This window comes from Beta vulgaris, chromosome 5, assembly GCF_026745355.1.
Source record: "Beta vulgaris subsp. vulgaris cultivar EL10 chromosome 5, EL10.2, whole genome shotgun sequence".
Classification (NCBI taxonomy): domain Eukaryota; kingdom Viridiplantae; phylum Streptophyta; class Magnoliopsida; order Caryophyllales; family Amaranthaceae; genus Beta; species Beta vulgaris.
In genome coordinates, this window is record NC_079206.1 from 33,878,705 (window position 1) to 34,022,883 (window position 144,179).

The 144,179-nt window shown below is 36.2% G+C and overlaps 3 protein-coding genes and 3 long non-coding RNA genes across 11 annotated transcripts; all 6 read right to left on the reverse strand.

Annotated features, from left to right (window-relative positions):
- Positions 1 to 28,376: 28,376 nt before the first annotated feature.
- LOC104908308 (prolyl 4-hydroxylase 1) lies at positions 28,377 to 50,590 on the reverse strand. Its single transcript, XM_010697399.3, has 12 exons — positions 50,358 to 50,590; positions 48,472 to 48,519; positions 46,063 to 46,131; positions 45,189 to 45,241; positions 44,231 to 44,296; positions 43,899 to 43,973; positions 43,215 to 43,289; positions 33,696 to 33,766; positions 33,550 to 33,601; positions 33,343 to 33,432; positions 29,002 to 29,094; positions 28,377 to 28,908 (listed from the first exon to the last, which is right to left on the reverse strand). The coding sequence occupies exons 1-12, from the start codon at positions 50,419 to 50,421 to the stop codon at positions 28,801 to 28,803; spliced, it is 864 nt and encodes a 287-aa protein (XP_010695701.1). The 5' UTR covers positions 50,422 to 50,590; the 3' UTR covers positions 28,377 to 28,800.
- Positions 50,591 to 53,341: 2,751 nt separating this feature from the next.
- LOC104908307 (uncharacterized) lies at positions 53,342 to 54,639 on the reverse strand. 3 transcript variants are annotated; one of them, XR_792161.3, is made up of 3 exons: positions 54,334 to 54,639; positions 53,714 to 54,081; positions 53,342 to 53,616 (listed from the first exon to the last, which is right to left on the reverse strand). It is a non-coding gene; the product is annotated as an uncharacterized LOC104908307 (long non-coding RNA). The 3 variants fall into 3 exon arrangements; XR_007273932.2 differs by having other exon boundaries at positions 53,714 to 53,822; positions 54,271 to 54,638; XR_792162.3 differs by having other exon boundaries at positions 53,714 to 53,822; positions 54,334 to 54,636.
- A 12,345-nt stretch (positions 54,640 to 66,984) lies between these two features.
- Positions 66,985 to 68,106, reverse strand: LOC125497300 (uncharacterized). The gene is made up of 2 exons (XR_007273931.2): positions 67,643 to 68,106; positions 66,985 to 67,130 (listed from the first exon to the last, which is right to left on the reverse strand). It is a non-coding gene; the product is annotated as an uncharacterized LOC125497300 (long non-coding RNA).
- A 1,725-nt stretch (positions 68,107 to 69,831) lies between these two features.
- LOC104908306 (uncharacterized) lies at positions 69,832 to 73,333 on the reverse strand. Of its 4 annotated transcripts, none has more exons than XR_007274342.2 (5): positions 73,040 to 73,333; positions 72,781 to 72,905; positions 72,549 to 72,651; positions 71,703 to 71,784; positions 69,832 to 70,187 (listed from the first exon to the last, which is right to left on the reverse strand). It is a non-coding gene; the product is annotated as an uncharacterized LOC104908306 (long non-coding RNA). The 4 variants fall into 4 exon arrangements; XR_792160.4 differs by adding an exon at positions 71,885 to 72,514 and having other exon boundaries at positions 72,549 to 72,905; XR_007274343.2 differs by having other exon boundaries at positions 69,832 to 70,154; positions 72,549 to 72,905.
- A 37,555-nt stretch (positions 73,334 to 110,888) lies between these two features.
- On the reverse strand, positions 110,889 to 112,517 carry LOC104908312 (uncharacterized). The gene is made up of 2 exons (XM_010697404.1): positions 111,794 to 112,517; positions 110,889 to 111,361 (listed from the first exon to the last, which is right to left on the reverse strand). The coding sequence occupies exons 1-2, from the start codon at positions 112,515 to 112,517 to the stop codon at positions 110,889 to 110,891; spliced, it is 1,197 nt and encodes a 398-aa protein (XP_010695706.1).
- Positions 112,518 to 132,348: 19,831 nt separating this feature from the next.
- LOC104908311 (uncharacterized) lies at positions 132,349 to 133,572 on the reverse strand. Its single transcript, XM_010697402.1, has one exon. The coding sequence runs from the start codon at positions 133,570 to 133,572 to the stop codon at positions 132,349 to 132,351; it is 1,224 nt and encodes a 407-aa protein (XP_010695704.1).
- Between the last annotated feature and the right edge of the window lie 10,607 nt (positions 133,573 to 144,179).

Sequence of the window (144,179 nt, forward strand, 5' to 3'; positions counted from 1 at the left end):
TGAAATCTCTTTTCCTAAGCCCAAAAGGAAAAGCCTCTATTTAATATCCTAAAAACCCAAATTTTACCCTACACACTTTATTTCTCTCTCCTCTTTCCACGTGATCGTTCTTTTTCTCTCCTCACTCGTTTTTTTTCTCTCACCCGAATCTGATTGGCCAGATTTCTCATATTTCCTTTTCTTTTTAGCTAAAACTTCCTGCTGAGAAACTGTAGATCTCGAAATGTTATTGAATTTAGGCTCAAGAATCACTCAATTCCGATTCTTATTCAATCAGTTATGGCCTTTGCAAGTTTTGCGATTTTGCTGCCATAGTTCTCTCGCGATTTCGGTATTTCACTCTTTTTCTTCCTTTTTTCTTTTGATTCATTTCCTCGTTTTCTTATATATTAATTTCATATATATTATATATTTAAAGAATAAATTTTCAAATTTGTTATTATTTTTAGATTGAAGTTTTAATCATCAAAGCATGGATTTTTAGGGTTTTACTAGAAAACCATAGTTGTATGTTATACACTATGAGATTGTTTTAATTTATGATTTTAAACATGCTTATATGTTTTAAAGAGAGTTATTAAAGTTTATTAGTGCTGTAATTTCAGAAAATAAGTATTTTAAGGGTTCTAAATGATTTTTAATCACTAGAATAGTTGTACTATACTAGGGATTAAAAATAACGAAAGTTTGGTACGTAAAACGATTTTAAAACACGTTTAAGGGGTTTTGATCGTTTTAAAGTTGCTGTAAATTTTTAGTTCAAGGTATTTATTTCATTATTTTATTTTCTAGGCGGAGATTTCGTAGTAGGAGACTTTTAGCGAGTAAAAGTGGCCTACAGATTTGTTTATACAAGGTACGTACATTGTCTACGTGTTATATGATTTAGAAACATGCTTTAAGGATGTTTTATTTATTAGTATCATGTATAGGACTCTATTTGTTCATATATATGATTTACTGGAATTGTTTTACATGTTATTTGCCTGTGTGCTACATGTAAACTAGAAGTATTTATGAGTATGAATGTTTGTATGGAAGTTTGATGCAAGCAGATAAGTCCGTTTATGTATTAATTCGTGAGTGAATTATGTAAGTAAGATTGAATCATGTGTTACATGGATTCTTGAGTATTATTTATTTATCTTATAAGAACCGTGGATCTTATTTGGTAAGTACAAGTTATACCTATACAGAGGTAATTATCATTGTTGACTGAGTTTAACAAGTAAGTTGGTAAAGTATAAAAAGAAGTTAAAGGAGTCTTGATTGATAAGTTGTGAACACTTGTTAATTCTAAGATAAAAAGGATTTATGTGATGATTATGTGATTGGTAGTTATGTGTATTTCTTGGTTGGTGTCACACAAGTATTAAAATGTATGCAACGTAAGTGAAACGAGAATAGGTTATAGACTTTAGACTGGTGCACGTCTAGAGTTGGACACTAAGGGTTGGAGTACATGGTGGTAGCCCATGGCTTTCCTAGGATTGGATTGATCACCTTTCCTCATTAGTTAAAGGTTCCTCGATATCGCAGGTCAATTTTGGAATATGTGGTAGCTCCCATATTTCCTATTTTCAGTATAGACAACTCGTCCAATAATTATTCCATTTAAAGAAATATATGAAGTTTAGAGTCTAGTTCAGTAAGAGTCGTCTACAGATTATTATATGTTTTATTATTATTTATTCCTGCAAGTTATATTTTTGTAGTATCATGTTTAGGGTTATGTATGTCTGATATGTAGTACTCATCATTGCTGATTACGTGCTTGTCTGTGTTTGTGATCATGGCTTTGCCTATTGATCCTGTGGTGATCCTTCGGGGGAGCAGAGTTGAGACGGCATTGACATTACAGGTTCGAAGATGCATATCATTGGGGAACCTGGAATGTTGAGACTCTTGTATTATTAGTAGCATTTAAGTTGTTTTCATAGGAGTTATGTTTTCAGACAATAGTTTTAAGTTGGTGTGTTTAGTTGACATATTGTTTTGGTTTCATAAGTTTTTAATAAAGTTGATTTTTAATAAGTTGTTTTCCGCTGCAAAATTCTGAGTAAGACGAAACGTTATCACACGGGCGATAATGCCTGGATAATTCTCTAAGGTTATTATAAAAGTATTTTCTAGAAAGAGAGAATTATCGGGGTGTTACGAAGTGGTATCTGGGAGCTTTAGGTTAGTTTAAGACTTATGGGCACCTAGCTAATTAACTAGCTTATTAAGTGACTTTAGCTTATTAAGTTACCTAGCTTATTGGTTATTTGGAGGAAACCTTAGTATTGCTCCTACGTTTTATTTCAGAAACTTTTTTTTTTATAAACACCGAAATTATTTTTCGGAAGAATTGAGGGTTCGAATTTTAAGTTTTCGGCGAAAAAAAAAAATAATTCGAAAAAGTGTTGAGTCCGAAAAAAAAAATTATTTTTTTTTCGAGTGAAAGAAAATTTTTCGAGTGATCATGTGGTCCGAAAAGTTATTTTCAGGCACTTAAGTAATATTATTTATAAAAGTGTCTGCGTTATTTTTAATGCCTTTAAGGTTTATAGTATTGCATTGTGAGAATGGGTAGTATAAGAAGGGCATATAAGATAGAAATATTATATGTCTGCATCAGGAAGTTAGTTCATCATCATTATTTTTCTTCCCTACAAATCTGCACATTATCATTTCTTTCTGTAATGATGCATTATTATTATACTTCCCTGCTATTGATGCATGAATATTTTTCTTCCCTGCTAACTGTTTATAATTCTTGCCTGCAAAGTGTATATTTACGTGCCTTTGTTTTTGTTTACCTCTTGTTATTTGTGGGAACACGTTAGAGAGAGTGCTAAACCATTATGGTTTATTTGTTGTAGATCTTTAATCATGTCTGCCAGACAAGTTAATAGAATTGTCAGGCAAGTTAATAGAGTAGGAAGCTATTATAACCCAATTGTATTGAGTGATGATGAGAATGTTCGATGTCATGAGGCTGAAAGTTATAGTTACACTAGCTTAGAGAGCATTATGCATTATGTGTTAAAAGTAGGCATCCCTGTTAGCGATATATGAAGTAATTCAAGAGTTTGATTGTACTAGATGTAAACCTGAAAGGACATCTACAATATTATTTGGAGACCTTATCTGAGCGATGTGAGTGATTTAGAGGTGGATGAAAATAGAGATCAATCCAAAAGGTTTTGAAGATCTACTAGATCTAGGAATTCAGATTATTATTGTTATTAATATTATTATAGTGAATACTCTGGATACTTTGAAGATGAAATGTTTACTCCATAAAAGTATAAAGGAAATAAGGATGAGAATGATGGTGTAATTCCATAGAGTATTTATTGATGCTTAAGATTAGTTGTTGAAAAGTAGTCAAGCTACAATGGGTTAAGTTCCTTATTCTGATATTGTTGAGGAATAAGTTGGTTATTTTGGATTGGGAGAATATTCTTATTGTTGAACCCTACTTTTGATAATGACAAAGAAACAAAGATGCAAACTAAGTAGTGAACTAATGAGCTATTTAAGTGTATGGTGTTTAAGGTATCAATGCAAGGAACTGGGAGAATACGAAGTCAATGAAGAAGTCAAGAGAGGATTTCAAAGGCTAAGTAAAGAAGTTTCTATGTTGATACTGGAGCAAGCATTGGATCAAGAAGAATAGAAGCTAGGCGTTTTATTTTCTAGTTCCAATGTAAAGGAACAAAGAAAGAATGGTAAGGAACGTGGCAGTATTTGAGAATGAGAGTTTGTTCCTTTGTAAGGAACAAACTAAGTGGCACTAACGAATATGTTAAAGGAACTGTTAATAAAAGGAACTAGACTTAGGCGTGTGAATATAACGGTTAAAAATATATTGAGTAAGTCATGCCTAATTATAGGAAATTAGTTATATCTAATTTCAAATGATAAAATCAGTTTTAAAAAAAAATCTGTTTTGAAAAGATTTTATTTTTCGGAAAATAAGAAAATAAATATCCGGTTTTAGAAAGATTTTTTTAAAGATATTATTTTCTTAAAGATTAAAATTCATTTAAAGATAAAAAGAGTTTTATAAAACTGATTTTCGGATAAAGTCAAGGAACTCCTATTACTTAGGAGTAATGGCAATTATATCCACGTTCATTTTAGTTCATGGGATCATGGGACATGATGTAAACGTGTTCCTTAGGGGAAGGAACATCATGGGTTAAATGGACTTAAACATGTACTCTAGTATTAATCCCACGTTCTTCATGATTAACACTATAAATATAGAAGTCTAGATAAGTTCCAAATTGTGTCTGATTAAGTAATTAAGTGAGTTTAACGTGTCAGTGCCTTCATTCTCTCATAATAGCCATTTGTTCTTTGCCTTCTTACTCTAATTCCACTAAGCTTATTTCGATCAATTGTATTTTGGTTTTTGGGGTAAGGGAACTTTGAGTGAAGTTCTGTAAGAGAAGGCTTTGAGTGAAGCTTGTATGTGTGAGAAAACTTCGAGTGAAGTTGAGAGGAACTGCTGTTAAGGGAACAGTGGTCAGGAACTTGAGTTTAGGAACTCAAGGTGTGGCTCGAGTTAGAATTAGGTTGTAACAAGTTGTTTGGCCTAATTAGTGAAAGTGTTGAGTTTAAAATCCCTAGTGGTCGAGGTTGTTTCTTCTTGTTGGGCCCAAGAAGTTTTTCCTCGTAAAAATCCCTTGTGTTCCTTTAGCTTGTTTATTCGTTTAAGTTTTAATTTCCGCAAAAAGTTACGTTTATTTCTACACCTACAATTCACCCCCCCTCTTGTAGTGTTCCTAGGGAAATAACAATTGGTATCAGAGCTAGAACTCACGTAAGATAGGAAACCCTATTGAGAAAAAGATCCAAGGAACAATGAATACCACCGAGAAACTTGAAGAAGGTTATTCCACTCAAAGGCCTCCTATGTTCAATGGGAAGTACTACAACTATTGGAAGAACCGCATGGAGATATTCATCAAGGCTGAAAACTATCAGGTATGGAGAGTCATTGAAGTTGGTGATTTCGAAGTCACAACTACAAATGACAAAAATGAGGTAACTCTTAAACCCCTCTCTGATTATGACAAATCTGATTTTGAAAAAATGGAAGTAAATGCCATGGCTATTAAATATTGCATTGTGGACTTGGACCCCATGAACATAATAGGATCATGGGATGCAAATCCGCAAAGCAAATATGGGATTTACTAGAAGTAACCCACGAAGGAACTAATGAAGTTAAAAGATCGAAAATTGATTTACTTATGAATCAATATGAACTGTTCTGCATGAAATCCAAAGAAAGCATCCGAGACATGTTTACTCGTTTTACTAACATTATAATGAGTTGGCTTCTCTTGGAAAGTTTATTTCATCTGAGGAACAGGTTCGAAAGGTTCTTAGGAGTCTTCCTAAGGACAGATGGATGGCTAAAGTCACTGCTCTTCAAGAAACAAAAGACTTCACTAAGTTCAACTTAGAACAGCTGGCAGGGTCACTTATGACTCATGAGCTTCACCTTGATACTGAATATGGTGAAAGCTCCAAATCAAAATCAATTGCTCTCAAAGCAGATGATGAAGATGATTCGGACTCTGAAGAAGAAGAAGCAGCCCTCATGGTTCGAAAATTTCGAAAGATGTACAGGAACATGAAGAATGGAAACTTCAAAGGTAAAACTAAGAAATTTTCTAACAAAGCTGCTTGTCATAAATGTGGAAGTACAGATCACTTCATCAAAGAATGTCCTCTTTGGGAAAATGACAAAACCAAAGAAAGGAACAAGGAACGCTTTGCTGAAAGGAACAAAGAATCAAAAGCACCTTTCTCTAAGGCAAATGTGCGCAAAGCTATGATAGCTGCTTGGGGAGATTCAGAGACGGAAGAAGAAGAGGAACAACCAACTGAAGAAACAGCAAACCTTTGCCTCATGGCAAACACTGACGAAAAAGAAGATGAAGAAAAATTGAGGTAAGTCAACATGGACTTGAATCAGAACTAGATGGTAAAACTAGGACTGAAATATATGATCTTCTTTATGATGCAATTCTTGAATGTAGAGATGAACGTGAAAAACGTAACAAACGGAACAAGCCTTAAAAGTTTGCAAGGAACACATAGAATGGCTTAAGAAAATGAGAACAGATGTCGAAACAGATTTTTGATTTTGATAAAAACTTAAAAATCAAAGAATGTTATGAAGTTTGAAAAATGAAAATTATCTAATTAATTTAGAGATTTCACACTTGAAGGAATTTGTCCCTGTTCTGAGTTCCTTTGATATAAGATCAACCCCTTTGAAAGGATACAGATCTGAGATTGAAAAAATAAATAAAGAGAAAAATGATTTAAAGGAACAGATCTGTAATCTTAAAAAGGAACTGGTTGTCGCAAGGAACAGAGGCAAAATCATGAAAGTTCCTAAGTGGATTGAGAAACCACAGACCAAAAGGAAGGAAGGTCTTGGTTTTGAAAACTACAAGAAAAGGAACAAGACAAAGAAATATGTTGATCTACCTAGTGATAAGTTCTGTATGTATTGTGGCAAGGTAGGTCATTACATAAATCAATGTCAATAAAATCTGAGATGATTGGGAAAAATGTGACAATAAGTAAGAAAAAATGGGTTGTCAAAACAAATCCTAGTCAAGAACAGGAACCCACGAAAGATGGGGTTCCTTCAACTAAAAACTAGTTGATTTTTGCAGGTTGGAGTGAGGGGGAACAACACTTGGTATCTCGATAGTGGTTGTTCCAAGCACATGACAGGAGACAAAACGAAGTTTCTCTCACTCACAACCTATGAAGGTGGCAGTGTAACATTTGGTGATAATAAGAAAGGTAACATGTTGCTATGGGTAAGGTCGGTAAGTCACCATTACACTCCATTGAAAATGTATTTTTAGTTGAAGGTCTAAAACATAATCTATTAAGCATTTCTCAATTCTGTGACAAAGGAAATACTGTAAAATTTGATAAAGAAAAATGCTTAATCATCAACATTAAAACTAAGAAGGTTATCTTGGAAGGAACAAGGAAAGGGAACACATACATTGTGGATCTAGACCTTGTTCCTCAAATCAATTTAACTTGTCTTAGTGTTATTGAAGATGATTCACTTCTATGGCACAAGCGTCTAGGACATGCTAGCTTTTCATTACTTGAGAAACTTAGATCAAAAGACTTGTTTTAGGATTACCATCCATAAAATTTCATATTGATCAAGTTTGTGATGCATGTGCACGAGGTAAACAAGTAAGATCCTCTTTCAAATCTAAAACGATTGTAAGTACCACTAAACCATTAGAGTTAATTCATATGGACTTATGTGGACCCATGAGAATTCAAAGCAGAAGTGGAAAGAGGTATGTACTTGTGATTGTAGATGACTACTCTAGGTACACTTGGGTTATTTTTCTCCTAGTAAAGATGAAACTTATGATGAGTTCCTTGTCTTTGCTAAAAGAGTTCAAAACCTAAGTGGACATAAAATAATGCACATTAGATCAGATCATGGCAAGGAATTCGAAAATTATAAATTTGATGACTAAGCAGAGATAATGGCCTAGATCATAATTTTTCTGCCCCTAGAACACCACAACAAAATGGTGTTGTAGAAAGGAAAAATAGAACTTTGGAGGAAATGTCTAGAACCATGTTAATTGCTAGTGAACTTCCAAGGAACTTTTGGGCTGAAGCTGTTAATACTGCTTGTCACATAATTAATCGTGCCATGATGAGACCTATCATTAATAAAACTCCTTATGAACTTTATTTGGAAAGAAACCAAATATCACCTATTTTAGAACATTTGGTGCAAATGTTATGTGCATAATAATGGAAAAGATAATCTTGGAAAATTTGATGCAAGGAGTGATGAAGCAACATTTTTAGGATACTCCTCACATAGTAAAGCTTATAGAGTATATAACAAAGAACTATGTGTGTTGAAGAAAGCATTCATGTAATCTTTGATGAATCTGACAAACATAATCCAAGCATACAGGTTGATGACTATGAGATAGGGTTAGCACAACCAGTACAAGGAACCAGATTCACAAGAAGAAGAAGAAGTGAAAGAGGAAAGGAACGAGGAATTTGAAAATAATGAATCAATGATGTTCCTGTTCCTCAAGGAGGAGAAGATGCTCCTGTTCCTCAAATGAAGGAACTGAGTCCACCGAGGCTAACAGAGGAACAACTGAGCAGAGTTCCTCATCTACTCAAGGAACTCATGAGGAACAACATGTTCCTATAAGAGAGTTTCAACCAAAACCTTGGAGATTACAAAAGTCACATCCTGGGAACTCATAATCAGCGACATATCCAAAGGTACGCAAACTAGATCTCAGTTAAGGAACTTTTGTGCATTTCATGCGTTCCTATCAATGATGGAACCAAGAAATCATGAAGAAGCCTTAACTGACTCTGATTGGATTATGCAATGCAAGCTGAATTAAATGAGTTTGAAAGAAACAAGGTATGGCATCTAGTTCCTTCATCTAAACAACAAAAGTAATTGGCTTAAAATGGGTGTTTAGAAACAAACTAGATGAATATGGAACCATTGTAAGAAACAAAGCTAGACTTGTAGTAAAAGGTTATAACAAACAAGAAGGAATTGATTATGAAGAAACCTTTGCTCCTGTAGCTAGATTAGAAGCCATTAGAATTTAATTGCATTTGCTGCTTACATGGGATTTAAATTATATCAAATGGATGTTAAGTGTGCATTTTTAAATGGCTATCTAAACGAAGATGTATATGTTGAACAACCCCCTGGTTTGAAAATAATAATCTCCCAAATCATGTCTACAAGCTTGATAAAGCTCTTTATGGGTTAAAACAAGCACCTAGATCATGGTATGAGAGATTATCAAAGTTCCTTTTAGAAAACAATTTAAAAGAGGAAAGGTTGATAAAACCTTGTTCCTAAAATCTAAAGGAACTGATATTTTGCTTGTTCAAATATATGTTGATGACATCATATTCGGAGCTACTAATGAAACATTGTGCAAAGAATTCTCAAGTCTCATGAGCAATGAATTTGAAATGAGTATGATGGGTGAGTTAAATTTCTTTCTTGGACTACAAATCAAACAAACTAAAAAGGTATAATTGTTCACCAACAAAAATACATAAAAGAACTATTAAAGAAATATGGCCTCGAAAATTCAAAGATAAATCACACTCCTATGGGAACTTCAACTAGATTAGATGAAGACTCCATAGGAACAAGTGTTGATCAAACAAAATATAGAGGAATGATTGGTTCACTTTTGTATCTAACTGCTAGTCGTCCAGACATAGCTTTCAGTGTTGGTTTGTGTGCTAGATTTCAAGCAAATCCAAAGGAGTCTCACCTCACTGCTGTGAAGAGAATTCTTAGATATCTTAAAGGAACAGATGATCTTGGACTCTACTATCCAAGAAGTGATACATTCGAACTAAAAGGATATGCAGATGCAGATTATGCTGGAGATCTTGTAAATAGGAAAAGCACCTCAGGTATGGCACAATTCCTTGGTCATAGTTTAGTTTCTTGGAGTACCAAGAAACAAAACACAGTTGCTTTATCCACTGCTGAAGCAGAATATGTAGCAGCTGCTGCATGTTGCTCTCAAATGCTTTGGATAAAACAACAACTTAGTGACTATGGAATAAACTTTGAATGTGTTCCTATTTATTGTGACAATACAAGTGCTATAAGTATATCTAAAGATCCAGTGCATCATTCTAGAGTAAAGCATATACATATAGACATCACTTTTTAAGAGAAATATTGAAAAAGGTTTGATTAAACTTGAGTTTTGTCAAACTGATTATCAGATTGCTGATATCTAACTAAGCCTTTGCAAAGAGATAGATATGAAAAATTAAGGCTTGAGTTAGGGTTAATAAAAATTAAGTGATTGTTCCTATGTCATTCCCCCATGTTTGAATCAATTTGAGTGACTTTGTGTGCTAAAAATAATTGTGTTTAATTGCCTAAGACCATTGCAAATTGGAATGTTGAAAACATAAACATGAATCAAAGAAATTAAACAACTCACAAATGTCACATAATACTCCCCTTACTGTTCCTAAGGTAAGAAACATGCATATATGAAGGAATTGATATGTAGCATTAGTTGTTCCTATAGCACAAGTTCCTTAGCATTTATTTTCTTTCAAAAATTAAAACTCATAAAAATCCGAAAAATCCGAAAAATCCCAAAAATAAGGGGAATCAGATTTAGTTAAATCTTAGTTCTTATTAATTATCTTTTCGTTTTATTTCTTTTTATTTTTTTTGCTTTATTTCTTTCCCGCGTGTCATAATTACTATTACATGCAAAACTTCCTTCTTAATTCATCATAAGAAACCGTGTTCCTCTCAAACTCTTCATCTTCACCAATACCGAAACCTCATCACACCCTTTGATACTCCATAAAAACCTCCAAACCTTCACAAATCATGGCAAAAACTTCAAGAAACTCTCCTTTTCCAACATCAAAAACAACCGACACTTCAAAAATGGAAATTTCTTCATCTCCAACAAAACCCTTGAAACCGACATAATTCAAGAAAACCCCATGAGGAACAGCAATTAGAATCTCCTAGAAGGAGCATGTGCAGAAGAAAATTGATTGGGGAAGAGATGAAGAAGAAACCCCGGAACAATCTCAGGGGGAAGAAGAAGAAATCACACCTGTTCCTTCCAAAGGAACTGTTTCTTCTCTTCCAAAAAAGGGTCGAACGAAGTGAATCTAGGTATGTTTGGGTTTTGCGTCGATTTAGAATGGGCAATAAATGAATTTCAGAATTAACTCCATTCTAAAGGAACAAGGCATGGAATTCTTGTTTGAATTCGCCTTTAATAATGCTCTTGTTCCTCTAGCTATGGATGATTTTGTGCAAATTTTGTTAATACTAATGGAACTTGCACAACTGAGTTAGAGGAAAGAAAATAAGGTTTAATCAAGCAACTTTAAGCAAAGTATGGGAAGTTCCTTGCAAAGGAACTGATTTGTATTTTAAAAGGAAAGGAACTGTTTCCTTTCCGAATTTTCCTCAAGACAAAATTTAGAATATTTTGGAGGAACAGCTGGCCAAAACAAACTTAACCATAACCTACTCTCTCCCCTTCACAAAGTGCTATTTTAACTTGGTTTGGAGAGCACTCATTCCTCGAACTGAAAAGAGGAATGAAGTGGGTCTCTTGGATATGTGTTATGTTTTGCTTGGACCACCACATACAAATCAACATTCCCTTCCCTCTTCATTCAACATCTACTCATGTAGAGAAAACTTGTGTATTGGGTACGGTGCCTTGATAACTTCTTTACTTCATCACTTTGAAGTAAGACTTACGGTTGGACCACATAGGAGTCAAACAAGGGAACATCTTGAATGAGAAGACCCTAAATGGACTTGGTTGTCTGTCCAAGAAGGTGTTCTCATTCAAGGAAGATGGCTTCCAGTTCCTCAAAAAAGAAAATGCCTAACTGATTAGAAGAAGATAATGATGTATCTTGGATAACCCTGTTCCTAACCGAGGAACCGAAACCTAAGAGGCGCAAACACATTGCCATAAGCCTAAACCCTCTGTTCCTCGAGAGTGAGAAGAGCACTCGTAAAAATTGCTCCAGTTTCCTGTTCCTTCCAACAAGGGACTCTCCTTTAGTCCTTTCGGATAATGAGGAACAGGATACCCTCACTCTCAAGGAACCACTCCACCCCATCTCCAAACTCTCTGTTCCTTTCACAAAATCCCTCCATTTCACCTTCTCCTTCTCTGTTCCTTCCAGTTTTGAGCAGTTGAAGGATGAAATAAAAGGCCAAATCCTTTTGCTTCCACCTCCACAACTCTTCCACCCACGCCACTCTTTCTTCCTCCCATTTATCACCCTTCACCTTCTGTTTCCATTCCTGGAACAGATGAGCCTTCCACTAAACCCCTCCAGTTCCTTCACAAACTCCCCATCTGCCTCAGTTCCAAGGGTAAGGAACAGGAAATCTCGGATGATCTAACTGGGTTAATGAATTGCTTCCTGCTCAAACATATGATAAAATTTTACAATCATCTTCATTGGACTTTGGATGCCAAAACTGATACTATGATAAGTCTTATGAAGAATTGAGTGATACGTGGTTGCGCAGCAAAAGAAGATGGACTCTATGGCTCGTCCTTGGAGGAGCTGAAGGAACAGGTTGAACAACTCATGGGGTGATGAGAAAAATTGGAGGATGTGGTTGAAGAAGAAGTTGTAGAGGAACACCATTCCCCTTCCCTTTCTTAGTTTCTTTTTTGTTTGTTGTTCCTGTTTCTTTATCAAGGAACACAACTTTTGTTTTCTTTTTTTTCTTTCTTTGTTTTGTTATGGAACAAGTGCTATATAATCAATGACTTTTGCTATATGTCTATGTTTCTAAATGTTTGCATAATTTCTTCCTTGGAATGGCTAGTATTATGTGATTGATGTTTGAGCAAGTTTACTCTTTGATTTTCTAACTTAACCACAATGGTGCTTGATATTGGTCTTAAGGTGTTAAATCAATTCATCAATTCATGCAGGTCTATTCTTTTTTGAGGATGACAAAGGGGGAAAAGATTTAAGGAACAAACTGTACATAACTTAAAAAATGAAAATTGAAAAAAATTAAAAATGGATAAGGTAAATGAAAAATAAAAATAGGTTAAGGTAAATGAAAAATCAAAATTCAGTTACTCTACTAATGTTTTATTTTTCATTTTCTTCTTTATGTTTTTATTTCATTCACTTATATTATTTGTTATTTTCCTTAGTTTGTACCTTTGTTGTCATCATCAAAAAGGGGGAAATTGTTGAACCCTAGTTTTGATAATGACAAAGAAACAAAGGAACAAACTAAGTAGTGAACTAATGAATTATTTAAGTGTATGGTGTTTAAGGTATCAATGAAGGAACTGGGAGAATACGAAGTCAATGAAGAAGTCAAGAGAGGATTTCAAAGGCTAAGTAAAGAAGTTTCTATGTTGATACTGGAGCAAGCATTGGATCAAGAAAATAGAAGCTAGGCGTTTTATTTTCTAGTTCCAATGTAAAGGAACAAAGAAAGAATGGTAAGGAACGTGGCAGTATTTGAGAATGAGAGCTTTGTTCCTTTGTAAGGAACAAACTAAGTGGCACTTAGAAATATGTTAAAGGAACTGTAATAAAAGGAACTAGACTTAGGCGTGACATTATAACGGTTAAAAATAATGAGTAAGTCATGCCTAATTATAGGAAATTAGTTATTCTAATTTCAAATGATAAAATCAGTTTTAAAAAGAAAATTTTTTGAAAAGATTTTATTTTTCGGAAAATAAGAAAAAAATATCCGGTTGTTAGAAAGATTTTTTTAAAGATATTATTTTCTTAAAGATTAAAATTCAGTTTAAAGATAAAAAGAGTTTTATAAAACTGATTTTCGGAAAGCTCAAGGAACTCCTATTACTTAGGAGTAATGGCTATTTATCCACGTTCATTTTAGTTCATGGGATCATGGGACATGATGTAAACGTGTTCCTTAGGGGAAGGAACATCATGGGTAATGGAAAACATGTACTCTATTAATCCCACGTTCTTCATGATTAACACTATAAATATAGAAGTCTAGATAAGTTCCAAATTGTGTCTGACTAAGTAATTAAGTGAGTTTAACTTATTAAGTGTCAGTGCCTTCATTCTCTCATAATAGCCATTTGTTCTTTGCCTTCTTACTCTAATTCCACTAAGCTTATTTCGATCAATTGTATTTTGGTTTTTGGGGTAAGGGAACTTTGAGTGAAGTTCTGTAAGAGAAGGCTTTGAGTGAAGCTTGTATGTGTGAGAAAACTTCGAGTGAAGTTGAGAGGAACTGCTGTTAAGGGAACAGTGGCTCAGGAACTTGAGTTTAGGAACTCAAGGTGTGGCTCGAGTTAGAATTAGGTTGTAAAAAATTGTTTGGCCTAATTAGTGAAAGTGTTGAGTTTAAAATCCCTAGTGGTCGAGGTTGTTTCTTCTTGTTGGCCCAAGAAGTTTTTCCTCGTAAAAATCCCTTGTGTTCCTTAGCTTGTTTATTCGTTTAAGTTTTAATTTCCGCAAAAAAGGTTATGTTTATTTCTACACCTACAATTCACCCCCCCTCTTGTAGTGTTCCTAGGGAAATAACACTTATTATCGATTGAGGAATAAAATCTATTATTTATTTATATGAGTGAGTAAGAATTTATTCTGGGCACGTGATGGGAATATTTTTTTTATTATTCTTTTCATCATGTGATTATATTCTTGCTTGCTTGATTCTACTTCACGTTGATGTGAATATATTTTACGTGAACAATTATGTGATTATAAGAGAACACTTCATGTTGGAACTTAGTGGAATTGTTTGTTGATGCGATCTTTAATGATAAAATCAAACGTTCCCTTCGTAGGAAATGGCAAGTAAGCCTGAATCGAAACCAAAGTAGAGTTACGTTAAATTTCAGTCGCGAAGTAGAGTGTCAAACATCAATGATGCCTTAGCTTCTGCTATTCGCCTATTGGCAGAGAATTCGACTCAAGAAAGACCTGAGAGTCCCGATTTTGATGGGGACATGTTTGAGAGACTAGCTAAGATTAAACCATCGTACCTTAAGGGGTAAGCTTACCCTATCCTCTTAGAGAGTTGTATTAGGACATTTGAAAAGATTTTTGGGGCTGTGAACTGTCCTGAGAGTGTGAAAGCAGGTCAAGTTATACTATATCTAAAAGATGAGACTGACTTATGGTGGAAAGAGAATGAGACTAGACTTAGTATTATGGAAGAGTTTAATTGGGAATCCTTTATTTTTGCTTTAAGAGAAAAGTTTTACCCTACTTTTATGAGAAAGAAAGGGCCCAAGAGTTTATAATGCTTAGGATGAGAAGTATGACTATCTCTAAGTATTATAGTAAGTTTATAGCACTGTCTAGATTTGCACTTGAAGTAGTAGCCACTGAGGAGTTAAAGGCTCAGTGATTGGAGCAAGGTTTGATTAAGGAAATTCAATTGGGATTAGTAGATTATGAAGTGATTGATTTGCCTATTAGCATACCTATTGGAGAAATCATAAGGTATACCAAGCTATTTAGAAACCTGCCTTTGAAGATAGGAGGGAGTGTCGTTCCATCCGATTTAATCGAGTTTAACTTAGGAGACTTAGACATGATTCTTGGGATGAACTGGTTGAGTCATTACAAGGCCAGGATTGATTGTGAAGTTCAAAAGGTAGTGTTGAGAAACCCTTCCGGAAAATTGACCTCATATAGACGATTCGGGAAACCTAAGAAGTTTGGAGTTATCTCTGCTATGCAAGTGCAGAAGCTTATGAGAAAGGGGTGTGAGCTATTTTTCTGTAGCGTGCAAGATGTGAGTAAGGAAGCTGAGTTAAAACTTGAGGATGTCCCAATAGTGAACGAGTTTATGGATGTATTTCCGAGCGAATTTCGGGTATGCCGCCTGCAAGAGCTGTTGAGTTTACCATAGACTTAGTTCCTGGAACTGCACCTATATCTAAGGGACCTTATAGAATGACACCTCCTGAGATGAGTGAGTTAAAGACGCAATTGCAAGAACTTTTGGATAAGGGTTATATCAGACCTAGTGCATCGCCTTGGGGAGCTCCTGTATTGTTCGTGAAGAAAAAGGATGGGAGTATGAGATTATGTATCGACTATAGGGAGTTGAACAATGTTACCATCAAGAACAAGTACCCTTTGCCTAGAATAGATGACCTATTCGATCAACTGAATGGAGCGAGTGTGTTCTCGAAGATTGACTTACGTTCAGGATATCATCAATTGTGGGTAGCAGATAAGGATGTACCTAAGACTGCCTTTAGAACGCGTTATGGTCACTACGAGTTCACTATAATGCCATTTGGGTTAACCAATGCTCCTGCGATATTTATGGACTTGATGAATAGGATCTTTCATGAGTTTCTAGATAAGTTTGTGGTAGTTTTTGATGACATACTACTCTATTCGAGGAATGAAGCTGAGCATGATGAGCACTTGAGGATTATTTTGGAGACTTTGAGGAAAAACCAACTATATGCCAAGTTCTCTAAGTGTGAGTTTCGTTTGGAGAAAGTAGCATTCGTGGGTCATTTTGTGTCTAAGGAAGGAGTCTCAGTAGATCTCGCCAAAATTCAAGCTGTGAGTGAGTGGCCAACTCCAAAGAGTGTGTCAGACATTAGGAGTTTCTTGGGTCTAGCTGGCTATTATAGGAGATTTGTGAGAGATTTCTCGAAGATAGCAAGACCTATGACTAATTTGATGAAAAAGGAGTCCAAGTTTGAGTGGAATGAGAAGTGTGAGGAAGCTTTTCAGATCTTGAAGGATCGTTTAACCACTGCACCTGTTTTAACCCTACCTGATGGGAATGAGGGATTTGAGGTATATAGTGATGCGTCGAAAAATGGTTCGGGTTGTGTATTGCAACAGAATGGTAAGGTAATAGCTTACGTGTCGCGTCAATTAAAACCTTATGAGGCTAATTACCCTACCCATGATCTAGAGTTAGCTGCCATAGTGTTTGCATTGAAGATTTGGAGACATTGTCTTTATGGAGCAACTTACAAGATATTTACAGACCATAAGAGTTTGAAGTACATCTTTACTCAAAAGGACTTGAATATGAGGCAAAGAAGATGGCTAGAGTTGATTAAGGATTATGATCTAGATATCCAATATCATGAGGGGAAAGCAAATGTGGTTGTTGACGCCTTGAGTCGAAAATCGAGTCATAGCTTGAGTGCTTTGATAGTCCCTGAGGAGGAGTTGTGTCGAGATATGCAAAGGTTGAGCCTAGAAATTTTAAATCCTGGGGAAAGTGAGGCTAGACTTAGTAACCTTTATTTGGGAGTGTCAGTTTTCGACGAGATTATTGAGGGTCAAGTCGGGGATGAGCACCTAGACAAGATTAAGGAGAAAATGAAGCAAGGTAAGGAAGTAAACTTCAAGATTCATGATGATGGGAGTCTAAGGTTTAAAGGGAGGTGGTGTGTACCACAGAAGTGCAATGACCTTAAGAGACATCTTATGGACGAGGGGCACAATACTCCATATTCTGTGCACCCTGGGGGTGACAAGTTGTACAAGGACCTTAAGATGATCTATTGGTGGCCAAACATGAAGCGAGAAGTAGCCGAATATGTGTGTAAGTGTCTAACCTGTCAGAAAGTGAAGATAGACCATAAAAGACCCATGGGGAAAGTTCAATCGTTAGAGGTTCCTGGATGCAAGTGGGATTCTATTTCTATGGACTTTGTGACTGCCTTAACCAAGACGAAGAGTGGAAATGATACCATTTGGGTTATTGTAGATAGGCTGACCAAGTCCGTCGTGTTCATACCTATTAAGGAGACATGGAAAAAGAAGCAACTCGCTAAGACCTATATTAAGCATGTAGTGAGATTGCATGGAGTTCCAAAGGACATTATCTCGGATCGTGACTCTAGATTTCTATCTAAGTTCTGGAAAAAGGTCCAATTAAACCTTGGGACAACATTGAAAATGAGTACCGCCTTTCACCCTGCGACCGATGGTCAGACTGAGAGAACTAATCAGATTATGGATGATATGTTGAGAGCTTGTGCAATTGATTTTCAAGGAAGTTGGGAAGACCAATTAGATTTGATTGAGTTTTCTTACAACAATAGTTACCATGTGAGTATAAAGATGGCACCATTTGAGGCATTATATGGACGGAAGTATAGAAGTCCCATTTGCTGGAATAACTTTAGCGAAAATATAGTTTTGGGGACTGAATTTATTGAGGAGAGCGTCAAGAATGTCAACTTGATTCAGGCTCGAATTCAAGCTGCGCAAGATAGACAGAAGAGTTATGCAGATTTAAAACGTCGCGAAGATGAGTTTGCTGTAGGTGATAAAGTATTCTTGAGAGTATCTCCCACCAAAGGCGTTATGGGATTTGGGAAAAAGGGTAAGCTAAGTGCCAAGTATGTAGGCCCATATGAGATTTTCGAGCGCATTGGGAAAGTAGCTTATAGATTGGCATTGCCAATGGAGTTTGAAAAAATGCATGATGTATTCCACATCTCCCAACTTAATCGCTATATCCCTGATGAGCGTCATGTGTTAGAGCCTGAAAAAGTGCAGATAGATAGTAGCCTCACATATGAGGAAAGACCTTCAAGATTCTCGACAGGAAAGTGCGCAGTACACGCAACAAGGGTTTTCATATTGTCAAAGTTCTTTGGTCTAACCACGAGTCAGAAGAGGCAACGTAGGAAGCCGAAGATGATACGAAGAAGAAGTATCAAGATCTATTCCTTGAGGTGAGTTACGAGGGCGTAACTCGTTTTCTTTAAGGGGGTAGAATGCGATAAATTTCGCGCTTTTGTCTATTTTTATGAGATTTTCATGCATATGTATGCCTATGTCGGGCAAGTTGCACATGTTAGTGCAAAAGAGGTGGAGTCTTCGCATAAGAAAAGTGTTCATAAGTAACACAAGTGTTTAAAAAAAAAAAAATGGGAAGGTGCACAAGAGGCACTATTCTTCTCCAAAAGTTTTTGAAATGTTGAGTTCAAACTTTTGAAAGTACGAGGGTTTTGTGTTAAGTTTCGGGTTGAAACTTCTTTTAAGGGGGGTAGACTGTAATCCCCCACAATTTTAAAGGATTTTCATAAATATATTAAAGTATTTATGTAGTTATATTTAAATCCAAATGAGTTTGGAAAATGATTTGACTTTTAAAAAGGGTTGACTATTTTAAAAAGTCAACTAAAAATATTTTTCATAGCTTAATAAAATTTTTAATGTTTTAATTAAGCACGTTTTAATAAGAGTTTTAATTATTAAAAGCGTATTTGAAAAGGAAGCTTAGTGGAATCAAAAGCCCAAAAGTGATAAAAAGGGAAAGGGTTATTTGATGACTAAAGTCCTAATCAGCCCATCTTATTAGTCATCAAAGTTTTATTTATTGAAATCTCTTTTCCTAAGCCCAAAAGAAAAAACCTCTATTTAAATATCCTAAAAACCCAAATTTTACCCTACACACTTTATTTCTCTCTCCTCTTTCCACGTGATCTTTCTTTTTCTCTCCTCACTCGTTTTTTTTCTCTCACCCGAATCTGATTGGCCAGATTTCTCATATTTTCGTTTCTTTTTAGCCAAAACTTCCTTATTAGAAATTGTAGATATCGAAAAGTTATTGAATTTAGGCTCAAGAATCACTCAATTCCGATTCTTATTCAATCAGTTATGGCCTCTGCAAGTTTTGTGATTTTGCTGCCATAGTTCTCTCGCGATTTCGGTATTTCACTCTTTTTCTTCCTTTTTTCTTTTGATTCTTTTCCTCATTTTCTTATATATTAATTTCATATATATTATATATTGAAAGAATAAATTTTCAAATTTGTTATTATTTTTAGATTGAAGTTTTAATCATCAAAGCATGGATTTTTAGGGTTTTACTAGAAAACCATAGTTGTATGTTATACACTATGAGATTGTTTTAATTTATGATTTTAAACATGCTTATATGTTTTAAAGAGAGTTATTAAAGTTTATAAGTGCTGTAATTTCATAAAATAAGTATATTAAGGGTTTTAAATGATTTTTAATCACTAGAATAGTTGTACTATACTAGGGATTAAAAATAACGAAAGTTTGGTACGTAAAAACGATTTTAAAACACGTTTAAGGGGGTTTTGATCGTTTTAAAGTTGCTGTAAATTTTTAGTTCAAGGTATTTATTTCATTATTTTATTTTCTAGGTGGAGATTTCGTAGTAGGAGACTTTTAGCGAGTAAAAGTAGCCTACAGATTTGTTTATACAAGGTACGTACATTGTCTACGTGTTATATGATTTAGAAACATGCTTTAAGAATGTTTTATTTATTAGTATCATGTATAGGACTCTATTTGTTCATATATATGATTTACTGGAGTTGTTTTACATGTTATTTGCCTGTGTGCTACATGTAAACTAGAAGTATTTATGAGTATAAATGCTTGTATGGAAGTTTGATGCAAGCAGATAAGTCCAGTTTATGTATTAATTCGTGAGTGAATTAATGTAAGTAAGATTGAATCATGTGTTACATGGATTCTTGAGTATTATTTATTTATCTTATAAGAACCGTGGATCTTATTTGGTAAGTACAAGTTAAACCTATATAGAGGTAATTGTTATTGTTGATTGAGTTCAACAAGTAAGTTGGTAAAGTATAAAAAGAAGTTAAAGGAGTCTTGATTGATAAGTTGCGAACACTTTTTAATTCTAAGATAAAAAGGATTTCTGTGATGATTATGTGATTGGTAGTTATGTGTTATTTGCTTGGTTGGTGTCAACACAAGTATTAAAATGTATGCAACGTAAAGTGAAACGAGAATAGGTTATAGACTTTAGACTGGTGCACGTCTAGAGTTGGACACTAAGGGTTGGAGTACATGGTGGTAGCGAGTCCATTAAAGCCTAGAAGACTTCCAATTTTTGAGGAAATTTCCAACTTTAAAGATCAATTAGCTTGCTAATTACTTTTTTTTGTATTAGGGGGTGAGGGGTATATATTAGATATGGGTGGGGTTGAGTAACTTTCTACTTGAAGATGTTTGTATAGAAATGCAGGGAGTTGTGACTAGTGAATAGTAGAATTAATAGAAATGTTATGTCGCAACAGAGCAGCAGAGCAGCAGATTACAATAATAACAATAACAAATTAACATGAACAACAAACAACAAACAACAAACTTGAGATTACAAAAATTAAACTCAAACAAACAAACAAACTTGAGATTGAAGAGGAAGTTACGGATTGGATTGAAGAGAGAACAACAAACGCGGCGGCAGGGCGGCAGAGTCAGCGGCGGTAGGGCGGAGTCCTTCAATTCCAAAAACTCAATTTTTAGGGTAATAAAATTAAAATTAAAATAAACATAGAGCTGTACGAATTACCGCCGGCAAGATGTTTATGTCGCCGGTCTCAAGTCGCTGGTCGCCGGAATGGCCTTCAAGGCAGATCCGCCGGCGATTTTTCTCAGTGCGTGGGAGTTTTTCTCAGTTCTCAGCGGTTGTTTGAGAGAAGGAATTACCGCCGGCGATGTTTCTCAGTGCAGTATTTAGTCGCCGGTCGCCGGAATGGCAGATTCGCCAGCGATTTTTTTTAGTGCGTGGGAGTTTATTTTTGAGTGCTGGGAGGTTGTTTGAGAGAAGGGAGGAAACGAACGAGTAACGACTATATTCTCGGGATTGTGGGAGTTTGAATAGGAGTGGGTTTAAGTCGTTAAATATCAGCGTCGGCTTCAATAGCTTCACCGACGGTTCCAAGCCGTCGCCCAGTTACTAAAATTTCTGAAATTAAAAAAAGTCAAATGACCGTCGGTTTAAAACCGTCGTTGATATTAGCGACCGTTTAAGCCAACGCTGTTGTTTAAAAAAGTCGTCGGTACCAACGTCGGCTCTACACCGTCGTTGATAACATGTTTAACGACTGTTTTCGTGGCCGTCGCTAATTAGCTGTCGTTGACTGGGCATTTTCTTGTAGTGCACCTTTCCTCATTAGTTAAAGGTTCCTCAATATCGCAGGTCAATTTTGGAATATGTGGTAGGTCCCATATTTCCTATTTTCAGTATAGACAACTCGTCCAATAACTATTCCATTTAAAGAAATAAATGAAGTTTAGAGTCTAGTTCAGTAAGAGTCGTCTGCAGATTATTATATGTTTATTATTATTTTATTCCTGCAAGTTATATTTTTGTAGTATCATGTTTAGGGTTATGTATGTCTGATATGTAGTACTCAGCTTTGCTGATTCCGTGCTTGTCTGTGTTGTGATCATGGCTTTGCCTATTGATCCTGTGGTGATCCTTCGGGGGAGCAGAGTTGAGACGGCATTGACATTACAGGTTCGAAGATGCATATCATTGGGGAATTTGGAATGTTGAGTATTATTAGTAGCATTTAAGTTGTTTTCATAGGAGTTATGTTTTCAGACAATAGTTTTAAGTTGGTGTGTTTAGTTTCTGACAATTGTTTTTGGTTTCATAAGTTTTAATAAAGTTGATTTTTAATAAGTTGTTTTCCACTGCAAAATTCTGAGTAAGCCGAAATGTTATCACACGGGCGATAATGCCTGGATAATTCTCTAAGGTTATTATAAAAGTATTATCTAGAAAGAGAGAATTATCGAGGTGTTACAATCACCCACTAAAGGCGTTATGAGATTTGGGAAAAAGGGCCAGCTAAGTGCTAAATATGTAGGCCCATATGAGATTTTGGAGCGCATTGGGAAAGTAGCTTGTAGATTGGCATTGCCAATAGAGTTTGAAAAGATGCATGATGTTTTCCACATCTCCCAACTTAAGCGCTACATCCCTGATGAGCGTCATGTGTTAGAGCCTGAAAGAGTGCAGATAGATAGTAGCCTCACATATGAGGAAAGGCCTGTCAAGATTCTCGACAGGAAAGTGCGTAGTACGCGCAACAAACATGTTCATATTGTCAAAGTTCTTTGGTCTAACCACGAGTCAGAAGAGCCAACGTGGGAAGCCGAAGTGGATATGAAGAAAAAGTATCCAGATCTATTCCTTGAGGTGAGTTACGAGGGCGTAACTCGTTTCCTTTAAGGGGGGTAGAATGCGATAAATTTCGCGCTTTTGTCTACTTTTATGAGATTGTCATGCATATGTATGCCTATGTCGGGCAATTTGCACATGTTATTGCAGAAGGAGTGGAGTCTCCCATAAGAAAAGTGTTCATAAGTAACACAATTGTTTTAAAAAAATGAAAAGGTGCACAAGAGGCACTATCTTTCTTCAAAAGTTTTCGAAATGTTGAGTTCAAACTTTTGAAAGTACGAGGGTTTTGTGTTAAGTTTCGGGACGAAACTTCTTTTAAGGGGGGTAGACTGTAATCCCCCACAATTTTAAAGAATTTTCATAAATATATTAAAGTATTTATGTATTATATTTAAATCGAAATGAGTTTGGAAAATGATTTGACTTTTAAAAAGGGTTGACTATTTTGAAAGTCAACTAAACTTATTTTCATAGCTTAATAAAATTTGTAATGTTTTAATTAAGCATGTTTTAATAAGAGTTTTAAATACTAAAAGTATATTGAAAAGGTAGTTAATGGAATCGAAATCTCAAAAGTGATAAAAAGGGAAAGAGCTATTTGATGACTAAAGTCCTAAAGAGCCCATCTTATTAGTCATCAAAGTTTCATTAATTAAAATCTCTTTTCCTAAGCCCAAAAGTAAAGCCTTTATATAAATATCCTAAAAACCCAATTATTTTACCCTACACACTTTATTTCTCTCCTCTTCTCACGTCATTCTTCCTCTTCCACTCGGCTTTCACTCTCTCTCCTCCTTTGTGCATCGTTCTTCAAGTTTTCCTTCAAAAGTTTGTTTCTTCTTCTTCAAGTAACGTTTCTTGTTGAACAAGAAATGTCACAAATCGTTGTTTAAGCTGAAAAACCCTGCTGCCGTGCTGCTGTGCTGTCCGGCGCCCCTCTTCCTCCTTGTTGTTGGTGTTTTTTCTTTCTTCCTCTCTAAGATTCCATTAAAGTACTAGTTTTTATGTTATTTTATTAATAATTAGCATGTTTATGATTTAAATTACTATTTTATAGGCCTAAAAATATTTCGGTCATTATGTTTACTAGTATAATAAATTCCAGATTTTATATATTAAGTTTATTTCAGTTTTTATCATGAAATTTATAGTTTTTAGGGTTTTTAATTACTAGAAACTATATATATAAAGTATAAATCATGAGATTTGGTTATAATTTTATATGTATTGAATATATTTTCAGAAGATTTATTAAATTTTATAAATGTTGTAATTTCAGAAAATAAGTATTTTAAGGGTTTTAAATGATTTTTAATCACTAAAATAGTTGTACTATACTAGGGATTAAAAATAACGAAAGTTTGGTACGTAAAAACGATTTTAAAACACGTTTAAGGGGGTTTTAACTTTTAAAGTTGCTGTAAATTTTAGTTCGAGATATTTATTTCATTATTTTATTTTCTAGGCGGAGATTTCGTAGTAGGAGACTTTTAGCGAGTAAAAGTGGCCTACCGATTTGTTTATACAAGGTACGTACATCGTCTACTGCTATGTGATTTAGAAGCATGCTCTAAGAGTATTTATTTATTAGTATCATGTATAGGACTCTATTTGTTCATATTATGATTACTGGAATTGTTTTCATGTTATTTGCCTGTGTGCTACATGTAAACTAGAAGTATTTATGATTATAAATGTTTGTATGGAAGTTTGATGCAAGCAGGATAAGTTATGTTTATTTATTAATTCGTGAGTGAATTAATATAAGTTAGAGTGAATCATGTTTTACATGGATTCTTGAGTATTGTTATTATCTTATAAGGATCGTGGATCTTATTTGGTAAGTGACAAGTTATACCTATATAAAGGTAAAGTTAACGTTGGCTAGGTTCAACAAGTAAGTTGGTAAAGGTTAAAAAGGAAGTAAAGGAGTCTTGGTTGATAAGTTGTGATCACTTGTTAATCCAAAGATAAAAAAGGAATTCTGTTATGATTGTGTGATTATTAATTGTGTGTTATTTGCTTGGTTGTTGTGTCAACACAAGTAATAAAATATATTCAACGTAAAGTGAAACGAGAATAGGTTATAGACTTTATACTGGTGCACGTCTAGAGTTGGACATAAGGGTTGGGGTTATGGTGAGCGTGCCATAGCTTTTCTAGGAATGGGTTGATCACCATCCCTCTTTATTTCAAAGGTTCCTCGATATTGCAGGTCACTCTGAAATGCGGAGTCGCGCCCGCATTTCATCTTAGTAGGCAAGACAACTCGTCCTAATAACTATTCCATTTAAGTGTTAAAAAGTTGGTTTAAGTTTAGTTCAAGTTGTTTGCAGAGTATTATATACTTATGTTATTATTTGTTCCTGCATGTTATTTTGTAGTATCATGTTTAGGATTATTTATGTCTGATATGTAGTACTCAGCTTTGCTGATTACGTGCTTGTTGTGTTTGTGATCATGGCTTTGCCTATTGATCTTGTGGTTCCTTCGGGGGAGCAGAGTCAAGACAGCATTGACATTATAGGTTCGCAGATGCATCTCATTGGGAATCTGGAATGGAGAGACTCTTGTAGTACTTATCATCTAAGTTGTTTTCGTAGGAACTTATGTTTTCAGACAATAGTTTTAAGTTGGTGTGTTTTTAGTTCTGACATTGTTATTGGTTTCATAAGTTAATAAAGTTGTTTAGAAAGTTGTTTTCCACTGCAAAATTCCGAGTAAGCCGAAACGTTATCACACGGGCGATAATGCCTGTGTAATTCTCTAAGGTTTATTATTAAAAGTATTTTCTAGAAAAAGCGAATTATCGGGGTGTTACATGTTCATGGTCTTTTCATTGATGTTTCTTGGTGTAAAAGGGTAAATTTTCGTCAATTGCTCAATATGATCAAGTTTCAAGGTTGGGAGCATCTTTTTGTGAATTGTTATGGAAATAGTTTAATTCCTAAACTAATGGATGAATTTTGTGAAAACTTTTCCATTGATGCCCGATCTGGTCGGGCGACATCCACCCTATCGGGCGGTCACTAAATTCTAACTAGCTGACGTTTTGGGCACGATTGGGCGTTGTTCACCCAGTCGTAATTCGTTAAGGGCGACCGAGACGAAATTCCAGTTTCGACAGTTTTTCATAAAACAACCATAACTTTCTCGTTTCTCAGTGGAATTGGGCATATGGCCTATCGTTGGAAAGCTATTGGAACAAACTATCACCTCCAATTTGAATCACATCAAAACCATATATATATTGAGAGATATGTGCATTCAAAGTCAGCCTTATGTCATTTTTACAAGATTTCAAGTCACAAATAACAATTGCAATTTATTTTGATTTATCTTTTAGTCTTTCTCTGTCAAAAATATAAAATATAAATAAGTTTATGGATTGAGGAAGAATTAAATACCATGTCACTTTATTTCATTTGTATGTATATACACTCACTCTATATCCTAAAAATTACAAAAATTTTACTTTTATGCTATTTACATGCTTTAAATCAATCATATTTTTTTAATATATAAAAGTAGATATTACTCCATGTTATTCTTTACCTATCTGTTCATTTTAAGAAAACAATTATGGTTATTCAAAATGTTATTGTACTTTCTTCAATGTGTAATTGCAAAATAATAACTTTATAATGGAACGTATTAACGATCAAAGTTATGTATTATCGAAAATTAATGTATTATGCTCATTCCTCAGCTTTACTCGAATCAAGTTGAGAACCCCGATATTCTATGGGATATCATGAGTAGGGCTGACAAAAATTGACCCAACCTGATAACCCGACCTGAAATTGACCTGAAAATTCCGAGTTTGGGTTGTGATTTTCGACCCGAAAAAAAAAGGTCGACCCAACCCGACCTGAAAATATAATGGGTTAGGTTCAGGTTGAGCTTTTGAACCTGAAAACAACCCGAAATGACCTGAAATAAAAATAACATAAACTTTCTTATAATATTAGGCCAAGCCCAATAAGTCAATAACGCTAATAAGGCTAAGCGTTTTTTACTCTGCCGTTGTGCAATTACAATCAAAGTCTGAAAAATCAAACCCTAGAGTAGAGAGAGACAGAGACTAGAGACTTCTCTCAAAAAAACCCTAGAGTAGAAGATTTGAAGTTCTTCGAAATTCTTCGCCATCTGAAAATACGTTCTGCTAAATCTTCAAAGGCTAACAGTAAGTTCTCTCTAAATGACTAAATCTAGTTAATTTCGTTTTTATTTTCGTGTTTTTTCTATTTCATCTTTCATGGTTTCATTTTTAATTTTTTACTTTCGTTTTTATTTTCGTTTTTTTTTTGCTGTTTCTTCTCTAAGTTTCGAGTGTTTTTATTTTCGTTTTTTTTTTTTTTTTTGCTTTGTGCTCACATGGTTGAATGTTGATGGTTTCGTTTTTACTATAAATGTTGATGGTTTCGTGTTTACTATTAATTTGTCATGTTAAATATTAATGTGATTGGACTTATGGTGAATGTAAGTTCTCTAAATTTCAGCAACATTACTTCTCTTCAAAGCTCAGCAAACAATAATATTAATTATTTCTATTTTATGTATATTAATGTAGCAAAAATAAATCCTCAAATGGAAGATCTATGTGGGAAAATCATGGCTCTCAAAGTTGATGATACTCCAACTCCAAGTCCACCTGAAAATGCTGCTCAAAGTCCACATGCTGATGCGGCCATGGGAAATAGTCAAACCTAATGATTTCTATTTTGAGTGAATTGAACTATTTTATTTTACTTTTTGCAAGAAGTAGTTAAATCTTGAATTTATGTTTTGTAATTTGAAGTTGGTGGCCAATTTATGGTTTTGAATGTAGAAAGTTGAAACTTTAACTTTTATATCTACAAGTGCTTTGCGAATTAAGTTGGCAGTATTTTAGTTAGATTCTTATTTCAGGTCATTTTGGGTTGGTTTCCGGTCAACCTGAAATATATAAGGTCGGGTTTGGGTTGACATTTTCGACCTGAAATATAAATCAGGTCGGGTTTGGGTTGAGGATTTCGACCTGAAATATAAATCAGGTCGACCTGAAATTGACCAAACCCGACCTGATTGCCAGCCCTAATCATGAGTTCATAATTCAAGAAAACTCGATAACTATTGTTTCAAACTAAAAGAGCCTATGCCACGCTTACTTTCTACGTAGGTGTTATACTGAGCTAGCTCCTTTGCTACAAAATAAAAACATGAAAGAAGCACCCACAAGAAACCCCACACCTGCATAGTTGAATTCATTATTGCAACCAGCGGGAAATGGATTGAAGACTTTTAAGCAATTCTTCCCTCTTTTTTTTGGAACAAAATTGAAAAATAAGAATAAGACAATTCATAAGCTCAACACTCGTCATAAAAAAAGGAAAAGAAAAAATATTGAAATGTTAAAATTGGATACTATTTTGATTATCTATCACCCTCATTCACCATTGTCTCTAACTACCATACCCACCACTTTTTCCATTAAATAGCAATGGAGGCATGGAGCTATGGGGTTTTGGGTTTACCAAAATGATATATTTAGAGTGGCCCCAAACCTTTTCGAAGCTTCGGAACTAAACAGCATAGGATAGATTATCTCTAGATTCCTGGGTCCCCCATAACCTGCTAGTGTGGAGAGTTGTCAAACACTTCAACACAAGATTGTTATTGGTAGTGACTCTTATGATTTCAACAAAGTTGAAATTGGTGATGCCATCATTACCCACAATTAACAACTGATAACCTCCCTTAGTGATTCAATTGCTTGCAGCACTATGCACAATGAACAATGAATACCAAGAGGTTATGTAACAAAAATTCTAACCTCATGCCATGTTTCCATAAATATTCAGAAATATAATATCATTAGACTTAATATACACTCTACATTCTGTGTATTCAAAGCACTGACATCTGAAAGAAAAGAACAAAATACCAGTGGAAAGCAACAAGATGCTGTGAGCAGATGGCATTGATCGAAAATCAAGAAAGCCTATGCAGAATAGAGTACCCAAGTATAGGGTGGGTAGAATAGGGGGATCTTATGATACTGGGGTTTGTGTATAATAGGATGGTCTCTAAGTGCTCAGTCGCACATCCAAATTCTGTGGTTTGCTGTACATGTCTTCTAACTAATCTAAATCAAATCGTCTATAGCTAGATCCAGCAGATGTCACCTAGCAATTAAGTACTGTGTACTAGAGTAACTGAGACAAAACCTCACTCGAGAGAATGAGAGAAAAAAGATCTTTTCTGCCCTATGTTGGGTATTAGGAGATGGCTCTCTGCCTCATCCATTTGGTAGCGGACCATTTTTCCCCAGAAAGCACTTCACATCCACCATGTACACTACGCGGATCAGGCTGTCCATCAAGACCCTGTAATGACAGAAGCCGATTAACCAAATTCATAGTTAATTCCGTACAATTGCATGCATCTTTATACCTAGGATGGATTGAGTGCTAGCTTACCATACTCCAAAAAAGAACAGCATCTCCTTTGAGTGGTTTTACAGACAATCCTGACACCATCTTCCCACCACAGCTACATTCACCCGAACCAGCCTGGTAAGACAAATCGTCAAACATATATACTTTTCTTGCCAGGGGAGGATCCAGGATTTTTGAAGAGGGGTAGCGTAATTTTGCCTTGATATCAATTATCAATTTTCTCACTCGCATTGCAAATTCATGATTCAATTATATTCTAATTAAAATTAAAATGTGTTTTTGCAAGCAATTCACCAAATCCATACATATTAACAAATAAATTGCATTGCAGATTAACATGACAAATTAATATTTAATATTTAAGACACAAATGCAACTTGGAAGATAGATCATTAAAAGAAATGAAAGAAAAAACATAATTCACATTAAACTCAAAGAAAGTGTTATTACTTAAGAACTTCTCGTAAAAGTAATACTCCACTTTCACCAATTTTTGCTGCAAGGTTCTGAGTTCTAAGTTCAAACTACCCTCTTAACAGATGAAAGCCATTCACCATTTCTAAAAACCCAAAATAAGCACACGAATACAGCAGCACTAAAGCAAGCTAATTATGATAAATCTGTTCTGAAAATTGACAAATGAAGAGAGCATAAAAAAAAAAAAAAAAAAAAAAAAAAACCTGATTCAGACTTATGTCTCAAGAATTTTAGTCTCATTGGGTTAAATCAGAGTATTCCATTGAATTGGGTTAACCCGGAGTATTCTATTGAAATGAATTAGGGTTTCCATGCCATCAAATTAAATTTACATCACAATTCACAACAATCAAAATAAAAAATCAAAATCGAACTCAAAATCATTCAAAATAAAAATCAAAATGCAATGAAAAAGGAGAGAACGAACAAATTAAACTTACGTTACTCCGACACCCTGCGTGTCGTGTATCGACTCGACACGACGTGAGACACGCCTGGAAATGGGCGTCGATACGCGTATCGGAAAAGTGTCGCCTATCGGACACCCATTTGGCAAAAGTGAGAAAGAAATGCAGAGAAAAGGGTGAAAAATTACCTAATTCGTTGAAATTCCCCTCAAAATTTAAAATTTATCAGCTAATTGATGTCAAATTATACGAAATCTCTCCATACTATGTTGGGGCTTTTGCTCGGGAGATTAAGCCGCACAGAAGATGTGATTTCCATATATTATCGCAAGCTTTTTCACCGGCAACTAAGGGAGCCACTGTCAAAATAATATATAATTCTTTGCCCGCGAGTGAGGAAAGATGAAGAGAGAGAGCACACAGAGTAATGAATAGGACTGCCACGTGGGATGTGGTTTTTTTTTTTTTTTTTTGATAAATAATTATTTATGGGGTTTTAGAGTAGAGTAAAGTAGAGCCAGATACATCCACGTTGGCTGTTTTAGTTCTTTTTCTTTAAAAAACTTATTTTCTTTTCAGTTTCAAGTTCCAACTCTGTTTTTCATTTTTATATTTACTTCTTGGCAATCTATTGCAATTTGGTACTGCTGTCAAAATAAATTATTTAATATTTTTTTTTTTTGTGTGTAGCTAAGAAGACTACTAGACAAGTGGCCGGTGCAGGGAAGAAGTCAGAGAGTTACTAAACCTTTGGACTTGACAATCAAGTTTATTTATTTTATAATCTTTTCGATGTTTTTTTAGATATATTACTTTAGTACAACATAATAGTCTAATATAAAATAAAGTGTCTGAAAATTTTTTCCGACATTTTGAATCTTTGACGTGTCTAGAATATTGGTCAAGACACTCTATTGACCATGTTGGAGTATCGACCGAATTTTTGGAGTAGGGTGTCGGATCCTCTGATCCCTACTTGGATACGACACCCGTATCCGTGTCGGAGTAACATAGGATTAAACCATGGAGAAGGCCGAAGTTTTTATCGGCGATGCGAGAGAAAGAAGCTTGACAAGAAAACCAAGCATTCTTAAATCTAATCAAGCAAGCAATTTTTGATCTTTCATCCGCCATTGATGAATGATGAAGTAAAGTTCGAAAATTTCAGGTATTGGCTTGGGGAAGAGAGAGAAAAGAGGAGATGCGGAGATAGAGGCGCAGAAGAGAGAGAGACACAAACGGGAGAGAGAGACGCAGAATGGGAGTTAGGGTTTAGGATTTTCAAGGTTTTTTTATTAAAAAATTAATAAAGAGAACTAAGAGATCAATACTAGAGGACCATCAAGTGTTTTCCTCTTTTTTTCTTATCCCACAAAGGAGGGTATCCAGGAGCTGGTGGCTTCTGATAAGAAACTTGATCTCAAGCACAATTCAGCCATTTAGTTATGGCTGTAATAGTATATGAAGCTACTGATGTTAGCCTTGACAGAAGTCTCCTTATCATCTTTGTTAGCTTACACAAAAATAATGCGGCTAGGTGCATGGTTTTACAATATTCATACATCACATGAAGAATATGAAAACCTTGAGAGGTAAAGGTAAGCTTGCATAATTATGTCCATATCTATATCTGTATATCTACATATTATAAAACAAGCAAACACATAAACTTCAGTTACAAACATGTCGCAGTCAAGTGGCAAAAGGAAATAGGGTGAAATGGTCGTTCTTATGTTTTGGTGCGTTCAAGTGCAAGTGTAATCTTTTATGCAATATATGATGTCTTTAATAAGGAACGATCAAATCCAGTGTAAGCAATTTATGGTAAAAATGCAGGCCAGGTGGTCATGCATAATTCAAAAACTAATAAATTAGCAAATAGATAACTGATGAGCAGAAAATGAAGCAATGATAGTTATAATATACAATATCTGAAGCATTGCAAAAAAATTAAACTAGTCTTTATAGTTATTGTACTACTACTAGCACCAAATTTACAAAAAACGAAAAAAAAAAAAATGAACTTCTATCAGTTAGCCACCTCAGCAGATTGTATAGAAAAACCTTTCAGCATATTTTTTCTGGAAAATTCGTTAGAAACCACCTTTTAAAAACACAATTTTGTGACAAACCACCTTTTAAAAAAAAACGGGCACGCAACCACCTTTTCGGTTTTATTTTTTGTTGGAAGCCACCACTTGCCGAAATCCGGTGTGAATCTCTCTCCCTCACATCTGTCTTTCCTAGTCTCTCTAGTGAACGATCGCCGCTGCTCGGTAGTGGTGAGGTCACCAGCGTTGTTTCTCGGTGGTGGTGCGGTCACCAACACCGCTGCTCGGTGGTGGTGCGGTCACCAGTGCCGCTGCTGTGATCTTCTTCCCTCTCTCTCTCTTGCGCATGCCTTCTCTCTCCTCTTGCTTTGTCTTTGTTGGAATTTTTGAAGAATTCGTTCATTTCTCAATAGTTATTTTCACACAAAAAATTAGGGTGCAAGTGATGGTCAACACCGGAGAATTGAAGTTAATTACCAGATCCCGACAAATGGTGGCTTCCCACAATAAAAAAGAACCAAAAAGGTGGCTACGTGCTCAAATTTTTTTTTTAAAGGTGGTTTGTGAAAAAAAAAAGTGTTTTCAAAAGGTGGTTTCTGACAAATTTTCCTATTTTTTCAGTTACATCCCGATATCTCTAGACCTACTTTCTAGAAATAATTTCCATGAATGACTATCTAGGTCATCAAGTTACAGTGCAGCAAAACATTATTCTACTAGGCAAAAAGACCATGCCCAAGAGCTAGGTGGTTATTTAAGGAAACATTTATGTCATATTTACTGGAACCACATGATTCATTGTTTTGACCAGGATAACACAGCTATTCCAAGAATGTCAATCATTCTTTAGATCAGGATAAAGACAGATCCTCTGACCTGTAATGCTCCTCGCATCTCAACTTCTATCCCTCAAGGTTGGAGGAAGTGCTAGCCTTTTTTTGATAGATCCTTATGCACTATTACATTTATAAAAGTTATTAATTCGATTGGAACTCAAAACCCTTCCAATTAGAGGAAGTGCTAGCCTCTTTTTGATAAATCCTTGTGCAAAAGTTATTAATTCGATTGGAACTCAAAACCCTTCCAAGTAGTACATATGTTGGCACCATTTTGCAGCTTTCACAGTAACAATTGAAAGAGCTCCTGGATATTACTATGCATGAAAAGATCTCAAATCAGATATAGGCTTATAATATCTCTCACAGTTGAATGTAGACATTGAGTTGAATAAAGAAAATGGTAGAAGCCTCATAGGTTCTTCTCCATTGAGTCTGTCAGCTACTCAGCTATAACAAAAAGAGAAATAACAATACTAGAACTGCGACAGGCATTGAAGCAAGATAGCAAATCCATCTTTAAGAGAACGAATTTCGAAATCATTAGAGCACAAAGCACCTTACTAGAGAAAAAGTTTCTTTCACGCTTACCATAGGGAAAATTGTTTCACCCCCTTCAACATTATCACTTAAGTACATAAGCATTGTTGCAACTCTTTGACCACCACGCTTCACATTAAACTGAAATCAGACAGAAGTTTAAAACATAAATGAAAATTAAAAGTTTGAAACATCTAAATATAAGACAAGCAGAATAGGAGCAACTGATTGTACTGTTTATTAGAAGGCATGACTTACAGCATCAGAAAAGTAGTCATGATGGGGTTTGTAAAACTGATTCGGCTCGTATCTGTGCCATGTCAGATATTAGATAACTTCTTCAACAAAAAGAATATAACTGATCCTTCAAAATAGATTATGGATGAAAAATATAAGCAATCCACCTTAAAACTTGAATGAGCTCCCCATTTTCTGCTGGAACATGAGAATAAACAGAAATCCGTTTTTCTATTGCCTAATGATCCAAGGAAAATATCAGAACTCCACCACAGCCATTCAAGTGTGAGGTAATAATATCAAAGATCAACCAAAATAACCATCCTAGCCCATCTAGTAATAATTTTGCTGAGGTAGAGTGAGGAGAGAGCTAGAAACCACCAACTCACAGCGAGAAATTAACAAGAAAACCAAATGGAACCAAAGGATAGTAGTTGTATTGATAAAACCAGAGTAGAAAATATCAATTACAACCCCACTTTTGGAGAGGTGAGGTCTCTCCAAGGAAAATATTCTCGCAACCTCGAAATTCAGATCTCTCTCTTTTCCCCTCTTATTTATAGCCTTCTTCAAAGATATTTACAATAACTAACTGTCAGAGATGGCAGCAAATATCAGAGAATATCCTTTTTGCAGATAACTAAATGTGACGTGGCCTGGTGTGATGTGGCAAATTGTTGTGAGTGCCCCTTTTTCCCCTCCTGATGTAGGTACTTAGAGGCCTAGCAGTAGGCTCATTTTGATTCCTTGCAGAGAGGTCTAAATTTAACCACCTTATATGTACAGACATGTCCTGCTGTAGTAGTAGTTATTATTATAATTGTTGCTACTGTTACTTTTTATCACAACTTTGATTTCAGTTTTATTATTGTTCCACCTTGATATTCACATTTTCTATTACCTTTTATGCTGCCCCAGTACGTTTTCCTGAAAAATTTACCCTCCTGTTCTACTGAACATCCTCATCCTTTGCAATTTAAGGGAAAAAGGGAATACTTAGAGCCTATTTGGCAGACAATAATAGATGACGATAATGGATATGTATTTATATGTAACATGATAACAAAGTCTCATGCCGATGTTTACGGCAATGCTTGTAGATCACAAATTATCATATTTTCTTCAAAGATTTCCATTACCAGTGATGAAGATTTAAACAAACAAAAGAAAAAGAACATTTCGGAAATGATTTTCCATTATAATGCAGATTGCTATAGCACTCAGGGAAAAAAAATGTGCTCGCGGTCGCGTTCGCGGGAACGGCTTGTAACGGCGAAATAGAACGTTTCGCGGCCGACGCGGCGTGATTTTTTTAAAAAAATTCACATTAATATGTTTTAACCTTATTTGCATTTTTATAGTTTATGAAGCATTATTACAACATAATAGAATCAAATCTAATAGAATATCATGTTTACTCAACTATATAATTAGATCATAAAAAAATTTTGGCCAATGTTTGAAAAGAACGGATGTAACGGGGATAAAATCGTTCTAACGCGGCGAGTTCGCGTTACGGAACGGACGACGCGGCGAGAAGTATGTGAATTTTATTATGGCGTTCTGTAACGGGATTTCGCGGAACGGCAAATCCAAAATCCGTTACAGAACGGCCGTTCTGTAACGGAACGGGAGAGTTTTAATTCCATGATAGCACTTCCTTACGAAATTACATAAAACTTCATTACTATTAGACTCTATCTACCAGATGAACCATCAGAGACTAACTGATTAGAATTAAGGCTATGTGATCTGGATTCATCCGGAACTCCCCATATATATATATATATATAGAAGTGAGTTCATATGAGAATGCATACTTATATGAGAAATGAGAATGAATTTTACACGGTATAACTCTTATGAATAAGTGATGTAACTCTAATGAAAAAGTGATGTAACTCCAAAAACAAAACATTTGAAAAAAATAATTCAAAAAAGACAATTTTTTTTTTTTGAATTCAAAATTTTTTAGAGGGATATAACTCTAATGAATAAGTGTTGTAACTCTAAACTAATCGTGTGGTTGAGATTCATTCTCATTTCTCATGTAAGGAGCATTCTCATGTGATCTTGCCTCTATATATATATATATAATGGGTTGGGATCCAGTGAGAATAACCCCTTATGTGAGAACACATACTTATATGAGAACACTTTAAAATTTAGAACACAAACATATTTTTTTAGAACATGAGAGTATAATCAATACATATACATATATACATGTTCTGAAATATCAAACTTATGTTCTAAATTTATTCAAACATGTTCTGAATTATTTCAATGATGTTCTAAAATATTGCAAGTGTGTTCTAAATTTATTCAAACATGTTGTTTATTATTTCAAACATGTTCCAAATTATTTTAATTGTGTTCGAAAACTTTTCAAACATGTTCTGAATTACTTCAAACATGTTTCAATTCATTTTAATTATGTTCTGAAATATTTCGAGTGAGAACATATATATATATATCATATGTGAGAATAAAGGTAGTTCAAAACATGATGTACAGAATATGATGTACAGTGTTTTAGAACATGATTTACGTCGTTTTAGAACATGATGTATCCATTTTAGAACATGTTGCTCATTATTTTAGAACATGTTAAAACATGTTGCTCAATATTTTAGAACATGATATACATTAATTTAGAACATGTTGCTCAGTATTTTAGAACATGATATAGAACATGTATCATATGTGAGAATAAAGGTAGTTCAGAACATGATGTACATTGTTTTAGAACATAATGTACATCGTTTTAGAACATAATGTACATCGTTTTAGAACATGATGTACAACGTTTTAGAACATGATGTACAATGTTTCAGAACATGATCTACGTCGTTTTAGAACATGATGTATCCATTTTAAAACATGTTGCTCAGTATTTTAGAACATGATATACATTAATTTAGAATATGTTGCTCAGTATTATAGAACATGATATACATTAATTTAAAACATGATATACATTTTGCATGCTTTGATCATGTATGGTGATAACGTGACTATAATCGAAACGATATAATGTGGAATACCAAAATTTCAATCAATACCACAATAATATTTTTTTTGTTTTTCTGGTTGATGAAGTAGGAAGGTTTCCTACTTTCGTTCATTCATTTAAGTTGGTAAAAAGGATAAATCATATAGTAAGAAAACAAAATTCAAACAACAATTTGCACTTAAGATGAATGACGCCATTGAAATCGAACAAAATCGAACAAAAATCTGCATTGAAATAAATAAAAAAAAATCGAACAAAAATCTGCAAGTCAAGAATATCAAATTAAAAATTTCGAATAAAACCTCTTGAATTATGGAAAGAATAGTGTGGAATCTGCGAAAAATCGAACTAAAACTTTGAAAAATTACTCCATGAATGACGCCATAGAGGAGAGAGAAAGCTGGGCAAAACCTAGAGAGAGAAAAAAATGACGCCATAGACGTGAAAGTTTGTGGGGAAGAAGGGGAGTAAGAGTAACCTAATTACAAAAATGCCATTACTCATAAGTGTATTTAGAATAGTTAGATTAGATTACATCTAAAGGTCCAGATTTGTTCTCACATAAAAAAGTGTTCTCACATAGAGGAGGTGTTCTCACAAGAGCCCTCCTCTCTCTCTCTCTCTCTCTCTATATATATATATATATATATATATATATAAAGTCAGGTCAAGCTAGATTATTAACAGTAAAATAAGGCTAAAGAGGGTAGATAGTATTGTACTCAACTGATTGTTATCAACTTCATACAAGGCTCGTCATTCGGGAGGATGAGTGCTCTCCCAAGGTTTCTCTCTCTTAATACTTTTGTGAATGAATTCCCCCTGGTGCAGATTCCCCCTTTTATTACAAAGCACACCCACTACCTACAACAGAAATAAATAGTAAAAGACAAGCCTGCCCTTTCTAAAAGGTGGTTAGATACTGCCAGCACTCCCCTGCTCATTCTCTAGCTCAGTACCCCTGGGAATATTCATCTCAGTACCCCTGGGAATATCCTCCAGCTCAACGTCACCTCTTTTTGCCTTGTTTCTTCTCTTGTAAGTTACCAGCACAGGTCGTTTAGGGTGAGTCACAGCATTACGCCCCAGCCAAACTTTCACCTTGTCCTCAAGGTGAAAAGAAGGAAACCTCCAATGTAAGGCTGCGTATTCTTCCCATGTGGCCTCCTTGTCAGGTAAGTGTTCCCATTGCACCAAAACTTCAGTCTGTGACCCAGCTCCCATAGGCACATAGCGAATCCCCAAGACAGCAGTAGGGTTGAAGTTTGAAGCCAATTCAGAGGAGAGGTCAGAGGGAATGTGGCTGAAGCTCGGTGGTTGCCGAGGGCTTTTTTAAGCTGTGAAATGTGGAACACCGGGTGTATTTTTGCAGTATAAGGAAGCTCCAGTTTGTAGGCTATGGTCCCCACTTTCTCCAATATCTGGAATGGCCCATAAAAGCGTGCAGCGAGCTTTTCAAAAGGCCTCTTAGCCAAGGATTTCTGCCTATATGGGCGCAACTTCAGGTAAACCATGTCACCCACATTGTAGTGAACATCTCTTCACATTCCATCTTCATATAACTTCATGTTGTTATGTGCTTTCAGGCTAGGTTGCAGATAGACGAATACGGGTACGGGTGCGGATTTGGGTACAAGGACAGAAAACGACAAGATTTTGAAATTTTAGGAAAGGATACGCGTACCCATACAGGATACGTATCGTATCGGGTACGGGTGTGGGTACGAGTACGTGACCTAGAAGAAGTACCCATACTACACAGCTTGGGGGAGGTTGAACTTAAGATCATCAAGTATCTCATCTCTCTCAACTAATTGATCTTCTAGTGTTGAGGCCTTTCTCAAATTGCATTGGGGGAGGAGGGTCCCTCCCATACAAGGCCTTGAATGGCGAGCAAAGGGTTGAAGAGTGAGTGGAAGTGTTATAGCAATATTCCGGCCAAGGAAGCCATGAAGCCCATGTTTTCGGTTACCCATTGATAAAGCAACGTAAATACCCTTCCATCCACTTGTTGACAACCTCTTTGGCCATTGAATTGAGGGTAATAGGTCGTGCTCGGATGAAGGTGCGTGCCTTGGAGCTTGAAAAGCTCTCTCAAAAACACACTTAGGAAGACCTGTCAGAAAAAATAGTAGTGGGAAACCCATGGAGCTTCACTATCTCACGCGCAAAAAGGGCTTCCCACACTTGACTAGGGATGGGGAGTGGTTACTTAAAGGAAACCCGCCGGCTTCAAGGATGTAGACTTTTGTTATTGACACACTTGGCATGATTGAACATGGTTTGTGATGGTTTTTCGCATCCCTTGCCAATACCTCTAGTTGGCAATGCGTTGGTATCATAGTTTGAAAGTACGGTTTCCGTCAGGGTCGCGGTAATGGTCATAGTGATGCGGGAACGGGGATAATGTGGTTGTCATACCGCTGAATATCGGCTTCAATCATAAAATATCCCTAAAACCCACCTAAATGCGGTTTTTTATACCTTTACGATGCGCGTAATATCGGTTTGGTAGATTTGAAAACGTTTACGACACGGGCGATACGCGATGCAACCTTGTTTTGACACCATGGTTGGTATGTCTTAAAATCTCCAAAATGTCCCCCACTAGGTGAGTCATGATACTCATGGAGAATTTGCTGAACCAAGGCAGATTTGTTGGGAATTACAATTCTCCCTTTGTAACGGAGTACCCCTTGTGTTAATGTGAAATCCTTTGGGCCGTGCTGGCCTTCTTCCATGGTGCTTTTGAGCTGCTGGATGAACGGGTCTGCTGACTGGGTATCTGACCATTGGGGAGAATGGGAGGAAATGAGTGCCCCGCACTCCAGGGCACATGAAAATTGACGGGAGAGAGCATCGGTCAATTTGTTAGAAGGTCCCGACTTATATTTGATCTCAAAATCATAATCCATTAGCTTACCCATCCACCTCTCGTAATCTGTACCCACTTCCCTTTGAGCCATGAGATGACGTAGGCTGTGCTGACCTAAGTGGATCACAAAATGCCGGCCTAGTAAGTAGTGTTTCCATTTTTGAACCGCACTCCAGGCTTTATCGTAGATAGACTGGTTGCGAGCTCGAGGGCCCAATAACTTGTTGTAGTACGCAATTGGGTGACCACCTTGCAACAACACTGCTCGCACCCCGAAACCAGAGGCATCGGACTCCAGAATGAAGGGTTGTGAAAAATCGGGCATAGCAAGCATCGGGGCAGCAGCGGAAGCTCGTTTAAGGGCTGTGAAAGACTCGGTGGCAGCAAGAGATTGCCCAAAATAATCTTTCTTAAGCTGTGTAGTTAGTGGCTGTGCAATTTTAGCGTACCCTTTCACAAATTTTCGGTAGTGCCTTGTAAGGCCAAGGAAGCCGCGTAGCTCTCTCAAGTTGGTGCCGGTGGGCCAGCCAACATTACCTGCACTTTTTAAAGGCTTAACAAGGAACTCATAGCGCCCTTCATGAGTTCTAAATGCCGTTTTTGGGAATGTCTTCCTTCCTCATCCGGATTTGGTGATAACCCGACTTAGGTCGAGCTTAGAGAACATAGTTGAACCATGAAGCTCATCAAGTAACTCCTCAATACCCGGAATCGGAAACTTATCCTCACCTTGTTCAAAGCCCCATAGTCTACGCAAAACAACCAAGACTCATCTTTTTTCTTTGGCAAGAGAACCAAGCTAGAGTAAGCGCTACTAGATGGTTGAATTATCCCTGCTAACAGCATGTCTTTGATGAGTCTTTCAATTTCATCTTTTTGAAATTGAGGATATTGGTAGGGTGGGACGCTCACCGGATTAGCCGCGTGCCTTAGAGTGATGGCATGTTTGTGTTCTTGGTGGGTGGCATATTGAACATGTGCTCATGGGCTTGTAAGAGGGACTCCCAGGCTGGTGGCAGATCGGTTTCAGTCATGGCAGGCCCTCCCTCCAACAAATTCACTACCAAAACGCCCCCTTTCTCCTTGCAAATGGTCTTCGGCATAGCCTTTGAGGAAATTCCCGTCCTTCTTAAGGTTGGATCACCCACTAAGGTGACAGTGTCTCCCCCAAATCGGAATTTTAAAGTCTGGGTTTTCCAATTCGCTGTCATGGTGCCCAATTTTTCGAGCCATTAGATACCCAGTAATTAAGTCTGAATTTCCGAGAGGAAGAGGAAGGAAATCTTCTAGCACGTCGACCCTTGTAACTTGAGCAAAATATGTTTACACTCGCCCTCCCCTTCAACCGCATCCCAACTTTTGTCGTAGTCACCGAAATACACAGCCGCTATACAAGGGTGGTGGAAATAAAATTATAGGTTGCTCCCTGGTCCACCATAAAACGAGCACCGGGGAGTCATTGATCATGCCCTTCAATTTCAAAGTTTTTGGGTTGATGATCCCCAGAACAAAATTAAGGGAGATTTCAGTGAGGGTGACGTTTTCTTCTGGGTTGGGGTTGAGGTCCACGTCCACTGGTGGTTCGAGGTCAACGAATTCCTCATCGTAGGTTAGTAGCACTCATAGCTCTCTCCTCTTACACCTATGACCTTGGGCCCATTTCTCATCACATTTGAAGCCCTCTTTCCCTTCTGGTTTGCAACTCTTGTTCATTCAACCTTCTTATTTGTCCAGTGGGCTGGCCCAAGGATGAGGCTCGGGATTTAGGGGCATAAGAACTTGTGGATTGAATGGAGCTTTTACCTGGGTAAATATGGGTGGTGGGTTGGGTATTTGTTGTGGTGCTGGGGCGGGTTAGGTTTGAATGGGTAGTTCGGTTTTAGGTTGGCTTTGTAGTGGTGGACTGTTATGGGAATAGGCTGGCTGGGTCCAGATACATTCTCCTTTTTTCGGCCCCATTTTTGCTGCAACTTGTGTTCTATTTTCAATAGCCTGGTCCAAGTTGGTTGGGCCCAATACCCTCACTTGTGCCTTGATCTTCCCTTTCAAGTGGTATTCCACCACGCCCCCCCCCTGCCGGTGGTCCAACCACTGCACGTCGAGGGTTCTGGTAAAGGTGGATCGGAACTGCCGCAAGAGAATGCCTTTTAATTCCTCCCACCATCTAATGGGGTGCCTCATATTCTCCCATTAAAACGAGAAAAAGGGATCTCCGTCGAGGGCCACCACCGATGCCTCCAGTTTATCCTCCTCACTAAGTCAGTAAAACTTGAAAAAGCGCTCGGCACGCATAATCCACCTGTCTGGGTTTTTCCCATCAAAAGTGGGGAGGTCCAACTTCTTAAAACGCCACCGTGGGCCATCGGTACCTCTGTTTTCGAAGGTGAAGTCTCCCCTTCGAACTTCATCCAACTCTTCGTCATCTCGCGGACCACCCCCACCCACAAACGAGTTGAGGTGTGCGCTCCCCCAGTCGTCAGCACGACGCGGCGAGTTTCCGTGCAGCAAAGGTTCCTCGAAATCTCAACCCGGGTTGATCGGCGTCCTCCAGATCTCGGCTTCTACCTTCGCCAAATCGGCGCGGATTTTCGCAACCACTGCATCTTGGTTTTCTATGTTCCAATCAAGCCTCCCCTCCAAGCGGACCCGGTTGTCATTCATGTCAGTGTTGGTTTTCTCCGACGCCGATGTGAGTTGGGCGAGGGGTTGCTGACGCGGTTCAGCCACCCTACTCATCGCACGCACGATTTCTTCGAGAAGTGCATTCTGGAAGGTAACGAATTGCTATTCTAGAGTATCCAGCCTTTGGGTGTTGTTTGAAGGTCCAACCATGGCTGACAATGGGGTTTTGTTTTTGTTTTTGTTTTTAATACTGTTAAGGGGGGAATCGCACGGCTTTGGTACCAAGTTGCTATGAACTCAGATCAAGCTAGATTAATAACTGTAAAATAAGGCTAAAGAGGGTAGATAGTATTGTATTTAACTGATTGTCATCAACTTCATACAAGGCTCATCATTCGAGAGGATGAGTGCTCTCCCAAGGTTTCTCTCTCTTAATATTTTTCTCAATGAATCCCCCTTTTATTACAAAGCATACCCACTACCTACGACAGAAATAAAGGGTGAGTCACAACCATATATATATATATAACAAATGTAGCATGGAAAGTGACATCAAAGGTAGAAGTTACAGGATAGTATGGTCATCTCAAACTATATAAAAAAGAGGCCTACAAGAGAAAATATATGATATTACATTTACAAGTTTTATAGGCACCGAGATCATCAATTTCGAAAACAAATGCAGCTCCAAGGCTCACGTTTACTCAGCACATGTATCACCATTGTTATTTGGAGAACACAATTTTCATATTAGAGAAGAGAAAAGGGACTATAACATACATCCACTTACCATAAATCGATCATTTAACAACATATCATCCCAAGGGTGGGGAGAAGTATAGACTCCACCCAGAAAATCCGAGCTAGAGCTTCTAAAATAATTCATATATTGATGTAAAATCATAACATTAGGGCTATATTTTTGGAAGATTTCCTTCTTGGTGAGCAACCAAAAACGTCATACACATTCATTTCAATATGCTACACGACATGCACAAATACGGATCCTAGAGAAATACTGATGCACCAAAAGCATTAAAGTCACAATACAATGCACCCCCTGCACAATTCAGTTAAAGCCAAAAATTTCCAACAATAGTCTGCATCCCCCTCCTCTTCTTAAACCCTCCCTACCAAAACAAAAATGAGGATAAGAAGAGAGAGATAACATACCTCTATCAATGGGTACTTTCTCTCCTCTGGATGTAAAAACATTCCAGAACTTGTCCTAACCTCACTCCGGACTCCCTACGTTCATGTAGGGTGATGATCAGATATATTGTATATATAAAAGATATTACCAAGTTACCAATTACCATCACATAAAAGGTTCAAACTAGTAAATTCATGAGTGAAATCTACACATGTGACAAATATAGATATTGAGGGAAGGAAATCAAGTACAGACAGAAATAACTGTTATGTTTTCCCTGCTTGTGCAAACGTTTATGATTGCTATAAAATTTGGAACCCTGAAGCAATGGGTTTTCAGACATTGCGGAAGGCATACTTTTAAAACAAATACTAAAAGAATTAGATCTCAAATACAATTGCTAGGCGAACAGCGATCCTATGTGATTATGGCAGATAAAGTGTGAACCTAGCTATCATGAGGGACAAGTGATATTTATTTCAAAGAAGTACAGCCAACATTATTAATAATCATTTACCTGCAATAAGGATAGCAGAAGTAGCCATAATTATTCAACATGCGATCAGAAAATAGTTAAGACTAGTACTTAACCAGGCATACCACTACCAACCGGCTGTACTTGTACCCTACTTTGATGATTACTGACAAAAGATAGATTCAAGGAGGAGCAACAAGAGGAGGAAGAACAGAAAAAAAAAAAATACCTTTCCAGTTTTTGTGTCAACCACAGTAGAAACTTGAAGGCGAGGCGAAGCTATAGCTCTTAGATAATCACATTCCTGAAGAAATTAAGGTATTCTAATAAGCAAATTAACTTCAAAACTACACAGGACAGAATGGTATCAGTAGCATAAAAACTAACAGTATATGCATAGATATGAAAGAGCACTTGTTGTTGAATATCACAGTCATGAATTTAAGAAATGGATTCATCCTGTCCATCACATCACAACATCATCAAGGCGACACACCTAAAAGGAGGTCCATCCAGCAAAAGAGGATAAGAGGGGAACAAAAGTTGATGAAGAGACCTTACCTCTATACTTAAAAAGTTATGCAGTACAATGATACGGGGTGACCAACTTATCACCTCAGGCCTGACCTACAAAAAGTAAGGAGGAGAGATGACCACCACAAGTCAAGGGCAAGGATGCAGAACTTATAGACTATTATTATCACAAGATATTTAATGCCAATGTAGACAGGGGTCGGGATAACTACTTCACCGACAATTATACTATAAAGTTGAAACAACATTGGATGAATGTTGACATCGAATTATTGCTGTGACAACTCAGCAGCCCGACGAAGTGACCAGAAGTTGCTTACACATTCATGTTCAGAATAACAAATTGTCTTCTATTAGTTTCTTATCTCTAGCTTGTATAATGTTGTTGTCAAACTTACATCACCTCATTGAATTCTTTCTAACTAAACAAACTTTCATAGAAATGATTCACTTTCTTTGATCTTAAGAAGAAAGAAAATGAATTTGTCAACTTAGCTTGCCCTTCCAACAAGTGGAGCATAGCAGAGAACTTTCATCAAGGTGGTCCATTCTAATAACACTAAACTAGCCTCGCTGATAAATAATGACAATGAGGCCCTGCTTAATAAAATTCAGTGGAATTGTTATTTCCAGTGACCAGCAATAGGAAATTACTCAAATAAACCCTCATTGCATAAAACAAAAATTGTATTTAAAACAGAGCTACAAAAGATATCGGCAAGAATAATAATCAAAGGATATTGTGTTCTAGATACAATACAAATTATAAAACATAAGCTGAAAGAAACATTATGCATCAACTTTTCTCTCAAATTTTTGTGTCGTACTGGGACTTCCTCACTTATTCATGAGTTTAAGTGTGTTGCTAAACAACATCCTCACATTATAAGGTGACATCATAGCAGCATCAGAAAAGGTTCATACTTACGGAACCTGATAGATATGATTCTTATAAATCCAGATCCAAACATAACGAGTGACTTACAAGTCCAAGGCGTAGAAGAGCAGCTTCCTTGTCATTTGCCCAACTACCAATGCCTACAAGGCCAAAGGAAATAATAGACAAAGCTTAGCTGTAAAAAAAGATAATAATAAATAAATAAGCGAAAAAATGTTCACTTAAGCTAATAGATCAGAGAGACTTTAACTTTAACTTTGACCTATTAAATAGACGCAGATTCAAGATTGACAAAAGCATTGTACATCTCAACACTGAAAAAAGGGCAAAGGAGAATACAGAAGATGACGCAATTCCAAACAGCTTCCTATTACCTTCAAATATGGCATAAATCGGGTTCAAACACAAGCAAGAATATAACACGCCTTGGAGACATTAGGATAATGAGAAGACATGGAGGTATAAATATATTAGCCTCAAGAAAGTACGAAAATTCGAAAAGCGTAGTAACATCATTTTCATATACTTCCTAGAAAATCAATCAGTACCAAGTCAAGTAAGAAATCTATGAGGAGCTCTCTCTGTCCCAAAAGATGTCACTTTAGGTACTGGGTTGAAACTGAAGAAATACATAGAACACTGAAAGTATACGTTGCTTGTAATAGAAACAAATTTTCTACAAAAATAGAGCACATCCAAAATAGAGCACAACCTAGGTATAATGCATCACAAATTACTTTTTCAAATTTCAACAGCATAATATATATATATATATATATATATATATATATATATATATATATATATATATATATATATATATATATATATAATGACAAATTGACACCCTTGTTTCGGCAAGGCACGTAATAATAAATACTAAGGCTAATAGGACCAAAGGTCATTATAGATTATTCAGCTAGTTAAATAGATATTTGCGGAGAAATGTGAGGAAATAGACCTGTAGACCGCGGAATATAGCTCTTAGCCTGACTTTGATGTATCTTTCTAGATGATGAGAGACCTGTACCTGTAATCAATGTCATTGATCCAACAATCAGCAGACCTAAATAATTGCAGGAATCAGAAGGGCAGTGAAGTTGACTTTGATCAATCTAGGCTAGTGCAACATGTTTATGAGACCAGGAGCAACCAGAAAAAAAAAAAAATCAAGGTAAACTAATCCACTGGATCTTGCAAGGAATGACCACAGCACCAACTATTCTTGTCAGCATCCATGAATTTCCCATTTATACACAACTGCGTCTCATCTTAATTCCTTGATTCATCATCTTCTATATGAGAAACATTTTTATGTCTGCATGTAAGTAAAACATGCATGTGTCCGTGTGTGAGTGCACATGTGTGTATGCTTTTGAAACAATTGATTATATTACTTGTTCGGATTAGAATCTTTAGGGAAAAAAAGAGTACTGTTGCAATGCTTGGAAAATTAGGCTAAGATCTCCAATGCAAACATCTCAGATATAATGCTTAATTATAGAATGCAGATCAATATCAAGACAATTGACAACAGCAGTCCTACAACAGCAGCGTATATCAAAGTACTAGCATTATCTAATTCAAAATAGTCACTAATCCAAGTCCTTGGGCCACGCCAAATAATAAACGTCCTTGCAGTTGCACCATACCATATCAGGTGGCCTCACTACATCAAAGCCCTTACACCATACCACTAAATCGAAGTTCTCACTACATTAAAGTCCTTGTAATTATACGATTTGAGCAGTACACTTAAGATCAAGAAAAAAAAAAATCACTCACATGGTCACATTCGTGGTAAATTCATATAATCGCGGAAGCAGCTTGTAACTAATGAGCGCAGTGTAGTGAAGTTAACTAAAATTAACAATAACAGGCTTTCAACCTAATTTGCATTTCTTTAGACCTAAAAAAAGAATCTTTCAACATAATATGACCAAACCTATCGTAATATAAGTGGCTTATATGCAATAGATAAATATTTAAGATAAGTATTATATATCACATGATCATTCATAGAATATATTCGTTCGATTGATACAAAAAAAGATATAAGGGGAGAAAACTTCTCGGTGGCAAGTCACCATTATTTAACGGACGACGCGGTGAAAAAGACATGATTTATATTGCTGCGTTCTCTAACAATATTTTGAGGAAGAGCAACTCCATATTCTACTGCAACTCTATCATACTTTACGGGAATAGCCAAGCGTTACTCCCATTGTTCCTGTTAGTGGCCCAACTTTATGAAAGAGCATGGGGAGATGAAATACATATAACTGAAAAGTTGCCCAATACTAACTCTCACAGTTTTGTACAATACGTACTCATCAAAAGTCATCCACGTCTTTTCAGACATAAGAAGACTCGTTAGCCGAAACAAAGAGGCCAAGTGAAGCCACTCTCAGGCCTACCTGTACTAAAAGTTGGCAGAAATGCGTCCAATCCTCTTTAGGAGCAGCGAGCCTTCATATTTATGCCACCCTAGCCCATAAAATAGCAACAAGCCAACTAATCCCTCCATCAAGAAATTTTGGCATAAACATTAACCCTTGTTCCGAGATAATCTATGCAACAAAAGTGCCGACGACCTATGTGATAAAATACTAAGCCAAGGATGCTCCACTTTATCTGCAGAGGTAGTCAACTGAGTCCTGACCATAAGTTGACAACACATGCTTTGGTAGGGTGTAAAACATTTTCCAAGAAAAAAAACTGTTTTTCTCTATTTTCAATTTTACATTGTTTGGTTTGCAAAGGAGTGTTAAATCATTTTTTCCTTGGAGTAAAAGTGCTCTCCCAATGATGGAAAACCACTTTCCCTTCAAAATGAAGGGAAAACTGTTTTCCTTTCTTTTTTCCTTATCTCTCTTGTACACTCCTCTCACTACCTCCTTACTTTCCCTTTCATATTCCTTTCATGTCATCATTTTTCTTACATGGAACCAAACAACGGAAAACTAATTTTGAAATTCTGTTTTCCTTTGTAAATTATTTTCCATGAAAATCATTGTACACTGAAAATGTTTAACGCCCAACCAAACGGGGCCTTAATGTTCCACAATCAAATTTGTGGGTAAATTAATCTTTTTCCTGTTATATCCATATATAAAATACCCACAGCAATCAAGGATATAAAACATATTATTTCATGGTAAAACTGTAGAAAGCATGCAATCATTTTGAAATATTCTAGAAAGACAATGGGAAAACATCAAGCAAAGTAAGGGGATGGCATTCAAGGCAACAATTTATTTCTCTAAAGCGATAGACTTGCATCATAGCAATAATTTGTACCCTATAGCCATAAGAATATCAGTAACAGGAATAAGAAAAACTAGAATCAAGGAACATAAAGAATTATTACCAGATGAATCCTCAAGCCGATATATGAATGCTAACTGAATTACAGCACCTGCAAACTCCAACAAAGAATCATTTCTTGGATTAAAGTTTGAATAAGGTCTATTATGATAATCTTCTATCATCTACCAATACATAGTTATAACTTAGTATAAAAAAAATCCAACCTTTGATCCCAGAGGTCCTAGGATCAAGTTTCACCCCTTGCAAGAGGGATTCCCAAATCCCCCTACTTGTAACTTGTAAGGGACTTCAACTTACTTAATAAAAAAAAGGTGCACAAAAGAGAGTGAATCTCTAGCAAAACAGCATTCTCTTACTTGGAACTATAACTAAATTTAAAGTGAAATCTATCTACAAAATCATGGAGTGTCTATCTCTTAGTATACTTCGACAAAAGCATCTCAGATCTTTTAGTCAATAAATGTTAAGGTTCCCATTGAATGCCACTTAACATTAAAAACTCTCGTAGTCAAACCTAGAGGCATTTTACTGTGCTCAATAATGTAGCCTGTTCCCCATGATATTTCATGTTTGATAAAAAAATTAGGAAAAATTGTTAGAAACTACCTATTAAAGACACTTTTTTTAAAAAAACTACCTTATATCATGTTTAGTTTACAAAACTACCTTATAAGTGGAAAAACTTTAAAAAGCACTACCAAATTCAGAATTTACTAACTATGGTTAACTACTCTATCCAATTATCCCTCTAATATAAGATTATGAAAATACCCCCTAAATTCAGTACGTTACAATATGATATCATCACTTTCTTGATCACTTGATGCTCTATCTCTCAAATATACATGTGGCAAGTACAAGCACACCTTCTCTTCCTCAAAAGTCAATCCCAAAAACAAACCAGCAGTAAAAGTGTCTAGTAGAGTAAGCTTTGCACCATCATCAAACCATATTCTTCATCATCATCAACGACATCAATTCATGACCAAAAACCCAATTTGTATCTGCTTTTGTTACTCATAAAATTAATTGGTGAAGCAAAAGGTTGGGAGAAGAAATTACGCAAACGATTTAAGGGGTATTCAATAGTTAAACGTTGCTGTGAGGGAAATTAACAAAGAGGGGTTGGGGGTAAATTAAGGGGGTATTTTAGTAATATTATATTAGAGTGATAATTGGAGGAAATAGTTAACCATGATTAGTAAATTCTGAATTTGGTAGTGCTTTTTAAAAAAATTTCACTTATAAGGTAGTTTTGTAAAATAAACATGATATAAGGTAGTTTTTTTTAAAAAAGTGTCTTTAATAGGTAGTTTCTAACAATTTTTCCAAAAAATTATAAGATTTAGTCCAAACATGAGAAATTACTCCTCGCGCTTATCCATGACGCTGTTAACACAAGATAAAAATTTCGGAAGTTTTATACCATTAAATATCAATGAGATTACTAAGTGCAACACTAAAGTTCTGAGACTTTCACATCTGGGTTAAAATTTCAGGTATAAACTTTAGATATTTCACTAATCTAACCATAGCAGTGCTATTTAAATGTTTTTCTCAATTTTCAGTGCTCTCACAATTCCAATTATTGGCCATCTTCTTCTTGCAATGCATTTTCATAGATTTTGATCAGTAATACGATTTCGCACATTAACCAAAAGTGTAACAAGAATTATAGCAATTAATCTGTAAAACCTTACTAATTCATTCAATAGATTATGACAGCAAACTCAAATTTTGTTGCTTAATATATGCAAATTAACGATTGAAACTATCCACAAACATAAAGAATCGATATAATTTCACATATAAACTATGAAGAAATTAAGTTATCAACAATGGAGTTCATAAATCTATGAATTAATTAAGATCATGCAGTAATTTAGTAATTTTGCAGAAAACAGAAATGAGGAGAGAGAAAATTACCTATAATCATTCCGATTGTGACAAATGTGAGGAGTCCAAAGATGACTTTGATTACAGTCGCCATGTTGTCAACAATGGTTATTGTGCTAACTCAATTTCAATATTAGTGAGAAAGAAACACTCCGTGTTGAAGTCTTGTAAGTTGTAGCTGATAAAATCGGAGTCCAAAAATTCCTAGTAATGTAAAAAAGATGTTAACGTTAAATCTTGAAACTGAAAGCCCACAGCTTTGAAAGTAGCACATAGAATGGAATTAACACCATTTATTAATAGGCTCCGTTTAAGTTGATTAACTAGTCCTGTCAAAAATATAGGTAATCTTCTCTTTACTCTTTAATTTTAACTTATTGTTGGATATATTTTTACCGAATTTATATTTGTTGAGTTTAACTTATTTTTACTGAATACAATATAATTTATTATTGTCTTAACATTATTTTATTATATTTAGTTGACTTAACTAATTGAGCTTATTTATGTTAAAAATTGGAGTTGATGTTTTTTGAACTGACCTTATTATACTGAAATTAACTTACTTTTGCTAAACTTATATTTAGTGAATTTTTTTTTGTTGAGCTTAACTTACTTTTGTTGAACTTGACTTAATTTTGTTGAACTTATTTCTACAGATTTTATGTTTGTCGAGCTGAACTTACTTTTGCTTAATTAAACTTGTTTTTATTGAAACTTATTTTAATAATTTGAGGAGAACAGTCTTAATCTAGTCTAAACTAAATCCATATTAATACTTAAGTCCCTAATTTCCATAAGAATCTGAACACTTGTAGGGGCATGTAGTTTAACGTGATAAGTTGTAATATAGTTATCAAATGCTATTTTATTATGTAAATGTAATATGAGTTGATGGGGTACTTTAACTGGATTTTTTATTGCAAAAAAGAGAAAAAGTTGAGTAATTTTTTTCGATAAAGGTAGAGTTTGGTCATAGAAGTAAAATAGAGTTATATAGTAATAATCGGACTACGACAAAAATGAAAGTATTCAAACTAACTTGGACAAACATATAAGGATAGGTTGAGACAATTCTGGGACGGGGGAGTATATCTGTATTGAATATTGATATACTCATATAATACTCCATTGGTTTCTTTTTAATCTACTATTTCTGTTTGTTTTGTTTCTTTTTAATCTACATATTGTTACTTTTTCTATTCTTGGTAATACTTCTCATATACTTTCTCCTCTTTTTTCACCCATGTCATCCACTTTTTAATATTTTAACCCACTTTTTAGTTTATTTCTCTCAACTTTTTAGTTTCTCTCTCTTATATTTTTTGTACTTCCTCCTTGGTTCTCTCCCAACGTAAATTGAGTAAACTAAAAAGAATAGCACAAATTATTATAATAATCGGTCTAATTTTAACATAATACTGAATTTTTCTAGCAAGCTCATTTCATTTCACTCTAGCCTAACACTATTCTAGTTCTCTTCTCCTTTCTTTGTTTCCTTGATTCTCGAACTGCAACATACAATTTCAAAAAATAACTCGGTAGTCTTACGAAACGGATTAAACTAGTCACTAAATGGATTAAACTAGTCACTGAATGGGTTAAAGAATATCATTACTTAATCGATTAAACTGGTCACGAAATAGATTACAGTGGTCCTTAAATAGATTAAACAAATCACAATATAAAAAAAAATATGGCATGTTCTCTTCTTAATATTAGACTTGGATCGTGCCTGATTTTAAATTAAAAGTAGGTAGTCTCTTACAAAATCAACTGAAAGAATAGAATGAGTATGTGTAATCGCCCGTAATTTTATGAAATTTATAAATATATTTTAGTATTTATGTATCTATATTTAAATATAATTTAGTTGAAATAAATTATTATTTAAAGAAGGTTGACCATTTTGAAAGTCAAAGAAATTATTTTGAGGATTTAAGGAAGTTAAAATATTTTTGTTAAGGCATATTTTGAAAAATATTTGAAATACTAATTGGATTTGGAAAAGAAGTTTAAATGGCCCCCCTTCTTCCTTTGTTCCTTTGATTTGTTGGTTTAATTCTTTTCCTCCTCCTCAAGTTTTGATTAAAGATTATGTTTTTATATTTTGTTTTAGTTCTAATTATGATTAATAACTTTAATTTACTGTTATAATGACGAATCTTGGATTATACAAATTATGTATTGAAAGAATAAAATTTCAGATTTGATTATTATATTTAGATTGAGTTTTTAATTATCAACGCATGAGTTTTTAGGGTGTTAAATTGAAGATTGGGAAATCATAGTAGCATGTTATAAACTATGAAATTGATTTAACTTATGAATTTAAGTATGTTTAAGTATGTTTAAAGAGAGTTTTAATATTTTATGAGCTACTGATATTTTAAGAAGGTTGTTAATAATGGAGTTTTATGGATTTTAATGACTAGTATAATAGAACTATGCTAGGTAAAATAGGTAAATGAAGTTTTATTGGTAAAAACAACTTTTAATTATATATAAAGAGGATTTAAAGTATCACTACTACAAAAAAAGGCCTAGGAAACCGGTTGAAAATGGCCTAGGAAACCGGACTATAACACATCTCCATCTCACAGGTGTCCTAGGTTAAGAGACCGGTTATAATGTCTGGTTTCTTTGTTTATTTAGGAGACCAGTTGACAGGTGAAACCAGTCTCTTAGATAAGTGTATATATGATATGTAAAGAGGTTAAGAGACCATTTAACATTAAAAACCAGTCTCTTTACCTTACCCTTTGAAACCATTTATTGACCACAACCGGTTTCTTAGGTTTAATATACGTTTTTTTTTTAAAGCAAAATATTACAATATACATACATTATCCTGTATTTGCGGCTCCTTGTATATACGTTTTTTTTTAATAAAAAAAATTTATTTTTTAAAATTTTTTGACAGGTTTGTATGACATTTGACAATTTATAAATAGCCACAATAATATTATTAAACATAAATTCTTGCTTTGCTTTATTTCGTCATGCCAAAAAAATATTTGCTACATTTGATCTATATACAAAACCAATTTCATTCAAAGCATCCATTTCTTCTAATATGTCTTAAAATAAAGTTTCTATATCTAATGCTAGCTACTAAAAACTAAAATTCTAAAATAGTCAAATAATATATACAAGACTACAAGAGCAAACTTGACCGTCGTCTTCAACCTCCATCATCTTATGTTTAGTTGTTTAGATAATTCACCCACATATCTCTTAGCTCGTCAATCATCTCTTGGGAGTACATGGTCGAATTCCCTAGAAAGTACTACAAAATAATTTCAGATAATTATAATTAGAATTAATATAAATATGTATTTTATAAGTTTCAAGAGCAAATTCAAATGGTTAAAAGTGAAGCATACAAGTCGACGCTCTTCTGCTTCATGGCATCATCTTTCCTTCTTCGTGCTTCTGCATAACGATGTTGCTTAGCTTGCCCAGCACCATCATCATCATTCTCATCATCTATATCTACATTAACAACATACATAAATCATGGAATTAGCCACTAGCCAGCACAAGAACTACACCAAATCAACCTCACATCCATCTAATGATCAAAACAAACCCAGAAATATTACAACATCAGATTTTAACAATAGCACAATAATACAAGGTTTTATTGTTTTAACATAATAACATAATCAGAACCTGAGGCTCTTCATCAAGTGTTTTAGCAACTCCAAAATCGTCACGACGTTTCCATAAGAACAATGGAACTAGAGAAAACCTAAGTAGCAGCAAAAGTACAACAACCAAAGTATCATACATATTCAAACTCTAATGACTACAAATCCAAAAATATTTGATCAACTAAAATTCAACCTTCGGCTGAAATTTGCAGATTAAAATTATGCTAAACTACATAGTTTAAATCTTAATAACTTGCGATATATAGTAAAATTTTTCCTAAGCAAACCTTATTAGCAACAATGAATTCCTTGTCTAACAATAACATCACTTGTTCAATAACAACAAGAACCTCATCAACACTAGCAGTAGGGATAGGAGATAATGACAGCAGCGACGAAACAACAACGACAGTATCACGAAGTAGAGAGAGACGACGCTGCGTAGTACAACACCAGCGAGGAGAGGCGAGCCTCCGGTGAAAAAAAGAAAACTTCGGTGAGGGAGGCACAACAGGCGAAGGAGAGAGAATTGATGGGGTTTCCACAGTTTGAGTGTCGGTTTTGGGGTTTGTGGGTTTCATGGGGAGAGAGAAAGGTTTAAGGGGGGTTGTTTTTGGTTTATCTTCAACCGCCAAAGGTGGGTTGATTTGGGTTATCCAAATAAGGAAAACTAACTTAAAGAATTAGTTCTCACTTTAGGTAAATTTTGTTAAATTAATTTTTAAAGTAGAACCCAAATATATTTTACAATAAAATCATATTAATAAATAACATGAAAAATGATACATAATACTAGGAGTGGTGGTTTTTTTTATTGTATTTGTTGCTTCAAAAAGGGAAAATAAATTTAAAAGTAAATAGAATTATATATAGAAATATACTACACAGCTACACTAGTATTAGATTGAAATATATTAAAAATTTGAAAAATTAAATATTTTAAGGAAACCGGTTCTAGTTAGAAGTAGTCTCCTATATCACAACAAGAAGAATATATACGTATCATAGTGTAGTACGTTGAGAAAAAATTGAATTAAAAAATTAAAATATGTCAAGGAAACCGGTTTTACTTGGAAGCGGTCTCTTCTTTCACAACAACTTTTTTAATTAGTCAAATAGTTAAACTTAAGAGACTAGTTTTTGATAATCAATGGTTTCCTATATTTAAAAAATGGGTTAGTAACCTCAACCGGTCTCCTATAGGTAGTCTCTTTGGCCATTTTTTGTAGTAGTGTATTTTAAAGTTGCTGGAGTTTATTTGGAGTATTGACTTTGAATTATATTGGTTGTCTTATGCGGAGATTATTGAGTAGGCGGTTTTTTTAAGGTGATCAAAGGTGGCCTACCAATTTTTTTACACAAGGTACGTACATACCTATGTGTTATGTGATGTAGTATCATGATTTTAGGAAGGAAAAGTTGTAGTTATCATGTATAGGAACTTTGTAATTAAGTTCATATGTGATTTCTATTATGATTGGATTTTACATGTTTTATGCCTGTGTGCAAACTTGTTGATTATAAGTGTTATGTAGTGTTCAACTCGTAAATCAATACAACAATCCCCAATAGTAGGTTCTAGACTAGGAGACTTGTGCAACAACACCTGGACTCAAACCCCGAACCTGCGCTCTGCCTTGAGACCTGTAAAAAGGGACCCACCCTGGAGGTTTGGATGGTATTTCACCCTCCGGAGCTTAAGTCAGGTATCAGGGATATGAAGGAACTTTTTAGAGAGAGAAAGTAGAGAGAGAATTTATGGCAGAATAATAGTACTATGCTCTGAAAAACGTACCTTTCCCTTGATTTCAAGGACTACTTATAGTGTCTGAAATGACTGACGTACCTTGATGTCACCCTAATTTGGGAGCATCTGATTGGCTAAGCAATAATGCTGTGACACGTGGAAAGTGGTGATTCGAGAGTACACCTCACCCTTTTACACAGAAATATATTTTACCTTTACTGGGCCTAAGTACAATTTTGGGCCACAAGAAAGGTTTTAGTACACCTTGTTCTCAGAAAAGCCTACTTTAGTCCATACAAGCTTATGACCCATGTACTTTACCAAAATAGGAGAGTGCCACTTGAAGGGTTGTGGTGGAGCCACGTGTCGTATTTATAACCGTTGATTTTTAGGCTACAACATTTGCCCCTTAAAAGAGGATTTTACCATTTAGGCGCCAAGACGGTTGGTTTCCTCTTTTAACCGACGAGAACTGCCCTTCTTTTTTTAGAGGAAAACGGCGTCATTTAGCCGGTCTCATCAGGTTAACCCTCAAGGGTACTTGGCATGCAACGATTACTTTTTACCGGAAGAGGAGGTCACTTTCACCCCTCTATAAATATGTCCCTTTGTCGTTTCTGAAATCACTTTTACATCTTGAAGAGATTTTCTAGAGAGAGAGACTCTGCCCTGTTTTTACTGAGTTTTAGAGAGAGAAAAAGTCTTCGTCCAAGTTGCTGCTAAGTGCTGTCAATTCGTCCAAGGTTTCATCCAGCTCGTCCTTACCGTTCGTCCAAGCACCTTCAACAGGTATCCTTTCCCTCTGTTTAGTTTCCTTGTATTTTCACACATTTTTTAAGAAAAATGGACTCGTCTTCTTCAACGAATATCCCCGGCTGCTCAAGGGTTGGTCTTCACCCTAGAACAGAGAGCCTTTCTTCTTCGGCACATTCTAGAGTTGGACCCATCTCGGCCGGACATGCATTCTTTTATTTTGAACATGGACGACAAAGTCTGACGACCCAGTCTTTACCTGTGCAGGGTAATCTGGCGCGCGTCAAGCAAAAAACTCGCATTAGACGAGGGGTAAACCTCCGGCCTCTAGCTTAGAGATGGAGGCGTCAACCGGACGAATTCCTGCTGAGGGGGAGCGTGAAGTCCAAAGCGCTCGGCTTACAAATCAAAACACTTCTCCTGGAAGCGTCCAGGTGGAAAGCATTCCCAGAGAGTCTCCAGGACCTAGCCCGTCTGGACATGATATGGCCACGGACGAGGCCAACAAGGTGGAGGCCTCCTCTAGTCCGTTTAGTGACTCAAAGGAGTCGTCCACTACTTCTTCTGAAATAAGGCGCCGGCTAGGCCCCTTATCTGACCCTAGATTCATTCTAGCCGACAACAGTTGGCTAGGACGAGTAGGTCCTGACCTCAAACACTTCTCCTCGGCTATGCCAATGCCGGGATACCGTTTTGTTCTTCCTGGCCGAGAAGACACTATACTTAGTGCTCCTTCCGACCACTTTGCTGTCTATCGGCTGGCTTTGGATGTCGGGTTGCGTTTCCCATTGCATCCCTTCATTAGCCGCCTTCTTTAGTATTATAGCATAGGCCATAACCAGCTTGCCCCAAACTCTTGGCAAAACATCCTAACCTTTTTAGCCGTCTGTGAGCTAAAAGGTGTCGACCCCTCACTGGCCGCCTTCTCCCAAATCCACTATGCTTCTAAGGTTCCCAGAATGGTGGACGGAGCCTGGTTCAGCGTGTGCAATCGTCAGGGCTACCTGACGTCCTAGGATAAAACATCCAAAATGCATGCCTGGAAGGATGAATTTCTGTTCGTCCAGGCGCCCAATGAAACCGTGGCAAGACGGTACCACTACTTTAGTCGGGCTACCACCAACACTGGACGAACATCGTCTTACTTAGAGCTTGAGAGCACTTCAACCGAAGAAATGATGGAATACTTCAGAGTATCGGAGTATTCCATCAATGAATCCTCCTTTAAGGGTCCGTCCAATTGGATCGCCTTCAAGGAGATGTTTTACAATGATAATTTCCTGGTCGCCGCCGGCTTGCGGCGGGCCGAGGATAGAGGTATAACTTGCTATTTTTTCTAAGTAATACTTTCGTCCAATGACAACATCACTCTAATCATGCTTTTTCTTCTCATATAGATTCAGCCAGAGCAGTGCTCAAGAAATCTTGGACGGGTGATATAAGCATGTCCAAGTTCACAGACTCCCTCTGGAAGGAGTACGGCAAATCCGGCTCTAAAAGAGGACGGATACCTTGGTAAACACTTAGCTATATATTTTTTTTGTTTTTTTTTTTGTGGACGAACCCTTCTTTAAGGAGCAAATCGTCCTGGGAACTCGGCCAAGACTCTTTAACCTACGAGACTCGTCCAATAGTGAACATGCTGAACTATTGGACGAGTGCTTTTGCCCAGACAGGTCTTTCCCCAAAGGGGAACTCGGCCAAGACTCTGTACCCTTCTAGGAGGGAAGTCGTCCACAACTTATTGACCGGCTTCCTTCCGCAGAGGATATCCTTTCATTCAATTTTTACCCTTTGTTGGACGGGCTCCCTCTTTAACAGAGCTCCGTCTATCTTAAAGTTATACCATCCCTGGCCGGTTACCTTTTTCTTTTTTCGATTGCTGATATTTTTACTTGTTTCTTTTTTTTTCATAAAAATGCCCCAACGTCCAAAGCGTTGGCCGAGAAGGCAGCTTCGAAGAAGAGGCCGGCCATAGCCGGGGATGCACCTCCTCCCAAAAAATCCAAAGGCTTTACCGCCAAGAAGAAAAAACCCTCCCGACCTGTGCCCAAGGTCGTGATTTCAATCCCGACGGAGGATGCGTGGCTAAGGTCGAGTCCTAGTTCTGTTAGGACATCTATGTAGTATTCTAGTTCTGTTAGAAGATTATGTAGTTTAATTGTTTTTAATTACTTTGATTGGAGTGTTTAAGTGATAAAGGAATCCTATTATACTTGGGAGTCTCTAATTCCTTATCATTGAGTCATAGTTATTATCTATATTAGGCGTGTGATATAGTTAGTTGTTAGTTTGTTATTTGTCTTTATCCTTAAGATAAAGATAGATAAGTTTGGTAGTTGTCATCTTTAAGCTTTATTAATTGTTTACTATGCTTAGGAAACTTGTACTATAAATGCAAGATTTCGGCCATTAATAAAAGGAAAAATTGTCAAGACTAAGTCAACCTTTGCGTTGACCGCTTTTGACAAGTCAACCTTCATTTATTCCAGTAGCAAGTAAAGCTTGTACATGAATTAGCTTTTAACGAGTTTTTTTACTTATGACCTGAACAACCCCTACAATTTTGTTCATTTTAAGTTTCTCACGGAACTTTTATAAAATTCAAGCAGTGCAAATATGTTCTAGAGAACAATTTAATGAGTTCTAGAATACACACTTGTTAAAACTGAACAAAATTGTAGGGGTTGTTCAGGTCATAAGTAAAAAAACTTGTTAAAAGCTAATTCATGTACAAGCTTTACTTGCTACTGGAATAAATGAAGGTTGACTTGTTAAAAGCGGTCAACGCAAAGGTTGACTTATTCTTGACAATTTTTCCCAATAATATAGAGAGTTTTTGAGTTTAACCTATTCCTTGTGGAATTAAAGTTTTAGGAGAGAATCCAAGTTTAAGCAGTGAATGCAAACCCCAGTTATTATCAACCCTTGGTTAGGAATTGATAATTTCATATCTTGTTACTAAGTGTCGAAATTTTTAACCATCACACGTGAGTGTATGATCAAAAGAGTTCGAACCTATCTCTTGAATAAACATTCAAGATCCACGTTCTTTATTCAAGAATCCATCAAGAAACAATAAAGATCCATTATTTCATTCAAGAAACCATAAAGAACCTATCGTTAAATCAAGAACTTGAATATAGCCTTCAATTTCACATCAATTGGTGTGGCTGCTGGGATCATAAAGGTGTTTCATTGAAATTGGAAGGTTATATCTCGTGCAAGATGACTGAGAATACACCCAATCTGACATCCCTAGCCAAACAAATTGCGCATCTTATGGAGATGAATGCCATGGTGCACGCAGACATGGCTGATATGAGACGTGACATGGTGAACTTGAGGAGTAATAGAAGGGATGAACTTAAGCTTTCAGATTTGCCTTCTTTTGATGGTGATGAGGATGTCGAGGCTTATTTGGATTGGGTGAGGAGGTTGGACCGTCTCTTCAACCACAAACAACTTGATGAACACTCTTGATTCTCATACGCCACGCTTAAGCTTGCAAGATACGCCTCACTATGGTTTGATTCACTTCAAACTAGGCGTGAATCTAAAGGAAAGGAGCCACTTGATACATGGGCCGAATTGAAGACTAAGATGAAGAAGAGATTTGTTCCACGAAACCACAAATAAGAGTTGTTCTTAAAGTTAAATTCACTCACGCAAGGAACCATAACTGTTGAGAAGTACATCAAAGAATTTGAACGTCTTTACATAGCGTGTGATTGTAGGGACCAAGAAGAACAAAAGATTGCAAAGTTCGTGCTTGGTTTAAGCAGAAACTTACGCAACTATGTGTAGTTGCAACCACTTACTACTTTTGATGAAGTATGTTCCTTGGCGTGTAAGTTGGAGAGGCAACATAAGGGGTCGGTTTTTGGGATGTTCAAGCAGACTAGAGGCGAGGTTGACATGGGTGGTGCAACCAAGGAAGCAGTGAGTGCTAAGATAACTACACAAGAGGTCGTGGAGGCTATGAAGGGAACTCTTCCTCTTGGTGCATCTAAGGAGTCAGGCTTGAAGAAGATGGTGTGTTTTAAGTGTCAAGGGTTGGCACATGTGGCTCGAAACTGCCCTAATCGTACCATGGTGACAAGGGAAGAATACTATAGCTTCTTGGTAAAAAGTAAGCTGGAAGAGAATGAGCCAACACACTATGAAGAAGCACACGGCAGAGGAGATATGACTAGTGAGGAGTTCTGGAACATTCAAGCCAAGTGTAGTCTAGAAGAGGCGCATGAAGTGTTGGTATTAAGGAGATCCTTGTTGGCCGAATTACAAGATGAACAAGAAGATGAGCAAAGGCAAAGTCTTTTTCATTCAACTTGTCTAGTAAAGGATCAAGCTTGTTCCTTTATCATTGATAGTGGATCACGTACCAATGCTTGTTTCCTAACTATGGTGGATAAGCTGAAATTACCTACAAGAAAACACCCTAACTCTTACAAACTCAACTGGTTGAATGATGAAGGTGGCGTGTGGGTAAGAAAGCAAGATTTGGTTAACTTCAATGTGGGTGAATATCATGAGGAGTTATGGTGTGATGCTATACCTATGACAGGATGCTCATTACTACTTGGAAGACCTTGGCAAAGTGATAGGTTTGTGCTTCATAATGGCAAGACTAATGAGTATTCGGTTCTCATGGGTGCTAGGCGTTTACTACTCGAACCTTTGCCTCCAAAAAGACATGCTGCTACGCAAGGTAAGGAGAAAGGGAAGGAAGAAGGAGCTCATGTGTGTGTGAGTTCGTGTCATAGTGAAGTCTTGAAAACCGCAAGCAACAAGAAGGAAGGTAGACAACAAGTACTACAACTACGACAAGGCACTAAGTTGGGCCTAGGAGACAAGGTGTGGTTGTCACTTGCAGCTCAAAGACTCTATGTGAATCACAAGAATGGAGAGCCTATGGATGAAGGACCATTTGACATAGTTGAAAAGATAGGCTATGAAACGTTCAAGGTATTGCTAGGAGATGGCATATGTGCGACATTTCCTTCATGTGACTTAGTCCCATGCTTCGAAGACTAAAACTTGTGGTCAAGTTTTTTTTCTATAGAGGAAGCATGATGCGTGGCTAAGGTCGAGTCCTAGTTCTGTTAGGACATCTATGTAGTATTCTAGTTCTGTTAGAATACTATGTAGTTTAATTGTTTTTAATTACTTTAATTGGAGTGTTTAAGTGATAAAGAAATCCTATTATACTTGGGAGTCTAATTCCTTATCATTGAGTCATAGTTATTATCTATATTAGGCGTGTGATATAGTTAGTTGTTAGTTTGTTATTTGTCTTTATCCTTAAGATAAAGATAGATAAGTTTGGTAGTTGTCATCTTTAAGCATTATTAGTTGTTTACTATGCTTAGGAAACTTGTACTGTAAATGCAAGATTTCGGCCATTAATAAAAATATAGAGAGTTTTTGAGTTTAACCTATTCCTTGTGGAATTAAAGTTTTAGGAGAGAATCCAAGTTAAGCAGTGAATGCAAACCCCAGTTATTATCAACCCTTGGTTAGGAATTGATAATTTCATATCTTGTTACTAAGTGTCAAAATGTTTAACCATCACACGTGAGTGTATGATCAAAGAGTTCGAACCTATCTCTTGAATTAACATACAAGATCCACGTTCTTTATTCAAGAATCCATCGAGAAACAATAAAGATCCATTCTTTCATTCAAGAAACCATAAAGAACCTATCGTTAAATCAAGAACTTGAATATAACCTTCAATTTCACATCAGATCCTCCTACTACTGAGGAGAGGGCCTTGGTTACTTACGCCGGCCCCGTCGATCCTACTCTCCCCCTTAATTCTGAGCAACCGGACGCGGTTGTTCATTTGGACGGGACAGAGAACCAATCTACCCAGCCGGACGCGGCTTTAGACGGGTCGACCTTGTCTGGGTCGGTTGCCAAGCTGGAAGCCCAAATGCCGGAAGCTTATAGGATGGCTTTCCGATCTTCTGGTGAGTCTTATTACTCTAATGTAGTTAGGACTTTGCGGGTTGGCGGCCGCCCGATGAGTCCGTCCAACAAACAGGCCGTTGTTATACCCGTCCCATATATTGACGAGTCTCCTCTTTCAGATAAAGGAAAAGGGGTAGCTGAAGAAGCTCCTGACGGCTCTCCTACCCTCTCGGACGACGAATCCTCGGCCGCCTTTGCGGGGATGAATTCGGCCGATCGTGAGAAGCTCAAGCAGGAGCTTTTCAAATGCTTTCTTGAGCCTTATATCAAGGGCTTGAGAGGAGCCTCATCAGGACATGTAGGCTACATGTCTCAACTTGCTACTGAGGTAGATTTTTTCTTTTGCCGCCTTATTTCCGTACTTGTATATATTTCTTATTTTTGCAACTGTCCTAACATATCTTTGTCCTTCCTTTTTCAGCTCTTTGCTCGCAGCATAATAACTTAAGATTTGGCAAGACTGCTCAGAAAAGAGAACAAACAAATCGTCCGCGATGCTACCAAGGCAGCGGATCAGGACCAATTTTCCTTGGCCGAGCAAGAAGTGCTACATCTCCAGTCCAGAAAGGCTTGGGAAAAACGCTCGACCGAGATGGAGGCCGAAAATAAGAGGTACCTGATCCGGCTGACAGAACTGCTTGACGAGAAGGCGACCTTTGAGCTGGCTCTCAAGGACGAGAGAAATGCAGCCCTCTGGCGGCCGCGAAGCTCCGAAGAGAAAATCGTTATTTTCGTGCTAAAAACCATGAGCTAAAGGAAGAGGCCACTGCAAGTTTTGAGTCGACCAAGGAGGCTCTGAACGAAGTGATTGATACTTCGAAGACCTGGTCCGTGAAGGCCTCCGAAATGCTAGCCGAAGAGGACGACATTCCACGATATGTTCGTCGGCTTGACTTTCAGGATAGCCTTCATAAAGCCAATGTGGTCGGGGAAGAACCTCCAGTGTTTCAAGAATCCTCGGATGATGAGGAAGAAGAAGAGGTTGACCCCGAAGCCCAGACCGACGATACCAATGCTACTCCAGAGGCATAGCTTCTCTTCTAGTTTTCTTTTCTCAATCTTGGCCGCAGGCCCTTTGTACTTTGTAGCTTTTTTACTTTTTTGTATTTTTAGGCTAGGTTGTAATTTCCTTTTTTGATCTTCTATAAAAGAGTTTCTTTTTTCTCACATCTTTGCCTCAGAATTCTATACATATGACGTCTATAATACAATTATTTTGAATAATGATGCTAAGTATAAAAATTGTTTGGCCTTTATGATCAACTTACTTTGGCCGAAGACACCATTAGTTTTAACTTTGTCCATTTATCAATTATGCCAAGTTTAAAAATTGTTCGTCCTGAAACTCGAATATTGTTCGTCAGAACCTATCGTCTGAGCTTATTATACCAAACTTCTTTGTACAAGGACTTTGTTATTTGAAGTAATATATTTAGCCCATATGCCCCCCTTCTTGGACGAAGAGGTTTCAGCAACCTTTCTTTGATCCAAGAAGGAGAATGACCATGATATACTTATGCAAGATAGGACTTAATGCTTTATGAAGGTTGTGGCAATTCGTCCATCCTTGTTAAAATTTGAAATAACTTTTTCCTTTAATAAGGTTGTTATCCCAGTGAATGACCTTTGGACGGAAAGTATGACACTTTTACTAAAGCATCCTAATTCCATCCGCCTTCGTTTAGGAGATGTTAACTCTTTAAGTTAACAGATTGATGGGCTTCGTCATGTGCTATCCTTATAGGATTTTGAAATGTTGGTCGGTCTCCTAATAGAAGATGTTTTTATTTGCCGTTCTGCTTTGAATGTCGGTTGGCCGATGGTATGTACCTTTGAACAAATAAATGAGGCATACATATCAAATAAAGAGACAGTCATAAGAGGGAGGTAGATTTGTATTATATGAATTTTGCTTGGCTGGAGCCAAGATACATGTATACATCTCTACGTTTCATTAATGTGCTTATGGCACTTAAGTTAGCAAAAGATTACACTTCTTCAGCTATATCAAATAAAATATTTCTTCAAACTGTCTGAGTTCCACGTCCTGGGAACAGAATGACCGTGTCCATATGCTCCAGACGAAAGGTGCCACTCCGAACTTCTTGGACTATCTTGTAAGGTCCTTCCCAGTTTGGAGTGAGCTTACCCATTTCTTTGGCCCGGCCGATTGCTTCCATTTTTCTGAGGACGAGATCACCCTCTTTCAGTGGCTGCCTAGCCACTCGTTTGTTAAATTCTCGAGCCATTCTTAATTTATAGAGTTGCATCCTCAACAGAGCATTGCCCCTTACTTCAGGTGCCTGATCCAAGGTCGTCCGAAGAGCAGCCCAATTGGCATCTTCTGAATAAAGCATGACTCGCAGAGTTGGTTCTTTAATTTCAATAGGGAGGACGGCCTCTGAGCCATAGACGAGCATAAATGGAGTTTCCCCAGTTGAGTTCTTGGCTGTTGTTCTGATTGACCAAAGAACCAACTGTAACTCTTCTACCCACAACCCCTTAGCATTGTCTAGCTTCTTTTTTTATTCCAGCTGATAAAATTTTGTTGAAGGCTTCAACTTGCCCATTTGCCTGGGGATGGGCAACAAAAGCAAAGTGGGATTTAATGCCCTGATCGGCTAGCCATTCACGAAGCTTGGATGTTTCAAATTGCGGTCCATTGTCAAAAACAATAGACTGAGGCATCCCAAACCTTGTAATGAGGTTCTTCCAGACAAAACCCTTCACATCATTGGTGGTGATTCCCCTCATCGCTTCAGTTCCACCCATTTTGTGAAGTAATCTACTGCTACTATCACAAATTTTTTCTGGCCGGCTGCTATAAGAGATGGCCCAAGGATATCCATTCCCCATTTGGCGAAAGGAAAGGGGAAAAGAACGGGAGCCAAATAGTTGGACGACTTCTGATATAAGTTGCCATGCCTTTGACAACTATCACATTTCTTTGCATAAAGCAGAGCGTCCTCCTTTAAGGTGGGCCAGTAATACCCTGTCCTTAACGCCTTTTCTCCTAATGCTCTTCCCCCAATGTGAGAAGCACAAGCCCCTTCATGCAGCTCTTTCAAGATATCTAGGCCGTCTTCTCGAGAAATGCATTTGAGGAGTGGCCGGTTAAAGGCCTTTTTGTATAGAGTTCCATCCCAAAGCTCAAACCATTTGTCTCTTGCCTTTACATACTTAGCTTCCAAGGATCAGTGGGCAGGCGTCCTGTTTCCTTGTATTCATGATGGGGCTCATCCAGACGTTTCTCGCTGAGGAATATAACTTCCTTTTGATCAATGCTCTTGGCCGGCTTTACCTCCCAAAACACAGTCCTCGGCACATCCGCTTCAGCCGAACTTGCTAATTTTGAGAGAGCATCGGCTTGATGATTCTCTGACCTTGGAACTTGGTCGACCACAAATCGTTTCAATGTTTTTATTCCTCCTGAATCAGCATCATGTACTTACTCATATATGCCTCCTTGCATTCAAAGTCTCCATTGACTTGACTAACCACCAGCAGAGAGTCCAACTTTGCTTCAATTTCCAGGGCTCTGGCCGCCTTGCACATTTTGATGCCTGCTAAAAGAGCTTCATATTCTGCTTTATTGTTTGAAGCCTGAAATTGAAACCTGATTGCATATTCAAACTTGTCTTCTTCTGATGATTGAAAGATGATCCCAGCTCCACAACCATTGGCAGTGGACGACCCATCCACCATAAGAGTCCAATGCCGCTTTCCTTCTGCTGGGTCCTGGATGAATTCTATTGCAGGCCGAGTAAGCTCTACAATGAAATCCGCTAGGGCTTGCCCCTTAATCGCCTTTCTGGGCTCAAATGCTAAGTCAAACATATTAAGCTCCACAACCCACTTTAACATTCGCCTAGAGGCATCCATCTTATGTAGGACATGCCTCAAAGGTTGGTCAGTATAAACAAGGATACTATGGGCAAGAAAATATGGTCTCAGCTTTCGGTTGGCCATAGCAGTGTCAGGCCGAACTTCTCTACCATTGAATACCTGCCCTCCGCATCTTTTAGCACATGGCTAACAAAGTAGACTGGTATTTGCACTGAATCCCTTTCAGCTAGGAGAACAGCACTAACCGCGCACGGTGATACGGCTAGGTATACATATAGCTTCTCTCCTTTGGCCGGGCTGATTAATCTGGACAATTGTCGAAGGTGCTCTTTTATTACCTGATGAAGAGCCTTCTCTGCCTCTTCCATCCACTCAAATTTCGCATTCTTCTTTATTGTTGCGAAGAAATGATGACACTTATCTCCAGATTTAGAAAGAAAATGTCCAAGGGCAGCCAGACACCTTGTCAAACGTTGGACTTCCTTAATCTTGGACGGAGATGTTGTAACAGCCCGTTTTCCCGAGCTGCTAGGTAAATACACTTAAGATCCACTAATCATAATCAAAGCTTAATAAGCCTCAACTTAAACACTTAACTCGCAGTGGAAATATAACCTAGAAATCGATCCTGGACCTGTGGGTTATGGGCCCACAAAATAAAATCCTTATAATAACACAATTATCTCAACTAGATTCCCAAATATTATACATCGAAAATATCAATAACTATTCTCAAACCAACTATCTAAATTACAAGCTTGTAACTAAGCCACTATGACACCTTGATCTTGCTCCACTTCCAATTCCGAGCCTTTGATACCAAACCTGCATATTCAGGAAAGAAATACAAAACAAACAAAATTCCAAAATGAGTGGAAAACTCGTAACCTTTACTTCAGCCCGTTATAAACGATTTTATTTCTCAAATCATTTTCATTTCGTAATAACGCTGGCATAACTCACTCTCTTAAACAAATCAGTGGCAAGTACAAGCTTTGGACAAAAGGACAAATGACAAATGCTGCCTCTAAGCTGCGCTATGGAGTCCAGCAACACTACCCCCAAAGTTCGCAATGGGGCGTAGCCGACCTGTACCAGGTCAAAAGAGTAACCCTCCTCCACCCATACCTTGCCCACTTACTATTTTCAGTTCATAAACTAAGCCAGCAAAACAGTTTTCGTATTCATACTCATCGAATAACATTTCTAGAATCAAGTCATAACATCACATTCATAACTATGGCCATAGTACGAACTTATTATTGAAAACAGAACACAAATGTTCACACACACACACAAGGGCATGAGTAAATGATTTTACTGAACATAAAAGTTACCTGAATCGCAATCCAAATCCAACAACACCTTCAATAATCTTCATCTCCAAAATCATCCTCCAAGAATCACCTCACCAACAATAGCACTAATTAGCAACTATTCAACAACATCACCTATACAGACCAACTAATGAACTTCCTAAAAGCAACCTATTCATTAGTTTACTAACATTCCCTTAGGAATCAAACATATTAGTTTACTTGCCGATATAAGCCAATAATCCATACCTCATTACAAACTTCTCATAAGATTTCTAATCTCTACAACTTTGACAACCCAGATTCTCATCTATACGATATCAAAACTCACCCTCATATAATTTCCCTTGAACAACCAGTTATACAACATCGATCATAACCACAACAACCCAACAACATCCACCATAATCACCACAACAACTCCACAACTACAACAATAATAACGACAGCACCGCAACAACAATAAAAACAATAACGAACAACAACCGCCCAATAACAACAAGAAACAACAGAGAAACAACAACAATAACAACTTGGGGCTTGCAATTATGAATATAAGGGTCTGAATTAAAAATAAATAAGTTAGATTACCTCTGCTCAACGTGAGCAGCGAAGAACAAAGGAATGAAAGGGGGGGGGGGTTCGAAGCTCCGGTACCCAGCGGTGGAGCACCGACGAACTCCATGCACCAAGCAGCAACAACAAAATCGCCACAACAACGACACCAGCCGCGGTGGTCTCAGGAGAGAGGGAAAAGAGAAGAACAGGGCAACAGCAATCCAGCAGCAAAAATCACCAACAACAACGAGACAACCAAGGAGTCAACCGCGCGAGGAAAGAGAGGAGAAAGCTCCGGCCAGACGGGGTGGCGGCGCGGGCGACGAACATCGGGTGTGCGGCAGGACGACCGAACAAAACAGGGGAGACGTGAACAGTGAAGAGAGCAAACGGAAGAGCAGCAACGACAACAAAGTTGCGGTTGTTCGATGCGGCTCCGGCGATCATAAACACCGGCGAGACAGGAGGGTGATGTAGCAGTAAGCGAAAGAGAGAGAAACAGAGAGATGGGTTTGGGTTTCATGGGGTTTCACGGGGTTTTGAGTTTTTCAATTTGGGGGTTGGGGTTTAGAAGACACGGGGAGAGAGAAGTAATTGGGGTGGGTTTGGGGTTTTCCTCAACTAAATCAAACCGACATAGGGTATAAGAGATGAAGGAAAAATCGACTTTGACTTCCTATTTGACCAAATACCACACAATTTAGTCACACATAAAACCCAAAATAATAATAATAATAATAATAATAATAATAATAATAATAATAATAATAATAATAATAATAATAATAATCTCATATAATTAAATAAATAAATATATTACAAACACGGTAATATAAAAATCACACTCCACAACTCAAATAAAATACTAATTTTTGAAACATAATTAACTTAATTAATATATTTAATATTTAATAAACGCGCTTAAAAACAGGGCTATTACAGATGTCATGTCCAAGATCGCTTGAATCTTGTCAAGATTCGCCTCAATTCCACGCTGGTCGACCAGGAATCCCAAAAACTTCCCGGCCACCACTCCTAATACACACTTATGCGGGTTGAGTTTTAACTTGTATTTTCTGAGAGTTAAGAATGTTTCTCGTGGATCCTCCATATGATCCACATCTTTACGGCTTTTGACGATCATGTCGTCAATGTAAGCCTCCATATTCCTTCCCAACACTATTACAAAAAAGGGCAAAGATAACTGTTAAATAAGGCTTTACATAACAGTTTTGAGGTGTTATCCAAGTCAATGTAATGTAAAGTAAACATAACGCTTGACGAAAGTGTTATGTTTGCTAGAGAAAACATAACAGTCATTTATAATACACGTTATGCCACTAGATAACACATTTTGTAAATAAGTGTTATGTTTGCTATTTATATGACAAATTGAAAGAAGGAGAATTTAACACTTATCTTGAATAACTATTATGTTTTCCTATAATATATATAACATATATTACCTATACGAGTTATCTATGATATTTTTTTTTAAAAAAATAATCAAATTATCATTTCAAGCATATATTATTGGCCGTAGGCGTTGCAACATGCAGCACAACAATATCGTACAGTACAATTCCTTTTTTTTTTACAGGACAATACAATACTTGTATCTGCTGTATAATTAATACTCAACGCATAAGATCTTGCAACCAATAAATTGAATATGATATTCCAAACTTCTGAAATTCTTTATATCACAAAATAATTCAACTAATATCATAAGTCTAAACTTCTAAAAAAACTACTATATATACATATCAATATTAATCTAAATCATAAACAAGAACAAATCTATTATATAGCCACATCCACATGATATCAATATCCAAATCCAAAAATGTAATGTACGTCCAAAAGTGGATTAAGGTAACAATGAGGCGGAAAATTAAAACTCATTCATCATTTGTGCTTCGTGTTGATCTCCGACATATGTAATCCACAACCTCCCGAGTTCATCAATTTTCTCCTGAGAATAGATTGGACCAATGCCTTTATAGTACTACAATAAAGGTAATTACAAAATAAGTATTCATATATAAAAACTTGAAAAGTAATTAAACTTTATAATTAATCATGCACAAAATAATTTATCATACTTGTAGCAAGATCATTCAAATATAAAATAATAATCAAGTGTTTTCAACTACCAGTAAGCACTTTCAGGCTTCAACCAGTTTGCTATTGTCCTTATTTCAAAAAATATTAAGCACTTTCATGCTTCAGGCAGTTTGCTATTGTCCTTATTTCCCTTCTACTCTCATCACTTGCCTAATTAAAAGAATATTATTCAAGGCACTTAAAGAGTGATCTACCTTGTAGTTATAGCACTATACCCACCTAAGGTAGATTAGATGAAGATACCACCTCATTTCATTTCCCCTTAAATATTTCTAAGTTCTAAACACAATCATAAGCAAAGTTAGCTGGTTATGAACAAATGGGCTGAGATTATATGTCCCATTTAATGTTTTATCTTGTGTCCCACTTCATTCTAATTTTGACACCTCATCAATATAAGATAAACTACCTTATATGATTAATAAGAGTAGGTAAGGTGTCAAGATGAGAACCACTTAAAACACAAGATAAGACACCAAGTGGAATAGAAGATTCTACTGAAAACAGATGTGTATCTGCTATATACTTATTAATGGCTATCCAAAAAAAATGACTAAAATTCCTTTTCATCAAACTCCTAATCATTACATTCATCCGTAACCAGCTCGATTTAAAAAAATAGTTGGAAAAAATTATCACAAATCAGGAAAACTAGGATATGGGAGCAAGTTATAAACGTGTGTAATTAATACAAATTGTGGTACCTCTGAAACCTCAAATCCGTTACTGCACCCATGATGATTTATATGAGATCCAAAAATATGAATTGACTAGCAAAACAATATCTTTAAATCGACAACTAGGACATAGGAAGCAAGTAAATACATGTATGATAAATAAGGCATCCAAAAATGTGCTACACTTGTGACTCAACAACCATTACTGCACCCGAAATGGGCCAAGGAACATCCTGTCCAAAACCAAATTGAAATTTTGACATCCATGAAAAGTTAGTTTACAAGGACACTTCAAACCTGAAAATTGAAATTGACCGATCCAAAGCCAAACTAACCTGACAAAGATAGCATAAAACCGAATGTAACCCAAAAAACTGGTTGGTTGGAGTTTGGACTTTGAAACGAATAACATTTCAAGAACCAGGAACTACATTAGTTCAAAACGGCTAAGGTGTCGAGTACGAACAGGTTTCCTAGCTACCAACTAACATAATGGGTTGAAAACTTCTTAAATTGAGTCCAGTTCATCTGCTTCTTCACACAACAATACTGATTAGCCCTTCAACACATTGCCATCCTTGTAAAATTCTCTACTTGCAAAACATACAAAACCAAAACTCAGAAAAACATAAAAACATGATAAGACAACTCTAAAATCATTTCAGCCGTCCAGTCAAACCATTTCAACAAGCTAACCAAACAAACATGCAAAAACATACCTCATCACTTGATTTCCTAGCAGCAGTTGCAATGATCTTTTCCGAGTCCGAAGGAAGTATAATTGATCACAGATCCCTCGAGCTGAAGCAAAATTGAGTAAGCTCAGAAAAGATGGGTAAACTCTACCTCATAAACAGTGATTAAACAAGTCGAAAGTTGAGTGAAAACTTGAATTAATTACCATGTTCTCCCGATCATTTTTTCCTCGTATTTTCCAAGTCCCTATATAGTCGAAATTTGCATATTCTCACAACATGAAGCATTTGAATACACAATTGTTCAAAAGATAGTTGGCCAACAATTGATTCAGATGGCGGTCATGGGGACCTTGCATTCCATGACAGTACCAGATCATATACATTGTAAATTGTAATCACCGAATTCTAGTCGATATCAAGCACATATAAAGCCATACATGTATGACCTACAACATTCAAGTGAAAACCCAAAAACACAAGCATATGTATAACCAAATATAGCTAAGTTACAGTTCTACATAAGAAACCACTATTATTTTAATACAACGACCCTAGAAAAGTAGTCAAAATAGCACTCTTCTTTGCAGCATGGACCTCTGCAACTAATTACTAACGTAATAATAATTTCTTAAACTGTCTTAGGTGAGTGACCGAATGATAAAGATCAAATACCATCATAATTTACATTAGGGACTAATAAGGGCAGGAAGATAGCAGTTGTGGATAATGGATATAGACTTATAGAGAATAGACCAGAACATGTTGGCAAATCACAAGGCAACATTGTACATCTTGCAGATTGCAATATGCCAGAGCTCAGCATGACAAAGGTTCTACAAATGATACAATTATAATCCATAATGTTACCTTGAACAATCCACAAAGCTAAAGCTTCATACACACTAGCTTGAGCATAATCCTCGTAGAATGCTTTGTCAAAGCTGAAACATAGATTTCCATCTTTCTTATCCTTCAACACAAAGCAGACACATCCAATTTCAGCAAAAAAAAAAGAAATCAACGAAATTAAATGAAAAGAAAAATGCGATTTGCGATCAGCATCTCCATTTAATTTTTCTACAGAAAAGGAACATTTAACCTTGAAATTGAACGATTCGTTGTCATACGATGAATACTAACACAAGAGCCGTGATCTCTGATCTCGCTGGAACTCAAAGGCATGTTATGAGCACAAACTGTGACCTTCGACATCTTCAATTTGACCTAAGAACAAAAAATTGAAGATGAATTTCAAATTAATTGAACGAAGAGTAACGATGATCAAAATTCATGATTCAATTCTTCAGTGAATACTTTATGTATTAGGAATACACAAGGACTTGAAAATTAATAATTACCTATAAATTGCCGGTAACAATGGTGAGTATGGTTGTCAATTGCTCCCAAAATGATTTACTGGGTAGAGTGAAGTTTCAAATTTCGATGATTCCATGTTGTCTGCTGAATGAAATTGAGAGCGTGAGGGACGAAACGTCGTCGGAGATGATGGCCGGAGATGGAAACTGGAGGTGGAATTCGGAGGTGATGCGAGTGAAGCGTTGGAGGTGGTGCGAGAGAGGCGTTACAATTCAGTTACAGCAATTGCAAATTGAAGAAAAAGGGTTTACGATTTTTTATTTTATTTTAAGGGTTTAAAGTGTTCCTAATCTCTAGTCAAATAAACCGTTTTTTTATATATTATTTTGATAATTTTTTTAATATTAATAATAAAGCACCACGTTCTGGTAACAAAATTAATAATAAAACACCACACACTAATTTTATAGCAAAGATAACACACATTAAGATAATTGTTAAGTGATATATTATCGATACAAGCTAAGATAACAATTCTTCTGTTAAAACGTTAAATTTAGATTTTACATAACAGTTGCTAAAATACACTACAAAAAAATTGGCTATAGAGGCACATCATTTGACTGACTTGCCTCTAAAACCCCCTTTTACCATCACATAAATGCCTCAAAATTATATGGTTTTTCGTGCCAAGTATATTCTGGTGCCTCTAAAGATACATTTCAGCATCAGATGAATGTTGGTTGCCTCTAAAACCATGTTTTTAGCATCACATAAATATTGGTTGTCTCTAAATCCATATTTTTAGCATCACATGAATATAGTTGTCTCTAAAGCCATTTTTTTAGCATCAACTGTAGTTAGTTGTCTCTAAAGCCATGTATGTAGCGTTACATGCATGACTTTAGTTGTCTCTAAAGCCATTTCTTTTCAGCATCAACTGTAGTTAGTTGTCTCTAAAGCCATGTATTTAGCGTCACATGCATTTAGTTGTCTCTAAAGCCATTTTTTCAGCATCAACTGTAGTTTGTAGTCTCTAAAGCCGTGTATTTAACGTCACATGAATTTAGTTGTCTCTAAAGCCATTTTTTTTAGCATCAAATGTAGTTAGTTATATCTAAACCCATGTATTTTGTGTCATATAATATTTCATAGCGACACACTCACAAGTTTCATAAATAAAGAATAGTGTATTATAGATATTAAAATTTGAATAATAATCTATTGTTTTTTTTATTAAAAATTTAATAATGTAAGGTTAAAAAAATATGTTAAATTCACTACAAAAAAAAATTGGCTATACAATCACAATTTCAGCCAACATACATTAGACAGAAACATGTTAGCTCCATAGAACTTTTACATGATAGTTGATACAGATCAGATGACCTTTCTCTCCATTCCCTTTCTCTCCATTTCATCCTACCCATGCTGTAGGCTGTAGCACATCCTAAGAATCAATTCTGCAGGTATATTGCAACATTGAACAACAGAACTGCTTGAAGGATGTCCGTGCAATTCATGTCCCATCTTCTCAGAATAAAGTTCACAGAGATAAATGCATTGTGAACTCGAACCAGCTGGTTCACATTCAAGATTGCAGACTCCTTCAACTTGTCTACCAGATGCTGACATAGAATTGCATAAGACAAATCAGCCCTAAGTTATTCAGAGGAGTAAAAATCCCCTACATGGTCCATATAAAATCATTAACCTTTTAGCAAATATCAACAGGCTGATAATCTTGACCTTCAAACTTCACAGCTACAACTTTGTAGACGCTAAAAATTTGCCTCATTAGCCTGGAACATAGGTATTGATAGATGAAAAGCTCTTCTTAACTCAGGTACAGAGCAGTCAGCATGCACATGATCCCAAAGAACAGAGCGAAAACAATCCCAATTGTCAGACTGGACCTCAAAAAGAGGAGCCCTGCATGTAAAAGACTCCTTAAGCAAGCTCCATTCAACAAGGATAATGCCAGTAAACAAATATCAAGCACTGACAGTTGCTCTAGGAAAACTAGTTAGACAAATCAAACAGACAATCACTTAGCAGTTGCACATATAATACAGTAATAAAGCTTCAAGCACCTATGACACCACAAAATGGTGCAGAAGCCAGAGAAACCAAATTCGATACCCTTTAACAAATTCCATAGAACTAATCTGCATAATATAGAGCAGCTTGTTTTCAGTGGTTTATCCTGTAAGGGGAGGGAGCGATAAAAAAAATACCACACTTGTGCATTCCCATGCTCCCACAATAATTCTGATTAGCCATGCTAGTGCATGTAATTTAGAGATCTAGGTGAAAACCTCTGTAGCTCATAAATGGTCCATTAAAAGTTTACAAATTTTGCTTCCAAGGTCAGCAAATGAAACAAAGATTACATGTTGATTCTCATGTTGCCATGTGAATCTTTGTAGTTTTAACAATGATCAAAATCGCACCTGCTACCCACTCACCTGACTATAGGAAATTAAGAACCTAGTTCACAATACCAGCCCCTAACTTAATACCCTTGATACCAAAGAACAAAGCCAGTGCGATCTCCTTCACAGAAAGTATATATCAGTGAAACATACTGATTATTGTACTTTTAGAGACTTGATTAAGTGTCGAACTTAGTTACCATCTCTTACATTTAAAAGGTTGCGTATGCATAACTAGAAGGAAAGAAACCACAAAACAAGATACACTATCAGATACATGCGCCACTTTCCACATATAGTTCCATCTATGCTGTCTCCCAGACCACTTTCCACGGAGTGAGCCGCTAGTTATCACCAGCAGGCACCAGGAAGTCCCACTCTATAACTGTAGAGTTCAGCAAACCAGTAGCAGCAGCATCCAAATCCTACTTACTGCACACTAATTTTTGGTGTAGCATCGTCGACAACCTGCTGAAACAAAAACCATAACTGTCATCACTAGTAATCTAGTCCAGGCACCAAGGCAACACACTGTTTAAGTATACCAGTTTGACCACAAACACCTGTAGGGGAGCAGCTACCATGGCCATACAGCAGACTGAAGTTCTTCATAAAGCAGAAGACTTTCCGTATATCTGGAGAATATGCGTGGGCAGTAGCATAGGTCACAAGGGTACACCAAGCCAGGTCACAACATGATCTAGGTGACGATAGAATAACCTGCATAACGCTAATTAACAAGCCAGATTCACCATTGCAGATTAGAGGCACAAGACAAAGACAGAACCACTATCAATTTCAACAAGAGAGAATTGGCAGACCTGACTCCTTTCAAACAAAGACAATTCATAAACCTCGCACTTGAATTCAAAAGCAGTACAATATTTAAATCCATAATAACCACTAATAAAACCATAATCCTTAGAGCACAATAACCATTATTATTGGAAAAAAACCAGTATATGAACTTGAACACATAATATATAAAAACCAGTATATGAACTTGAACTTGAACAACAGCAGATCAACAACAGCAGAACAACAGAAGCCTAACAGCAGCAGCAGAACAACAGCAGCATAGCAACAGCAGTAGATCAACAGCAGCTGAACAATAGAAGCCTAACAGCAGCAGCAGAACAACAACAGCATACCAGCAGCAGCAGAACAACAGCAGCATAGCAGCATAGCAGTAGAATAACCATTATTATAGAATCACCAATGAATTTTTTTAAAAAATAAAAGATAAGGAGAAACCTGGGTCCACCTTTAATAATGATATCTAAAAAACTTCTTTAATCTTCAGCATCACTGTGTATTTTTTCAGACTTTTGAATTAGCTCTTCCTCATCCTCTTCATCGGTCCACTGTCATAAGTATTAATACAGAAGTTAATATTTGTAATTGTTAATAATGCACATGTGTTAATTTGTTTTGCATTAAATTAAAGGTATATTCTATGACATACCGCATCCATATTGAGATCGGACATGTTGTATCCAGCCAAATTCATGAAGGCTTTTAGGGCGCGTTCCATAAGTCTAGATTTCTTTTCGAGGACTCTCACTGTATTACTTAGAGCTTCGTTCTTCTCCTTAACCACGTTTGCTTCCTTCTTTGCCTCACTATCTTCATTTTTGGATGCTTCAGCCTCTTTGCGAAACTTTTCTCCTTCACTAAATGACCCAAATAATGATTTCACTGAGGGACTTATCCCTTTTTGTTGATCACGTGCACTTGGCTTATGTTTTGGTTTAACTGTTGCATAGATTTCTTCATCAGTCATTTTTTTTCTGAAGTGTTTCGTTGCTCAACTAGCTGCTTAATTTCATTCTGAGCATAACGGGAGAAGATCTTGTCAAGTAGGAATATACTTTCAAATACAACAAAAAAAAATCCAGTTTGAATAATCATTACCATGGTGTCCTGTGCCGATTGAGCTACAGGTGTTTTGTCGCTTCTGGTATGAGTCTCCTCGTACAATTCCAATAATCCTGGCATTACTTGTCACGTTCAAACTGAAGGAATGGCAAACAATAAACCTAAGTAACTATTCCAAAAATTAGGACAGGAATGGTGAAATAACACGCGTTACCATATCTTGTGCTTTTTGTGCAAAACTTTTTGTTCCTGCCGTATGTTCGGCATCAAGGTATGACCTATTTTCAATGTTTCTGCGACTCTTTTTCTAATAAATTCAAATATAAAAAAATTACAATTGTGTGAAATGATAAAAATTGAAAATAAATAAAGAACTCTATGCAATGTACGAGGGTCCATTTCTTAGCCATTTTGAAGATGTGTCACTGTTGCAAGTAGGACAACCTTTTTCTCCTCCCGTACTCCATCCAGAGAGATCACCATAAGCAGGATAGTCACTAACAGTCCATAACAAAGAAGCGAACAACCTAAACTTCTCTTTTTTTGAGGCATCATACGTCTCCACACCAACATTCTAAAGCAACCTAAGTTCCTCAATTAGAGGTTGGAGATACACATCAAGAATTATAGAAAGACGTTTATTTGTTATCCCCCCTAAGCACTTTATGTGAAATAACTTAAGCAGAAAGGACAACTTTGAGAAGTTTTTACAGCCTGGATATAACGGCAACTCAAGGTCTTCCATTAATTTATAAAATGTTTTGGCTTCTTCACTTGGATCTCCTCGAATACCATCCTTGACCTTTGCATCCACAGCTTCTCCAACCTCGACATCTACTTCTTGTGTCGCCATTCCAAATGCTTCATACAACATGTCACTCATATAATTATGCTCTATATTTTGATGCGAGTCATCTAAAGCATTTGCATTAGCTTGGCATTCAAAGCTTTCACCATGTCGTACCCAACGTGTGTAACTCTTAACAATCCCAAACTTTAGCAGATCTAATTCTATTTCCGGCCTGGTTTTCCTCCTCTCATTGTTGCATTTCACACAAGGACAAGGCACAACTTAGTTTCCTATTCCTTGTGTAAAAGCAAACTCTAAGAACTTCTTCACACCAGTTCTATACTTGGGGTCATTTTTCTTGCATAGCATCCAGTCACGATTATATGATTCCATAGTGTCCTACCTTTGATCCAAGTAGATGAATAATTTAGTCATTTACGAAACTATAAAATCCTACAACTATTGGCATACCTCAAATTTCATAAGATGGAAATCCAACAAACTCAAATTTCAAAGTAAAATCATCAAACCTAGCAAACATGATTATAAATAAAGAATCAAATTCAGTCAGTGAAAATGCAGCTTCGTAACAAATTAAATCTGAATTTTCTAATCTAACATTTTATGATAATCAGATATGCGAGAAATGTTAAAAGAATTGTTGCATAAAAGGAAATTTTTGTAGTCATAGCTTTGTAAATATCACTAGCTCTAATTTGTCACTTGAGACTAAGTAGAATCACTACATACAGTATGACTATCTACAATTTTTAGGATAAGGTGGTAAGTTCGTTACAGCATATTATAATTTAGTAGTGTGGAAGAATAACTTGGATAGCTACTCGTGGAGGATGGTGTATAATCACGATAGCACCTAACTGCGCGGAGAACATTTAACATGAAACTCTAGATATATACTTGTATATGAGAAAACATATCGAAATCAATGAAAGTGGTAATGCAGGTCTTGCTGCTGTAGCAGCATTTGAAGTAGTTTATAGTAATGCAACAATCATTTGTTATGAAGAATTTTCTAATCTAACTCATTCATTACAGCATATTATAATAAAACCAAAGCACTACTAACATTTTATGATAAAAACATGAAAACATGACAACTAACACATTCATCAATATAATCTAAATTGGAATAAATCTATTAAACCAAAGAACTACTAACTATACCTCCCCTGAAGAACTTGAAATTATCTAGTTGAAAGAATGTTAGCACGACCCTGCAAGTAATATTAATTCGATGATAAAGCACAAAGATTGTAATTTTATCGAATTAAAGAATACAAACTGTAAATTGCCAAAATGAGTTATAGAAATCAGTGAGACCCAACGGAATATTAAGACTCTGCAAGAAATCTGAATAATTTCGAAAATGAAATATTGCTGAAATCAGTTAGAAAACAATTTATATGGAGAACTTACCTGAATATGAAGACGAAGCAATTCAGGGTGTTTTGAGCAAACTCCTTCTTCAAATTCAGTATCAATGAATATTGAACAATCTGCAAGAAATTTTATAATTTCGAAAAATTAGGAATGAAATTTCTTATGCGTGATTTTGTATAATTGAATGAATTATTATGCAAACAATCAACTAAAGTATGACTTACCGCCAAAATAACGAGGGAAATCTCTCTTACGTTTTTTGACTTAATTTCACTTCAAATTTCTCGCTAATAATTCCCTCCTTTTTTTGGAAGATCTGAATGATTCTTCGAGATTGCATAGCAGATTTTTTCGCGATTGAATTGGACTTTTTTTGTGCGAGATATGGGAAGAAGATAGGGGAAGAAGATAGGGGAAGAAGAAGATAGTTCCTAATTGCGTGATAATTCAACGGAATCCTCCGAATTTTGAGTTTTTTTTTTTTTAATTCAATGGATTATTTTATTATTTAAATTTTTTGAGGGGATGGATTACTTTTTTTTACTTTTTATTTCTTTATGTCACAAATTATCTTAATTAAGGTGCATGTGAGTTTATGATTTCAATTTTCCAATTTTAAATTCTTCCAATTTTTTAACACCCCGGTTTAAGAAATACGTGTCTCTCAAGACCTCTGTACGTTTGCTCAAAACACTTGAATTGAACTGAACTAAATATCACTAAAAGTATTTTTGGATAAGAGAAGAAAATTGAGAGCTGAACTGAATTGAATTTAAGTTGAAGTAATATTTGTTGTTTATTGAAATTATAATTATTATAATTATTATATAAGATTGAATAATTATGATTTAAAGTTCTTATAATCATATAATGTAATAAAAATATATGTTAAAACAAGTTTAAGACTTGTGCGTTCAATGACTGATGTAGCTGATCGATGTCATGCTAAAGTGTACTGGAAGTTTTTTTTATTGATTAGATATACTAAAAAATATTCATTGAATATTTTATTTATAATAAATCTTGCGTAACGCAAATATACAATTAACTATTGTGAGATGGGAGTAATTACTTTTGCCTTAAATACGTCAATTTTATTAATGTAAAAATGACCCGTGTCACAAACTTGATTATTACCTTCCTTACATACACAAATATATCCTACTCTACTTTAGTCATTTGATATTAATGATCAAACTTTTACTGATTTCATAGTGCTATAATTGGTATTTTTGTTTTAAGCCACCTTTGATTTGTAAGTAAATTTGTAATTTAGAATGGGAAGGGGGTAACATATAGTCTCTTCATTCGGGGACACCATAACTCCCCCCCTTTCGTTATATAATAGAGATATGTTGTACTTTAATTCTTGAATGATATATATTTTACATAAACCTTTTTACCTTGATAATTAATCTCTACTATATAATAGAAAAAGATACGTCCAATTTTATTAATGTAAAAGTTTTATTATATATAGGAAACACTATAAAAAAGTAATAATTTAATTATTATTTTAAATAGAGATAAAGTTTCCTGATTGTTTGAGTGATTTGCGTGATTTTTTTATAACGTAATTTATAAAGTTTCTTTTAAGTGATTTGTGAGTGAGTGTTCTAAATAAATGAGATCGAATCACCAATATTATGACTATCTACAAAATTCCTCCAACACCGAAAATAATTCATCACAACAACAACCAAATACTCAAATATATATCTTCAATTCTTCCAACGCCTCGAAATTACCTAGTAGATATGAACCAACACCATCATAATCGCTCGTTATAATCAAAATCTTCCAATTACCCTTGACCCTCAGATTTACTACCCTCATATGATTAGGCCAAGTGGTCTTCCTACTGCACTGGGCTACCACCAACAACCTCCATCTTTGAGTGAACCTAATTTGGTTCATAAAGATAGAAGACATGACAATATAAGGGCATCTATCATGAACCAAGAACCACCATGTCAGGGGTCTGGTGCATAATCTGAAGCTCCTCAATAAATGAGGCTATAGAAGAGGAGGTAATTATTCAAACCACAATCAAAACAACAGAGAAGTTTAAATGGAGCCAGTACAATGATGAAGATTTATGCAAAAGTTGGTTATTAACTTTCACTCATGACTCAATCAAGGGTATCGATCAATTTAATTGGCTAAGACATTTCATGTGTCGATAAATTAGTTTGGTGAGTTAATACAGTCTTCATAACAGAGTTATTGGCAACTTATGCTCATAAATATAAATCAATAATTGAGCCTTTGTTAAGAAGATATCAGTGACATGTTATTTACTTCAAATAGAAAATTCTGAAAATATTCAATTGTTGCCAATATTATGACTATGTGTGATCGTGCAGAAATTTCTCTTAGGGCCTGTTCTCCCCAGCTTATTTTCAGTTCAGTTCAGTTCAGCTCCAATCAGTTCAGTTCAGTTCAGTTAAGTTAAGTTCAGTTCAAATCAGTTCAGTTCAGTTCAACTCAGCTCCAATCAGTTCAGTTCAGTTCAGCTCCAATCAGTTTAGTTCAGTTCAGTTCAGCTCCAATCAGTTCAGTTCAACTCAGCTCCATTCTTTTATAACCATTTTGTTAAATATTATTATTATTGTTATTGTTTTTGTTGTTGTTTCTATATATTATTTTGTTTATTGTAGTTTTACTCATTATTATTACTATTATTATTATTATTAGGATGAACATGGTTTTGCTCAAAAGCACACATAAACCCACGTTTTTTAGCTCATAAACCAATAAAATTACGTCAAAACGGTTTATATATGATGCAATTATCATTATTATCATTAATTATTATTATTATTATTATTATTATTATTATTATTAATAATTTATGATTATTAATTTTATTTATTTATAACTATCATTTAAAAATATCCAAAATAATATTATTATTCATTATTATTATTTATCATTATAATTATTGTTTAATATTCATATTATTATTGTTTGAATATTATTTATATATTTATTACATTTAATTTAATTCAATTCAATTTAATTCAATTTCAATTCAATTCAATTCAATTCAGTTCAGTTCAGTTCAGTTCAGTTCAGTTCAGTTCAGTTCAGTTTAGTTGTTTTATGCAGAAGAGAACATGCCCTTATTTCATACGGAACAATAAATGAATATTTTTTTCCCAAGACGAAATATCTGTTTTATAAAGAAGAAAATATTAAAATTCTCTAAAATATTAGATATTATTTACGGTATAATTTAAAAGTTTTTCAAACCCAAAAATCTAAGATATAATTAAGATAACTTAAGGAGGGAAAATTTTTAATTTCTGAAATAGATTCCCCCCTTAGCAAAACAAACCCCCTAACCTCTTCCCTTCTCTTTGCCAAACCAAGTATATGACCCCCTAATTCCCATTAAACCCTAATAAAAAACCTCTCGTGCGTTCATCCTTCCCATCCCTCTCGTGCGTTCATCCTTCGGTCATCTAAAACACCAATCCCCTCCCTTTTCCGGTAGACCTAACCCCAATACACCAAAACACCAAAAAATGGTAGATATAACCCATTAAAAATAGCTTATGAAATTGAAGAAGATCCACAAAGAAAGGCATGGCTGAAACTTGTTTCGACCTTATCAGTGAAAGAAAATTTCTAGATTTCTTTCTGTTTGAGGGGAAACAAAGCAACAACGCCATTCATGAGTCCACATGCCATTACAGCCTTCGACACGGTCATGAGAACTATTGCAGAAGAGGTTGCAGAAGGTCGTCCCATTGTGTGTGCCCTTCCAGCAAAGGGGAGCGAATTGGACAACGAAAAGGAACGGAAGAAGACCAGGGTTTCATCCCCGAAAAATGCGGCTGGAAATAAGGGGAAGGAGAAGATGGTTGATGATTCAGAAGGTACAAAATAGTTTTTTTGTTCAATTTAGTTAATAATTTTTTTTTTCAAATCAGAAGGTCTAAATACGTCCCTTTAATTCTGGTATTATGTTGTTGTTGTTGTTGTTTTTGTTGTTGTTGTTTTTGTTGTTGTTGTTGTTGTTGTTGTTGTTGTTGTTGTTGTTGTTGTTGTTACCATGTCAGTGAAATTAAAGATAGAATATTGCAATTTGTTTGGTTTACTAATTAGACAGAAGCAAGGAAACATAAATAAAAAATTGAGCTTGGCGTTTTATTTATTAGATATACATAAATGTTCATTTATTTTGTGGACTGACTTATTATGTTGGTTTATAGGGTAAAGAGGGTTATGGATATGCATGGTATTGACGAATTGTTATTTTGCTTTGGCATTCTGTAGTTTGGAATTTTTAGAAGTATGGTTTGTTAGATTTACATAATGAATATAGCTGGGTTGAGAGGTTATATATTAGGTTATTTGATATGGGTATGTTGGATTAAGCCTTGTCTATTATAGTATATACACTCATGTTGATTTTTTGATAAGCGGGTTTGGTGGGAAAATGCATCAGTAGAGACGATGAAATTATCGAGTTTGGCTTTAGACGAAATCTTCTTCAGGCTTTACTTTTTTTCAGATTCTTATTTGATTGATAATTGATGGTGCAACTAGTGGCATTTTGATTTTTGACAAGACAAATATCTTTAATTCTAATGCATTAACAGGGTTAGATTAGTATAATTATTCAGTATAAAAAGTTTTCCTGATCTGGGCTTATCGGAGACACATAGGGAGAAAGGAATTTGAGTATGCTGTGTTGCTTACTGTGTCCAGGCTGAACTTATGTCATGAGGGCCTCTTTTTTGCTTCTTATCTGGGCCCAAATGTGGGCTTTGGAGAAATTGAGATGGCCGCTGCATTCACGTCTTATATTTAGCCCAAACATATGTTTGTTGTTCCTTGACTGAACTTGCTGCAACATTTTGGTGAAATGGGATTAACAGTTAAACTTATCCTTTTAGAAAAAGAAGCTCAAATTGCTGTAAAATGTTGGAGTAGGGAAAGATTTATCACTCGATTCAAGCCAATATACATTCAAGATTATTGATATTCTATGTTCATGTCAATAAACCAAGGAATGTTTTCCTCTTATGAGATAAACCTGAAGACCTTATGGTAATCCTTTCTATGTTCTCAGCCTATAAGACCCAGAATATTCCGAAAAATCACTCAGCCATGTTGTATCACATTCAGCATACTGTATACTGCATACTCATGCAACAGTTTGAGACTCCAATCAGATGCTGCAATGTAAAAGGAAGAGAATCCATGTTTGACAATTCCACACATAATTCAACTTCTTTTTCTTTGTTAGGTTAAAAGATTTAAACTCTCCACTGATACATATCAAAGAGCGCTTAGTTAACAGTTCATTAATAAAATCACTGGATGTGATCACAATTGTTAAAAAGATGAATGTATAAGGTTTTTGGTGTAATGTTAATAGTGTAATTGTGTCACATACATGTCTTGTTTATTAATGTGTTATAGTTTGACATCTAAAAATCACTAAAATTTTTACTTCTGTTCGAGCAGAAGGTGTTAACACTTCATATTGTTAATCTTACTTGCTTGGTGGATACTTCATATTTTAATCTTATTTTGCTGCTTCTGCCTGTGCGCTTTCCTGTCTTCTGACCTTGGTCTGAAGATATGCCTTTTACCTCTGAGGCTCTGAGTTGCAGAGATTAGAATATTGACAACCTACTCTCTTGCAGTGTGTGATGCTTTTCATCTCTTGCTTGCGTTGTAATTTATGCATTCTTTACATGATTGCCTGCATGGGACACATCTTCTGGTATACCATATAACATTATTAACCTGGCACATGGAAGACCACATAATCTTGGATGGATAGGGGTAAGTTGTACTATATTAATCTATTTAGCTATATATATATATATATATATATATATATATATATATATATATATATTGTGATCTTTTGAGCAGCTTATCACAAGCACCCCATCCCATACGACCAATTGGTTGGGGGGGGGGGGCTGTTCGCCCGGTGCTCTCTTTATGGTGCTATGTTGCATTTTAGCTATAGATTGTTTTTGGCTTGAGCAATTATGGAATTTGTGTTGGCACTTTTGGATAGCCAATAAGACCTGTCCATGTCTTTCAAGAGCAGCTTTGAATTAACTACTTGACATCTTATCATGTGGGTGTAGCAGATTTTAAGAAATTGAAATCTAAAGATCTCTTTTGCATTGTGTGAAAAACTTTCGTACTTGGTGAATTGCCTCAGTATTTTTTTTATTGGGTTCTGGGAAAGCGTAAGATAAATTACAGTGGAGAGGCAAGATATGACAGTAGGAAGGGAAATTTATCTTCAGTTTGTTTCACTCAAGCATGCTACTCTTTGGCGAAGCAATACATGAGGGTCTAGATAGGCAATCCAAAACCAATTGAAAATCCATATTTTGTCGGGGGATTGAGATGTCTATGTATTCTTTTTCTTTTTATTATATATGTTATTTCTGAATTTTAATGTTGGATCTTTCTGGTTTGTACTCAGGATTGCTTGCTCCTAGAAGGTCTTACAGGAGGACATCTAACTGGAGGAGGAACAAGGGGGTTGGGGTCATGATCTTTGACCAGGAAGACATATATAAGGACAATGAAGAAAGTGGAGAGAGTGATGATGAGATCACCATCTTGGAAGGGGATGGATATTCTGCTGTATCTTATGAAAGCGACGAAGATCAGGTCATAGAGATTGACAGTGATAGTAGTATTAGTGACGATGAGGTTACAGGGCATTACTAAGCCTGGCTCAGTAGTATTAGTGAAGATGTACAACAGTTGCATATTTTGGAGATCTTTTGGGCACATACTTTTTGGAACATATTGGCAGATATGGTGCATTGAGTATAGCTTAAGTTACTTAGATTTTGCCTCCTTAGTTATGGGAATGATTATGAATTAAAACTTCTAGTTATTATGTTTCCATTGGATTTACAGTTGGCCATTATTTGGTATTATGATTGTATAGTTGTCACGTTTATATAAATACATATTTCTTTCTTTGATAAATCTATAATTTCTTTCTTCCATTTATGTTAATTTTCTGAATTATTATGCAAAATAAGTAAATAAATAAATAATATTAAAAATTATGTAGCATTATTAAACATCATTATAACAATTTGGAGCATCTAAAAAGCTACTTTATAAATTTTCACAGTTGCATCTAAATATAATTAGGAGCAACATGTATAAATATCCCTAAATGTGTTTTGAACCTATGAAACGTAATTGCATCTAAATATATTTAGATGCAAAAGAAGTGGTTGCCTTAAATTAGAATTTGCGGCAAAATTTAAAGTTGCATCTAAACATAAGTGGTTTTAGAAACAATATTTGTGTGCCCCAAAAACTAAGCAATAGATGCAATTTAAAACTAGAGATAAACTTATGGTTGCCTCTAAATATAAATGGTCTTATCACCAACGTAACATGTGTGCCCAAAAATATGGCATTAGAGGCAACCTATAATTAGCGACTGCCTGATGGTCGCCTCTAAATGTAAGTGGCTTTAGCAACAATTCAAGTTTTGTGCCTAAAAAAGGTGGGATTAGAGGCAACCAACAATTAGCAACACCATAACTTATCTGTCTCTAAAAGGTGGCATTAGGGGCAACCAACAATTAGCAACACCATAACTTATTTGTCTCTAAAAGGTGGCATTAGGGGCAACCTATAATTAGCGACGGACTAATTAGAGGCAGCGAGAAAAGTGCTTCTAAACACCATTAGAGGCTACAAATATATATTTAGATGCAATTTTGGATTGCCTCTATATGTAGTTTTTTTTAGTGATAAGAGTTAATTTAGGGGTGTTATCTTTGCTCTTTTTTGTATTAGTGCAACTACGGCTGAAAACTGTGTTTATAAGCCTCTAAAAGGTAGCTGGCGCATTCCGGAGGCCGAAAGGCATCCTTACAGCCATAGAGACCTTTCTCAGTAATAAACGAGGTCTTGTCTTGGTCCTCTGGCCACATAGGGATCTGGTGAAATCCTGAATAGGTGCCCATAAAGCTAAGTAGGGCATGCCTCGCCGTGGAATCAATTAATCAATCTATTTTCGACAGAGGAAAATTTTCCTTTGGACATGCCTTGTTTAGATCAGTGTAATCCACACACATTCTCCAAGTTCCGGTTGGCTTGGGGACCGTGACCACGTTGGCGATCCAATCCGGATAATAAGTCTCCTGGATGAACTTTGATTTTAACAGCTTGTGGACTTCCTGATCAACGGCTTGATTTCTGGCCGGACCCAAGTGCCTCTTTTTCTGCCGGATTGGCTTTTATCCTGGATCTATGTTTAGCTTATGAACATTAACCTCGAGATTGATTCCCGGCATCTCCTCTACTGTATATGCAAAGACACCCTCAAATTCCTTCAACAACGCGATCAATTCGTCCTTGGTCTGAGAACCTAGAACTGATCCAATTTTTAGCGTCCTTTCTAGACGTTCTTCGTTCAGACAAATCTCAACTGGTCTCTCTACCGGTTCTGGACTAACTAGTCCCATGCCCATGATGGCCATCACTTCTTCAGCCGAAGCCTTCTCTTCCTTGATGGCCAAGCATTTCCTTTTCTTGCTTGGCAAGAGTATGGACGGCCTGCTTTCTTGAGGGGATTTCATCTGAGCTTTTTCTACTTTATTCTTCAACTCACTTATCTGGCCTTTCAATTTCTCGGGCGGTTCTTCCTCCATGGCCTTTGTCCGCTCTGACTTTTCTCCTCTCCATGATGAAGGTTTTAGAGTGGTGAGGTAGCATTCCCTTGTTGCTTGCTGATCTCCATATAGGGATCCAATTTTCCCTCCATCGCACTTAAACTTCATTATCATTAGATGAGTTAATATAACAACCTTGATATGGTTCAAGGCGGGTCGTCCGAGAATGACATTATAAGCTGTCAAGTCATGTACCACCAAGAACTTAACAAAAAGCAACCTGGAGGCTTCCTTGTCCCCTACCCTGACGGGTAAGGTGACAGTTCCGATTGGATGAATGACTCCTCCTCCGAATCCAATGATGGGATGGTTGACTAGAACCAGATTATTCTCGTCAAACTTCAATCATGCCAGACAACCCGCACTGATGATATCGATAGAACTTCCTGTATCAATCAAGATCTGTCTTACCCTGAGATTTGCTATTTTCATCTCTACCACCAATAGGTTGTCATGCGGAGTTCTTATCTTCCCGCGATCTAGTTCGCTAACCATAATTTTAGGGAAAGGGTCAGATTCTGCCTGATTGGTAAGCATTACTTGACTGAGTTCCCGTAAATAATTTTTGTGGCCGCAATTGGTAGGACCCCCTGTTGCGAATCCCCCGGATATCACTAGCACTACATCTTCGTCAGTGCTTTCATCATCCTTTCTTCTGCCTTGACGATTATCCTTCTTCTGGAATTTTCTACTTGCTTGAGGTAGATAAGAATTCATCTTACCCTTGCGAGCTAAGTCTTCTAAAGCTCTTTTACATTTTTTCATCTCGTGACCACAATCTTTGTGGAAATGGCAGTACTTGCTTTTATCTCTATTTCTATAAGGCGTCTTCATTTCTGCTGGTGATGTATTTAATCTTCTAAAAAGACTAAATTACAAGTGCGAAAGCTATTAGAATTAAAGGATAGTACTTAGTTGATTTTCGATAAAGAATTTAATCACCACGAATATCAAACTAAGGGTTGGATAGGCTTTTATGTCAATTCTATAAAGAATTTAATCACCAAGAATAACATAAAAGGTTCGAATTGTTTGATTAGCATAAAGGCAAAGCCACCAACTAAACAAAACTGGATAGTACTTAGTTTATTATGATAAAGGCAAAGCCACCACAAGGAATAAAACTAAGGGTTTTGAATGCGTAAAGGCTAAGCCACCAGCACTCAAGAGGATTTGGGTAAACACTCAAACTCACAAAATTATTATTATTCACCATCTAAGTTCGAACTACATAGACCCTATTTATACTAGTTTAATTATGCTAATCCTAGTAGGAAAGAAATAACCTAATGCTACTAGGAAAACATAATAAACTATAACCCTAATAGGCTTAGCACAAGTCCCTAAGTTCTAGACTCTCTAGACTCTTTGAATCATGTAAAATCCATCGTTTTAAGAACGTAGGCAAAACCATGATTCCTAATACAAGTAGAACTAGGAAAGCAATAAAGATATGAGTTCTAACACAACTAGAACTCTACACACTTCTATTTGACATCATGCCTCAAGAGTATCCAAGAACAAGTATCCACATCATCTCATGCATCATACTCCCCTTCTTGAAAAAATTCGTCCACGGATTTTGCCATTTTCGGAGATTTGATCCATAAATTTTCCTGTAAACTGCCCAGAACATTGATGCAAGTAAAAGTGACGAATACTAGGAAAAAAAACTCTAAATCACGTGAAACTTTTCCAGGACCTAGATCTATGTGTCTGCAACACTCGACCAAAATTTCATTCAAAAATTCAAAGCCAATTGTTCGCAGTTTTAAATCTCGCAACACTGTGCCAGATTAACCCGGTTTTTGACCAATTCGAAAGATCAGTCTCGAACATATACCAAATCAACTTCAAACCTTACGAAATTTTATGATAGAAAAGTAGTTAAATAGTAGTCCAATTTAGGATCAAGAATCACCCAAAAATTCGTTTGGAGGTGGGAGAACGAAGCTCTCAAATTTACCCCAAAGTACTGGCTGTTACGGGAGGTTTTTTCTTGGTGTTTTTGTAGATCTTGGATGATTTTCTTTCACCACTTACAATGAATAATGATGTCCTTTGATGAAACTTTGTGAAAAATCAAAATCTTGGAAAAAAATTTGATCTTAACTTTCTTGAAGATCTAATACTCCCCCTTAAGGAAAAAATTTCGAGCAATAGTATGAACTGGATGAAAGCTCGAAAGGCCTTCTTCAATGGATGTCACCAAAGCTCTGATACCATATGATGTATTTAATCTTCTAAAAAGACTAAATTACAAGTGCGGAAGCTATTAGAATTAAAGGATAGTACTTAGTTGATTTTCGATAAAGAATTTAATCACCACGAATATCAACTAAGGGTTGGATAGGCTTTTATGCAATTCTATAAAGAATTAATCACCAAGAATAACATAAAGTTCGAATTGGTTTGATTAGCATAAAGGCAAAGCCACCAACTAAACAAAATAAAACTGGATAGCACTTAGTTTATTCAATGATAAAGGCAAAGCCACCACAAGGAATAAAACTAAGGGTTTTGAATGCGTAAAGGCTAAGCCACCAGCACTCAAGAGGATTTGGGTAAACACTCAAACTCACAAAAATTATTATTATTCACATCTAAATTCCGAACTACATAGACCCTATTTATACTAGTTTAATTATGCTAATCCTAGTAGGAAAGAAATAACCTAATGCACTAGGAAAACATAATAAACTATAACACTAATAGGCTTAGGACAAGTCCCTAAGTCCTAGACTCTCTAGACTCTTTGAATCATGTAAAATCCATCGTTTTAAGAACGTAGGCAAAACCATGATTCCTAATACAAGTAGAACTAGGAAAGCAATAAAGATATGAGTTCTAACACAACTAGAACTCTACACACTTCTATTTGACATCATGCCTCAAGATTATCCAAGAATAAGTATCCACATCATCTCATGCATCAGCTGGCGCCTTCAGTTCGTATTGATCTTTGATCTCCATGAGAATGGAGTACTGATCCTTACTGAACTCTATAGGCTTAGCTGATGTTGTTGGCTCAGTTCTTTTGCTTCGTTTGGATGAAGTCGTCATTGAAGTCACCGCCCAAGTTTCAGCTTTCTTGGGTATGTTCTTCTTCGGCTGAATGATTTCTTCAATTTTCTTTGTCTCCGGATGTTTTGCTTCCGCACAAACTTCTGTAGCATGGATAAATGTCTCGGCCTCCTGAAGGGCCTCAGTTAAGGTGGATATCTTCTTCTTTACCGAATCAAACTTAAAGCTTCCTGGTCTTAGACATCTGATAAAGGCATCAAAAGCCACTCCTACATTCAGATTCTGGATCTGCAATGCTTCCAGATTAAATCTCTTTACATAGCTTCTTAGGGCTTCTTTAGGCTCTTGGACGACCTTTCCTAGATGCATGCTGGTCTTCTGCTCTTGCCGATTTGCGACAAAATGTCTAGTAAAAAAAATACTCAGCTTAGTGAAATTATTCACCGAGTTAGGTGGAAGATTGTTAAACCATTTTTGAGCTACCCCTTTCAGCGTAGCTGGAAAGTTCTTGCACCATGTAGCATCGCTAACTCCCTGAACATACATCTGATGTTTGTATGCTGATAAGTGATCATCTGGATTTGTAGTGCCGTCGAAAGGCTCTATCGTTGGAAGCTTAACCTTTGGGAATAGGGGGGACTCCATGATTCTGGCCGAAAAGGGAGTCGGCTAGTTAATCTTGAGTGCCCCAGCATGTCCCTCAGTGGGTATGTGCTCCTGGCGGTACTCCTTCAGCACTGGGTTTGAGGAGGTGTTAGCTAAGGCTTGACGCCTATACACCATAGGTTGTTAAACCGTAATTCCCCCTAGGCGGCACCACAGCAGCCTGACATGGATTGACCTGAAAAAACAACATATTGCTCTTGATTTGCTCCTCCTTGACAGCTGCCATCCTAGCCTGGAAATCATTTAAGACAGTTTCCAGATGACCAGCTGTCAGTGGACGATCAAGATTCTCTTGGATGACAGGGGCCCTACTCCCCCCAGAGAGACGAACGGCAACAGAGGGCCTGTCTCATCCTCTGGGTGGCCTCTCATCACCCATCGTATCTTCCACTTGTATCTCAAAGCTCCTACTCCTAGCAACATTGGATGAGTGGCAATCAATCATTGTTGCGTCTCCCCACAGAGGGCGCCAAATGTTATGTAGTGTTCAACTCGTAAATCAATACAACAATCCTCAATAGTAGGTTCTAACTAGGAGACTTGTGCAACAACACTTGGACTCGAACCCCGAACCTACGCTCTGCCTTGAGACCTGCAAAAAGGGACCCACCCTGGAGGTTTGGGTGGTATTTCCCCCTCCGAAGCTTAAGTCAGATATCAGGGATATGAAGGAACTTTTTAGAGAGAAAAAGTAGAGAGAGAGAGATTTTATGGCAGAATAACAATACTATGCTCTGAAAAACGTACCTTTCCCCTGATTTAAAGGACTATTTATAGTGTCTGAAATGACTGATGTACCTTGATGTCACCCAAATTTGGGAGCATCTAATTGGCTAAGCAATAATGATGTGACATGTGGCAATTGCGGATTGGAGAGTACACCTCACCCTTTTACATAGAAATATGTTTTACCTTTACTGGGCCTAAGTCCAATTTTTGGCCACAAGAAGGGTTTTAGTACACCTTTTTCTCAGAAAAGCGTACTTTAGTCCATACAAGCTTATGACCCATGTACTTTACCAGAATAGGAGAGTGCCACTTGTAGGGTTGTGATGGAGCCACGTGTCATATTTTATATCGGTTGATTTTTAGGCTACAACAATAAGATTTGATTATGAGTTTAATATCATGTTTGTATGGAATATTGATGGAAGCATGTTGGTTGGGAACTTTAATTATTAATTCACATGGGGGAATTAATATATTTGTTGTGTTGGATCATGTTGAATCATGTTTTCCCTTATATTATTATTTTGACTACTTTATGAGGAATGTGGGCTTTATTTGGTAAGTTAATAACTTATGCCTTTGAAAGGTAATTGGTTGTTGGCTAGGTTCAACAAATAAGAAAGATTGGAATAAAAAGGAATTAATCTTGGATTGTAAGTTGTGTGATCACTTATTTAATCCTAAGATAAAAAGGAAGTTCAGTTGTGAATGTTTGAGTATATATGTCTGTGTTACTTGTGTGTCATAACAAGTAATAAATTTTAAACCACGTTGTTGTATAATATGAACACTATAAGAGGGGGTGAATTATAGTGAGAGAATAAGCGTATCTTTTTGCAGAATTAAAAGCTAGTTTTGGACCTATCCAGGGGGGAGAGGAAGAGGAGCCTTGGAAAGTGGTTACTAGGAAATCCAAAGGTAAACAAGTTTCTTTTCAGTCAACTAGAGTGTGTTCATTTTCTCAAGAGCCAGGCAGGCCTGGAGGTGCTAGGGGACCTAATCCCTATTTGTCATGATGAAGATGGTAGCTTGGAATGTTAGAGGTCTAAATGACCCTATTAAAATAAAAGAAACTAGGGTGTTTCTGCAGCAGCATGGTGTGGATTTTTGTGCTCTTTTTGAGACTAGAGTGAGGGATCATAAAGCTTCAAATGTCTAGAAGAAGCTTGGTACTATTTGGAGCTGGGAGGATAACTATGGTTTCTCTCCTAGAGGTAGGATTTGGATTGGCTGGAAGCCAGGTGTGGTATCAGTTAATGTAGTTAGGAAGACTGAACAATGTGTAATGGTGCAGGTTGCAAGTTTGGAGCAGAATCATGTTTTCTCTCTGATTGTAGTGTATGGTTTACATACAATTGCAGATAGAAGACAGTTATGGGTGGATTTGAGGGAGATGGTGGATAATGCTGATTTTCCCTATCTTATTATAGGTGATTTTAATGCAGTTTCTCAGGCTTCTGATAGAATTAATGGTACCCTTGTCAGTGAAGCTGAAATAGTGGATTTTTCAGATTTTCTTATGGAGGTAGGTGTGCTAGAAGCCCCTTGTTCAGGAGCTTATTACTCATGGAATAATAAAGGTGCAGGGGAAGCTAGAATTTACATCAGGATTGATAGAGCTCTTATAAATGATATTTTATTGCATAAGTTTCCTGATTTCAAGGTGGAGTACCTTGCTGAAGGAATTTCAGATCACACTCCCCTGTTGGTTTCATTCTATGCTGTGTAGGAGGGAGGTGGTAGACCTTTTCGATTCAACAATGTTTTGGTTGAGGATGTCAATTTCATAGACACTGTGAGAGAGGCTTGGGAATCTACTAGAGACACTCGTAAACTTAAGAGTGTTTGGAAGAAATTAAAGGGTGTAAAAGAGGCCTTGAAAAGGCTCCATAGCACACATTACTCACAGACTCATCTAAAAGTAAAGGAGTTTATAACTCAGCTTGAAAACGTGCAAACAAGAATGGCTAGCAGTGGTGATGTGGATCTTCATCAGGAGGAGAGGGATCTGGTGACTAAGCTGAGACATTGGTCAGCTATTGAAGATAGCATATTGAGACAAAAAGCTAGAATTAGATGTCTTTCTATGGCTGATGCTAATACAAGATTCTTCTTTAATGCTATTAAAGTAAGAAAAGCTAGGAATAACATCACTATGTTACAGACTGCAACTGTAGAATTGGTGAATACAAGAGATATGATTCAGGCTGAAATTGTTGGGTTCTATACCAAGCTCATGGGTATTAGAGCTGAGTCCCTGCCTAGTATTGATCTGCACACAATTAGAGCTGGTAGGCAGTTGAGCTATGATGCTAGAACTATGCTTAGTCAGTCAGTGACTCATGCTGAAATTGACCAAGCTCTCTTCACCATTGATGATAATAAAGCACCTGAACTGGATGGATTTAATGCTTTTTTTTAAGAAGAGTTGGGAGATTATTAAGAATGATGTGTATTTGGGTATTAAAGAATTTTTTTCACTCTTCCTTTATTCATCATCCCCTTAACATCACAGCTATTACCCTGGTGACTAAGATAGCTAATGCTATGCAAGCATAAGACTTCAGACCTATTGCTTGCTGCTCAGTGCTTTATAAGATCATAGCTAAAATTCTTACAATCAGGCTGCACTCAGTTATAAGTGAGGTAGTGAATCCCTCACAAACTGGCTTTATTCCAGGAAGGGCTATAAATGATAATATCTTGTTGGCCACTGAGTTAATTAAAGGCTATACTAGAAGGCATGTTTCACCTAGATGTGTTATCAAAGTGGACATAAAAAAAGCTTATGACTCAGTGGAGTGGCATTTTCTAGAGCACGTGTTGATGGAGCTCAGCTTCCCTAGTGATTTTGTGAGATGGATTATGGGCTGTGTGAAAGGAGTCTCCTACTCTATACTTCTTAATGGTATCCCTTCTCCTCCTTTTCAAGCCAAGAAGGGTCTTAGGCAGGGGGACCCACTCTCTCCTTTCCTTTTTGCAATTTATATGGAGTATTATCTCAGTAGATGTCTTGGAGAACTGAAAGAGACAACCCTGATTTTAATTTTCATCCTAAATGTGAAAGACTCTCTCTTACACATCTAATGTTTGCTGATGAATTATTGCTTTTCTCAAGAGCTGATGTCAGCTCAGTCACCAGGATTATGGCTGCATTTAACAAATTCTCTCAAGCCTCAAGTTTGGAGGCTAGCTTGGAAAAAAGCAATATTTATCTTGTTGGGGTTAGTACTCATGATGCTGCTATCCTAGCTGAAACTGTGCAACTTCCTATTGGAGAGCTGCCCTTTAGATATCTGGGGGTGCCACTTTCATCAAAAAAGTTGAATTACTCTCAGTGCAAAATCTTGATTGATAAGATTACAGAGAGGGCTCAAGGGTGGGTTACTAAAACTTTATCCTATGCTGGTAGGTTGCAGTTAGTGAGGAGTGTTTTGAGCACAATGCAACACTATTGGGCTCAGATTTTTCCCCTTTCTAAGAAGATAATCAGAGCTCTTGAAGTAGTGTGCAAGAAATTCTTATGGACAGGTAAAACTTTAGACTCTAAGAAAGCTCCTATTGCTTGGAGTCAATTCTACAAACCTAGGGCAACAGGGGGTTGGAATTTAGTTAACATGGAGATATGGAATAAAGCTGCAATCTTAAAGTTATTATGGGCGATTTCTTTTAAGGCAGACAAAATTTGGGTGCAATGGATTAATTCATATTATATGAGAAGGATGGATGTGTATGCTATAGCTACTAAGAACAACATGTCTTGGCAGCTGAAAAAGATCATTGAGGCAAGAGAACTCCTTCAAACTGTGGGAGGCTGGAATGCAGTTATGCATAATGGGAAATATTATATTAAAAAAGCATATAAGTTACTGTTAGGTACTTTTGAGAAAGTGCATTGGAGAAGATTGGTGTGTAACAACACTGCTAGCCCTAGGAGCAAGTTCCTACTTTGGATGGTGTTGCAAAATAGGGTGGCTACTGCAGATAGGTTGAGTAAATGGGGGATTCCTTGTTCAGTTACTTGTAAAATGTGTAATGCTGCAGATGAATCAATTCAGCATCTGTTCTTTCAATGTGGGTACTCTACGACAGTCTCGAAGGAGATTCATGGAAAACTCAGGTGGCAATTTCAGAGTATTCCATTCCATGAAGAGGTTCAAAAAGCTACAAGGAGAGCTCATAGTAGCAGCAGACAGGCCAAAGTTTATACAAAGTTGCTAACAGAGACAATTTATGGTATTTGGCTTCAAAGGAATAACAAGATTTTCAATAACAATCTTGTTCCTCCTTCTGTCCTAGTAAGAGAAATTTTGTTTAAAACAGCTTGTAATTGCTCTAGGAAGAGAGAATGTTGCTAATGTATTAGCTTGTTAGGAGTGTATCTCTTGATGTAGCCTATTGGCTGGTGTGCCTAGGTTTGGTTAATTCTTGTAATCCATTTTTTTGGTTATCAATAACAATTTTGAATTGCCAAAAAAAAAAAAAAAAAAAAAGCTAGCTAGCCAGGGAACACAAAATGGAAACACAAGAGATTTTAGAGAGGAAAAACTTCCTAGACCCAATTAGGAAGAAACAACCTCGACCACAAGGGATTTTAATTCAAACTTTGCATTATAATAAGCCAACAACTCTGTTACAAACTTATTAATTCTCTAGAGCCACAACCTGAGTTCCTAAACTCAAGTTCCCAACAACAGTTCCCTCTAACTGTTGTTCCTCTCAAACTTTACTTGGAAGTTACTTTCTCTTTCCCTTTCTCTTGCTTCACTCAAAAATTTCTCACACTTACATGAGTTCACTCAAACCATTAACACAAAAAAATACAATTTCTGATAACAATGGAAGAATAAAAACAAAAGATCGTAAGTATGAATTCTCTTGGGAACACGGCACTGACAATTAGACAACTTAGGATTTTAAGCTATGCCAGACACACATTGGTGTGACTACTAAAATTCAGACACAAATTAATCTTGGGATTATACACCTATTTATAGAGTAAGTAGTCATGAAGTAATTTTTCACTAATTAATCCACTAACCCCATGATTTCCACTAAATAACTTTACTTGGGAACTAAGAAGCTAATCCACTAACCCACTAATAACTTCACTTAGAACGTGTAACAATGTAAATTACGTAATAAGTGGTTACTTGGGAATAATTAAACAATTAAAAAATAATCTAATTTAGAAAAAATATATTTTTCACTTATTTTAAATATGCCCGAAAAGAAAATCAGATTTTATTCAAAAAAAAAAAGGAAAGATAAGATTTTTAAAATGAAATAATATCTTTTTATTTATTTTCGAAATAAAATAAACTAATTAAAATCTTTCCCTAACTAATTTCCTAAAATAGTGGATCTAGGCTTAATTAAACTAGGACTCTTAAATTCTTATTAAACACTTAACAATTATTATGTTCAGGTGTTCCTAATTTTAGTTTCTACGTTAGTTCCTAACTGAAGTTCCTAAGTTATGCCAGTATTTGTTCCTGTCATGGGAACAAAACTTAGTTTCTTTGATAATTCAACACCAAACATCTTATACCTTTACTCAACCTTAACATGAAGAATATAATACACCCTAATGTATTCTAATCTTCATTCCAAGATTGATTCTTCATCTTAGGAACATCTTCACTTCGATCTTGATTAATTCTCCTTTCTTTAATCTTCGATCAAGTATTCTCTTTGTTCTTCGATGAGTAACCTAGCAACATCACACATGAAATAATATAAGAATTATGTCTTTTGTGGTTAAGTCATCTTCAAAACTTAGGGTCAACAATTTCCCCCTTTTTGAAGATGGCAACAAAAGGCATACTTCACAAAATATATACTATATATAATTGAAATTAGTCGCATAAAACTAACTTAACCAAGTTAAACTAAATTTTATAGTCGACTTTTTATTTTATATTTTAAACTTAGGCAAAAGTTTCACTGCCATTTTCTTCGAAAAAGTGAAAATATGAAACAAAGCAAAACAATTTATAATTTACTCTTACTGCCTTTCTTTACCCCCATTTAGCATCTTCAAAAACAATATCCCGTGATTTCGAAAAGAAGAATTTCATCTATACAAACTCACAACACCACCAAAGTTGTTAGGAGCATTTGGTTAGTATAAGTATAATGCATTCAACTCTCAAAATCGCAATCCAAGAATATTAGCCATTGAAAAGACGCACACATGCACATAAGGTTTACACTTAAGATTGTCAAATTAACATAGTTCCTTAATAGCACCGAAAGAAAAGAAAGAGAAGAAATGACATAATAAAAGAGTAATGTTCCCTAAAATTAACTAAAACACACAAAAATAAGAAAGAGTAGTCTTTAAGGATTTGGAGAGGAGGGGATCTCAAACACAAAGATAGGTGAACTCAATACCTTCATGTTTCGAACCCTTTTACTTGTGCGAGGAGCTTTAGGAGCCGGTTGTTTCTTTTTCTCCATTTCTTCTGATGAAATCACCATCTTCCCTTTTTCTTTTTCTTTTCCCTTTTCCTTTTCTTTTTCTATTTTTTCTTTTTCAATTTTTTCATTTTCTTTCTTCTTCTCTTCTTTGCGGTTTCACCCTCTTCACTATCATCATCACTGTGTTCCCTAGAGATGGGAACAACGGATTCTTCATCCTTATCCTCATCATCAACTACATTGACTCGGCCTCGAGTCACAATTCCATCCACCACACTTACTTTCAAGTTATTCAAAGCCTTTGGATTTAGCATATTTCGCATTGAAATACCGATGAAGGATAAACCTTTAAGATCAACCTTAAGTTTAATTAAGATTTCCGTAACTAAAGCACCATAACCAACCACAAAACCATTTTCGATGCAATGACTCAAATGTTGATGAATCATCAAGGAAGGAAAGTTAATGGGCTTTTTAGAGGCAAGGCAATGTATGTCGATGAGGTCTAACATGCTAGCTTGAGCACGTTTAGGTAAACACGGTAAAACAACTTTCTTGAGGATATGGAATAGAATTTTTTGAAAGGGAGATAGGAGGTTGAGGTCTAGGAAAGTCGCACCACGTTTTCCACCATATTTTTCAATCAATTCATCAAACGAAATATCAGAAAACGGATAGAACCCCCTTTGTTTCTTAAAATAAACATCCATTCCTTTCACAGGAACTCCAAACACCCCCAAAAATTCAGCATTAAACTCAATGTTAGTTCTTCTAACCTTAGCCGTATAGTTTCCAACATCATCCACCTTAAAACTAACACAAAATTCATCCATCGCTTTGGGAATTAGGGATTGCCCATAGAACTTTTCAAAAAGATTTGTCCAACCTTGAAATTTCACAATATCAAGCAATTGTTTGAAATTAACATGCCTACACCAACTAAAATCAATACATAAACCAAGAACATACCAGTCTTTATCGTATTTCTTCGAGGAGCTTGAAGAAACCTTCGGTTTCTTAGTTGTTCCTCTCACGGGAACATCATATTCCCCCTCAATTGATGCATGTTCATCTTCGATCTCCATCTCAGACAATTCCTCACTTTGCTTTAGTTTCCTTAAGATTCTTTTTTGAGGAGTTGGAGAAATACCCATGGGAGTTGGAGGTTCTATGGAGGTTGAAGAAGAAGAGGATTTTTTGGATTTTTGTTGGGTGTGGATGTGAAGATTTATTGTTTTTACCATTTTGGTAAGTTGGGCAGTTTTTAAGGGGAATGAAAGGGTGTGTTTTGGAAAAGTGGTGATTTGGAGTTTAATTGAAGAGGAACAATGAAGTTGAAGAGAAAAAACTAGTAAACGTGTATTGTACACGTTTGTAGGAGGAGAGAGAGAAAAAAGATAAGAAAAAAAGATATTATTTCCCTAACTAATTTGAGAGATATTAGGAGAGATTAATGGAAATAAATAAGATTTTTAGGAAAAATTTGAACAAAATATTTTTGCTTTCTGAATAAAGATAGAAAAGAAAGTCCAGATATATACGGTGTGAATAGTGATTGGGTACAATACTTGAGAACAACAAATGGTGCTACTTAGGAACGCAATTAATCTTTTAACCCTTTATCTTTTCTAATGGCATAGAATTGTCTAGTGAACAATAAGGGGAATATTATTGGACATTAGTGAGTAGTTTTCAGAAATTTTCACTCATACATATGTAAGAAACATATAAGAATTGTGATGAATTTAAATAAATGAAATCACTTAAGTTTATTCACAAAGAATTAATTAATGCAAAGAGTCAAACCAACAGGGAGAAAGATTATAGCAGCTATTTCAATTTAATCAAGGCAATTTCCAGTCTCAGTTTCTTAAATCTATCTCTACTTAAGGGCTATAAGCAATCTGACTTTCAGTTCCACAAAATTTCATTTTAATAAGACCTTTTTTAACGTTATATTTGAGAAAGTGATGCCTAACATGAATATGTTTAACTCTAGTATAGTGCACTGGATCTTGTAAAAATACTAACCGCACTAGTATTATAGCAATAGATAGGAGCACAATAAGTTAATCTTATAGTGACGAAGTTGTTGTTTTATCCAAAACATTTGGGAACAACATGCTGCTGCAACATATTGAACCTCAGCTGTAGATAAAGCAACTGTGTTTTGCTTCTTGGTACTCCAATAAACCAAACTATGACTAAGGAACGGAACCATACCTGATGTATTCAACTATTGACCCAATCTCCAACATATTCAGCATTTGCATAGCCTTTCAGTTTGAAGGTATCATTTCTTGAGTAGAACAAGCTCAAATCATTTGTTCCTTTGAGGAATCTTAAGATTCTCTTCATTGTTGTAAGATAAGATTCCTTTGGATTAGCTTGAAACCTTGCACATAGACTTACAATAAAAGCAATATCTGGACGACTTGCAGTTAGATATAATAAAGAGCCAATCATACCTCAATACTTGGTTTGATCCATACTTGTTCCCATAGCATCTTCATCCAATCTTGTTGAAATTCCCATAGGGTATAGTTTACTTTAGAAGCCCCCAAACCATACTTTTTCAGCAGTTCCTTAATATACTTTTGTTGATGGATGTAGATTTCTTCTTCTATTTGTTTGATTTGTAGCCCTAAGAGTAGTTGAGCTCACCCATCATACCCATTTCGAATTCTTTATTCATGAGATTAGCAAAATCCTTGCATAAAGATTCATTAGTGGCACCAAATATAATATCATCAACATATATTTGAACTACTAATAAATGTTTACCATTAGATTTTAAAATCAAGGTTCTATCAAGTTTCCTCTTTTAAACTCATTTTCAAGAAGGAACCTTGAAAGTCTTTCATACCATGCTCTAGGAGCTTGCTTTAACCCATAAAGAGCTTTATCAAGCTTAAACACATGATTAGGAAAATCTTTATTTTCAAAATCAGAAGGTTGTTCGACATAAACCTCTTCTTTAAGATAACCATATAAAAACACACATTCCACTTTCATTTGATACAATTTAAAACCCATGAAATCAGCAATTGCAATAAATATTCTTACAGCTTCCAACCTGGCAACATGAGCAAAAGTTTCTTCATAATCAATACCTTCATGTTGATTGTATCCTTTAACAACCAAACAAGCCTTGTTCCTTAATATGGTTCCGAACTCATCTAATTTGTTTCTAAACACCCATTTCAATCCAATTACCTTGTTGTGTTTAGGTTTAGGCTCAAGATGACAAACCTTGTTCCTTTCAAATTGATGTAGTTCATCTTGCATAGCCACACTCCAATCAACATCAGTGAGAGCTTCTTCATGGTTCTTGTGTTCTAACATAGAAAGAAAAGCATGAAAAGCACAAAAGTTTTTAATTTAAGATCTCGTTTGAGTTCCCTTGTTAATGTCACTGATGATTAGTTCCATAGGATGGGAACGATGGTTTTTCCAAGGCTTTGGTGGGAATTCATGGACGTGAACTTGATTTCTTTGATTATCTTCACTTTCTTGTCCTTGGGAACCAAGTTCAACAATAATGGAATCATTCACTTGTGTATCCTCACCTAGTTCTTCTTCTTCATTGGGAAGAGGAACATGATGTTGTTCCTTAGGCTTTGTTCCCATGACTTCTTCTTCTTCCAAAGTCTCATCAATGAGAATTTGGTCTTTTACCAAACCTATCTCGAAGTCATCATCAACCTGTGTGCTTGTATTGAGTTTCTCTGTTTCATCAAAAATAATATGCATACATTTTTCTACACACATAGTCTTTTTATTATAAACTCTATAAGCTTTGCTACTTGAAGAGATCCTAGAAATACAGCTTCATCACTTCTAGCATCAAATTTTCCAAGATTTTGTTTTCCATTATTATGAACAAAACATTTACATCCAAATGTTCTGAAATATGTAATATTGGGCTTTTTACCAAAATATAGCTCATAAGGAGTTTTATTTAACAAAGGTCTCAACATGGCACGATTTATAATATAACAAGTAGTGTTCACGGCTTCGGCCCAAAAGCTCATAGGAAGACCACTAGCTATAAACATTCTTCTAGCCATTTTTTCTAATGTTCTATTTTTCCTTTCAACAACCCCATTTTGTTGAGGTGTTCTAGGAGCGGAAAAATTATGGTCCAAACCATGTTTCCTACTTAAGTCATCAAATTTATAGTTTTCAAATTTCTTGCCATGATTGGATCTAAGGTGCAAAAGTTTTTTACCACTCAAATTTTGAACTCTCTTTGCAAAGACAAGGAACTCACCATAAGTCTCATCCTTGCTAGAAAGAAAAATAATCCAAGTAAATCTAGAGTAATCATCAATAATGACTAGCACATACTTCTTACCACTTCTACTTTAAATCCTCAATTGTCCACACAAGTCCATATGAATCAATTCTAATGGTCTTGTGGTACTTACCACATTCTTTGATTTAAAAGAAGATCTAACATGCTTGCCTTTAGCACAACCATCACAAACACAATCCATTTGAAACTTAATTGTAGGTAGACCCAAGACTAGGTCTTTTGATCGAAGTTTGTTAAGAAAAGAAAAACTAGCATGTCCAAGATGCATATGTCACAAGAGAGGATCATCATCAATAACACTACGACATGTCAAATTATTTTTGGGAACAAAGTTAAGATCCACAACATATGTGTTTTCTTTCCTTGTTCACCAAAACAACATCTTTTGTGCTTTTTTTATGATCAAACATTTTTCACTATTAAATTTCACATAATTTCCCTTATCACAAAACTGGGGAAATGCTTAACAAATTATGCTTTAATCCATCAACTAGAAAAACATTATCTATGGAATGTGACAGTAACTTACCAACTTTACCCATGACAACTATGTTACCTTTCATGTTACCACCAAAAGTCACACTTCCACCATCATAGGCACAGAGTGAGAAAAATCTTGATTTGTCTCCAGTCATATGCTTAGAACAACCATTGTCAAGGTACCATGTGTTGTTCCCCCTCACTTTAGCATGCAAGAAAATTAATTGTTAGAGTGAGGAACCCAATCTTTCTTGGGTTCCTTTCCTTTAGGAACAATAGGTTTTTTTTTTCCAAGTTAATTTAATTGCTTCCAAATTCTTGTTAAAAAGACCAAGTCTTATAGGACATGAATTCTTATAATGACCAGTGTTCCCACAAAACATACAAACTTTATAACTTGACAAATCAACTCTCTTTTTTAGTTTTTCATATTTCTTTTTGCGATTAAAGCTAAGACCTTCAGTACGTTTTGTTTGTGGATTTTTAATCCAATTGGGAATGGAAAGAAATTTTTTTTTGTTCCTACTTAAGTTCACCCCTTCAAGTTCTTTGTTTTCAATTTCCAAAAACGAGATTTGGTTTTTTAATTCTTTTATTTCAAATCTAAAACTTTGTCAGAGAACTGACTTAATGTCAAAGAAACTCACTTCTGGAACAAATTCTTTTAATTGAGATAGCTTAAGGCTTAAAAAATATTCTCATTTTTTGCTTTCTCGAAATTCTCATTTAATATTAGATTTTCGTCAAACAATTCAAAAAATCTTTTTTCAATATCAGTTTGAATACTTTTAAGCCAAGAAATATGTTCCTTTGCAATTACTAAAGCATGTTCATTTTGCTTCAATTTGGTAGACTCCTCTTTACAATCATTTAAAGCATCAACAATAAAATGAAATAATTGCTCTTTACTTAAAGAATGAAGACAAGATTTAATAGTGTCTAAACTTGCCTCGAGATATTCAATCTCTTCGTTAGATTCGAAAATATCCATGAGACAAAAGTTTGCTGTTTCTTTAGAGGATTGAGGATCATCTTCTTCCTCGAAGTCAGTGTCTCCCCATGCAACAACCATAGTTTTCTTCATGTCAGATCTGGTATATGAACTCTTGTATTCCTTGTTGCTATCTTTGCTTCGTACCCTTCCTTTACCTTTGTCTTGTTCCCATTGAGGATGATCCTTGATGAAATTATCGGAACTGCCACACTTATGACAAACAGGTTTGTTAGTGTATTTCTTATTTTTACCTTTATAATCTCCATTCTTCATTTTCCCAAAAATTCTCTTGAATTTTCGGTCCATAAGAGTGGATTTTTCTTCGTCAGTTTTCGAGTCATCACTTTCATCTGCTTTCAGGGAAAAATCAACTTCTGTTTAGACATGACACCATTCTAAGTGTCCAAGTGTAGCTCGTGAGTCATAAGTGAACCAACAAGTTGTTCCAGATTGAGCTTCGTAAAGTCCTTAGTTTCTTGTAAGGCCGTAACCTTAGCCGTCCAACGATCCTTAGGAAGACTCCTTAGGATCTTTCGTACCTATTCCTCACACTAGTATAATAAATGCTTATTGCTGCGGTCATTAAGTGCCCTATTGCGGCGGTTTTGGCCACGTAGCAATTAAGGAGGCAGCAATAGATAATTAATATATTCCTGCGGTTTCAAATAGCAGCAATATTTGAATATATTGCTGCGGTTTCTGGGCAAACTCGCAAGTAGGGCAGGTAAAAAATATTTTATTTTAATTACTCTAGACGTAAATTTGTGATAGTTGTAATACACTTACAATATATACATTTTTAAATCCGAAGAGACTATTGCAGTACAATAACAACACAAAGGTAATTAACCCAAATAGACATATATTCAATAAAAATGATATTTTACAAACCCTAATTACAAAATATATAAAAAAATAAAAACAGAAATTAAAAAAAAAAAACGAAAAAGAAAAAAAATAGGCACAGATTTCTCGTTCGAGTTCGAACAGAAATATAGACAATTAACAAAAAAAATTAAACAAAAAAAAGGGAACGACGTTGATGGAATGACAGAGAAACAGAGAAGTACAGAGAAATAGATTTCTCATTCGAACGACCACGAATGACTTGAACGATGAACGTTGGTGGTGGAGACAAACGTCGGTGGTGGAGACGAACGACGTTGACGGAGAGAAGCGAACGATCTGGTGCGGACTAACGACGACGGAAAATGACTCGAGAGTCGAGACGAACGATGGAGAAATCGTAACATCGTCGACCGTCGTTGCTTCTCGCTGCTTCTCGCGGTTTTACACGTTGCTTCTCGCGAAAGGTGGTTTTTCTGGAGAAATTGTGGGCGAAACGAGAAGGAAAAGAGAGAGGAAGAGAGAGGAAGTGAGAGGAAGAAAGAGGAAGCGAGAGGAGAGAGAAGATGAAGGGAGGAAAGGAGAGGCGTGATAGTTGATACTGGTAAGAGGAGAGATAGAAGATGAGGGGGGTGAAATCCTAACTTAACAAGGAAACCCTAGAGGAATCTTTTTATACTTAATTTTAAAAGCCTATTGTTGCGGTTTCTTGTAAGAACCGCAACAATAGGTTCAAATAATATTATTTTAATATATTATTGCGGTTCTTTTCAGAAACCGCAGCAATATGTTTGGTCAAATAGTCAAAAAATTTCAAAAAATTTCCGTTTAAATCATATTGATGCGGTTTTCGGTCTAAATCGCAGCAATATGGTTATTTTATAAATTTCTTTTTATTTTTATGTGATATATTGTTGCGTATGTGTAAAACCGCAGCAATAAGCAATTATTCTACTAGTGTCAGATGTGATTTCTTTTCCAAGAGAGGTTAGTTGATTATTGATATTAGTAAAACGTGTAAACATCTCTTGAATGGATTCCTTAGATTTCATTTGCAAAGGTTCATATCGATTCATTAAAAGATCAATTATCTTTGATCTCTTAACTTCACTCGTACCTTCATGAGTGACTTCAAGAAGATCCCAAATTTGTTTTGCGGTTTTCTATATTATAGAGTTCCCGCTCTGATACCAATTGTTGTATAATATGAGCACTATAACAGAGGGGGGTGAATTATAGTCAAAGAATAAGCATAACTTTTTGGAAATTAAAAGCTAGCTGGGGAAAAACTTCCCAGGTCCTAGTTAGGAAGAAACAACCTCGACCATAAGGGATTTTAACTCAAACTTTCCACTATAATAGGCCAACAACTCTATTACAAACCTATTAATTCTCTAGAGTCATAACCTGAGTTCCTAAACTCAAGTTCCCAACAGCAGTTCCCTCTAACTGTTGTTCCTCTCAAACTTCACTCGAAGTTACTTTCTCTTTCCCTTTCTCTTGCTTCACTCAAAGCTTTCTCACACTTACATGAGTTCACTCAAACCCATTAAACAAAAAAGTACAATTTCTGATAACAATGGAAGAGTAAAAACAAAAAATCGTAAGTATGAATTCTCTTGGGAACACATAACTAACACTTAGATGACTTAGGATTTTAAGCTATGTCAGACACACATTGGTGTGCTACAAAAAGTCAGACATAAATTAATCCTGGGATTAGACGCCTATGTATAGAGTAAGCAGCCATGAATTAATTTTCCACTAATTAACCCACTAACCCCATGATTTTCACTAATTAACTTTACTTGGAAACTAAGAAGCTAACCTACTAACTCACTTAGAACGTGTAACAATGCAAATTACGTGATAAGTGGTTACTTGGGGAACAATTAAACAATTAAAAAATAATCTAATTTAGAAAAAATTATATTTTCCACTTTTTTTTAAATATGTCCGAAATGAAAATCAGATTTTATTCAAAAAATAAAACCATGTTATTTAAAATAGGAAAGATAAGATTTTAAAAAAATAAAATAATATCTTTTTATTTATTTTCGGAATAAAATAAACTAATTAAAATCTTTTACTAACTAATTCTCTAAAATAGTGGATCTAGCCCTAATTAAACTAGGATTCCTAAATTCTTATTAAACGCTCAACAATACACAGACGCTTAACATTTATTATGTTAAGGTGTTAATAATTTTTGTTTCTACGTCAGTTCCCAACTGAATTTCCTAAGCTATGCCAGTATCTATTCCTGTCATGGGAACATAACTTAGTTCCTTTGGAATTCAACACCAAACATCTTATACTTTTACTCAACCTTAACATAAAGAATATAATACACCCTAATGTTTTTAATCTTCATTCCAAGCTTGATTCTTCATCTTAGGAATATCTTCACTTCGATCTTGATTAATACACCCACCCCCTCACTACCCTCACTACCCTGTCCTCCCTTCCCTGTAACAACCACTGCCTTGCCATGCCACTACCACTGCCCACACACTTGCACAGTCCCCCCACCCCCGCAGTGCATGGAGGGGGAATAATTTCACACCTTGTCACACATAATAAGAACATATCAAAAGCCATTTGCAATACTAAGAGCACATATGCAATCTCAGTCAGTAAAAAGAAATTTGTAAATCTAACTCAACATACCTTCCTTTTCTTGTTTGCAATAGTGGCTTCCTCGTCATTTCCATCATCCGAAAGATCATCCTCCGGTGAATAGTCACTATCTTGATCTAAGGTAGCTTTACTCTTGATCCTGCTCACCTCCTTCTTCTCCTTCGTGCTATCCACTAGACTACTCATGCTAGCCATAATGCGCTTCACACCTAGATTCTCCAGCTTTGTGTTGTTAGCTTCAATCCTTTGAAGTCTCAGCTTCTCGTTCTCATTTGTTGGACCTTCAACATTTTTCCTGGATGTCTTTCCACTTGGTCTGGACATTTTCATGAATAACTCCCAACACCGAAGAAAAACACGCTAAACAAAAAACATTATCATTACTTACTGAAACAAACAGACAAATTATAATAACTACCATAAAAATTTCAATAGCACGAAAAAGAATGGAAAAAACAGCTAAGTTGATAATATTGCAGCAGTAGAAGAAAATAATTGTCGGGATACACTATGGAGCAGGATATAATGCTGGAAATGAGCTTAAGTTGATAATATTGCAACATCAGTAATTTCATTTATCTCAATCTACTAGCACTATTTGGTTTTAAAGAAAAAGCCAAACCCACTAAACTACATACAAATGGTTTAACAACTCTATCAATATAAATGGAATTATTAAATCCCTATAATGGATCAATTTTTTTTTTTAAAAAAAGCCAAACACATTAAACTTTCGTTGTTTCCCCAATGCTATCTTGGACAAGTATATCAGGAACGTCGTAGAAGTTCCTTGGGTTTGCCTTCACTACAACCTTGCAATTTGGCTTCGCAACATCCTGAACATAGTACACTTTCCCAACTTGTGAAGCTAAAACGTAGGGATCATTTCCCAACACCTTTCCAATATTGACACTGATGAATTCAAAGCAATCTTTAGTTATTCCTCGCCCATGACTATGAACATCCTACCAATCACACATGAACAAAGTGACACGATTTCCTCCTGGTGTACTGTACTTCAAAGATTTCGCGCAGCGGACCTTAATATTCAAGATCATTTTCCCCCAACACAACAATCCCACTGTTTTGTGTCTCTCTTTCCATTTAACTGTCCTTTATACGGAACATAGAACCATTTACCACGTAGCAGTTCACAGTCGCTACAACACGGTCTGGGCCATCCGTTAAGGCCTGTACATGTTCAGTCACAGCAGGATGCTTTTCTTGAGCTGTCACCTGCACCAAACATTATTCCAACTTATATACGTAAATAGGTAGACATAAGATGACCTATGAGGGAGGCAAATTTCTCATTATTTTATCTTACTCGATGTTTGAACCATTGAATGAACTTGCGCTTCCTAGCGATTGTCATCTTTCCTGTGTTTGAAACTTCACGCTCATACTCACTAGTGCAAAATAGGACAATAATGGTGAATTACAAACTCAACATATATGTAGATGGTATGATTGCAGAACACTAAAACTTACTCAATGAATGACTTCACTTCTTCACAATTATTGAGCACATAAAAATGGAGATCCTCCCATTCTTGTGTTGTTAATGATCGAGGTGTGACTTTCCCGACCGCTCGACCACTTGTCTTAAAAATGGGTAATCGATCGTCAGCATCACCTTGATCATCACAGTCATAGACTTTATCTTCCTTATTGAATTGTGTTTCAATATCCTCCATGTATCTTGAACAAAATGTCAGACACTCCTCTAGAAGATAGCCTTCTGCTATCGACCCTTCAGGATGCCTTTTGTTACGAACGTACCTCTTCAGTTTACATAAATACCTACACAAGAGGAACAACTAAACTAAGCAAGCAAGTCAATAAGATAATAAATTTTGATGTTTTTTTTCCAAACTATATTAAGCTACATACCTCTCAATAGGGTACATCCAACGATATTGAACGGGTCCTGCAATCGTTGCTTCTTTTGCAAGGTGTACCGACAGGTGAATCATAATCACAAAGAAAGCCGGTGGGAAAATCTTTTCTAGCTCGCATAGGATGACGGCTATTTCCTTGTCCCTTATTTCTAAGTCTTTCACATTCAACGTCTTAGAGCACAACTCCTTGAAAAATGAGCTCAATTTAATAAGTGGTGTGGACAGTGACTTCGGCCAATCACGTATAGCAAGAGGAAGAAGATGCTCCATAATGACATGGTAGTCATGGCTTTTCAAACATGCCAATTTGCGCTCTCTCAGCAATGAATTTCGGGAGATATTTGAAGCATAGCCATTAGAGAACTTGACACTCGTCAAGAAGGTAGATAGCTTCTTTTTTTCCTCTAAGGATAACGTGTAAGGAGCCGGGGGAATCTCCCAACTACCATCGTCTCGTTCTTTAGCATGCTGGGACTTTCTAATTTTCATTTCCTTCAAATCATGTCGTGCATTCAGATTGTCCTTACTTTTCCCTTCTATGTCAAGCAATGTAGCAAGTAAGGTCTCACAAACATTCTTCTCAATGTGCATCACATCTACATTATGACGCACTAGAAGACTACTCCAATACGGCAACTCATAGAAAATGCTCTTTTTTCTCCATATTGCTTAGCATTTGTTCTTTTGATCTTTTCGTCGATTTCTCTTCCTAGTAGGAGTCTCAAAAGATGTAACACATTCAACATACACTAATTGTTCAAGCACTTTCTCACCCGTTAACTCCTTTGGCTTTGGTCTAATCTCATGTGTGCCGCCAAAAGATGCCCCATCGTACCTCCATTCATGATCAATGGGTAGAAATTGGCGATGACACATGTAACAGTATTTGCCCCCATTTCTTAGCCATTCTGAAGATGTGTAATTGTTGCAAGTAGGACAACCTTTTTCTCCTCCCGTACTCCATCCAGAGAGATCACCATAAGTTGGATAGTCACTAACAGTCCATAACAAAGAAGCGAACAACCTAAACTTCTCTTTTTTTGAGGCATCATACGTCTCCACACCAACATTCCAAAGCAACTTAAGTTCCTCAATTAGAGGTTGGAGATACACATCAATATTCTTCTTAGGTCCCTTAGGGCCTGGAATGAGCGTCGACAAAATCAGAGAATGTTATTTCATGCAAAGCCATGGAGGCAAATTATATGGTATTAGAACCATTGGCCATGTGCTATGGGGAATATGTCCATTCCTGAAGGGACTGAAGCCGTCACTTGCTAAACCAAGGCGAACATTTCGTGTTTCAGAGGCAAAAGATGGATATTTATCGTCAAATGATTTCCAAGCTTTTGAATCGGCTGGATGTGTCATTACCCCATCGTCACTCTGACGTTCATTTGAATGCCATCTCATACTAGCGGCAGTTTTAGATGACATAAACATTCTCTAAAGCCTGGGTATTAAAGGGAAATACCTCATTATCTGACATGGAAGCTTTTTGGGATTAGGTTATGTAGTGGGATTTCCATTCCCTTGTTCCTTTTTTTTCCATCTTGATGCATGACACTTTATACATTCATCCGCATTAGCATGCTCTTTCCAAAATAGCATGCAATTATTGGGACAAGCATCAATCTTGATGGAGTTAAGAGACAACTTCTTCACCGTCTTTTGAGCTTCGTAGAAGGATTCTGGCAAAGTGTTATTCTCCGATAATGCTTCCTTGAAAAGATCAAGAATCATAGAAAGACTTTTATCTGTTATCCCCCCTAAGCACTTTATGTGAAATAACTTAAGCAGAAAGGACAACTTTGAAAAGTTTTTACAGCCTGGATATAACGACAACTCAAGGTCTTCCATTAATTTATAAAATGTTTTGGCTTCTTCACTTGGATCTCCTCGAATATCAACCTTAGCCTTTTCATCCACAGCTTCTCCAACCTCAGCATCTACTTCTTGTGTCGCCATTTCAAATGCTTCATACAACATGTCACTCATATAATTATGCTCTATATTTTGATGCGAGTCATCTAAAGCATTTGCATCAACTTGGCATTCAAAACTTTCACCATGTCGTACCCAACGTGTGTAACTCTTAACAATCCCAAACTTTAGCAGATCTAATTCTATTTCCAGCCTGGTTTTCCTCCTCTCATTGTTGCATTTCACACAAGGACATGACACAACTTGGTTTCCTTTTCCTTGTGTAAAAGCAAACTCTAAGAACTTCTTCACTCCAGTTCTATACTTAAGGTCATTTTTCTTGCATAGCATCCAGTCACGACTATATGATTCCATAGTGTCCTACCTTTGATCCAAGTAGATGAATAATTTAGTCATGTACGAAACTATAAAATAACTACAACTGTTGGCGTAACTCAAATTTCATAAGATGGAAATCCAACAAACTCAAATTTCAAAGTAAAATCATCAAACCTAGCAAACATGATTACAAATAAAGAATCAATTTCAGTCAGTTAAAATGCAGCTTCGTAACAAATTAAATCTGAATTTTCTAATCTATCATTTTATGATAATCAGATATGCTAGAATCACTACCTACAGTATGACTATCTACAATTTTTAGGATAAGGATGTAAGTTTGTTACAACATATTATAATTTAGTAGCATAAACATTTAGTATTGCATGGAAGTGAGGCAATTTGTAAGGAAGAAGATAAAACCAACTAAAAGAAAAATGCCTAATTTCTTATAACATTCAAATTATCTTCCCTTGTCAGGCCAGTCTTGTTCATCTCCACACTAGTCTACCATGTTTGTTGAGCATCTATGGTCGTAAATTCATCAAAAACCAAAAAGTAGATAATCAGTGTGCACTCGTTCTAGGTATTATCAACTCATGTGCTCCTAATTCAAGCAAAATATAAGACTACAAAAGGCTCTTTAATCTTCTCAACACAACTCCGAAGCAAAGTTTCCAAATTTTCTCACTAGCAACTCTAAATCTTAATCTCACATAACACAAGAAATATCTATGGTGCTTACCGCAACGAAATTTAGTGATGCCCAGAATGCAATGACAGCTGTGAAGCCCAAACCAATAACAGCAATTCGATCTTCACAGTTATCCCACTGCATCAAAGTAGTCCAAATTAATGCCATGATATATATTAGATAAAATTACGTTAAGTAATTGAAATGGCTTCTAGTTGGTATATATTAGATAAAATTACATGAAAACATGAATATTGAACACTCTGCAAAAAAATTTACCTGAATATTAAGACGGTGCAATTCAAGGTGTTAAAAGCAAACTCCTTCATCGAATTCAGTATCAATGAATATTGAACACTCTGCAAAAAAATTTATAATTTCGAAAAATTAGGAATTTCAATTATCTTGTGCGTGATTTTGTATAATTGAATGAATTGTACAAGCAAACAATCAACTAAAGTAACACTTACCGCCAAAATAAGGAGGGAAATCGTCAGTTGCTTTTTCACTTAATTTCACTTCAAATTTCTCGCTAATAATTCCCTCCTTTTTTTGGAAGATCTGAATGATTCTTTGAGATTGCATAGCATATTTCTTCGGTGTTGAATTGGCCTTTTTTTTGTGCGAGATATGGGAAGAAGATAGGGGAAGAAGGAGATAGTTCCTAATTGCGGTTATTCTCCTAATTTTGAGTTTTTTTTTTTTTAATTCAATGGATTATTTTATTATTTTAATTTATTTGAGGGGATGGATTACTTTTATTACTTTTTACTTCTTTAAGTCACAAATTATCTTAATTAAGGTGCATGTGAGTTTTTTATTTCAATTTTTCAATTTTAAAATCTTCCAATTTTTTAACACCTCGGTTTAAGAAATACGTGTCTCTCGAGACCTCTGTACCTTAGCTCAAAACACCTGAATTGAACTGAACTGCATATCACTAAAAATATTTTTGGATAAGAGAAGAAAATTGAGAGATGAACTGAACTGAATTTTAGTTGAAGTAATAATTGTTGTTTTTTTATTTATTAGATAGTGGTTTTTTTTTCCAAATTTATTGAAATTTTAATTATTATAATTATTATATAAGATTGAATAACCATGATTTAAAGTTCTTATAATCATATAATGTAATAAAAATATATATGTTAAAACCAATTTAAGACTCGTGCGTTCAATGACTAATGTAGCTGATCGATGTCATGCTTAAATGTACTGGAAGTTTTTTTATTGATTAGATATACTCAAAAATATTCATTGAATATTGTATTTATTAATGTAAAAATAACCCCTGTCACAAACTTGATTATTACCTTCCTTAAATACATAAATATATCCTACTCTACTCTAGTCATTTGATATTAATGATTAAACTATACTAATTTCATAGTGTTATAATTGGTATTTTTGTTTTAAGCCACCTTTAATTTGTAAGTAAATTTGTAATTTAGAATGGAAAGCGGGTAACATATAGTCTCTTCATTCGGGGACACCATAGCTCTCCCCCTTTCGTTATATAATAGAGATATGTTGTACTTTAATTCTTGAATGATATATATTTTACATAAACCTTTTTACCTTGATAATTAATCGCTGCTATATAATAGAAAAAGATACGTCTAATTTTATTAATGAAAAAGTTTTATTATATATAGGAAACACTATGAAAAAGTAATAAGTTAATTATTATTTTAAATAGAGATAAAGTTTCCTGATTGTTTGAGTGATTTGCGTGATTTTTATAACGTGATTTGTAAAGTTTCATTTAAGTGATTTGTGAGTGAGTGTTCTAAATAAATGAGATCGAATCACCAATATTATGACTATCAACAAAATTCACCACAAAAACAGCCAAATTAAATACTCAAATATATATCTCCAATTCTTAGTTCCAACGCCTCGAAATTACCTAGTATGTAGCTGTGAACTAACACCATCATAATCGCTCGTTATAATCAAAATCTTCCAATTACCCTTGACCCTCGGATTTACTATCCTCGTATGATTAGGCTAACTGCACTGGGCTACCACCAACAACCTCCATCTTTGAGTGAACCTAATTTGGTGCATAAAGATAGAAGACATGACAATAATATAAGGGATCTATCATGAACCAAGAACCACCATGTCAGGGGCCTGGTGCATAATCTAAAGCTCCTCAAAATGAGGCTATAGAATAGGAGGTAATTATTCAAACCACAATAAAAACAACAGAGAAGTTTAAATGGAGCCAGTACAATGATGAAGATTTATGCACAAGTAAATTGGTTAACTTTCACTCATGACTCAATCAAGGGTATCGATCAATTTAATAGGGTAAGACATTTCATGCGTCGATAAATTAGTTTGGTGAGTTAATACATTCTTCATAACAGAGTTATTGGCAACTTATGCTCATAAATATAAATCAATAATTGAGTCTTTGTTAAGAAGTTATCAGTGACATGCATGTTATTTACTTCAAATAGAAAATTCTGAAAATATTCAATTGTTGCCAATATTATGACTACGTGTGATCGTGCAGAAATTTATCTTAGGGCCTGTTCTCCCCAACTTATTTTCAGTTCAGTTCAGTTCAGCTCCAATCAGTTCAGTTCAGTTCAGTTCAGCTCCAAGTAGTTCAGTTCAGTAGTTAAACTCAGCTCCAATGAGTTCAGTTCAGTTCAGTTCAGTTCTGCTCCAATCTTTTATAACCATTTTGTTAAATATTATTATTATTAAGTTATTGTTATTGTTGTTGTTTCTATATATTATTTTGTTTATTGTAGCTTTACTCATTATTATTACTATTATTATTATTAGGATGAACATGGTTTAGGTCAAAAGCACACATAAACCCACGTTTTTTAGCTCATAAAGCAATAAAATCGCGTCAAAACGATTTATATATGATTCCATTATTATCATTAATTATTATTATTATTATTATTAATTTATGATTATTAATATTATTTATTTATAACTATCATTTAAAAATATCCAAAATACTATTATTATTTATCATTATAATTATTGTTAATATTCATATTATTATTGTTTGAATATTATTTATATATTTATTACATTTAATTTAATTCAATTCAATTTAATTCAATTTCAATTCAATTCAGTTCAGTTCAGTTCAGTTGAGTTCAGTTCAGTTCAGTTCAGTTGAGTTCAGTTCAGTTCAGCTGTTTTATACCGAAGAGAACATGCCCTTTATTTCATACGGAACAATAAATGAATATTTTTTTCCCAAGACGAAATATCTGTTGTATAAAGAAGAAAATATGAAAATTGTCTAAAATCTTAGATATTATTTACGGTATAATTTTAGAGTTTTTCAAACCCAAAAATCTAAGATATAATGAAGATAACTTAAGGAGGGGAAATTTTTTATTTCTAAAATAGATTCCCGCCTTAACGAAACAAACCTCCTAACCTCTTCCCTTCCCTTTGCCAAACCAACTATATGACCCCCTAATTCCCATTAAACCCTAATTCCCATCCTCTTGTGCGTTGATCCTTCCCCTCCCTCTCGTGATGCGTTCATCCTTCGGTCCTCTAAAACACCAATCCCTTCCCTAATCCGGTAGACCTAACCCCAAAACACCAAAAAACCAAAAAATGGTAGATCTAACACCATTAAAAATAGCTTATGAAATTGAAGAAGATCTACAAAGAAAGGCATGGCTGAAACTTTGTTTCGACCTTATTAGTGAAAGAAAATTCCTAGATTTCTTTCTTTCTTTGAGGGGAAACAAAGCAACAACGCCATTCATGAGTCCATATGCCAAAACAGCCTTCGACATGGTCATGAGAACTATTGCAGAAGAGGTTGCAGAAGGTAGGCAAATTGTGTGTACCCTTCCAGCAAAGGGGAGCGAATTGGTCAATGAAAAGGAACGGAAGAAAGCCAGGGTTTCATCCCCGAAAAATGCGGTTGGAAATAAGGGGAAGGAGAAGATGGTTGATAATTCTGAAGGTATAAAATAGTTTTATTTTTTGTTCAATTTAGTTAATAAATTTATTTTTTTCAAATCAGAAGGTCTAAATACGTCCCTTTAATTCTGGTATTATGTTGTTGTTGTTGTTGTTGTTTGGTTTGTTACCATGTCAGTGAAATTAAAGATAGAATATTGCAATTTGTTTGGTTTACTAATTACACAGAAGCAAGGAAACTCCATGATTTGTTGTTGAATGCACCAGTAACTAAGTATAGGATACGATAAGAGGGTAATGGTCTTAGTGTGCCTCCTGAGTGGGGGGAAACGATAGTGTTGGACAGGGCAAATCATTCTAGCAGCATGTTAAAGTATAAGAAAACTCTAAGTTCAATTTACACTTAATATTTCTATGCCCTTGATTGACCTGAGGAATCACTGTCTGGTTAACATGTTAAAACAATGTCACCCTGTGTTAATGTAAAAGTATGAAGTAACTTACATCTATCATTCTCTTCGCCCGTAGCAGTAATGTTAGGTTGTGGAAGATGTGACCAATCTATAGATGATGATATAGAGATATAGTAGGTTCATAAATTATGATGTCTTTCGGCTTTCAAATTTTGTTATGTGACTGATAGCGAATTGAAGTGCTCAGTCAATTGAAGGATTCACCTCAGCCATTAATGGTACAGAAAACCTTTTCCTCTTGCTTTCTTCTCTCTTTAATGGGATGGCAGTGTATGTATCTGACTAGCTATGTTTGTTAACCTTATGCAAGAAACCTATGTGCCTGAGTTCATATCAAAATTGATATTCATGAATTGAGCTAGTGATATTATAAATCATCTTGTGGTTGTTGTTGCTCCTTGATCTAAGGTAACTTGATTCCTCTTGTTCTGCTTCTCAGGTTCTTTCTTTTTCTTTTTTAACTTTCTTATTTAATAATTGTATTGTGAACTTGTGATTGTATTGATATGTTTTATGAAATTTATGGCTTGAGATGTTAGTGGCTTGAATTCAGTTTAAAACTATTTGCTGTGCTGCTGCACTTTATTTCCTGATCTGGGCTTATCGGAGACACATAGGGAGAAAGGAATTTGACTATGCTGTGTTGCTTATGGTGTCCAGGCTGGACTTATGTCATGAGGGCCTCTTTTTTGCTTCTTATTGATATTCTATGTTCATGTCAATAAACCAAGGAATGTTTTCCTCTTATGAGATAAACTTGAAGACGTTATGATAATTAGCAGTTCATTAATGAAATCATTGGATGTGATCACAATTGTTAAGAAGATGAATGTATAAGGTTTTTGGTGTAATGTTAATAGTGTAATTGTGTTACAGAAATGTGCTAGATTCTCACAATTGTAGCTACTGAAATAGCAGAAAATTAACAGCAAACAAACACACAAAGATAGAAGTTGTATTGAGGATCAGTGAATCCACAATTACAACTCCCTCACATTTGAGAGATGAGGTGCTCTCCCACTAGAATAACCACACTCAATTTCTGCATACCCTTTTCTCCCTCTCCTTCAGGCTATTTATTACAATATTTACTACTGAGTGGGCCTTAGTGGCCTGCCAAGTACAGGTGGCCTAACAACCTAACAGATTCTTTCCTTGCTTCAATATTCTCTCATACTTAGTACATCCCCCTTAGTGACTTATCCTTAGATAAGTGCAGCTACTTATCACTGCCTGCCCTCTTCTTTCTCCTGCTATATGTATAATAATGGGAGGTTTGGGCCAAGCCTTAGCAAAATGTCTTGTTTATTAATGTGTTATAGTTTGACATCTAAAAATCACTAAAATTTTTACTTCTGTTACAGCAGAAGGTGTTAACACTTCATATTCTTAATATTACTTGCTTGGTGGATACTTCATATTGTTAATCTTATTTCGCTGCTTCTGCCTGTGTGCTTTTCCTGTCTTCTGACCTTGGTCTGAATATATGCCTTTTACCGCTGAGGCTCTGAGTTGCAGAGATTAGAATCTTCACAACCTACTCTCTTGCAGTGTATGATACTTTTTATCTCTTGCTTGCGTTGTAATTTATGCGTTATCTTCTGGTATACCATATAACATTATTAACCTGACACATGGAAGACCACATCTTCTGTATTCTTTTTCTTTTTATTATATATGTTATTTCTAAATTTTGATGCTGAATCTTTTTGGTTTGTACTCAGGATTGGTTGCTCCTAGAAGAAGGTCTTACAGGAGGAGGACGAACAACGGGGTTGGGGTCATGATCTTTGACCAAGAAGACATATATAAGGACAGTGAAAGTGAAAACAGTGATGATGAGGTCATAGAGATCTTGAAAGGGGATGGATATTCTGCTGTAGCTTATGAAAGCGACGAATATGAGGTCACAGAGATCGACAATGATAGTAGTATTAGTAACGATGAGGTTACAGGGTATTACTAAGCCCGGCTTAGTAGTATTAGTGAAGATGTACAACAGTTGCATATTTAGGAGATTTTTTGGGCACATACATTTTGGAACAGATTGGCAGATATGGTGCATTGACTACATAGCTTAAGTTACTTAGATTTTGGCTCCTTAGATATACGAGAATGATTATGTTAAAACTTTCTAGGTTATTATGTTTCACCATCTATGGATATTATTTTGGATTGTGTATAGTTGTCACGTTTATATAAATGCATATTTCTTTCTTTGATAAATCTATAATTTCTTTCTTCGATTTATGTTAATTTTCTGAATTGTTATGCAAAATAAGTAAATAAATAAATAATATTAAAAATTACGTAGCATTATTAAATATCATTATAACAATTTGGTGCATCTAAAAAGCTACGTTATAAAATTTTACAGTTGCATCTAAATATAATTAGGAGCAACATGTATAAATACCCCTAAATGTGTTTTGAACCTATGAAACGTAATTGCATCTAAATATATTTAGATGCAAAAGAAGTGGTTGCCTTAAATTAGAATCTGTGGCAAAATTTATAGTTGCATCTAAACATAAGTGGTTTTAGAAACAATATTTGTGTGCCCCAAAAACTAAGCAATAGATGCAATTTAAAATTAGAGACAAACTTCTGGGTGCCTTTAAATATAAATGGTTTTATCACCAATGTAACATGTGTGCCCCAAAAATATGGCATTAGAGGCAACCTATAATTATCAACTGCCTGGTGGTCGCCTCTAAATGTAAGTGGCTTTAGCAACAATTCAAGTTTTGTGCCTCAAAAAGGTGGGATTAGGGGTAACCAACAATTAGCAACACCATAACTTGTCTGTCTCTAAAAGGTGGCATTAGGGGTAACCAACAATTAGCAACACCATAACTTGTTTGTCTCTAAAAGGTGGCATTAGGGGCAACCTATAATTAGCGACGAACTAATTAGAGGCAGCGAGAAAATTGCTTCTAAACACCATTACAGGCTACAGATATATATTTAGATGCAATTTTGGATTGCCTCTATATGTAGTTTTTTTTTTTGTAGTGGTAACAAATTGTTTTATCTATTGCTTTAGTAGGAACATATTATTAAGTTTGGTTTTGAAGTTGATATTTATAAAGTGTTGGATTAAGTATTTTGTTTATTTATTATATTTAAAGTATGAAGTTTAGTTATATATTTTTCCGCTGCAAAATTTTGAATAAGTCGATACGTTATCACACGGGCATAATGCTTTGGTAATTCTCTATGTTTTACATTGAAAAGGAATTTTTGAAAAGAGAGAATTATCGGGGTGTTAAGTATGATTTATGCGCATAATTATCAATAAGTTTATTGACTTTCTAGTGTGAATTCTTCATGCCAAAATAAAAAAATTCGTTGCAGCACATTTATATTGTAGTTGATAATGTCATTAATTTTATATTATGAATCTAGCTACCATTTTTTTGGGCAATGTATTTTGGTAAAAGCAAACACTAGCAGAACAAAAGAAAATACTTGTTTTGGTTGATGATGAGGGCTAAGTTATAGTCATGCGAGTTTAAATACTACTTGTACAACAACAATGCTGATGCGAAATCAAATGCACACCAAGAGGTATTACTAAGAACTAATCTTACTTACAACAAAGGAGAGATTCATGGGTTAAAGATTATTGCTAGTTTGATCATGCTAAGTTATCAAGGAGGAGAAACTAAGTGAGGAAGCAAGCAGCTGCCAAGGGAGTTAGGGAGGTGTGTGCTTGAGGTGCTTTTGTTTAATTAGTGTTAGTTAGTCCTAAACATGCTTTACTTGCACTAATTGTAATAGTTAATCACTTAGCTTCTAAAATCAGTTTTTGTAACATGTTACATGTATTTCAGTTTTACTATTACTTAACCTAGGATGTAATTGTGCCAAGTTAGATGTCCAAGTAGGTGTGCTGCAGCAATGATGAGTTCTCTTGAAAGGAGGAGTCTTCAAGTGAAGGAAATGATCCCATTGGACCCTTAGTGAAGCTTCACATCGAAGGGAAGCAAGGTGACACCTACGGCTGCCTTAGGAGATATTTTGGAGTTTTTTTGCTTTGTTTAGTCTCTTTAGTGTGTATTAGCCTTAGTTTATGTTGTAGTAAGTCTTTTAGCTATGTACTACTTATAAGCAGCTCAAAACATCAATGAAAATCATATTATTGAGTTGAAAAACAAAGCTTACAAACCGTTGTGTTTAAAGACTTAAAACCGAGTGTTTTATATTCTAACCTTGCACGAATCACTTGGGAGGTAAAACTACAGGTATTCAATCCAATTAACAAGATTAGAGAGTGATTCACTAGTTTTATTAATTAAAAGATCACTAATTAAAGAAGAGAGTGGAGATTCACTTCATTAATTAGAACCGAATTAAGAGCTTAAGGAGGAGTCTTTGAGCTTGTAATTCATACTATCATAAACACTACTCTTCATTAGAGGTGTGTTTGTTTCAAATGCGATCCACGTTTTACAAATCTAAAGGATTTTTTGATGAAAGTTGATCTAGAAAATTCTAGATAGGTTAATGTAAGGAAAAATCTTATATGCATGTCTTAGATTTGTCTAGAAAATTTTTGTAAAATATCTATGTAAAAAATCCAAGTTTAGAATATTTTAGTGTGTGTTAGAAATATCAAAGTCTAGAAAAATCTAAGTTAAATATCTAATTAGTGGAACTTAGTAGAAAAATCTAGATGATGTAATATTGGGTCTATAAATACCCAAGAGGTGATGTAACTCATTTTCAAGCAATGAATAAAAAGAAACTATTTCAGGAACTAGTCCACCACTCTTCCCTAATTTCCAACATTTGTTATCAGAGCCAAAATTCCCAAGGCCTCACAACTTTAGCCAAAAAACACATTTAACCCATATACAACATAAATTATAATGGTACTCAACAACCCAACCTTCCCAATTCCAATTTTCGGGGGAGAAAATTATGAGTTTTGCAAAATTAAAATGAAGACATTACTTAAATCTCATGGGTTGTGGAGTTATGCTGATAAAGGGTTTATGGAGTATGAAGACGAGAGTACCCTAACTGAAGCTTAAAAAAAGCAGCTCGAGGGTGAAAGAATGAAGGATGCTAAGGTATTATATCTAATAGAAAATACGGTCACAAATATAATATTTCTAAAAATTTTAAGAGCCAATACGGCAAAGGAGGCTTGGGAGATCCTGCAACAAGAATTTCATGGAGATAGCAAGGTGAGAAGTATCAAACTCGAATTTCTAAGAAGAGAATTTGAAAACTTAAAAATAAAAGAAGGAGAATTAATGAAAGATTATTTTTTCAAAGGTAATAAAAATAGTGAATCAGATGAAATCATATGGAGAAGAAATTTCAGATGAGAAAATTGTGAAGAAGATTTTATTAAGTTTAATGGAAAAATATGATAACATTGTTGCTATTATTGAAGAAACAAAAGATACATCAAAAATAACAGTAGATCAACTTATGGGATCTTTGGAGTCCCATGAACAAAGGAAAAATAGGCATATTGATGAAGAAATAATTGAGACTGCTCTTGCAGCAAAATTTAAGAAAATGCCCAAGAAAAATTTTGGGGATGAAGACGAAGAGAAATCATTGAAAGGTATGAATCAAAAACAATCCTGCAATATTTGCAAAAAGACTAACCATGATACTGCAGATTGTTGGCAGAAAGGAAAGCCACAATGCTGGGAGTGCAAAAGGTTTGGTCATGTAGGAAAGAATTGCAGGACCAAGAATAATAATAAGATTGCCAATTTTGGCGAAGAAAATCAAGAAGAATTTTTTTTTGAAGTTTGCTAATGACATGAAGATTAGCGGGTTGGGTTGGTGACATAAGCACCAACAACAAAAGAAAATTTGGAGAAAAAAAAATTTTTAGATGATGGCTGATGACACGAGCATTTGTATAATAATTGGTAACATGAGTGCCAATGAGAAGATCAGAAAAATCGAAAAAGTCATTGACAAGATCAAGGTTGGTAACATAAGTGCCAACACGGGAACTTAAAAGTACATATCCTCCGGTGGTTAGTTACAAGTGCATCAACAAGATTTTTCTTGGAAGAATAATTTGAAGTACAGGAATTTTCAAGATTAAGGGGGAGTGATGAAAGTTAATCTAGAAATTTCTAGAGAGGTCATGTAATGTAAGGAAAAATCTTATATGTATGTCTTAGATTTGTCTAGAAAAATCTTGTAAAATATCTATGTAAAAAATATAAGTTTAGATTATTTTAGTGTGTGTTAGAAATATCAAAGTCTAGAAAAATCTAAGTTAAATATCTAATTAGTGGAACTTAGTAGAAAAATCTAGATGATGTAATATTGGGTCTATAAATACCCAAGAGGTGATGTAATTCATTTTCAAGCAATGAATAAAAAGAAACTATTTCAGGAATAAGTCCGCCACTCTGCCCTAATTTCCTACATTTTTTGTTCCCAAACCACCTTAACTTTTTTGTGTCACTTTGCGAGAAACTATCTTAAGTAAATGAAATTGTCCAAAACTACTTGACATCCATAAAACCATTGTTGACCAATAGCTAAATGGTCTTCCAACTAGTTTACCATGGTTTTTTTGGCCAATAATAGTCACGTGCCAAGCACATGAATCGAATTTTTGCAATTTTTTGTTTCTCCTCTTTGTGGCCACCACTCACCACCCAATATCGTCATCTTTGCCTAGTCACAACTACCAATACAAGCACCCACCATTGCTCGCCACAACCACTAGGACCACCCATTGCAACCCAAAGTCACCTAGTGCAACCCACAACCAACAATACGAGCACCCAACACAAGAACTTGATACAACCACTACGACCACCCACTACAACCCACAACCACCAGTACAAGTAGAGGTGGCAAACGAGTGAAAGGGGTCGGGTACGGGTCGGGTTAAAACGGGTCGGGTCATAATCGGGTCAACTTTTTGTTCGGGTCAGGTCGAGTCGGGTTTGTTCCGGTACGAGTTAATATCGAGTCCATGAGATTTTGGGTCATATCGGGTCGGGTTAGAACGGGTTGGGTTAAAACGGGTTGGGTTAGAATGGGTTGGGTTAGAACGGGTCGGGTTAGATCGGGTTTTCAATCTCCCAAATAAATAAAACACATATAAAACTAATGAGAGTAGATTAAATAATTCATGGACAGTGGCTAAATTACATAAAATATTTCAATACAATATTTTCTCTAAATTTGTTTAAAAAGTAACTAATATGACAACTTTTCGGGTCGGATTCGGGTTGTGGTCATCAATTTCGGGTCATTTTCGGGTCGGGTAGATTCGGGTTCGGGCCATATTCGGGTCTATTTTAATTCGAGTCAGGTTTGGGTCGGGTCGGGTTATTTCGGGTTTTGGGTCGTATTCGGGTCTTTAGTTTCAGGTGAAAAAGGGGTTTCGGGTCGGGTATTTCGGGTCGGGTCAACGGGTACGTGTCAATTTTGCCGGCTGTAAGTACGAGCACCCACCACAAGCCACTTCCATATACAACCACCAAGTGCACATGCCACAACTTATACGATCACCCACCGCAACCCACAAATCGCCCAATCCAAACTACTTGAAAACCCATATCTCGAATTGAAAACGCAGAACCAACAATTGCCCCACCCACACCCTACCACCACCATTACCACCAAAACGAGAGAATGGAGGGAAGTGAGGGAAGTGGATGAAAAGTGGCAAAAAAAAAAAAATCGGGTCAAGTGCCCAACACTTCGTTATTATTGAACTGAAAGCCACAGTCAACTCCCCTTTAAACCATTTACGTAGTAGTCAACAATTGTTTCTACTATTTAAGGTAGTTTTGGACAATTTCGTTTACTTAAGGTAGTTTCTCGCGAATGGGGCACAAAGTTAAGGTGGTTTAGGACAAAAAAACCCAAATCTAAAATATACTTCTATAATTCTTTCACGCGTAAATATATACTAATTAATTTAATGAGTTGTGTTGGATAGGGGTAAAAGTTATTTGGATAAATTTCAAATCCAATCCAATCCGGTCCAATCCAAATTAGTAATTCAGACCGAATTCGAATTTTTTTCGGATTGGATTCAGATTAAGATTTTTTGAAAAATTGGATTTTCGGATTGGATTGGATTGGATTGAGGGTAATTGGATCCAAAAATCCAAGATAATCGAGTAGCAATATGTATTGCATTATGTATCTGGATTGGACTTAAGTACTAAAGTGGATTTTTTTTAAGAAAAGCCTAGTCCATAACCCAATAGACGTATCACCTCAACCCTCCCACTAAAACCCTAAAGACACTTAATTCCACATTTCCTAAATCTATTAGACTGTTGTAGTGCTTAATTTATTTCATCGAAAAACTAGACTTTTAAAAAATCATATTTTCGGATCGGATCTAATCTAGAGTATGAAAATTCGGATTAGATTTGATCGGATTCAAACCCTAATCGGTTTGGATTCGGTTGGGAAATTGAAGTCCAAATTTTGTTCGGATCGGATTGGATTATGCCCTAATCCAAACCGTACACCGGACTTTCACCTCTAGTGTTGGACGATCCTTTTAAACAATAGTTTTTGTACTATAACAATTTAATGATAGCATAATCAGAAATCTTAATTTTATGATTTATAATTTGCAACTATGACACAGATTTCAATATTATATACCATATTATAGTTCATATAGTAGTTACCCTTCTAATTTCCCATCTATGAACCCTTAGTATGTTATAATTTTTTGATAGATTAAGGATGCGTTCTCTTCACCTTAATAAATTTAGTTTCAGGTCCAATAAATTCAGTTCAATTCAGATAATTTCAAATCAGATCAGATAAGTTTCAATCAGGTCCAATCAGGGTAATAAGTTTCAACCAGGTCTAATAAGATCCAATAAGTTCCAATCAGGTGCAATAAGTTTCAATCAGGTCTAATCAGGTCCAATAAGATTCAATAAGATCCAAATAGTCAATGATCAATAAACATTTGTATTATTGGCCTTTTTTTCATTATTCATATCACTATTAGTTGATTATGTTATTATTAGAATTTTAATTAAAGTACCACAGTGATTATATCGTATTATATTTGTATTATTGTCTATTGTTTTATTAAATATTTTTATTATTATCTATTATTTTATTATTCATATTCCTATTAGCTGATTATTTTATTATTAAATTTTTTTAATTAAATACCACAATGTAAATTATTATACTTGTATTATTGTCTATTAATTTATTATTCATATTACTATTAACAAGACTATTAGATATATTGCAAGTAGCCAAGTATATAAATAGTATTTTTTTTTTGTTAAATGGTTTATCATAAGAGATACTCCCTCTGTTTTTTTTTTATCTTTCTCACTTTCATTTACACATCTTCCAATGCACATTTTTGAACTTAAATGTCTTTCATCATATATTAATAAAAATTATAACGAATGAATATTAATAATGTACTAATTGAGACGAATCAAACAAGATCCCACATGACTATATTTTTTCTTATAAATTGAAAAAAATTGAGAAGATTCTCTCTAAGTATGAATAGTGTCAAGATTCTAAGTGAGAACAATAAAAAAAAACAGAGGGAGTAATTAATAATAATTATTTTTTTAAAGGGAAAATTTTAATAATTATCATTTCATAGTAAATTTTGAAGGATAGTATTTACGTTAGGGGTAATATTTATATTATAACTCATCAATTTTTTTGTCTAATAAGGTCAAATAAGCTCCAATTAGGTCCAATAAGGTCTAATAAGTTTCAATAAGGTCCAATAAGGTCTGATACGTTTCAATCAGGTCTATTAAGGTCTAATAAGTTTCAATCAAGTCCAATAAGGTTTAATAAGTTCCAATCAGGTAAATAAGTTTCAATCAGGTCCAATAAGTTCCAATAAGGTTTAGTCAGGTCTAATAAGTTCTAAAAGGACCCATATTATTTTTAGATATAGGATTTATATAGTCACTGAGCTTTTTGACTAGTAGCAAATATCGAACAATGACGATATTTGGTACACAGAGCAACAACTCTTGTTTACAACTAGAAATGGTGTTGGTTTACTCATTTGCTAAATAACGCCCTAGGATTTCATAGTAACGCCCTAAATAAATATTTTTATACTGTATTTTATACTCTTCTATTTCTTCTCCTTCTTCCTTCCTTTTCCCTCACCTCTGTTGCCCCTTTTCCTACTTCTTTCAGCACTACAGTAAATTTCACCATTGAATTAGAGCCCCCACCACTAATTTTCAGGAGACACCATCTTCTCCAGCGAGACCATAAACTCCCCACCACAGCTTGACCGGCGACACCCATCAATTTATTTTTTTTAAAAAAAATTATGGTGAGGCGTCCACCATGGACGCCCCACCACAGGCACAGGCGTCCATGGTGGACGCCCCACCACAGGTGCAGGCACCTACGGTAGGCGCCTGCAGCTGTGGTGGGGGTGTCCACCATGGACGCCTGTGCCTGTGGTGGGGCGTCCATGGTGGACGCCTTACCATAAATTTTTTTTTAAAAAAATTAATCTTTTTTTCTCATAAACTCAGATCTGAATTTCATTATTTTATGGGATTTGTTTTGTGGATGTAATCTTTGTTTTGTGGGATTAAGTATAATCTTGGCTAAAATTGTGGAGGAGAGTATAAGAATATATTGTGAGTAATTTCTACTGTGACTCTATGATTCTCTGAGTAATTGGGTGGGTTTTTTTTTCTCAATTTTCTTGTAAACTGAACTTCACAGGTTTATAAAGATCTGAGTATGAAATTAGGAAGGAACTCTTGAGGAAGGAGGAAGACTTGCTGATGTATCCATGAGTGTGTGCAAGTCTATTGTGAAGTCTTGAGAAATGTATTTCTGAAATGTTGTCTGCAAGTCTTGAGGAAGGAGGAAGGAAGAGGGAGAAGAAATAAGAAAGTATAAAATACGGTATAAAAATACGTATTAGGGCGTTAGTAAAAACCCTTGATTTATGGGATCAACAGAAGAACACTATCATGCTGAGACACACTGTGAAACATGTTCGTAGCACACCCCCACCGGACCATGTTTCTACGCTGATCATAATGTCGTCGCTGAATAGGTGCAATCTATCTAGACACTGAAGCCAGTTCAGCTAAATGGTCCCAACAGGATCAATATACAGCAGGGAGTCAAGGGGGGTCTTGGTTTCCTTTACCAATTGGCATATATAAGAAACGAGGTTATAAGCTTCACCAACACAAATATGTTTTAATTTTGCAATAAAGCTTTGGTTTCAATTATGGTTTCCTTGTTGTTCTTGTTGGAATTCAGTGTTGTGCTTGGATTTATCATCTAACACATTAATATCATCTTATCCCAAAAAATTAGCTTCTAGGAGCAGTTGGTCTAGTGCAACATATGCAAATTTGTTCTGTTAAAAAGTATTAGCACTTCGAATGATGATGGTAAGCTTAGCGGGGGGGATATTTTAGGCCAAGTGTGTGGACCGTGGAGAAGTTTTGGTTTTGAAAGTAATGTAATTCCTTGAATATTTCATAACTCAAAAGCTTAGTTATATACATCATACGTTTACAACAACTAAGGCTAAGATTATGGTAATAATTTATACACTTACTAAATACAAAGGGAAGAATATTTACTTTACTAAAATAGGATGAAGAATATATGGGCATATATTCTATCACACCCTCACAGTGGAAGCGAGAGGTTCTCGGACGCTGAGACTGTCCCTGAAATCCTGGAACAATATCAAAGGTAGACCCTTTATGAAAATATCGGCAATTTGATAGCGAGATGGGACATGTAGAACACGAACTTGCCCTCGAGCTACTTTTTCTCGAACAAAATGGATATCCATCTCTATATGTTTGGTGCGCTGATGTTGAACTGGATTACCCAAAAGATAAATGGCGCTAACATTATCACAATAGACTAAAGTAGCTTTTTGAATAAGACAATGAAGCTCTAGAAGCAAATTACGCAGCCAACAAGATTCTGAAACAACATTAGCAACTCCACGATATTCCGCCTCTGCACTAGAGCGGGATAACGTAGCCTGTCGCTTAGCCAGATAAGAGGTTGTCTCCAAGGAACAGATAGTAACCAGATGTGGATCGTCGGGTATCTGGACACCCTCCCCAATCAGCATCAGTATAAGAAACAAGAGTAGTGAGAGAAGAAGGATACAAATGAAGACCGTGATCAAGTGTACCCTGAATGAAGCGCACAATGCGCTTCAGAGCATACATGTGCTCTTCTCGGGGGTCATGCATGAATAAGCAAATTTGTTGCACAACATATGAATTATCCGACCTTGTGAAAGTGAGATATTGCAATGCGCCAGCAAGACTACGGTAATGAGAGGGGTCCTCATAAGGTTGGCCACCAGTAGCACTAAGTTTGGGTTTAGTGTCAACTGGAGTAGGAGAGGGCTTACATGAGGACATACCAGCACGATCAATAATCTCTGTAGCATATTATTTCTGAGAAAGGAATAATCCTTCTGCATGACGAGTAACAGCTATGCCCAAGAAATAACTCAAAGGCCCCAAGTCTTGCATGGCAAATTCAGAGCTAAGAAGAGAAATAATATGCTGGCGAAGAATATCAGAAGAAGTAGTCAAAATAATATCATCCACATATAATAAGAGATAGGCCATCTCACTACCATTACGGTAGATAAAAAGAGAATGATCATACCGACTGTGAGAGAACCCCAAAGTAGAGACATAATCGGCAAACCGTTTGTACCAAGCACGAGGGGCCTGTTTGAGGCCATACAAAGATTTTTTCAACAAGCACACATGATTAGGATAAGTAGGATCTCTGAAACCCAAAGGCTGATGCATGTATACAGTTTCTTTGAGCTCGCCATGTAAGAAAGCATTTTTGACATCCAGTTGATGTATAGACCATGCCTTTGATAAAGCAATACTGAGAACAGTACGAATAGTGGCCGGTTTGACTACCGGGCTAAATGTCTCACCACAATGAACACCAACCTGTTGAGTTTTACCATCACCTACAAGACGGGCCTTATGCCTCTCAAAAGAGCCGTCAGAACGTTCTTTATGAGCAAAAATCCACATAGAACGAATAACATTAACATCAGAAGGACGGGGCATCAATTCCCACGTCTTATTTTTAATAAGAGCATTATATTCATCATCCATAGCCATTTTCCAATTCGGGTCTTTAAGAGCTGACACAGGGTTAGGAGGAACTGGGGGAACGGTCTATATGAGTGTGAAGGCTATATTTTTTATTGGGTTTAAAAATCCCATGTTGACTCTGAGTGGTGACCCGAGGAACGGTAGGAGAGGTAGGCTGAAGAGGAGATGAATTTTGGGAGTTGGAAACTAGGCCAGTCGCAGCTGGCCCAATAGGGGACTGATGTAGGTGAGGTGGAGGGGAAAATAGAGGAGAAGAGGAAGTTGGACCAGTAGGCCCACTAAGGGGCGCATTCACATTAAGGGGCATTGAGTGGGGAGGATTAGATGTGTGAGGGGATAGGGGAGCTGGGTCCGTGGCAGGAGGCCCATAACCCAAGGAGATGGGAGTAGGCGCTGGAGATGGGAGAGAGTTAGAGGGAGCTACTGGGCCGTGGGATTGGATGGGCCTAGGAGGAGAAGTATTTTGTGTTTGGGGGCTAGGTGAGATCAAATGGTGGACTAGGTAGGGGGATATGTCATCAGTAAGAAAATCATATGAGTGGGGCACACGATTATTTTGTGAGGCAAATGGGAAATGTTGCTCATCAAATAAAACATGACGACTAATAATGATCTTTTTAGAAGACAAATCATAGCATGTATAGCCACGATGATGTGATGGATAGCCCAAAAATACACATGGAATGGAACGAGGTTGGAGTTTGTTGATAGTAGTAGATGGGAGGAGAGGGAAGCATAAACACCCAAAAACCCGGAGATGAGAGTAGGAAGGATCCCATTGATAGAGGATTTTGAGTGGAGAATTATAGGCTAAAGTCTTACTTGGAAGGATATTAAGGAGGTAAGTGGCCACTTGTAAAGCATGATGCCAAAAATGGGGAGGTATAGAAGCATGTGCCATAAGTGTGCGAACAACATTGTTAATGGTACGGATCTTACGTTCGGCTTTTCCATTTTGAGATGAGGTATAAGGACAAGATAGGCGAATAGATAAACCATGAGTCTTACAAAAGTCCCAAAAGGCGCATTGTCAAACTCCCTACCATTGTCACATTGGATATTTTTTATTTCTCGTTCAAACTGAGTGTGGATAAATTTTCTAAATGTGAGAAAATTGGAGTAAACATGAGATTTGCGAGATAAGGGAAATGTCCACAAATAATTAGAATAATCATCCAACACAACAAGAGAATATTTATGGCCCAACAAACTCAAAACAGGAGAAGTCCAAAGATCACAATGAACAATGTCAAAAGACATATAAGAGCATGAAGATGAAGCAACAAATGGCAACTTAATATGTTTTCCAAGAGGACAAGAGTGACAAACATGATCTCGAGATTGTTTATTACACCCAATAAATTTATTTAGCCTAAGAGACTCAAACACAGGAGCTCCGAGATGACCTAACCGCTCATGCCACAAAGAAGGAGCTAAAGCAGCACAAGTAGATGGTGAAGATGTAGGAAAGGTTGTGGTGAGAGGATATAACTCGCCATGACTATCACATCTCATTAGACGCACCCCCGTCTGAAAATCCTTCACAGAAAACCCAAAAGGATCAAATTCCACAGAAACTGAATTATCAGTTGTAAATTTTCGGACTGAAACTAAGTTTTTAATAAGATGAGGAGCATGAAGAACATTGTTTAATGATAAAGGAGGGTTGGAGGAGACAATGTAGTGTGACCATAACCACGAATTGAAATAGAATGACCATTTTCGACAATTATACCACGATTATTATTGCTCAAATTAAAATAAGACGAAAGATTACCTAGTGCAGATGTCATATGAGAGGTGGCACCGGTGTCCATGTACCAATTTGCATCAGGAGGATTGAGAGCAAGAGTGTGCATTGCAGAGTCAATGTCAGTATGCACAGGAGAAGCTACTGCAGAATAAGCTTGGGATGGTCTTGGCCCAAGAATGCTGGAATTTGAATTAGCTTGCTGCTGCCCATGTGGAGGGAAATTGGGCCTGGCCCATGTCATAGTGGGATATGGAGAGGGTGGGACATCCCAAGGCATATATTGCCATGGCCAAGGCTGTTGTCCACCATTCCACGGCATCCACTGCCGCTGCTGCCCCGGTTGGGTGCCCCCACGCTGGCCGCTGCCAAAACCACCACTGCCGGCCTTCCCACCACCATTCCGACCACCGCCGGATTTCCGGCCACCCTGGTGTTTGTTGGTTTTATTTTTTCCACCATAATTTTGCTTATTGTGAAAAGTATTATGAGAGGAATTTTCAGAAAAATTACCATGGGAAGAAGATGAGTCATCCAATGAGTGTGCCACCATGGCTGCACCACCTGTGACACCAACTTTCTTGGTCAGCCCGGCTTCTTCAAGCACAAGCATGGATCGAGCTTGATAAAAGGGTGGGAGAGGTTTGCTTTGTTGAATAAGCGTACCAACATTGTTGTAATCCTCTGTGAGACCCGAAACCAACTGTAGAACAAGACGACTATTTGAGACCGGAGCACCGACATTCTTTAGTTGATCAGATAGTACCTTGAGACGTTGACAGTATGCCGAGGCGTTAGAAAAATCTGCCATATTAGTGTGGGAAAATTCATGCTCAAGAGTCACGGCACGAGAATGTTCATTGTCTTGGAATATGTCCCGCAATAGATCCCAAGCATTCATAGCCGTGGAGTCAGGTTCGATAATAGTGTGCAACAAGTCACTGGATATTGTTGCATAAATCCATTGGAGAACCGTGGCGTCGAGAGTTGACCATAATTCTTTCTCATCATCGGTGGTTGGTGTTTTAGGTTTCTCAGGAGGAATAATATGATCAATGACGCGATGAGAACGGCAATGGATTTTGAAGAGCTCCGCCCATGTCGCATAATGGACATTCTCCATCTCAAGAGTAATAGAGATGTGGGTTTTGATATTTGAGACCGCAAGAGCGGGGTGGAAGGAATTTTTTGAAGCAAGCATGATGGACTAGAGGTGGTTAAAGAAGAAGATAAGAGGGAAGAAGATGGAGGAGCAGCTAGGCGCGGCACGGAAGCAAGAAGATGCACCTAGAATCTGATACCATGAAAGTAATGTAATTCCTTGAATATTTCATTACTCAAAAGCTTAGTTATATACATCATACGTTTACATCAACTAAGGCTAAGATTATGGTAACAGTTTATACACTTACTAAATACAAAGGGAAGAATATTTACTTTACTAAAATAGGATAAAGAATATATGGGCATATATTCTATCAGGTTTAATAGATTTAAGTGATTATCTTAGACATGTTTCTAAAAGGGAAACATTCTTCAAACAGGTCTAATGTAGTGCTTGTACAGTGGTACCGTTCTTCAAAAAGTGTGTAATTTCCATTTTTAGTACTTGATTAAAATAAGTTTATAATTTTCACTTTTAGTACTTGATTAAAATTCAAGTGCTACATAAAATATTTATGTTTAACTTCCTGCAATCCTTTTATATTTTAGGATTCTACTGCTGCCATCTTACCTGGAAGGATTGGAGAAGTAGGGAACTTTGTTACTGCTAACATCCATTAAGGGTCAGGTAGCCATATATCTTTTTGGCACTACTGATGCTTAGTTCAGTAACTCATGTGTCCTAAGTGCTTTTTGTTGAACCACTTAAGCATTCACATCATCATTGGCCCGCTTTAATCAGGAATAAGCAAAACTATGGATGTTTATTTAGAATATATGATGCATTGGGCTTGAAATTTTTACATCGAGATGGTTATGTAGATATATAAAGGAAGGTTGTAAATTATGGAACAATTTTCTACATATCTCTTCCTATGGAATGAGGAGGTGAAGTTTGCATCTTAGTTATATCATCTTATCCTGATGTGAGGATGTAATTAAGTTCTGTTTGAGAGTGAATTGTGAATATATTTGCTATTTTCATGCCTTTATCCATGGTACTCTTTAGTGATATGTACCTTGAGTTACTATCATGCTTATTACTCAGAGAGTAAGTTGTACAAGTGTGGAGAATAATTGTGTTAACCCTTAGTAGGTTAACCTGACATTCAATATATATAGTGTTTTATACAGGTTTATGACTAGTTACTGACTATTCTATCCTTTAATGTTATCTAATACACCCCCTCAATCTTTACGGGGTGATACAACGGATAGATTGATACGATGTCTAGTAAACAAGTCAGTAGAAAGACCCTAAGTAAAAATGTCTGCAACTTGAGACTGTGTAGGAATATGTCGAACAATAAGACCTCCCTTTACAACTATTTCTCGAACAAAGTAATAGTCAACATCAATATGTTTGTTACGATCATGATGAACTGGATTAGTAGTGAGATACGTAGCAGAGACATTGTCACAATAGACAATTACAAGGACGACGGAGATCGTACCTTTTAACCCCATGAAACCCCAAGCCCCAAAGCTAAAACCTGAAACCCCAATTATTGCTCCCCTGCTTCGCGTTTCTCCTCCTTCATTACCTCGCCGACGTTCTTGAAGATTGTCGGAGCTTTCTGTTTCCCTCTGTGTGGTTCTCCTGCTGTGCTAGTGCCTTGTTGTGTATTCTCGCATCTTCGTCGCGGTGGTGTATGCGGTGTTGTTCATGCCGCTGGTTGTTCTCCGCTCCCTTTTCTCCTCTTTTTGGTAGTGGTGGTCGTTATAGTAGTCGTTATGGTGGTTGTGCCGATGCCATTTTATGTCTCCTGTAGGTGGTCGTGTGGGCTAAAATATCACCCTTGTTATATTTCTCCCCTGTGGCGCTGTCATGCGATTGATGTCGTTCCCCGACAAAGGTGGTGTTGCTGGTGTTTTTCATGGTTGTTGTTGTTGTTGTTGTTGTTGGGTCTGCTCTTGGTTGTTGTTGTCCCGTTGTTTCGCTTTTGGAGCTCTATTGGTGGTGTTGCGTGTGGGTGGTGCCACCCTAAACCAATGCTACTTCTAGGTGGTGCTCTTATCTTCTTTTCTCTGTTATTGTTGTTTTAGTTATAATTGTGGTGGATGTTGTTGGGTTGCTGTTGTTATTGTTCATTGTTTTTTGTTTGTTATTCTTGTTGTGGCAGTGCGTTGTTGTTGTTTTATTGTTGTGGTTAAATTTATGTTGTTGATGCGGCATCGTCGTTGTGAAGCGTTGTTGTTAGGTTCGGTTAGTAAATCAATAAGTGTAGTATAATATTGTTAGTAATAATAATATGCTTGATGTGTGAATTTTCTAAATTAGTTTCTCATGTGTTTATATTAGCTTGTTACTAAGTTGAGTTAGTTTAGTTCAATAAGTTAGTTTTATGATTTTAAGATATGTAGAATCAGTTTACAGAATTTAGGATTATGAGTTTGGAATTATTGTCGTAAAGGATCTTTAAATTAGGAATTGGTTATGATTTCATTTTCTAGTTTAGATTAGTCTAAGTTTGGTTATTGATTATCGTTACTGTTGTGAAGTGATTTTTGGAGGATGATTATGGAGTTTGAGTCTCATTTGGAGATGAAGATTAATGAAGGAGGTTGTATTGTTCAAATACGGAATGCGTATGAGGTAACTTTTATAATCAGTAAAATCATTTACTCATGCCCACGTGTATGATATCTCTATTCTGTTTTTGATAATTAAGTTCGTACTATGGCCATAGATATGAATGTGATGATGAAATGTCATTGTTTCGCTGGCTTAGTTTATGAACTGAAAATAGAAAGTGGGCAAGGTATGGGTGGAGGGCGGTTACCTCTTTGACCTGATATGGTCGGCTACGCTCCATAATCAACATTGGGGGTAGTATTGCTAGGCTCCATAACGAATCTTGGAGGCAACGTTTATCCAAAGCCGATACTTGCCATTGATTTGTTTCAGAGAGTGAGCTATGCCAGCGTTGTAACGAGATGAAAATTATTTGAGAAATAAAATGTTTATAACGAGAGTAAAGGTTACGAGTTTTCCACTCATTTTGGAATTTTGTTTGTTTTGTAGTTCTTCTCTGAATTTGCAGGTTTGATGTTATGAGCTCAGAATGAGAAGTGGAGCAAGATAAAGATGTCGTTGTAGATTATGGATTGAGTTTGTATTTAGATACTTGATTCAGGAATAGTTATCAATATTTCCTTGTATATAATATGTGGGAATATTAGTCGAGATATTTATATATTTCAGGATATTTTTGTGTTGCGAAGTAATTTAATTAAGAGTTAATTGTTGTTTACGGATGTTGAGTGTGTTCCGCTAGCAGCTCGGAAGACCAGGTTGTTACAGTCGGAGACCTTCAAAGACGCCTCATTGAATCTCTTAATGTATTTCGCTAGATACTCATCTCTCCGTTATCTGATAGACATGAGATGAATGCTTGTCTTTCGATGTCTTCTTCCTGCTAGGAAATTTTGCTTGACGGCCGCCTCGTGGGCTGCAAAGTTCGAGATGGTTTCAAGGGGAAGTTATGTAAACCATGTGAGGGCGAGCCTCTTCAGGGTGGTAGGGAAGAACTTGCACCATGCAGCTTAAATGCCTGTTTGCACACTTATCCGAGCTTTAAACGCTGCTAGATGGTCGATATGGTCGGTGGTTCCCCCATAGTGCTTGATCGGTGGTACCTTCACTTTACGAGGGTTAGGGGTCCGCACAATTCCCTCGCTAAAGGGAGTGATGAAGCCTAAGTTCCCCATGTGGGCTTTAGATTCCTCACTGGGTTCAAAGCTGCTTGATTCTTGCTCGTTTTCTCGGTTGTCCTTCTTCTGCTATCGAGATTCCCTTCGTTTCCGACTAGGGTTTGGGGGAACCTCACCTCCCTTCGACTGCGCATGTTGTTCGTTTACGACCTCGCGGGCGTCCCCCGTACCATTTCTGAGGTGTCGTTCATTGATGACATGCCTCGCATCCCCTCTATTGGGAGGAGCTCGAGCGGACCCCTGAGGAGCTCGAGTAAAGTTAGGGGGTCGAGTTTAATGACCTTAGGCTGGCTGCCGAGATGGCCTAACTGAGGCTGTCCCAGGAGCACTCGAGGGACGGGAGGCCTGGTCGAGGTTCCCTCCCCTCCGTTCTGGAAGTTCAACATTATGGCCTTGAGGCTTTGCTCGAGATTATCACTGAGGCAATCTGCAAGCTGCTGGAGGTCTTGCTGGGTGATGTGGTTAGCGCTTGGTTGTTCAAGTCGAGGGGGCTCAACTCGAGGCAAGACTACCCTCTGTCGAGGCTCACCAGAGTTAACATCAATGGTCGCCTCTCGAGGGTGGACCTCCTCGAGGAGGTGTCGGTGCCTGGACGAAAGGACGGGGGCCTGAGGAGGATATCCCGTTGTTTCGTTAACTACTTTGAGGACGGCGTCCCTCCATGGTGCGATGAGCTCGGGGGTCTTCACCTTCTTCGCGTTCTCCGAGTGTTGGCCATGACTTTTAGTTCAATGTCCCCACAGACAGTGTCAACCTGTTTTGGGTAAAAACTTGTAAGATAGGGGATGAATCGAGGTTAGGAGTCGATGATCAATTGTGGTGACTGGTCACTCGGGAAAGAAGTGAGTCCTGCAAAAACGAGAGTTAGATTACCCCGGGGGTGTATCCGGGATCACCCCTCCGATGATCAAGTCAGTTGATTGCTTTAATTGGTAAGTGTGAAGTGGTTTGTCTAGAATTCATTACCTCAATAAATGGGGATCTGATCCCTATTTATAGGCGTTGGAATATGTGAAAGATGCCATGTCATGCTAGCACAAGATCTGAGACGGGTGGGACTCACTGGGGGGTTTGTCAGGCTGGCACAGGGTTTGAGAACAAGTGGGGCCCACTAAGAGCTTATTGGGTCCAAACAAGATAGATAGACAAACTGAAGTGATTCATAATTTTTTTACAAAACAACACAAACATAGGAGCAGGTATTGGTAAAATTGAAAATGAAGCAAAACAAAGATTGAAAGAGAGAAATTGAGGAATCAACTAATAAATTGAGGAGAAGTAGTTACGAGTTACCACCATTCCATAATAGGAGAAGATACAATTGAACCAACGAGGAGAAGCAGCGGCTGAACCAGCAATTGAACCACCATGAACCAGCGAGGAGAAGCGAATGACAAACGACAAAGAGGGAATACCAGCACGAACCAACGAGGAGAAGCAGCAATTAAACACGAACAAACGAGGAGAAGCAGCAACAAAGACTGACCTCGTCGGCGAGTCGAACGAGCGAAGCAACAAAAGAGGAATGGCATGAGGAGGAGGGAGGGATGGTTGAGAGTTGTGTTTTAGGGTTGTATTAATTGTTAAGGTTGTATTTTACTAAAGAACCAATTCCCTTAAAAAAAGAACCAATAAAATTAACAAAGTAAATTGAAAGAAGGATGCATAAAAGCTTCAATATTAATTTTTTAAAAATATTTTAGGAGGCTACCATTATTATTGAAATGTCTATCGCATTGCTTCATACATAACATTGGAACATAACATTTAATGCATTACCTATTACATTAGGGCGATGCAATAGGTTATTTCCCAAAATTTGCTTCACTTTCCAACTATCACGTCCAAGATTAGTATAAAAGTGACTTAATAGCTTTACACGTCTCATACTATATACAAGCGACGCGATAGAGCTAAGACATGCAACTACTTTTGAAATGTTTGTTGTGTCGCTTCATTTATAACGGTGGACACATAACATCTAATGTGTCGCCTATACATTAAGGGACGTTATAGCTTATTTCCAAAAAAAATAATTTTATTTTCCAAGCACCTATCATGTCTCAAATTAATATAAAAGCGACTCAATAGCTTTACAAATTTCATACTTTAAACAAGCGACGCGATAGATCTAAAATGTGCCAATTATTGAAATGTCTATTGCATCGGTAGATTTTTAAAACTAGACACATAACATCTTATGCATCGCCTATTACATTAGAGGGGACATAGTAACTTATTTCCTAAACCTTAGCTGACTTTTCCAACACCTATCACGTCCAGCATTAGTATATAAACGACACAATAGCTTTACATGTCTCATATTTTAGACAAGCGACGCGGTAGGGCTATTGTGTTAGGTACTTTTTCTAGTAGTGGAAAGACTATTATTATTTGCTATAAAAGTTATTGTTAACCTTTTTTTAAAAAAATGGTAAGAAGAATTCCTCTAGGCTGCCCTCGCACAGGCCCCCTACCCAAAGGCACATTGCAAGCTAGACACCCCCCCAATCTCCACCCCCCTTTAATCCCAAGCAAATGCTTGGGGTAGGAAATGAACCCTAGACTTTGCTAGGAAAGATGGGAAAGCTCGCCACTTGAGCCAACCCCAATTCCTATAGAAGTTGTAAAGCTGGTCCTAAAGCAAATAGATGTGGTATAAGGGTAAAATTAATGAACTTTTTGGTACTAATGAGGAACTAAAGAATAAACTTTCAGCACTACTGCTTCATGACTAGAAGAAGAAGAAGAATCATCTTCTTCCTCACAAGAAGAAGGTAAATATCTTATTCAAATTAATACGTGTTATTTCCCTAGGAATACTACAAGAGGGGGGGGGGTGAATTGTATGTGTAGAAATAAACGTAACTTTTTGCGGAAATTTAAACTTAAACGAATAAACAAGCTAGAGGAACACAAGGGATTTTTACGAGGAAAAACTTCTTGGGCCCAACAAGAAGAAACAACTTCGACCACTAGGGATTTTAAACTCAACACTTTCACTAATTAGGCTAAACAACTTTGTTACAACCTAATTCTATTCTCGAGCCACACCTTGAGTTCTTAAACTCAAGTTCCTGAGCCACTGTTCCCTTAACAGTAGTTCCTCTCAACTTCACTCGAAGTTTTGTCACTCTTACTAGCTTTACTCAAAGCTTCTCTCTCACAGAACTTCACTCAAAGTCCCTTACTCCAAAACCAAAATACAATTGATCGAAATAAGCTTAGAGGAATTAGAGTAAGAAAGCGAAGAACAAATGGCTATTATGAGAGAATGAAGGCACTGGCACTTAATTAGTTAAACTCACTTAATTACTTAGTCGGACACACTTTGGAACTTATTTAGACTTCAATATTTATAGTGATTAACACAAAGAACATGGGAATCAAAATCGAGTTCATGTTAAATCCATTAACCCATGATGTTCCTTCCCCTAAGGAACACGTTCCTTACACTAGTGGAAAAATGAAGAAGGGTTGCGCTGAAAAAGGCTTGTAGGGCTGCGCTTTTTGACCGCAGCCCTTTCAGTAGCAGCCCTTCACTTTTTAAGTAGGGCTGCGCTAGTTAGGAAAAAGCGCAACCCTTCTAGCTTAGAAGGGATGCGCTAGTTAGGAAAAAGCGCAGCCCTTCTGAGCTAGAAGGGCTGCGCTTTTTCCTAACTAGCGCAGCCCTTCCTGCCAAAAAAAAAAAAATTGACATTTTTTTACTCATAATCTCACATTTTCTGAAATTAAACAGAAGAGAAACGAAACGAAAATGAAAATACTAAACCCAAAAAAAAAAAAGAATGAAACGAAAATGAAAAAAATGAACAAAAACTAATACAAGAACATTAATCAAAACAAAGATGAAAATACAAGAACATTAATCAAAACAAAGAGAAGTATACAAGAATATTAATCAAAACAAAGAGAAGTATACAAGAACATTAATCAAAACAAAGAGAAGTATACAAGAACATTAATCAAAATATATAAACAAAGAGAAGTATACAAGAACATTAATCAAAATATATAAACAAAGAGAAGTATACAAGAACATTATAGATCTGAAAATACAAGAACTACCTCCAAACATTAACCTAATAATGTTTAAATACATAAAACAAAACCCTAATACATAATTTAAGGGAAAAAAAAATCGGAAAAACTTAAAATGGCTATTTGGAGGCTTAAACGAACTCGGATGGCTTAAAAAGCCTAAACATCACAGCATAGCTGTGAGTTTGACTCGTTGGCTCGTTCAGCGTTTTTGTCGCAACATTTCTGGGAGTTTTTGAGAGGATGAGAGAGAAGGAGGAGAGGGACGAGGGATGTGAGAGAAGGAGGAAAATGAATAATGAGGGACGTGAGAGAGGAGAGAGAAGAATGAGGGATATATTTGACGAATCCCGCTTAATATTTGAAGCCCGCGAACTTTTTTATTTCAAATTTTTTCAGGAAGGGCTGCGCTTTTTTAAAAAAGCGCAGCCCTACATAGCAGAAGGGCTGCGCTTTTTTCAAAAGCGCAGCCCTTCACTTAGTAGGGCTGTGCCTTTTAAAAAAGCGCAGCCCTTCTTATCTACAGAAGGGCTGCGCTTTTCCTAAAAGCGCAACCCTACTAAGTGAAGGGCTGCGCTTTTAGGAAAAGCGCAGCCCTTCTGCTATGGAGGGCTGCGCTTTTTTAAAAAAGCGCAACCCTTCACTAGTAGGGCTGCGCTTTTAAGAAAAGCGCAGCCCTTCCTGCGCAACCCTTTCTGTTTTTTCCCCTAGCGTTATCATGTCCCATGATCCCATGATCTCTTTTTGGACGTGGATATGTTTTAGCCACAACTCCTAAAGATTAGGAGTTTCTTGAGCTTTATCCGAAAATCAGTTAAACATCAAAACATATTTATTATTAAAAATGAATTTTAATCTTTAAGAAAATATTATCTTTTAAATAAACTCTTCATAAAAACCGGAGAAATATTTTCTTATCTTTTTCGAAAAACAAAATCTTTTCCTCAAAAGATTTTCTATTAAAACTATTTTCACTTAGGTAAAACTATTTCCTATTATTTAGGCATGACTTACTCAACTTCATAATTGTACCGTTTACTTACTTCAGCCTAAGTCTAGTTCCTTTTATTATCAAGTTCCTTTAACAGATTCGTTTAGTGCCATTTAGTTTGTTCCTTAGAAAGGAACAAACTCTCATTCTCAAATAAGACTGCCAATGTTCCTTACCATCCTTACTTGTTCCTTTACAATGGAACTAGAAAATAAAACGCCTTGCTTTTATTCTTCTTGATCCAATGCTGCTCCAGTATCAACTTCTAGAAATATTTTACTTAGCTTTGAAATCCTCTCTTGACTTCTTCCTTGACTTCGTATTCTCCTAGTTCCTTTCATTGATACCTTAAAAATCATACACTTAAATAACTCATTAGTTCACTACTTATTTGCATCTTTGTTTCTTTGTCATCATCAAAACTAGGGTTCAACAATTTCCCCTTTTTGATGATGACAACAAAGGTACAAACTAAGGAAATAACAAATAATATAAGTGAATGAAGACGATAAAACAATAAAGAAGAAAATGAAAAATAAAACAAAATTAAGTGACTTACTTAATGTTTGAATTTTGATTTTTCATTTACCTTAACCTAAATTTTTTGATTTTTCATTTCATTTACCTTAACCTATTTTTTGATTTTTCATTTACCTTAACTTATTTTATTTACAGTTTGTTCCTGAAATCTTTTTCCCCCTTTGTCATCCTCAAAAAAAAAAAAAAAATAGACTCTGCTTGTTGTTATGAATTGGTTGTAACACCTTGAGACCATAAGCAAGCACCAATTTTGGTTAAGTTAGAAGTGCAAATGATAAACTTGCTCAAACATCAATCACATAATACTAGCCATTCCAATGAAGAAATTATGCACAAATATTCACAAACACAGAGATAATAGCAAAAGTCATTGTTTATATAGCACTTGTTCCAAAAAAAACAAAGAAAGAAAAAGAAAAGAACTAAACAAAAGTCTTGTTCCTCGAAAAGGAAACAGGAACTAAGAACTAAGAAAGGGAAGGGGAATGGTGTTCCTCAACAATTTCTTCTTCAACCACATCCTCCAGTTTCTTCATTACTTCACCATGATTGACACCAACTCACTCCTTCAACTCCTCCAAGGCTAGGGCCATAGTTTCCATCTTCTTTTGTTGCTCAATCACCGTATTACTTAGAATTTTCATAAGACCCAGCATTTTGTCAGTTTTAGCATCCAATGTCCAGTGTAGGTGATTATAGAATTTTATCATGTGTTGTGCAGGAAGACAGACATCATTTACCCAGCCACAGTCATCCGGAGAAGCTTGTTCCTCACCCTTGGAACCAGAGGCAGTAGTAGGGTTTGGTGGAGGAACTGGAGTGGGTTGGATTGAAGGACCATCAGTTCCGGGAGTGGAAACAGATGGAGAGGTGTTGTGAATGGGAGGGAGAAACGGTGGTATTGGTGGAAGAGTTGTAGAGGTGGAAGAAAAAGGGTTAGGTCCAGTTAACTCATCCTTAATCTGTTCAAAACTGGAAGGAACAGAAAAGGATGAAGGAGAGATAGAGGTTAGTTTTGTGAAAGGAACAGAAGGTTTTGGAAATGTTGATGGAGTGAATTCCTTGAGAGTGGGGTGTTCCTGTTCCTCCGCATTAGAAAGGACTAAAGGGGAGTCCTTGTTGGATGGAACAGAGGCAGAATGAGCTATTTTCAATCGAGTGCTCTGCCTCACTCTCTTAGGAACAGGAGGACTAGGCTTCTTGGCTATGTGTTTACGCCTCTTTGGTTTAGGTTCCTCCGGTGTAGGAATTGGTTCCTCCAGAATAACATCATCATCTTG

Bases quoted from the DNA above. Each gene is read 5' to 3' on its own strand.
- LOC104908308 (XM_010697399.3), bottom strand. From the start codon at position 50,421: ATGGCGACTGTAATCAAAGTCATCTTTGGACTCCTCACATTTGTCACA. The intron at 33,767-43,214 runs GTATGTTATCTC...TTGGATCATTAG, and splicing joins GAAAGTACCCATTGATAGAG to GCAATAGAAAAACGGATTTC. The intron at 29,095-33,342 runs GTAAGCGTGAAA...TTGTCTTACCAG, and splicing joins GTGAAACAATTTTCCCTATG to GCTGGTTCGGGTGAATGTAG.
- LOC104908312 (XM_010697404.1), bottom strand. From the start codon at position 112,517: ATGGAATCATATAGTCGTGACTGGATGCTATGCAAGAAAAATGACCTT. The intron at 111,362-111,793 runs GTATAAAGTGTC...CGCTCATTCCAG, and splicing joins GCATGCTAATGCGGATGAAT to GCCCTAAGGGACCTAAGAAG.
- LOC104908311 (XM_010697402.1), bottom strand. From the start codon at position 133,572: ATGGAGAATGTCCATTATGCGACATGGGCGGAGCTCTTCAAAATCCAT.